The following is a 144,179-nucleotide window of genomic DNA, read 5'->3' on the forward strand; positions in this document are numbered from 1 at the left end:
ATAGGTGAGATATACACATTTCGAATAACACATCAGTCCCACAGCTTAGAAACTCCATGGCTCAATAAAAAAGGAGGCTTTATTCCATTTCTGTGTGTGTTTTCAGAAACAATAAATATGTAAGAATTTTTTGATATTTTTCTTCATATGAAGATTTCTATTATAATATTTTAGTAATTTAAGGAGATTGAGCTTTATAATTTTATCAATTTATGAGGATTTTGATATGCTTCTGCTATAGTAAAAATGATTCATTGAGGCAAAATTAACCTAAAAATAACCATTTTGAAGTGAAAAGTCAGTGACATTTAGTGCATTCACAATGTTTGCAACCACCACTTTTCTCTAGTTCCAAGATACCTCCCCACTCTAAAGAAAAACCTCTCACTGATATAGCATTTTCTACCAACTCTCTCCTTCCAGTTCCTAGCAATTCCCAATCTGCATTCTCTTTGTATGCAATTGTCTATTCTGGGATTTATATTAATAGAATCATGCAATATGTGAACTTTTGTGTTTATTTTCTTTCACATAGGATAATGTTTTAGAGATTCATCTATGTTGTAGCATGTAACAATACTTTGTTCCTTTTATAATTGGATAATATTTCATTGTGTGTATATATACATCAATTTGTTTCTACATTTATCATTTGATGGACATTTGAGCCATCCCTACCTTTTGGCTATTGTGAATTGTATTACTATGAACATGCATACACATATACTTGCTTGAGTACATGTTTTAAATTATTTTGAGTATAAACTGAGGAGAGGAATTGCTGGGTCATATGGTAATTCTATGTTTAACTTTTGGAGAACTCCCAAACTGTTTGTTTCAGCAGCTGCTGAAACATTTTGCATTTCCACCAGACATATACTAGGATGCTAATTTCTCCACATCCTCATTAGCACTCAGTATTTTCTATTTTTTTTTAATAAACATCCTACTGAGTGTGCAGTAGTACATAACTGGGTTTTTATTTGTATTTCTGTTTCTAGTTTTCTAAGTGTTTTTTTTTTAAATTTATTTATTTTCAGAAAAACAGTATTCATTATTTTTCACCACACCCAGTGCTCCATGCAATCCATGCCCTCTATAATACCCACCACCTGGTACCCCAACCTCCCACCCCCCCGCCACTTCAAGCCCCTCAGATTGTTTTTCAGAGTCCATAGTCTCTCATGGTTCACCTCCCCTTCCAATTTCCCCCAACTCCCTTCTCCTCTCTAACTTCCCATGTCCTCCATGCTATTTGTTATGCTCCACAAATAAGTGAAAACATATGATAATTGACTCTCTCTGCTTGACTTATTTCACTCAGCATAATCTCTTCCAGTCCCGTCCATGTTGCTACAAAAGTTGGGTATTCATCCTTTCTGATGGAGGCATAATACTCCATAGTGTATATGGACCGCATTTTCCTTATCCATTTGTCTGTTGAAGGACATCTTGGTTCTTTACATAGTTTGGCGACCATGGCCATTGCTGCTATAAACATTGGGGTACAGATGGCCTTCTGTTCACTACATCTGTATCTTTGGGCTAAATACCCAGGAGTGCAATTTCAGGGTCATAGGGAAGTTCTATTTTTAATTTCTTGAGGAATCTCCACACTGTTCTCCAAAGAGGCTGCACCAACTTGCATTCCCACCAACAGTGTAAGAGGGTTCCCCTTTCTCCACATCCCCTCCAACACATGCTGTTTCCTGTCTTGTTAATTTTGGCCATTCTAACTGGTGTAAGGTGATATCTCAATGTGGTTTTAATTTGAATCTCCTTGAGGGCTAGTAATGATGAACATTTTTTCAAGTGTCTGATAGCCATTTGTATGTCTTGATTGGAGAAGTGTCTGTTCATATCTTCTGCCCATTTTTTTGATATGATTATCTGTTTTGTGTGTGTTGAGTTTGAGGAGTTCTTTATAGACCCTGGATATCAACCTTTTGTCTGTACTGTCATTTGCAAATATCTTCTCCCATTCCGTGGGTTGCCTCTTTGTTTTCTTGACTGTTTCCTTTGCTGTGCAGAACCTTTTGATTTTAATGAAGTCCCAAAAGTTCATCTTCGCTTTTGTTTCCTTTGCCTTTGGAGACATATCTTGAAAGAAGTTGCTGTGGCTGATATCGAAGAGGTTACTGCCTATGTTCTCCTCTAGGATTCTGATAGATTTCTGTCTCACGTTGAGGTCTTTTATCCATTTTGAGTTTATCTTTGTGTACGGTGTAAGAGAATGGTCGAGTTTCATTCTTCTACATATAGCTGTCCAGTTTTCCCAGCACCATTTATTGAAGAGACTGTCTTTTTTCCACTGTATATTTTTTCCTGTTTTGTTGAAGATTAATGGACCATAGAGTTTTGTCATGAAAGTGTGTTGGGATATGTCAAATGGTTTCCTGCTTCAATTGAGAGAATGATTTTTTTTGTCCCCTTTTTTTATTATATAGCACATTACATTGATTTTATTATGTTGAAAATCCCTTGACATGGTTGAAAATCCCTTAGATGCATGGTTACTGGTATTTCTGTTGAAGATTTTAATGTCTGTGTTTGTAAGGGATAATGATCTCTAGGTTTCTTTTCTTTTCCCTATTTGGCTTTGGTATTAGTATAATGCTAGCCTACAATGAGTTAGGAAATGGTCCTGCCTTTTTTTTTTTTTTTTTTTTTTGCAAGAGTTTGAGATGAAATGGTGTTAATTATTCTTTAAAATGTTGGTAAAATTCATAAGTGAAGTCTTCGAGTCCTGAACTTTAAAAAAAATGAATTTAATATCTTCACTTGTTAGGAATCCTTTAGATTTTCTATTTATTTTGGATTAGTTTTGGTAATTGTATATTTCTAGGAATTTGTCTAATTCATGTAATTTATTTTATTTGTTGACTTGCAATTGGTCATAGTATTCTTAACTGACTGAGCCAACCAGGCATCTGATCATAGTATTCTTATAAGCCTTTATATTTCTGTAGAGTTGATAATAATGTCCCCATTTTTATCTTTATTTTAGTTATTTATGTCTTTTTTCTCTATTAGTCTAGTTAGAGATTTGTCAGTTTTGCTAAGTTTTTATAGAAGCAATGTTTTTTTTTTTTTTAATTTTTGTTTATTTGACAGACAGAGATCACAAGTAGACAGAGAGGCAGGCAGAGAGAGAGAGGGGGGAGCAGGCTCCCTGCTGAGCAGAAAGCCTGATGCGGGACTCGATCCCAGGAGCCTGAGATCATGACCTTAGCCGAAGGCAGCGGCTTAACCCACTGAGCCACCCAGGCACCCCAAGAAGCAATGTTTTTTTCATTGAATTTTTCTACCAACTTCTGGTTTTCAATTTCTGCTCTAATTCTTATTATTTAATTTCTTCTACTTTGGATTCAATTTTTCTTTTCATTCTAGTTTTCTGATACTTAGATTATTGATTTTATTCTTCTCTTTTAAGATAGGTATTCAATGCTATAAATTTTCCTCTAAATATTGCTTTTACTGAATCCCTCAAAATTCGATGGCATATTTTCATTTATTTGTCAATGTCTTAAATTCTTGTTCATTTTCCCAAACATAAAGTTGTTGATAATATTTATCTCTCAGTACTTTATTATTTTTTTTTAAGATTTTTTTGTTTATTTGAAAGAGAGAGCTGGAGTGTGAACAGAGGTGGGGGGGAGGGGCAGAGGGAGATAGAGAAGCAGACTCCAACACAGAGGCATTGAGCAGGGAGCTTGACACAGGCTCTATCACAGGACCCTGAGATCATGACCTGAGTCAAAGGCAGCTGCTTAACTGACTGAACCACCCAGGTGACCTCTCTCAGCACTTTAAACAAATATGTAAACTTATTGCCCTCTGTTCCCCATGGTTTCTGATGAAAAATCAGTTATGAATCTTTTTTTTAATTTTTTTTCCAATTTATTTATTTTCAGAAAAACAGTATTCATTATTTTTTTCACCACACCCAGTGTTCCATGCAAGCTGTGCCCTCTATAATACCCACCACCTGGTACCCCAACCTCCCACCCCCCCGCCACTTCAAACCCCTCAGACTGTTTTTCAGAATCCATAGTCTCTCATGGTTCACCTCCCCTTCCAATTTACCCAAATTCCCTACTCCTCTCTAACGCCCCTTGTCCTCCATGCTATTTGTTATGCTCCACAAATAAGTGAAAACATATGATAATTGACTCTCTCTGCTTGACTTATTTCACTCAGCATAATCTCTTCCAGTCCCGTCCATGTTGCTACAAAAGTTGGGTATTCATCCTTTCTGATGGAGGCATAATACTCCATAGTGTATAGGGACCACATCTTCCTTATCCATTCATCCGTTGAAGGGCATCTTGGTTCTTTCCATAGTTTGGCGACTGTGGCCATTGCTGCTATAAACATTGGGATACAGATGGCCCTTCTTTTCACGACATCTGTATCTTTGGGGTAGATACCCAGGAGTGCAACGGCAGGGTCATAGGGAAGCTCTATTTTTAATTTCTTGAGGAATCTCCACACTGTTCTCCAAAGAGGCTGCACCAACTTGCATTCCCACCAACAGTGTAAGAGGGTTCCCCTTTCTCCACATCCTCTCCAACACACGCTGTTTCCTGTTTTGTTAATTTTGGCCATTCTAACTGGTGTAAGGTGATATCTCAATGTGGTTTTAATTTGAATCTCCCTGAGGGCTAATGATGATGAGCATTTTTTCATGTGTCTGATAGCCATTTGTATGTCTTGTTTGGAGAAGTGTCTGTTCATATCTTCTGCCCATTTTTTGATGTGTTTGTCTGTTTCGTGTGGGTTGAGTTTGAGGAGTTCATTATAGATCCTGGATATCAACCTTTTGTCTGTACTGTCATTTGCAAATATCTTCTCCCATTCCGTGGGTTGCCTCTTTGTTTTTTTAACTGTTTCCTTTGCTGTGCAGAAGCTTTTGATTTTGATGAAGTCCCAGAAGTTTATTTTCGCTTTTGTTTCCTTTGCCTTTCGAGACGTATCTTGAAAGAAGTTGCTGTGGCTGATATCAAAGAGATTACTGCCTATGTTCTCCTCTAAGATTCTGATGGATTCCTGTCTCACGTTGAGGTCTTTTATCCATTTTGAGTTGATCTTTGTGTACGGTGTGAGAGAATGGTCGAGTTTCATTCTTCTACATATAGCTGTCCAGTTTTCCCAGCACCATTTATTGAAGAGACTGTCTTTTTTCCACTGTATATTTTTTCCTGTTTTGTCAAAGATTAATTGACCATAGAGTTGAGGGTCCATATCAGGGCTCTCTACTCTGTTCCACTGGTCTATGTGTCTGTTTTTATGCCAGTACCATGCTGTCTTGGTGATCACAGCTTTGTAATAAAGCTTGAAATCAGGTATGAATCTTTTTGAGGATCGCTTGTGCATGACAAGGAACTTATGTTTTGTTCTTTTCAAGATTCTATGTGTCTTTTAACAGTTTAATTATAATATATTTTGATACACATCTCTTTGTGATCATTCTGCTTGTTTGCTGAGTTAATACGTAAAATTCATGTTTTTTATTAAATTTGGATTGTTTCTCATCATAATTTTACTCTTTCTGACCTTTTCTCCAGCTTCTCTCCTTCTGAGATTCCCTTAGTGAGTATTTCATTCTACTTGATGAATTGTTTTTGTTCACATTTCTTCATCCTTTTATCTTCTTTTGTTTCAAACTGGAAAATTTTTATCATCCTATTTCAAATTTAGTTATTTTTTCTTCTGCCTATTTAACTCTGCTGTGGAATGCCTCCAGGATTTTTTTTTCCCAATTTATTTATTTTCAGAAAAACAGTATCCATTATTTGTTCACCACACCCAGTGCTCCATGCAAGCTGTGCCCTCTATAATACCCACCACCTGGTACCCCAACCTCCCACCCCCCCGCCACTTCAAACCCCTCAGATTGTTTTTCAGAGTCCATAGTCTCTCATGGTTCATCTCCCCTTCCAATTTACCCAAAAGCACATATTCTCCCCAATGTCCATAACCCTACCCCCCTTCTCCCAACCCCCCTCCCCCCAGCAACCCACAGTTTGTTTCGTGAGATTAAGAGTCACTTATGGTTTGTCTCCCTCCCTATCCCATCTTGTTTTAAACCCGAAGACACCTCCAGGATTTTTTAAGTTTTAGTTATTTTACTTTTCAGCTATAAGATTTTTATTTGGTTCCTTTTTTATAACTTCTATTTCTTTGACTATATTCTCATCTTACTCATCTGTCATTTTACTGTTTCCCTTAATTGTTCATTCACAGATTCTTTTAGGTTTGGGTTTGTTTCATTTAATAGTTGATTTAAAGCATTTATGCAGAAAATTCAATGTCTGGTCTTCCTGAGGGATGGTTTCTGTCATTTTTTTTTTACCTTTAAATACCTTTAAAATCAGGTTTTCCTGGGTTTTTTTTTTTTGTATACTTTGTGATTTTATTTTTAAAATAAAATATTTAGACATTATACTGTGAAAAATCTGGCTCTCGAATTCTCACTCCTCAGAGTTTGTTCTTGTTGATAAGCATAGGCTGCAGCTTTCTATTTAATAACTTTCCCAAATTATTTTTGCAAGGACTATATTCCTTGGTGTATGTGGTCAGTGAATTCTCTGTTCATTTAGCTTGTGTTCAGCTATTGTTTTGATAAAGATTTCTTTGGATGCCTGGAACAAAACAACAACAAAATATATTCTCTGTCTTTGACAATTGGCTTCCTTTAACACTTGGCCTCATGGTTTACCTTTTTGCTTTAGACTTCATTTCCCATTTGCCCCATACCTAGAATCAGCCAGTTGTACAATTCTGGAGTTCTTTCTGGTCTTCCTCGTAGTGTATCCTGTCCTGGACATGTGCATGGCTTCCCAGTTTCCCTAGTATATATAGGTGTTTCTAAATGCCCTACTTTTTCAAAGAAATTGTCTCCTCAGATTTTCTTTTCAGACCTTAAGTCTATTATGTATTTCAACTATAGTCTTTTACCTCAGATGGTTTCAACTTTTTCATTTGACTAATAATGTTTTCAAGCAATGCCTAGTGCTTGTCCACCCTGAGTGAGTTCTATTTTAGATGAAACAGAGATAAGCACCTTGCTTAAGTCCTTCAGATAGTCCCTAGATGGTTTTGAAGAAGACAGCATAATAATTTGAGAATAATATCTGGTATACTTCCTCTGAAGCCAGGGACCACCAGAAACATGATCTTCTCTCTTCAGCACTGCTGTTGATCTGGAAAGGGGGTATGACAAGGGCAAGTAAAAAAACACCACAAAGCTACCCTACGATCTCTAAATTGCCTGTTTCTTGATTCAGCATTCGTTTGGCTATAAATCTTTTACTGTTTTCTGATAAAGTTGATCCTTTCTATTTCTACTCGTGTTTCTGTGTGGATGTGGAGAAATGAGTATTTGGAACTGTCCATTTTACCATTTTGTTCTCCTCATAATTTTAAAGTATCCTTGTTTTCCCCCAGGCATCTAGAGTAATTTTTTAATCATTTGAATTACAATGGCTCTTTGAATCGCTCCAAGATCCTGACCACAATCTAGTGTGTTTCCATAGCTATATATGCACCCAGAGAGTACACTGAAAGTCCTTTAGGAAAATTAATTGTTTCTAACTTAATATTTCCATTCATATTACCTAACACATTGTTGGGCTACAAAGAATATTCGATGGTGAATTAATTTTCATGCCCTTACATATATTAGCGAGTAGTTAACATAACTTTCTAACACTAGTTAAACATGAGTTTCCCCAGATAAACTGAAAAAAAATTATAAACATGTATCAGTGTTAAACCGTAATTGCCACACTGTTTACTGAGTCTTTGACTCAGCAAAGTAGAATCAAAATAACTGATGAATTCTGTACTCTATTATACCAAAACTATACTTAATATTTATTTTCAAACTTATGATAAATTGCTATTGACTGTAAATAGTATGAATCTTTTAATTCTAAAATAATAGTTATATACACACATATTAAAATCACTCAACATATCCTTTATGGATTCTCTATTTTTTAATCATAAAATCTGTAGATTCCTTGCACACCCCCATAATTTGTTTCATTGCTTGCAACTAAAATAGGTATCATTAGCTCTGTTATATTGCCCTAATTGTTACTGTTTGCAAAGTGTATGACTTTGGACTGAACAGTTCTTGGCTCAAAGTGTTATCTCCTCCTCACCTTTATGCCTACATCTTCTTTAATCTTCAGCAATAATGTCAAAGTTATGGAGTCTTTGTACACTGAATTAGCTGCCCCTCACTTGAGCCTCCATAACATTATGAACTAAGCTTATACTTTTTATTTTATCTTATCCTATTTTCTTATTGTTTAATTATTAAAAGGATGAACTCTGGTACCAAAATTCCTAGTTTGGAATTCTGACTTTGCCACTCAGCTAGTGTTATAACATTAGAAAATTATTTTGTCTTGTTTTATTTCTCTCAGCCATAACATGGTTGGTATACTAGCACTTATCTTATATATAAGCTTAAGAAATTAAGTGAGTTAACATATATTAAAGGCTATGTGTATGTTAGCTATAAGACAATTATACTATGTATGTAATATAGTAACAATATCATCCTCATCACAATTATACTATGTATGTAATATAGTAACAATATCATCCTCATCTTCTTTATATTAGGAATCCTTGAAGACAATTACCATAATTTTTATTTGTGTAGATTTGGAACCAAGACAAAAGTCATATGTGAAATAGTTTTTCAAAAATATTTTGAAAATACTAAATAAATGGAATTTATAGCCTAAAATCAGGCCCTTTATTTGTAGTTTTGAATCAGTTGCTGACACAATCACCAAACCTTCCCATTCAAAATTGTCAGCATCATGGAAAATGGCACAAATCTCTCCTTGTGCCTAAGCAGTGTATTTAATTAGTCCCATGTCTTGAGATACCACACCTTCTTTTCTCTCAAACCTATTCTCTTCCTCTTGTCTTGACTTGGGAGCATATATCTTCTCAGACCAAAGATTTTATTCCTGTATGGACCCTTGCACAGTATGCTGTTTTAGTCTCCAGTCTCAGTCTAAGACATGTGTCTTCCATTCATCTACAGCCCACCTGTTCCAAAGTCTTCCCAAACCAATGAAGCCAGTGTACTTCCTTTGCATCTACTTGGCTCCCTTGTTCTAGTATATTTATTGTATGGAGTTTATTTGTGTATAAGCTTCAATAGTGCGTGAAGTTCTTGAGAACAGGAAATAGATAGTAGATAATTATTGAAATAAGTATCATTCACTTCTGTTTCCCAAGAATTTACCATTTGCTTGACCTAAAGTAGAGCAAAAATAGATTCATTAAATAAAGTGTTAAGAAATGCCCTAAAGTCCTTCTTGATAATTAGTAATTTCTCTTTATTCAACAACATATTATAGAACTTACAGTTTCATGCTGCAAAGATAGTATCCATCTATTCTCTTTATTTCCCAGTTTGCATAGAAAGTAATAAATAGCTACTTATTATGGTTGATTATATTATTTTGAACTATTATTGTTTTGGGTTTCTGCTTCGGTGTATGATTTTCATAAAGTTAACACTGAAATTTTAATAAATCTGATATAGTTAGCCTTTTTGAAAAAAAAATAGTATCACTTTAAATACCATTTTATTCTTCTACCAATGGAACATTGCCTTCAAGATAGTTTTTTAGAGATACCTACTCTTACAGGATATTTCTCTCATGAGAATTACAAGTACAATTCAAAAACATTATAGGGCATATTTATAAAATTTATGACTGCATTTTTAAATACTATATTGTAATTTCAACACCTTTATGTTATATTGAACTAATAAAAAGAGAACAGGCAGTACAATTTTGAGAGTTTCTATTATATTTTATATTCTTTGAACATAAAAAAAATTAACCACTAGGATCCTGGTATGCTATTCTTAAATGATCCAGTAGATATATTTATAATGTACAAATTTAAGCTTAAAATAACTTGGAAACATATTTAAAATGTTAATAATAACTAATTATAAGAAAGTTATTTCACCATAAAAATGGTTTCTTTGTTTTTTACCTTCTCGCTTTTTTTGTTTGTTTTTAGAAATTATTAATCCAGTTCTAGAAAGTAACGTCAATCTATTTTCCTCTGCTAATTTTCTCAATTATTTTTTTTAAATACAGCTATGGGTTCTACTTAACAGTTAATTGTTTTAAAACATGCAGCTTTTTTAAGGCTAAGGTTTGACTGTTAGAATTATAAGTTCTTATCAAAAGAAAATAACATATTCTTCACATTATAAAACTGCAAAGATCATTTTTTACTGATCAAGACCTAAATCACTATTATCTTTTAATAATATTTGTTCACAAGGCATTGAAAAATTTAAAAGAATCTATTCATTTGGTTCTCAAAATTGGTTAGGTTTTATTGATAATTTGTCTATTTTTTTTTAAACAATGAGTACTTGTCATTTTAGAAAAACAAATTTAAGGAAGAAAATATCAATAATTCCACTTATTTACAGTGGTTTGGTTGGAGAAAAAGAAAATAGTGAAGGAAAGTAACTTAAGATGCCTCCTTCATCATTTTAACTATTCAGAAAATTTTGTGGAACTCCTGGAAAAAAAATGTGGAGGAGGTAAAAAACTTTTTTTAAAATTTTTATTTATTTTTTTAAAATTTCTTTTCAGTGTTCCAGAATTCATGTTTATGCACCACACCCAGTGCTCCATGCAATACGTGCCCTCCATAATACTCACCACCAGGCTCAACCAACCTCCCACCCACCCCCCTCCAAAACCCTCAGTTTGTTTCTCAGAGTCCACAGTCTCTCATGGTTCACCTCCCCTTCCAATTTTCCCCAACTCTCTTCTCCTCTCCATCTCCCCATGTCCTCCATGTTATTTGTTATGCTCCACAAATAAGTAAACCATATAATAACTGACCCTTTCTGCTTGACTTATTTCACTCAGCATAACCTCTTCCAGTCCCGTCCATGTTGATACAAAAGTTGGGTATTTATCCTTTCTAATTGAGGCATAATGCTCCATACTATACATGGACCATATTTTCTTTATCCATTCGTCTGTTGAAGGCATCTTGGTTCTTTGTACAGTTTGGTGACTGTGGCCATTGCTGCTATGAACATTGGGGTACAGATGGCCCTTCTTTTCACTACATCTGTATCTTTGGGGTAAATACCCAGTAATGCAATTGCAGGGGCATAGGGAAGCTCTATTTTTAATTTCTTTTTTTTTTTTTTTTAAGTTTTGGGTTTTTTTGTTTTCGTTTTTGTTTTTATTTTAAAGATTTTATTTATTTATTTGACAGAGAGAGATCACAAGCAGGCAGAAAGGCAGACAGAGAGAGAGGAAGGGAAGCAGACCCCCTGCTGAGCAGAGAGCCCGATGCGGGACTCGATCCCAGGACCCTGAGATCATGACCTGAGCCATCCAGGCGCCCTATTTTTAATTTCTTAAGGAATCTCCACACTGTTCTCCAAAGTGGCTGTACCAACTTTCATTCCCACCAACAGTGCAAGAGGGTTCCGCTTTCTCCACATCCTCTCCAACACATGTTGTTTAATATCTTGTTAATTTTGGCCATTCTAACTGGTGTAAGGTGGTATCTCAATGTGATTTTGCTTTGAATCTCCCTCATGACTAGGGAAGATGCACATTTTTTCATGTGTCTGTTAGCCATTTGTATGTTTTCTTTGGAGAAGTGTTTGTCCATGTCATCTGCCCATTTTTTGACATGATTATCTGTTCAGTGTGTGTTGAGTTTGAGGAGTTCTTAATAGATCTTGGCTATCAGCCCACCCACCCCCCCCTTTTTTGGGATATCAGCCCTTTGTCTGTAGTGTCATTTGCTAATATCTTCTCCCATTCCGTGGGTTGCCTCTTTGTTTTCTTGACTGTTTCCTTTGTTGTACAGAAGCTATTGATCTTGATAAAGTCCCAAAAGTTCATTTTCACTTTTGTTTCTTTTGCCTTTGGAGACATATATTGAAAGAAGTTGCTGTGGCTGATATCAAAGAGGTTACTTTCTATGTTCTCCTCTAGGATTCTGATGGATTCCTGCCTCACGTTGAGGTCTTTTATCCATTTCGAGTGTTTCTTTGTGTATGGTGTAAGAGAATGGTTGAGTTTCATTATTCTACACATAGCTGTCCAATTTTCCCAGCATCATTTATTGAAGAGACTGTCTTTTTCCACTGTATATTTTTTCCTGCTTTGTCAAAGATTAGTTGGAAAGTAAAAATTTTACTTCTATTCCTGCCTCTAATATCTGGAAGGACACTCTCTAAAAAGAACAAAAAAAAAATCATAGATAATTTATCTTTAATATACAACCATAAACAAACAAAATAAAAGAACTATGAGGAATTTTCCAAAATAGTGAAATTTAAACCAAAATTATGAAGAATATTGAGAACATGTACATATCTCCTTAAGTATTGGGAATATTGGAAATTTCTCTGATAGTTTAAAACTCATGAAAGGTCCACTGGCTAATCCTTTAAAGAAACTTATCCTGCACCTGGGATGAACTAAAAGACAATAGAAAATGTTCTCATTTGCACTGGGACCCATATGACAAGATAGAGAAGTAGGATCTAAAGGAAAAATAATGCAGATATGCCACCTTCATCATCTGTGATATACCTTTAACCTGAAGGAAATTGCCAAAGGTGAGCTGTGATCTATAATGGACATAAAGAGAAATATTCAGATGACCACCAAAGAAAGCTCTGCAAAGGTGTAGAGCCTGAAATCAGTGAGAGATTACAGGAAGACAGAGAACATAGTAGTATTGTTAGCAAGATTGAGAGAACCAGAATTGAAAATACGGGCTGCTCCATATTAGGTCTCCAATTCCCTCCATCTTTTCAAAACAAAACAAAAACAAGATAGAATAGTCACTCAAAGTTGAATAAAAACTACCTATGAATTGTCAGGGTATCTTTGAAGTAGGAAGAAATGTCAGTGTCTACATTCTTTAATCTCTCAAATGAGAATTAAATATCTATACGTAAAATTCAAGAATTGGAAAAATATATATATTTTAAATTTTATTTCATTTTTTAAAAGATTTCACTTATTTATTTGAGAGAGAGAGCACAAGCAGGAGAGGGAGAAGCAGACTCCATACTGAACAGGGAGCCTGATGTGGGGCTCAATCCCATGACATGTCTCCATCATTATAATATCATACAGAGTATTTTTACTGTCCTTAAAAGCTTCTGTGTTCCACCTATTCATCTCTCCAGGTATCCCTGGCAAACATTAATCTGTTTAATTGTCTCCATAGTTTCGCTTTTTCCAGAATTTCATGTGGTTAGAATCCTAGAGTATGTAGCCTTCTTATATTAGCTTCTTTCACTTTGTAATATGCAATTACATTTCCCACATATCTTTTCATGGCTTGTTAGCTCATTTTGTTTTAGGGCTAAGTAATGTTTGGTTTACCACAGTTTATTTATCTATTCACATCTTAGTTGTTTCTATGTTTGGATAATTATGAATTAAACTGCTTTATGCATCAGAGACAGGTTTTTTGTGTGGACACAGTTTTCAGTTCCTTTGTAAATACTAAGAAGAATGACACTAAATCATATGGCAAAATTATATTTACTTTTAAAAGAAAACTCTAAATTGTCTTTCAAACTTGCTGCACTACTTTGCATTCCAACCAGCAATTTATAAGAGTGTTTGTTTCTCCACAAAAATAGTTTTTAAAGCTTAATTTCACATTTATTAATATTGTTGTGTGAATGTGTGTATGTTTGTGTGTGTGTGTGTGTGTGTGTGTGTGTGTGTGACGGTGTGTGTGTGTGATTTTGAAAGTGTATAAAGGTAATTTATAAAAATTATCTGGAGTCTAGCAGTTGTAATTTCATTTGTTCTCTTTCAGGTCTTTTTACCTCTCTCAAAGTCAAGTAAAAAAAAAAATTAAGTAAGAGTGGCCTCATTGTTTAAAAATACTTTTTATTTATTTATTTGTTTTTATGAAAAAATAAATTCTTGAGATTACATTTAGTAGATAATGATTATTAATAGAGGTAACATTTGGAGTGATTTTTTTTTAATGTTTCATACTTTATAACTAATTCTTTCTCACAGGGTCCTAATTTGTTAAAAAAAAACAATGAAGTTTGTCTCTGGATTTCACCTTGATGGAGCTACTGTATTCTTTCACCATACTGTCTTCATTTTGGACAATTTCCATATTCCCTTTCTTCCAACATTTCAACCTTCTCTCATGCTACCCATAGATGTGCCCCAGTTACTTAGAGTAGCTTCTGTTCATATTTCCTTACCTCCTTTCACCCCATCATATCACCAAAGTGTTCTCCTCTCTGACACAATAATGAAAAACAAAGGACATAGGATATAGACTGGGAATACTGAAGGACACACGCAGAAGGGATTAGGAAGACAGGGGAAAAAACTTATTCCTGGAGGAGGGACAGAAACCCCTGTTAAGGCCACCCTCCTGAGACAACAGTCCCTCTTTGCCTTCACTCTCTTCCCTTTTTTTTCTTTGCCCCACAATGTAAAAGCACCTTTGTTCTACCTCCAATAGGGTAATTAAAAGCCAGCAAAGCTGGTTGCTTTTGTTTCTGCTGACATTTATTCTTATAAGTCTAGTAGTCTATTTCTAATTATTTCTCAAGGTATTTCCTCCAGACACTTTCTAATCTAAGAGGATTTCAGGAGCAGATTGATTATATGTCTAATCAATTATTATATATAATCATTCTCATATCTCTGACTTCTAGAATTTCCTATAGTTTATATACACACTAGCTATGGTGAATAGTAATGCTCTCTATTTTTCCACCAAAAGCTCCAAAAGAAATTTCAATAAATAAAGTCCCCAAAAGACAAATTACATAGTTAAATTTCCATTTATCATTGTTGTTATAAATTTGAAATCCAAATTTTCATTTCAACCTCTTATACCTCATGATTATTTCCTATCCATATAGGAAAGAAAAAGTAAACTTTTTTTTTTCTAAAAGAAAAACAGAGTGAAGGAAATAAAAGGAGTAAGAATGTGTCACTAGAAATTTATAAAGACAGCACTGTTGGGAAGATGAATAGTTAACTCAGGAGTAAGGCAGTCTATTAATAAGACTCTACTGAATACTTACTCTTTGCCCAGAGCTAAAATAAAAGCAATGAACAATGTTTTACTTTTATTTTAAATTCAAGGGGGAATGAAACACAGGTATAAGTAAGAGAGATGAGGGCCTTTTTCAACAGCAGGTTAGAAAAGTCCAAAGGTAGAGCCAAGTAAAGTCCAAATGTGTAAGTTATCAAAAGACAAGTCAATCACGAATGGACAAACTCAGTGATGTATAGTCTGGTAGTTAGTATTTGGAGCCTGAAATCTATCTTGGATTATCATCAATCTCCATAATCCACAGATAGGGAAATGTTTGAAAGGTAAACTTACTGTAGGTGGAGATGGGCTCTGGAAATATAAACAATATAATCAGTAATGTTGTTATGATTCAAAAAGATTCAGCAATTGATAAATTGCCGTGGTAATGAAGAATTCATGAACACAAATGAAGTAAATTTACAAGCATGTAGTGATGGTCTATTAAGTTTAAAACTTTGTAGGAAGCATTAAGGGAGACAAGTTGAGGGGAAAAGTGATTCTCTAATATGCTTAGTGAAAACTAATAATTTGAGATTATAAAAGCAATTGTAAGACAGAATTACAGCAACAAATTAGCATCCAAAAACATAAGAACAATAAAAAGAATTAATAGCACAGGTAGCTTTAGTCCCTTTAGGCATTGCTACTTTTGTTTAGAAATTATGTTTCAAATATATTTAAAGTATTCTTTTAATGTTTTCACTATTTCCTTTATTATAAAAATCTCATTCGTCTGTGAGTTACGGTCAACCAGAGTGTGTGCTCTTTGGTCTGATTTCCACTGTACGAAGAGCAAGGAGCTTGAATGGACTAGACTAGTCTTTGCCATATTGAGTCAGTTTCTATCTTGAACTTTTTGGGGAACAAGGACAGTGTAGGTGGGAATAAATAATGTGCTCTTTCCAGCATCTGCCTTGCTCTCCTGCTTTACTCTTCTGACCTCACCGTGTGTGAATGTGCAGAGGCTGGCGGCAAGTATGGGAGAGCTCCTCCTCCTCATTCTTCATGTTCTCACCCACATCCAAGGTATGGGCCTTTCCAGGCCTCACAGATATGGGTTACTTGTGTTTTTGGCTCAAGCTTCCATTTCTGGCTTGTTACCTGTCTTGGTGCTAAAATTCTGCAAATATATTTGTATTTAGAATATAGACATTCTTGGGGCGCCTGGGTGGCTCAGTGGGTTAATCCTCTGCCTTCGGCTAGGTTCATGATCTCAGGGTCCTGGGATCAAGCCCCGCATCGGGCTCTCACTCAGCAGGGAGCCTGCTTCCCCCCCTCTCTCTGTCTGCTTCTCTGTCTACTTGTGATCCTCTCTCTCTGTCAAATAAATAAATAAAATATTTAAAAAAAAAAGAATATAGACATTCTTTTTTTTTTTTTTACGATTTTATTTATTTGAGAAAAAGAAAGAGAGCGAGAGAGCACAAGCAAGAGAGAGTCGCAAAGGAGAGGGAGAAGCAGTCTCCCCACTGAGCAGGGAGCTCACTTCAGGGCTCCATCCCAGGACCCTGGGATCATGATCTGAGCTGCCAAAGGCAGATGCTTAAAACCACATGGGCCTAGAATATGTGTATTCTGAAATAATTTATACACTTTATATATTTTAGGATTCATGGATGACATTCAGGCAAGTATACTGTATCACAGATCCAGAAAACACTTTTACAGATAGTTTGAAATGTCCTACATTAGAAAATGTTTTGAGAATTTATATTATTATTTTTCCTAAATGTCAGTGATTGAATTTACACAGAGCTCTCTTTTTAATAGCTACCGTTTACTGATAAGCTTGGTATATAAGATGTTTAATTGTTTTTTTTCCTCTCTTAAACTGCATAACATTGGTACTCTTTTTCTATTTGTAAAGTTTGAAGAAACTGAGGTTCATTATGGTTATTAAATAAGATTATAAAAGCATTTAAAGCGGCAGGACTCATATCCAAATCTCTTCAATCTAAAGCCTAAAATTGGGGTCCCTGGGTGGCTCAGTGGGTTAAAGCCTCTGCCTTTGGATCTGGTCATGATCTCAGGGTCCTAGGATCGAACCCCGCACCTGGCTCTCTCTGCTCAGTGGGGAGCCTGCTTCCTCCTCTCTCTCTGCCTGCCTCTCTGCCTACTTGTGATCTCTGTATGTCAAATAAATAAATAAAATCTTAAAAAATAATAAAATAAAGCCTAAAATTATTCTCCATACCACTGAAAGAAACAAAATGAAACAAAATAAAATTGTATTTAGATACGTAGTCTATAGTGTCAGAATTCACAATCATATAATTCTATATTAATGCATGAAAAAATTTAGAGCATATAGAAAATGAGAATGTGAATCTATTTACTCGTTTTAAGGATATCTGTGTTTAAGAAACTGAACCAACCAAAATATATTTAATATTTCCTCTTTAAGAGATGATGTTTTGGGGCGCCTGGTGGCTCAGTGGGTTAAGCCGCTGCCTTCGGCTCAGGTCATGATCTCAGGGTCCTGGAATCGAGTCCCGCATCCGGCTCTCTGCTCAGCAGGGGGCCTGCTTCCCTTCCTCTCTCTCTCTGCCTGCCTCTCTGCCTACTTGTGATCTCTCTCTGTCAAATAAATAAATAAAAACTTAAAAAAAAAGAGAGAGATGATTTTTGTGATTTTGAATAAGAGGATCATCTATGAATCAAACACAAATCCTTCAAGATATAAAAGCTAGTTTCCATGTGCATTTCACCCTTCCATACTACCCTATGGGGTGGTAGCTGCCACTTTAGAATAAATAGTTATACTCCTTGGAGAAGACATTTGTCTGAATCATTCAAATGGCTGTTGCTTATGTGACTTGGTTTGCTGAATGGAATTCATTCTTTTTTTTTTTCCCCAGAAAGGAAAGAGCTGAGTAGTAATTAGAGCCCATGTTTAACCTACATTTGACCTAAAATTCTATTTCCAAGGAAACTAGACTCTGGCTCCAAAACCATAAAAATTCAGCAGCAGAAAGCATAAAATATACCCAATTTTAATCAATGTAAATTACACTGATAGAAGAGATGTGGATATGAAACCAACAGTCATATAATTTTTCAGAAAGGTACTCTTTGAATAAATTCTTACAGTCAAAATTTAATGAATGAGATTCCAATGCACTTTTCAAATGAAAAAGTTGAATGATCTATTAATTTTATAAGTTTTATGTTTTATTTAATTGAATAACAGACCTGTTATTTTCATTTCATCTGTCCTTGGAAACTTCTGGGGATATTGCTATCTTTGCCTATTTTAAATCCTGTGAATAAATTATTATATCAAAAAAAAGAACAGTATTAAATCTTAATTTACAAGATAATTTTTTAGGTATATATGATCATGGTAAAAAGAGAAATCATAAACATAACAAAATTTAACCTTTGACAATGTTATTGCTTGCTAATGTTAAACCATAATAATTGTTTTCTTAATCATTATGTTTTCAGTCTATCATTCTTCATTTCTAATGACTACTAATTTAGGTTTTTACTCAGAGTTTTATCACTGTCCTTAATCTTCCCTGAATTAATAAGAAAAAAGTTTAAATGTTGTAATTCTGGTTTGGTATAAAATATTGAAAATAATGATGCCTCTATTAGGCTCAGTTATGATGCACTATCCTACTAATAGAATTTCCTAAAGAGGGGGAAAAGTCTCTTCTGCCTCATGAATGTCCCCAAATGAAAAGCTGCTTCTCATATTTTACTTTGGCACAATCACTAAAGTCTTTTTCTATTTTCATCAGAACTATATCAGGATCCTGTTAATCTATTGATTCTGCTTTCTCGTTCACCCTAACTATATCGGCTCTTCAGCATTCAGGGAGAGAATTGTTGCTAATGTCTAGTCCCTGTCATCTCAAAGAAAACAGTCTATAGCCTCTTTCTCACATGCCAATCTAATTAAAGTTACTGAATAAAATGAGAGTGACATATGTAGCAAAACACAGAGGTGTTCACAGAGCCGTTTTCAGGTGGATAACAATGGTGATTAAGGTGCTAGATTATTTATTTACTCGTTAGAGAGCAGTCAGTCTCAGCTCAATGTAAAGCAAAGACAGAATTTTTGTTTAAATTATTCTTACGAAAGTTAAGTGCCATTCAATAATGAGCTATAGAAGGAACAACTTAAACAATCCAGCTGCAAATTAAATGATTTAATTATCTTGTACAATGACTGCGACAAGACCAAATGCTAATATGATCTAAACAAGAAGGTGCTTGTCAAAAATCTCTCATTATGTGTGGATGCCCTTGTGCTTTCCCACTCTCTGGGAGTACAACATATGTCCTTTGCATATGATTTGTTTTTTAAACAACAACAACAAATTCTTGTGATTTTATTTGGTTTATAAAAAGGTGCCAATGCAGGAGGGGCTCTTTTTATATGTTATCTGCCCACTTAAAGGAGACAGACACATATTCTTCCTGAATATGTTTCTCTTTTCTTTGCCATTTAACCTACACCTCACTATGGTAGACCAAATAAGCTGCATAATTAAAAATGTACAAGTTGTCTAACACTGCAGTAATTCTAAATTTCACATTAACTAGGCTTTTCTAAAAAATATTAGGGAGAGGATAAGACACATTCATGCTATATGAATCCATATCTACATATCAGGTACTTTGTGGATGTCCGATAATATTTATTGGTAACAATGAATAAGGCAGTTTAGCCATCTACAGAGAGGAGGAAGCAAGAAAGAACACTGGATGTAGCCATACTATTACATTACTGGGTCGTCAATCTCCTTTTACAATATGTTAGTAAATTTTCATAGTTCTGCTTCCAACTTCCTTTGGAATATAACAAAATACTGGTATTCAAACATTATACTTTTATTGTCAAAGTGTTACCTCTATTCTTTGCAACTTTTTCTGACTTAATTCTTGCTGACAGTATTTGAATATGAATTTGAAGTAAAAATATTTTTTAAGGTTTTATTTATTTATTTGAGAGAGAGAGGGAGAAGCAGACCCCCCACTGAGCAGGGAGCCCAATCCCAGGACCCGAGAATCATGACCCGAACTTGGGAAGGCAGCTCTTTAACCTCCTGAGCCACCCAGGTGCTCCTTGGAGTAGAAACTTTTTTTTTTAATTTTTTAAAAATTGTATTTAAATTCAATAGCGAACATATAGTACACCATTAGTTTCTGGTGTAATGTTCAATGGTTCATTAGTTGCATATAACACCCAGTGCTCATCACATCATGTGCCCTCCTTAAGCAGAAACTTTTTATAACAAAAGAATACACTACATTCTGACAAACTGAATTTAGACAAAAATTTATGGAAAGACACTCCCATAAAAGCAGTATTTAAATTGCCCTACTTGTGTACATTAGTTCATTAAAATTGTTACTGTTCCATCTATTCTTGTGGTGATATATCATTGGTATGGTTGTCACTGAAAAGCTAAAAAAGCAAAGGAAATTACAGACTAAATGACTTATCCAAAAAGGGAGGAAGGTATATTCATCTTGAATAATCTAAGTGTTTTTTTTTTCTCTTGTGTTAGTATGTGTTGGTGATAAACTCATGTATTGTGTCAGTATTTCTCATCTTCTTCATCAATCAATAATCATGCAACAGCTGTTTCGCCTCTGAATACAGATACTCCATTGTGCTTTCTTAGGATACGAAGTAACAGGAGATCAAGAGTCTACTTTCTGAGCTAAGGAAATTAGCTATATAAGCTGGAAAAAGTAATATCGTTACCAGATGACACACAACAGACATGAGAGAAATAAAGAACAGGGGCTTTATCACCTGAATAAATGCTCAGGAAAATTGGAAGCAGAAGGTAACAAACCAGAAACTTAAGACAGATGTTTCTTAGAAGCTTTTAGGTCGGTTTAAAGAAATTCTGACCAAAAAAAAAAAGTGCTGAAAGTGTGAAGTGGGCAAAATTCAGTAGTTTTCTTCTTGTGTCACTTGTTTCATTTTTCTTTGGTGTTCGTCAAAATTCACAGGCAATCCAGGTATAGCCAAGATGCCTTGACAAGATTTCTGAAAGACTTTGGTAATCAAGTTCAAGAGTTTGTCAAGACTGGAAATCATGCTGCAGAAATGCTAGTAGAGCCACTGCTCCTTATTTAGCTGCCTGAGTGTCTCTAGCACCTAACTGGGGTCTCCTTGGGCGGCCTGTTCATCAGCAATTCTGAATAATGCCTGTGGTCTTTCTTTCCCAAGGGTAACAGTGTGGCTCTGGTGTTTTTAAGATAGAAACAGAAAAAAATATGGAGATTGTATTTACTGTCTGCCCCTGGGACTTCAAGGTTACAGGTGTATTTCAGTGGAGTCTCTGTCTGTTGCTCTGTGAGCTACTTATAATGATCAAGCATGAAAATATCTTGACTGGCACCTGCCTGGAGCTTCACTTAATGCATAGCATCAGTGTTCAGATGCCTGGACCACATGAAAATGTGTACTTTGGTTGAAAGCTTTCTGAGCATTTCTTTTTTTTTTCTCTCTTTTCCTTTTCTTCCAAATTAGTTGATTGAAAAAAAAATATTTTGGAATAAGAATGCAAAATGACAGAATTGTAAGAGGGAGGAGAAAGGAAAAAAAAAAAAAAAAAAAACTCAGGAAAAGCCACATTTACATACATTAGAGGATGTTCCAGGGTTGGCTAGTACTATAGGAAACCTTTTTGCTAAAACTGGAAGAATGCATATTACACACACACACACACACATGCGCACGCACACGCACACACACACACCCTTTACAAAGGCAAACAATTGTAATTATAATAGCTGTAATTGAATGGGAGTAAGAGTAAGTAGATTAACCTTTAAAGAAAATTGCTTTACATTCATTATAACTTCGCTAATGTAAATTCTTCAAGTTTAACTATAAGTCAATTAATCGTCTATCATAAAAAGCAAACCATGTTTGTTTATCTTTTTGAATAAATCTATTCAAATTTTATTGTAGAAAATTTGGGAAAAATATAACCGAAATGTCGATAACTCAATCATTTTATGGTAACTAACTTATGGTATTTGTCTTTTATACATAAACACAAATAAATGATGACTACGCTGTAGTGTGTGTGTAAAATTCCATGCATATAATAATTGGGCTCTGTTTTAGAGTTTCAAATTCCAGCTTATTGGCCATCAAGAGCTCATTACATTTGCATATTCAAAATATTTCTTCCTTTATATGCCATATATATATAAAGGCTTCTAGTTCTGTTTATAATTTTTTTGAGATCTATGCATTTAAATATTTTTGTGCTACTTAGTTTATCAATATATTCCTTAGTCTTTTCTTCTTTTGCATTTCAGTTATATTATTGATTATTTTTTTCTGCCATATCACTTTGTTTCTCCCTTAGGTATATGGAACCTTTAAAAATATATATTTTCATATTGTACCATACATAGTTAATCATTTCTCACATTGCTATTACTGTATCACTTTCAATTACATATTTGGAGATGGTCTTAATTACTCATTTGATTTTTTAGAATCAAGTCTTCTTCTTTCTACCTCCAATACATGCTGGATATTATCTCGTTAGTTATCAAATCCTTTCTTATATCATATACCTCTCTTTTAATCTCAGTTCCCTTTATTTTCATGATTTTTAGTTTGTTATTATTTTTCAAGTTTCTTGAGAATGCTAAACAACTCTACCATTATCTTCTTCAGCCTTGAGTAGACTGTTTTTAGAAGTATTACCCTCTTGAGAAACCCTCAGGTATTATTCTTATCCTCTTGTTTCACAGTAATTGTGTAGATACCAAGATAATTTTTTTTCTTATACTGCTATTAACGAAGATACTATTCAATGTATTCCAAGATAGAAGCCTACAAATTATTTGTAAGTCACTGTTCACCTGGAAGATAATTCAGATATTTCAGACATTCAAATCTCAGACAAGGTGAAGTACATATTTCTTAGCCAGAAGAAAAACCCTAAGAAAAATTTCCTTAATCCAACTTGATAAACCATATTACAAGTGGCCATTCCTCTAATATTTTGGTATAAGTGGAAGATGAGAAAAGCTGTGAGCTTCAACTTGATGGTTCTTACAGCCCATTTAAGATTTTCTCTTAGTACTTGGGATGTATACTAACTGGTAAGATCATGGCCACATCTTGTTCCTAGGCACCCAGGAAACGTGAGAGAACAGGAAGGGAATTTCGACAACAGAAATTACAACACAGGTGAATGCTGCAAAGCAACAGATTCCTATTACAAAAGATAAGGGTTTGTAATCAAATTTTCAATAAAAAAAAAACCAATTTCTTGTCTCAGAAGTCTTTTTTCTATCATTATCACTGGTGAAGAAAAAAGATAAAAGAAAGAATATTAAAGAGAATATCTGTAATCATCCTCTAGTCTCATAATAGATAAGAAAAGAAAAGAAAAGAAAATTCATATGAGTATATTAAGCATTGGTGTGGGAAATTCCAAACTTGATACGATTTTATCTGGGGATTTTACTCTAGTTTCCATCATCTCAATTTCCTTGTTAATGGAATAAGAACATAACTAAAAATACAACAATACTAATTTATATCCTTTAAAGTGCTTAGTAGATACTGCAATAGTACTATGTAAATTTGGAAAAATGATGTTCTTTAATGTGCATGTCAATTAAAAATACTTATTTTTCCTGGTAGAGTAATGTCTTAAAAGTTTTCAAAACTTAAACTTCTAGATTTCAAATATGCAACTCTCTGTATACAACAGGGTGTCTATGAATACAAAATAAAAGTTGCTATTGACTAGAAAGTACCCCTTGACTCAAAGACTGACTCCAACCAAACCTAGATTTTGAAGTTTAGTTCCTTAAAATTGATTGATTAGACCAAGTTATACAGTATTAATTCATATCTTAACTGAAATATCTCTCCAACACTTTTCCCCACTTTTACCACATTATTTTACCAAAAAGTTCATAGACATTAAATTTTATAATTATCCAAGGTATTTTAAAAAGATGAAAGCTATCATTTGATATATAACTTGTTGCAGGTTTATTCAATTGTTTGTTGTTGTTCACTGAAGCTATGATCAAGAACTTAAGGACCAAAGCATAACTCAGTTTTACATGAGCCCTGGCTTTATGGGGAGCTCTTCAATTTAATAAGCTGTGATTCTGATCTAATGCATAGTTTTGAGTATTAGTATATGCTGATTTGAATCATCTTGAAACTTACAATGTCAGGAAAGCCATATTATAAATTATACTTATATCTTATATTGCCTTATTAATTAACACATTTCAGCCCACATACATACATGGCTAAGGCAAAAGTGTGTCTATCACCAAGTCAAAAGCAAACTAAATTGGGGCACCTAAGTGACTCAGTCAGTTGGGTGCTGAACTCTTGATTTTGGGTCAGGTCATGATATCAGGTTGTAGGATCAAGCCCTGCATTGGGCTCTGTGCTCTATGGAGTCTGTTAGGAATTCTCACACTCCCTCTCCCTCTGCTTTCCCCCACCCCTCTCTTAAATAAATAAATAAATAAATAATTTTTAAAACAAACAAAACAGAAAACCATAAGCAAATTAAAACAATGAGATACCACTACACAACACCACCATAATGACAACACCAAATGCTGGTGAGGATATGGAACGACAGGAACTCTTACTACTGTTGTTAATGAAAAATGGTACAGCCACTTTGGGAGACAGCTTGGTAGTTTCTCACAAAACTAAGCCTACGCTAACCATAGAATCCAGAAATTTTGCTTTTTTATATCTTTCTAAAACAGTTGAAAACTCATGCCCATACAATGGCTTATATACCTCTGTTTGTAGCAGCATTTTTCCTAAGTGCAAAAACGTGGAAGCAACCAAATTGTCCTTTGGTAGGAGGATGGATAAATAAACTGTGGTATATCTAGGCCATAAAATATTATCTAACACTAAAAAGAAATGAGTTATCAAGCCTTAAAATACATGGAAGAAACTTAAGTGCATACTACTGAATGAAAGAAGCCAACCTGTGAAGGCTGCTTGCAGTATGATTCCAACTATAAGACACTCTGCAAAAGACAGAACTACGTAGAGAATTAAAACATTAGTGGTTGCCAAGAGTTGGGGGTGGAAGCAGAGTGATATAAGTGGAACACGAAGGATTTTTAAGGACAATAAAAATACTCTGTATGATTCTACATGGTTGATATAAGTTACAATACATTTGTCCAAACTCATAGAATGTACAACATCAAGAGTGAGTCCTAATGTAAACTATGGACTATAGGGAACTTTAACACCTCAATTATATCAATTATATAAGATAGAAAATCAATAAAGATTGATTGTTGGCTTTAAACAACAAAGTAGTACAAATAGATTTAAAAGATATATGCAGGACGTTTCATCCAAAAGCAACAAAACACACATTCTTCTGAGCTATATGTGGAAAATTCTCCTGGACAAATCACATGTTAGACAACAAAGTAAGTTTCAATAAATTCAAGAAAATTTAAATCATATCAACCATCTTTTCTGACCATAATAGTATGAAACTAGAAATCAATTACAAGAAGAAAACTAGAGAAAATTATAAATTATGAAAATTATAAATAAATTATAATCTCCATTATAAGTAACGGAGATTAAACAACATGTTGCTGAACAATTACTGTGTTATAAAAAAATCAAAGAAGAAAATACCTGGAGTTAAATTAAACAGAAATGTAACATACCCAACTCTATGGAATGCAGTGAAAGCAATTCTAAGGAAGAAGATTATAGCAATGTATATTCTGTGAGTTTGGACAGATGTTTCCTGAGGTCTACCTTAAGGAACAACAGAAATCTCAAACAATTTAACTATACACATTAAGCAACTAGAAAAAGAAGAACAAAGTCCATAGTTAGTAGAAAGAAGGACATAATAAAGCTCAGATCAGAAATAAATGATATGGAGACTAAAAAGACAATAGAAAAGATCAGTAAAACTAAGAGCCAGTTCTCTGAAAAGCAAGAAAATTAGGAAATATTTAGCTAAATTCACCAAGAAAAAAAGAAAAGAGGGCCCAGACAGATAAAATTAGAAATGAAAGAGCATAATTTACAATTGATAACCTAGAAATACAAAGAAACATCAGAGACTACTATGAACAAGAATATGTCAACAAATTGGGCAGCCTATTGGACAACAAATTTGATAACCAAAGCTGTAGTAATCAAAACAGTGTAAATGGTCATAAACAGACACACTGGTCAATGGAACAGAATGGAGACCTCAGAAATAAACCCTCACGTTTATGGTCAATTAGGAAACAAGAATATATGTTAATTAAAGAAGTTTTTTAATAAATGGTGTTGACAAAACCATTATTTTACATTATACACAAAAGTAAAATAAAAAAAGAATAAAGACTTAAATTTAAGACCTAAAACTATAAAACCCATTCAAAAAACAAAAATGAAAATGAAACAACAAACAAACAAAACAAAATGAAAAAACAGGTGCTAAGTAAATTGTCACTTGTGTGAGAAATTTTTTTTGGATCCTATTCCAAAGACAAAGAAAACAAAAGCTATGTTAACAAGTGAGACTACATCAAAATCAAAATGAAAAAGCAATCGCCTGAATAAGAGAAAATATTTGCCACGCATATATTGGATAAGAGGTTAATTTCCAAAATATATAAAGAACTTACAAACTCAGTAACAACAGTAACAAAAACAGATAAAAATGGGCAGATGCTATGTATAAAAGTTTTTCCAAGGAAGACGCACAGATGACCAATAGACACATGAAAAGATTTTCAATGTCACTCATTATCAGGGAAATGCAAATCCAACCACAGTGAAATATCACCTCCCACAAGTCAGAATGGCTAGTATTATAAAGACAAGAAATGACAAGTGTTGGTGAGGATGTGGAGAAAAGGAAAACCTCATGCACTGTTGGTGGGAATGTAAATTGATGTAACCACTACAGGAAACACTATGGAGATTCCTTAACAATTTTAAAGAATTATCCTATGATCCAGCAATTCCACTACCAGATATCTATCCAAAGAAAATGAAAACACTAATTTGAAAATACATATGCATCTCAGGTTCATTTCAGCATTAGTTACAATAGCCAGGATATCAAGAATGGAAACATTCTATCTGTTTATCAATGGATAAATAGATAAAGATAAAGAAAATGCACACACACACACACACACACACACACACGTGCATGTGCACACACATTAGAATGTAAATCTTTTCCTTAAAAAGAGAAAATCCTATAATTTGTGATAACATGGATGGGTCTTGAGGGTACCAGGCTAAGTGAAATAAATCAGAGGAAGACATATGCTGCATGACTCCATTTATATGTATAATTTAAAAACAAACAAACAACAAAAAATACAAAACCTATAATCACAGGTACAGAGTAGAGACCAGTGATTTCCACAGGGAACAGTTTGGGTTGGGATGAAACTGGTGAAGGGGATCAAGAAGTACAAACTTCCAATTAAGTCATGGGCATATTATCCACAACACAGAGAACAGAGTTAATATTGTGTTAATTTCATATGATGGCAGATGGTAACTAGACTTATTGTAGAGATCATTTCACAACACATAAACATTAAAATTAATATGTTGTACCTATAACTAATAAAATATTGTATATCAATTATACTTCAAAAAAAAAGAATAGAAACAATAAAAATGAATTATTCTAAGGACACACAATCCTAATTGGTGCTTGTTGTTCTATTTCTTAAAGCTTTCTCATAACAGAATTTTCACGGACAAGAGAGATTATGCATTGTTGAGCCCTCATTAGGGTTCATAAAATCTGAGATAAAACTTGTGGAAAGTTTTTAAACTTATTTTAAAAATTAAAAATATGTCATTTCTCCCTATGCTTATAAATGCTCAACCTTCTTAAAAAATTCACATGTCTTTCTGCTAGACTTGTGCAATTCTAGCTGAGGCCCTGCTGCGTGGAACATGTCAAAATCATTTCAGGTAATAAATGCATCTAGCTTGACAAACAGTGTTTTGTTTTTTCAGTGAATATTATGTATATTATGCATGCCCAAGCCTGTATTTTTAAAGAAATGCCTAAGACATATTATAGCCCCCAAGACCCCCCAAAACCAAAACAAAACAAATACAAATGCACTTTCCTTTATCAAAATGTTTTTAAAAGTGTGTCTGTATTCACATATTCTTTGTGTTGAAGGTTTAAAATCCTTTACACATATAGCTAAATACACAAAGATAATAGCATATAGAAAGAACATTGGTCTTTCAAGTATTGTGTTTCTCATCTGACTAGTTAGCAGTTTGTACAATTACACATAAATGGATGCAATGCTGATATCACTGTTTATTTTATTATAGCAGTAAAATAGGTACAGTGCTATCTGCCCTGCTTGTTTATAATATTACTCATAAACAATTTTGTGTATACTCTATTTCAATTTCCCAGCTTGATTAGCTAACAATCTGCACTAAAACATTCAAGGTAAAATGGAAAGCTAATTGCATAGAGAATTTTAAGCTCATTTGCACACAACAGGATTTATTAGTGCTAATGAAGGTAAAAAACAGTGTGACTTCTCTTGTATCCTCACTAATTCCCCCTGCTAATTCAAAACATCCACAGAGAACTTAAATGGGACAGAACATAGAAATAACATTTAAGAGAAGTATTTGGAGAGAGGAAAATGTTTCTTGGGTCTCTGTATAGGTTATGAATTGCCTTTATTCTGGATTATTGCCTGAATTTTAGAATGCTGCATCAAATGATGTAGAAAAAGATAATGCTTCTTTATGTTAAGGACTGATTTCCATTCATTGCAGTCTCTTCTGTTAGGTTTCTTTTCCTTACTCCTACTGACTGAATGATACCAATTACAGGATATCAAAAAAGGAATCCAGGTGATAAGAAGCTCAAACTATATAACACAGGGTAGTAGAATAAAAATCTGCTATCCTAGAGTGGAAAATAGAAAAGTTGAAACTGAAATTTTCTTAAATAGGGTAAACTGGGCCCAAACTGAAAATTTAAAATTCTGAATGCTTCTCAAAAAAAAATGAATGTAAAATATGTAATATTTTTACCAGAGTACTATTGATTTACAAAATGTTAATGCTATCTGTGACAGCTATTTATGGAGTTAGAAGTTAATAAATTCAAAGTACATTTAAAATGATAAAAATTTTCTGGCAGATATTCCATAAAAGGAGATCTGAAACTTTTGTCAATAATCTAATTAAAAGTTAAAGAAGAAAATAAACTAAAATGTCCATGTTCATTCTTAGACTGGAATGAAATTATTAATTTTATTGCTTTTAAAATGAAACATTTCGATCAGGGTATTCAGGCATATGACTTTTACCCTGCCTGTTTGGATAAGAAGAACCATATCATTTTACTCCTCACCACTGCCCTTCTAAACCTTCCCTCTGCATTCATTTTTCTCTGTCCCTGGATGAAATCCCAGTCATTCATCATTTTGAAGAAGTAAATAAATTGTCCCCTTTTTTTCTGGATATAGTAAAGAATACCCACCTAGTGTAGTGTCAACCTCCAGACTTTTCTCCAATTTAGTACTTCTCTGCTCTGTTGTAGTCCACTTTAGTTTTGCACACCTGTGGGTGGAATGAGTGCTAAAGGCCCTTCTTCTCTCTTTCTCCTTCAATCTCTTCCTCCATCAAAAACTGCCATATTGACTCCTGCAGTGATTTCTTCTGGGTGTGGAGGTCCTAGTGTTTGTTTCCAGAGTTGGAGGAGGAGGGGATATTTCCCTGGGAGCCATTTTTCCTCTTCCTCTTTTACAGTTTGTTTGAAGCAAATCATGCTTACTCTGACCTCTCATAATTTCTCCTTCTGCTGCCTGGTTCCTGAAATTCCTCTCTAGTGAACTCACCTGTCCCTTCTACTGTCCTCTTGGGCAGAATTCCATTCAGGGTGGCCTGGTGCACAGCCTGTTCTGGGAAAACACTGTGTCTATGTTGGGTATGAATGTAACCCGGCATCGTCTTTTACTCTGAAAATGGCCATCTTTGCCATGTCAGAATGGCTTGTTAACTACTGGCTCTGGATTTCCAACTTTCCAGGATGTGTCAGATACTAGTCCCTCACACTTTAGGGAATATATATCAGGTTTTCCAGGTGTTCTTAGAAACTGAACTAAAAATATCTTACTCCAAAGAAAGTACTACTCTTGGCTCTTCAGCTGCTGAATTAATACTTTACCTTATTTTATATAGGCTCAAGGCCATTCATAGGCCTATACTGACTAAATTAATTTCACAATCTTCTGTCAAGAACAGCCTATATATTCTAGCATATCACATTAGCATATAGGTACCGTGTTCCTACTCCATTTTTCTAAGAAACTCAACTCTAAGTACGTTAAGAATGTTTACATTGTTGTATTCATCTTCTCTCACACGTAGTCCCAAAGTAGACCAGATTTTTTGGCCCCTAGATTCTTTATGCATTTGTCAGCTGCATGCAAAGGCAATAGCAACAGAATCACCATCTCCAACCAGTGATTTATAATTCTAAATCTTTAAAACATTTTGCCGTTTATCTGAAAATTTCTTATAAGGTTGTGTTTTTCTATATTTTTTGAGGAGGGTCTTAAAGTGCAGAAAATCCAGCAACACTTCATTTATTTTAACTTAATCACACATAAAATACGCCTATTTAAAATACAGAATACCAACTGTTCAGACGATAGCATATGGCACGGTTGTCTTCTCTGGACAGTTGCTAAAAGTCTAGTGTTAGAATGGAGGTTAGATTTTGAAGGTATTGGATGGTATTATATGCATGTACATAGAATGCACAGTTCCTTTTTTGACAATCACCCCTTTACAATCTCCTGTGACTTTCTAAAGTAAATATCCAAGAAGTGAGGAGCTTAATGGGAAATGCAACATCACTTTAAAAAGTTCTGTACATGTTAAATTTCACAATACTACATCCGTAGCCATATTTGACTTAGGTTCAAGTCTGACTAGGCCCGGATCTAAAACTTTGCAGTACCGTTGAGGCATACTTGCAGGGCTGGACAAGAGGGAGAGACAAACTGATAGACACATATAGACAAGAAGGGAGGAGTTGTTTTAGCCGTATTAGATGGGTTATTCTATCATAAAAAATACCCACACCATCTCAGTGACTTAATATGTGCATCAGCATGTAGGTTCTACTCATTGTCAACACTCAGAAACCCAGGGCAGGAAAAACAGAATACAGCAAATTGTATACTGTCCCCTCAGTTTCCCCAGCAAGCAACACACACTATTCAGACTCAATTTTATTAGCTAAGGGAAATTATTTATCTACACTTAACTTCAAAGGAGATAAATAATACTAGTTAATACTAGTCTACCTGTGCCTAGATGGAAAAGAGAATCAGTACACTTGGAAACCTCCTTAATAACCTCCATAAATCCATTAACCCAACCAGCTGTAAGGATCAAGGAAGTAGACTAATGGGGGTATTTTTTAAAAAAACTAGCAATACCAACTGCATTCATTTTCAGAGCATGGTATAATGTAGGGCTTCTCAAAGCATGGTCCATGGGCCCCTGGTAGTCTTCAAAATATTTTTTATAAGAATACTAGTATGTTATTTGACTTTGTCAGTTCCATTCTTTCATGAATTTATAATAGAAATTTCCAGAAGTTACATGACATGTCACATGGCAATAAATTAACGCCAGCTTCTCTCTGTTGAACCAGAAATTGAAGACATTTACAAAAATATACAAAATATCACTCTTCTCAATAAATCTTTTGTCTTCAAAATATAGTTACTTTATAAAAACACATTGTTTATTTTAACATATAATGGTTTTATTATTACTATTTTAAATAAATTAATAAACAACTGACCTAGGAGTCAGAGCTCCGCATGGAGTTGGCTGGACCTTTTTTGTTGTTGTGTTGCAGTAAAGCTTCTTCCTCTGCTCAATTTTCTTTCCTTTCATCCTCTGTAGGTGTTTTCCAGAACACTTCTCAAAATTCCTGCATGCAGATCTCTGTTTCAGAGTCTGTTTCCTAGTCACTCCTTTTAAGATAGTTGGTGCTAGCAATGATCCAAAGAAACTGACTCTAAAATTGGGTTGTAGGACTCTATAGCCCACTGGCTAATGAACAGTGAGGGTCCTAACCCTGGTAGGAAGCAAAAACTGTTACCATCTGTTAAGAAGTAATAGTGCATTTGTTAATAGTTACACAACTGGTGAATCAGAAAAGGATACCAACAGTGTACTGAGGGGTGATGTGTGCCAGACATTTGGAGAGGGTAGAGTAAATAATATGAGAATTAGATAATTAAGTGGCTTTTTCTGGAAACAATTAATGATTTGGAGGAAGACATTAAAAGACTAGGAGTGATTAATCACCAACTAACTGTAAAGGATGTAAACAAGAGGACCTTGCGGGTATACAAAGAGAGCCCATACTTTCAAGACTTACAGGTAAAAGACAGAACAAGATGATGATCAACCAAGAGTGCAATCATAAGAATAGCAGAGTCTGGAAAGATGTTAAAATTTAAGGTCAGAGGCTTCTACCCCAATGTCTGGACACTGTGGGGAGGAAGTGGGATCCTGAGGTATTATAAACTTAAAAACCCTGAACCCTCCTATTCTCCTGAGCTTTCTTATAGTAACTCAATCACCGCTGTTGTGCTAAATGTAATATCTCTATTGGGGCAAATTAACATTATCTCAAGATCATGCCATGTGGCCACTGGTCTGACAGAATTATTCTTTTATATACCTATAGAAAAGGAGGATTAGAAGCACTTTATACAAATTTGGAATTAATTGCATGAATAGTTATGGTTTTGCTAAATTAACTCTTCTACCCTCTGTCATAATGTAGTCCCTAGGAACCTAGGCCATCTGAAAATTTCACAAAATATCATATTGGCCCTTATTATAGATAGTAATAGGAATGACTGAACAAGAAGTTGCACAAGACATAAAAGAACAAATTGACAAATTAGAGTTCATCAAAATTATAAATGTCTACTCTTTTAATGTTGATGGTAAGAAACGAAAAGGCAAGCCAATACCTGTGAGAGAATATTTGCGAATCATATATCTAATAAAGGACTTGTATCTAGGGTAAAGAATTCCCAAAATCAATAATAAGAAAAACTCTCATTTTTTAAAAAATGGACAAAAATTTGAACACTAAATCAAAGAAGATGTAGAGTATGGGACTAAAGAAATGAAAAAAATTCAATATCATTAATATCACAATGAGATATCAATACTCATTAATTACTACCCAAAGGCTTATGAATAAAGAGAGAGAGTCACAGAGCACTAGCTTGTTTATACTGTCTCAGCCAAGAGCAGAAGACTTATGATTCAAACCTAGACCTGTCTGACTTCAAAAAATTGACTCCTCCTCCTACACCATATAGCACTCTAGAGAGGACTTGTTCAATAATCCTTTCATGTTTTACAGGGAGTTGTTCTGAAATTAGAAACAGAGGCTTTGCATACATCCATACACACAAAATCAATAAATTACACTCTCATCAACTTTTTAACAAGTCATCGACTCTTTGACAATTTTTCCCTAATGGGTCTTTAAGTATTTTTCAGCATTTATTGGAGCCATGTGTTACATTTAAAATTATATGAAGCAGTATCTCATAGTGGTTAAGAGTTTAAGGAATCAGTTTTCCAACGAAGTTGGAATTAATTGATGTAAGAAAAATCCAAGGACCTGAGATTTCTCTTGTCTATTCTGGAAGACCCCACCCCAATCACATATTCACTTTGTTTAATAAATCATATCATCATACTGGAACATTCAGGAAACAGATTAAGTGATGTCCCATCAGTCTCATAAAACTAGTAAAGTTTTATATTTCAGTTTTAATCTAACCCTTTATATTATATATATATATTTTTTTAATTTATTTTCTATTTATTTTCAGCATAACAGTATTCATTATTTTTTCACCACACCTAGTGCTCCATGCAAGCCGTGCCCTCTATAATACCCACCACCTGGTACCCTGACCTCCCACCCTCCCACCACTTCAAACCCCTCAGATTGTTTTTTAGAGTCCATAGTCTCTCATGGTTCAACTCCCCTTCCAATTTCCTCCAACTCCCTTCTCCTCTCTAACACCCCTTGTCCTCCATGCTATTTGTGATGCTCCACAAATAAGTAAAACCATATGATAATTGATTCTCTCTGCTTGACTTATTTCACTCAGCATAATCTCTTCCAGTCCCGTCCATGTTGATACAAAAGGTGTGTATTCATCCTTTCTGATGTAGGCATAATACTCCATAGTGTATATGGACCACATCTTCCTTATCCATTCGTCCATTGAAGGGCATCTTGGTTCTTTCCACAGTTTGGTGACCGTGGCCATTGATGTTATAAACATTGGGGTACTGATGGCCCTTCTTTTCATTACATATGTATCTTTGGGGTAAATACCCAGTAGTGCAATTGCAGGATCATAGGGAAGTTCTGTTTTTAATTTCTTGAGGAATCTCCACACTGTTCTTCAAAGAGGCTGCACCAATTTGCATTCCCACCAACAGTGTAAGAGGGTTCCCCTTTCTCCACATCCCCTCCAACAATATTGTTTGCTGTCTTGTTATTTTTGGCCATTCTAACTGGTGTAAGGTGATATCTCAATATGGTTTTAATTTGAATCTTCCTGATGGCTACTGATGATGAACATTTTTTCATGTGTCTGATAGCCATTTGTATTTCTCCATTGGAGAAGTCTCTGTTCATATTTTCTGCCCATTTTTGATATGATTGTCTGTTTTGTGTGTGTTGAGTTTGAGGAGTTCATTATAGATCCTGGATATCAACCTTTTGTCTGTACTGTCATTTGCAAATATCTTCTCCCATTCTGTGGGTTGCCTCTTAGTTTTTTTGACTGTTTCCTTTGCTGTGCAGAAGTTTTTGATTTTGATGAAGTCCCAAAAGTTCATTTTCACTTTTGTTTCCTTTGCCTTTGGAAACATATCTTGAAAGAAGTTGCTGTGGCTGATATCAAAGTGGTTACTGTCTATGTTCTCCTCTAGGATTCAGATGGATTCCACAAGGATGGTACAACATTCGCAAATCAATCAATGTGATAGAACAAATTAATATGAGAAGAGAGAAGAACCACATGGTCCTCTCAATCGATGCAGAAAAAGCATTTGACAAAATCCAGCATCCGTTCCTGATTAAAACGCTTCAAAGTATAGGGATAGAGGGAACATTCCTGAACTTCATAAAATCTATCTATGAAAGACCCACAGCAAATATCATCCTCAGTGGGAAAAAGCTTGCAGCCTTCCCGTTGAGATCAGGAACACGACAAGGATGCCCACTCTCACCACTCTTGTTCAACATAGTATTAGAAGTCCTAGCAACAGTAATCAGACAACAAAGAAAAATAAAAGGTATCCAAATTGGCAATGAAGAAGTCACACTCTCTCTCTTCACAGATGACATGATTCTTTATATGGAAAACCAAAAAGATTCCACCTCCAAACTACTAGAACTCATACAGCAATTCAGCAACGTGGCAGGGTACAAAGTCAATGTGCAGAAATTAGTGGCTTTCTTATACACTGATAATGAAAAAACAGAAAGGGAAATTAGAGAATCGATTCCATTTACTATAGATAGCACCAAGAACCATAAGATACCTGGGAATAAACCTAACCAAAGAGGTAAAGGATCTGTACTCGAGGAACTACAGAACACTCATGAAAGAAATTGAAGAAGACACAAAAAGATGGAAGACCATTCCATGCTCTTGGATCGGAAGAATAAACATTGTTAAAATGTCTATACTGCCTAGAGCAATCTATACTTTTAATGCCATTCTAATCAAAATTCCACCGGCATTCTTCAAAGAGCTGGAGCAAATAATCCTAAAATTTGTATGGAATCAGAAAAGACCCCAAATCACTAAGGAAATGTTGAAAAACAAAAATAAAACGGGGGGCATCACGTTACCTGATTTCAAGCTTTATTACAAAGCTGTGATCACCAAGACAGCATGGTACTGGCATAAAAACAGACACATAGACCAGTGGAACAGAGTAGAGAGCCCAGATATGGACCCTCAACTCTATTGGCAAATAATCTTTGACAAAGCAGGAAAAAATATACAGTGGAAAAAAGACAGCTTCTTCAATAAATGGTGCTGGGAAGACTGGACAGCTATATGTAGAAGAATGAAACTCGACCATTCTCTTACACCGTACACAAAGATAAACTCAAAATGGATATATTTTATATTTTAACTCTACCTCATGCCCTTTTCAGTACCAATCCTGCAGATTTTCCTAGGAGTAGGACATACAATTACTTTTATGTAAACAAAAAAGTAGCTCAAAAAATCTCCTTCTGGATTAAATGGCCTTAGAGAAATCCAGTACATGGACTTAGAGCTATAGGAGTACAAATCTAGACACCAGCTACCTGGGAGACATTTGAGAACATTTCTCAATCTCTGTCAATCTTTTTTGCTTACTTCTTAAATGAGAATATCAATACCTATATTTTAGGATATTTTGAATTAACCTAATTCAAGATACTGGTTTGCAAAACTCATTTTTTAAATTTTTTTAATTTTTATTTTATTTATTTATTTGACAGAGATCACAAGTAGGCAGAGAGGCAGGTAGAGAAAGAGGAGCAAGTAGGTTCCCTGATGAGCAGAGAGCCGACGTGGGGCTCAATCCCAGGACCCTGAGATCATGACCTGAGCAGAAGGCAGAGGCTTTAACCCACTGCGCCACTTAGGCGCCCTGTGCAAAACTCATTTTTTAAACAGTGAAAATATTTACATTTTATACGCATCAAAGGAAAACACTTCTATTTTAAAAGACTACTTTTTAAGGTTTGCAAATCCTTTAAAAGAAGATAGAAAAGGAAGATCATTCTGAGTCAGTGAGGCATTTAGAAAGATTTAGGATATGCAAATGTAGACTTTTTGCTGAATTTAGGAACTGGAGCTAGACTGAGGTGAACTGTTCTGCAAAGTGATCCCAGCACCTTTAGTGGGAGAAAGGAGCAGTAAGAGAGAAGTAGAGAATAAAAATAGAGCTAAAGACCTGGGCTTATTCCAGAAAAGTTGAGAAAGTCATTATGAATGATTAGCCCAGTGGTGGTGTAGCCAAAGACTTCAAACAACAGAGATGTGTAATATGTGGGGGAGAAAAAAAATTTTAAATATTTATATAGCCATTTGTTATGAAGATTAGTAAGTATAAGCTTTTCCTGGTGTTCGCATTTATTTATTTGTTTGTTTATTTATTTATTTATTCACCTTGATAAATGTACTCTTTATTCCCTAACCATCAGCTTGTACTCTATAAGTAAGAGTCTGTTTCTTGGTTTCTCTCTCTCTTTTTCTTTGCTCTAAGTTTTATTTCTTAATTCCACATATGAATGAGATTATACACTGTATTTCTCTGACATATTTATTTCACTTAATGGTATAATTTCTAGCTCTATTCATGTTGTAACAAATGGAAACATTTCATTTGTTTACAGTTGAACAATATCCATTGTGTATATATCCATTCATCTATCCATGAATCTTGGGTTGCCCCCATAGCTTGGCGATTGTAAATAATGATGCAATAAACACAGGGTGCATGTATCCCTTTGAATCAGTGTTTTTGCATTCTAAGGCTAAATACCCAGTAGTAAAATTGCTAGGTTGTAGGATGGATCAAGTTTTTAATTTTTTTTTGCCAAACCAACAGTGCATGAGGGTTCCTTTTTCTTTGCCAACTCTTGCAGTTTCTCATTTGATTCTAACCATTCTGACAGGTGTGAGGTGATACCTTATTGTGGTTTTGAGTTCCACTAACCTGATGATGAATAATGGTGAACATCTCTTCATGCGCCTGTTGGTTATCTGGATGTCTTCTTTAGACAGATGTCTGTTCACGCCTTTTGTCCATTTTTTAATTGGATTTTTTGTTTTATGGGTGTTGATTTGTATCAGTTCTTAGTATGCTTTAAATACTCACCCTTTATTGGATATGTCATTTACAAAAATCTCCTCCCATTCTGTAGATTTGCTTTTTAGTTTTATTGATTGTTTTCTTTGCTATACAGAAGCTTTTTATTTTGATCTAGTCCCAGTAGTTTATTTGTACTTTTATTTCCATTGCATCAGGAGATATATCTAGAAAGATGTTATGGCTGATATCAGAGAAATTACTGCCTATGCTCTCTTCTAGGATTATTTTGGTTTCAGGTCTCAGATTTAAGTCCTTAATCCATTTTGAGTTTGTTTTGTGTATGGTATAAGAAAATGATTCAGTTTCATTCTTTTACATGTACCTGACCAGTTTCCCCAATACCATTTGCTGAAAAGACTATTGTTTTTCCCATTCTATATTAATTTCTCATTTGCTGAAGATTGATCATAGAGTTGCAGGTTTATTTCTGAGTTTTCTATTCTGTACCTTTGATCTATGTGTCCATTTCTGTGCCAGAACCATACTGTTTTGATTACTATAGCTTTGTAATATAATTTGAAGTCTGGAATTGTGACACCTCCAGTTTTGCTTTTCTTTTTCAAGACTGCTTTGGCTATTCAGGGTCTTTTGTGGTTCTATACAGGTTTTAGGATTATTTGTTCTAGTTCTGTGAAAAACACTATAGTATTTTGACGAGGATTGCATTTAATGTGTAGACTGCTTTGGGTAATATAGACATTTTAACAATAATTGCTATTCCAATCCATGCACATGGAATGTCTTTCCCTTTGTGTTATCTTCAATTTTTTTCATCCATATTTTATAGTTTTCAGAGTACAGTTCTCTCACCTCTTTGTCTAAGTTTATTCCTTGGTATTTTCCCGTTTTAGGTACAATTGTAAATGGGATTATTTCCTTAATTTCTCCTCCTGCTGTTTCACTATGATGTATAAAAATGCAACAGATTTCTGCATACACTAATTTTTTATCCTGCAACCTTATTGAATTCACTTAGCAGTTCTAATAGTTTTTCAGTGAAGTCTTTGGGTTTTCTATATATACTATCATGTCATCTGCAAATAGAGAAAGTATTACTACTTCCTTATCAATTTGAATACCTTTCATTTCGTTATGTTATCTAATTTCTGTGGCTAGGACTTCCTGTACTATGCTGAATAAAAATGGTGAGTAGATATCCTTGTCTTATTCCTAATATCCTTGTCTATTTCTTTAGGGAAAAAGTTCTCAGTTTTTCACCATTGAATATGATGTTAGCTGTGGGGTTTTTGTTTTGTTTTGTTTTGTTTTAATGTATGACCTTAATTATGTTGAGATATATTCCACTAGACCAGTGATCCTATATTTTCAAGTACAATTAACATTTAAAGGGTACAAGTATGGGTGATTTGGGGACTCAGTTATGGGACTGGTAGAGGAGATGTTGTCACCATTTGGGTCAAATGTGAGCTAAAGGTAAAGGAAAAGCAGTAAGTCATAACAAACAATAAAAAACAGGTAGAAAATTAGAGCTAATGAGAAAAATGAGAATGAAAGTTCTTTAGGTATTTTTTTTATGTCTTGGGGAAGGAATGTGAAAGCTACAAAGGTCATGTTTACCATGTCTAATATTTGTGATATTATATTAATGGAATGTATATTTTTAATATTCATAACTTTTTGTTTACACTTTCTTACCTTGATGGTTCCTTTTCTAGTAAAGAGTTTAAGACAGAAAAGAAAATCTAGACCATTACAAATAAGTCATCTTACTTAATTCTGAGGTGTGTGGGGGAAGCACAATACACCTGATAAAGATATTAAAATAAAGTATATCCTGGACCTCTTATCAAAATCTAGTGTTCTCTTTCTTCAGGCCACTTTTCCATCTCCCAGCTACATTTTGAATCCCAGTGAGAACATGATCTCCAAAGTCTTGTAAAATATATTGATTCCTATTCTCTTTCATGACAGATAAAACCTTCCGTAGCCATCACAGTGTGGTCCCTTCACATGTAACTCAGTTTTGCTGAAAGCAAGCAGTCTTTGTTTCTTTCTACTTCCAGTCCAACAGAGATTTTGTGTCTTAATCTTTAAAACAATGCTTTTTATTTCCTTTAGTTTCTGATGGGCTGCAGTCGTTTTATTTTTTTCTCAGATGATTTATATATTTTCAATACAAGTGCTTAAAGGCTAAGATAAATAGGGGTATTTTTATAGTAAAATTTGAAAAATAGTTCAAGGCTTGAAAAAACAAAGCTTATTAGCTGCTCAAAATTAAAATGAATGCTTTCTCTGCCATGCTATTTTTTGCAAGAGACAAAAGAAGACATGTGAAGAGAATGTTTCTGATATATTTTTTCTTCCTTTCCACAGCACATCAATGTCTAAGATACATATTAAGTCATTTGCTATAAGATATCTAGATATTTCAGAAGAGAATAATCCTGAAAATTATAATCCTCAAACTGAGGTACATGAATCCTGGGACACCCAGGCTTTAATTCAAGTGTTATAGATAAATGTGTCAATGTGCCAACATGATTAATACACATAGAATTTCTTATGGAATTTCTTCTCCATGAAGGAAGGTCAGACTTCCAAGAATCCACTAATATGTTAACCCATGTTTCTGTGGTCATTATCATTATGTTAAAAACAAATTTCCATATGTTGCATACTTCTGAACTTTGAACAATTTAATTTGATATCTTAAGCCTCTAGCATGGCATCTTCCTATCTGTGGTGGGTGGAGAAGGCATCATCCCATGGCACATACTATTAAAAAAATCAGATAAAACACATTTTTCCTAAAACTTGTTTTTTAATACATTTTAAGATAATAAAGTGTTATTGATATTTTCAATCTTTTCGGTCTTGTTGCTGTATGTTAATATCCCATAAAACTTAAGTAATCCTCCAAAAGTTCCTGATATTGGTGATGCTTATGAAGATTAATTACTGTTTATGGATGTTACATGCATGTTTACTTAAGTATATGTAAATTATATCTGACATAAAAATCACAGTTAAAAACTTTGGGGTAAAGATTTTTATTTGGAACAAGCTAAAGAAAAAGACTATCTCTCTTGGCTGAACTATGAATAGCTGAGGTCGTCTAACAAAATGAATACTGAATAGCATTGAGTGATGGAAAAGTGTTCTGGAAAGGACTGAGGTCAAATACGAGTTGCTGATGCACCTTATTGCTCTCAGTAATAGATACGACTTCTAATGTTGGTTCATAACCTGTATGAAAATGATTAAAATAAGCATTCAGGCTCAGCACCAGTTTTGATGAGGTAGCAGGGGCAATGAATAGAAGGGGGAAAGGACAGTATCATTATTGGGACCTGGTGAACATGGATATGAAAGAGACAAGTAGGAATTAAAAAAAAAAATCAGTAAAAGTAACTGAATGGAAGCCAGAGATGTAGGAGAAAAACAGAAGAAATTATTTTAAGGAAGTGAAAGAATGGGAGATTTTAGAAAAGACAGTAGAGATTACATAATCAAGAGGTTGATTTCCATGAAGTGATGAGGGCAGAAGGGAGAACATAGTGGACTAAGGCATAAATGGGGGTGATGAAGCGGATACAAAGATGATTAATAATTTTGAAGTCCCATCTTAATTTGCCAAAGAAGTCACCAATGGAAAGAATGTGATTTAAGAAAAAATTCTTTTAAATATAGAATATTGAATACTGAATTAAAAATATACACTGAATAGACTTTATTGGATGCATGTGTGTGGGACAAAAATCCAATAGGACAAATGCTGATAATAAAGGAAATAGCTAGATTGATGGAGAAAAGTATTTGAGACTTGGATAGGATGAAAATCAAAGCCCATGTTCAAAGATTACTGTGCATAGAAGAAGCATACTACTGCCACTTAAAAGTGAAGAAAATTGGGAAGTGAAAAAATGAGTGGGTGCTCATTTTGTATAAAAATTGGGAGGGCAATATAGAAATATATTGGTTTTATTGTGTTAATGAGGTAGAAAACAGATTTGGCCTGACAATGAGACAGCAGCTTTGTAGATAGAGAGTTTGAAATTCAAAGTTTGGAAGAATCTCTTAAGACAATGAGGGAGAAATCTGGCTAAGAGATTTTTCAGAGGATTCATGGATAGTATTAGGGTTGCATCTGTAACAAGAGAACAGGAATTTATATTGGCTTCAATATGTAATGCTTAGACATTTTCTCCAGGCACACTCAGAGCCTAATGTGAAGGAGTGGCTAAATCATGTAGTTACATCAATTCAAAGCAGTTACTATGGAATAATAATGAGACAAAAGTATTTAGGATGATAGGGAAAAAGGGATTGCACGTTTCATGGTAGAGTGACAGTATAATTTATCAACTAAGACATATTTAAGAGTAAAAGTCACAACTAGGACATACTTAAGAAGAAAAGAAAACAACAAAACAGGATGCCCGGAAAACAGGAGTAAACTGAATCTGTCTCCAGTCAAACCAGGATAAATGGTCATCATGCTTATAGTGGTGAAAACAATTTTTTTAAAAGACTATATAGGTTAAGAGTTAGTTTCTAGCAAATGGTATAAATATGGTTGAGGTTGGAGAATAGTTAGAGTATAAGTTAAGAGAATAAAATTTCTGGAAGTATAGAGTACTACAACTTAAAAACATGGGTTATAAAAATTTAGATCTCAGAAGTTTAATGGATTCTGTGACTCTGGTTAATGAAACAATTTAGTGATGCAGGACTACAGACGGTGAGAAGTTCACTGGGGTTCAGAAAGTCATAGTGGTCTAAAGTTAAGGTATGTATATTTATTTTCCCACATACCCTAAATTGTCCAGGAAGATAGTGGAATTAATGGTGGAAAGAAATTGTATAAGCCAGAGGGCAGAGTCATCAAAGAATGTGAAGGAGTGAGCTTGTGGGAGGTCAATCGGTAACAAGAATGAGGTCTGGGTGACATGAGATTCAATAAAGATAGTTTTATAAGAGGGCACAAAAGGGTTGGTAATAGCTATTAAGAAAATGAGTACATTTGTCATTACTTCATGTCATTAAATATTTGAATCACCCTTGATCCATGCTCATCTCCAAACTTTGATTGTAATTTTACTTCCAATGCCTACAGGGAGAAAATTCACTGTTTGTGCTAACAAGATTGTCGAGTTCTACATATCAATTATAATACTAATTTTAAATTAATAACTTGGATTTCTTAGTCATGTTTGATTTTGCTTAATAAGATTTCATCCATAAAGGACAATCCACTCTTCCTTCCATCCATTCCAATCTAGTAAAATCAAGATTCGTTGCCTATAAGAATCAGACCTTAGGCTAGGGACAATATACTTAATTGGAAAAAACTTGAGGCTTTTTTAAGATTCCTTGTTATGAGATACAGTTTTTTTTTCCTTTTTTTCTTTTTTTTTTCTTTTCTTTTTTCAGTATTCCAAGATTCATTGTCCATGCACCACACCCAGTGCTCCATGCAATAGATCCAATTTTCTATACATTAATTTTAAATGTCAATAGAAGTTAAAAATTGGAGGGAAAATGTATTCACATCTTCTTTGCTAACATCATAAATACTTGTTATCTTCCTTCTTTGTCTCTGATTTTCATACACAAAAATTTAATTGCACAAATATCTAAGTTTTATATTTTATTCCCTTTATCATTGCTGAAAGGAGTAGTTACTAGTATTTGCAAAATGTCTTAGTATATCCCCAGTAAGTCTTTAACAAGGTAAAAAGGTAAAATTTGACTTAAAGCATTATCTGCATTTTTCCATTATATATTATATATATGATTATATATATATAGTATATAGATATATAGATATATATTTTTTTAACCACAAGAAAATCATAGCTTATAGTGCATAGTAGCCCTTTTTGAAAACTTAGAGAATTTTGCTGGCACCAAAATTTCATCACTGAACAACCAGCAAGTAGAGTAAATTATTGTTTATTCAATAGCATAGTGTGTGTGTGTGTGTGTGTGTGTGTGTGTGTGTGTATGGCATATTGTATATATATAGTATATTCAATATATACAATAATGAATATATTGTGTATTCATTAGCATAACCAAGATTTTAAATTGAGCTGATTTTATAAGATTGTTAGAAGTGCAGTCTGTTACAGCAAACAAAAAGTAACAAAAATATTATTACATTTAGTGAATATGCTGTTTAAACAATTGTTACAGCAATTTTTGCTTTAATAATGTTTTAATTATATAAAATATGTTGATATTTAATATGGTAACTGAGTAAATTCACCCCTGTTCCTTCCCTTTTCTCCTGAGGTTGACTTATTCATGAGACTTTTGGCTTTATTCTTTCTCCTATTTTCACTCTGAGGTCTCTCAGTAGAGTTGAACATTAATTTTTTCAATTTGCTTTAGATAATACTGTCAAACTTCCAAATTTCATCACACTTACATGGTCAATCTAAACTCATTTCATAAACCTTGGCAATCTGTAAGCTTCTTCAAATGTAATCAACCCCATGGTTAACAATTTATAAGAATGGTATTGTGTAATCTTAAAGATAAAAGTAAGCTAACTTTAGATTGTACATTCACCAAATTTTGCTAAATATTTCTTCAATCACATGATACAAGTCTGTTAAATTTTTATGCATATGAGGAAAGAATGTTATAGGAAGCTTAATCTTCAAGTAATGGGAAGTGGAAAGGGTTTTTTTGTTTTGTTTTGTTTTTTGTTTTTTTTTAATATATAAGGTATTATTTGTTCCAGGGATACAGGTCTGTGAATCATCAGGCTTACACATTTCCCAGCACACACCATAGTACATACCCTCCCCAATGTCCATAACCCAACCACTCTATCACTAACCCCCGACTCCCTCAGTTTGTTTCGTGAGATTGAGTCTCTTACGGTTTTCTCCCTCCCGATCCCATCTTGTTTCATTTGTTCCTTCCCTACCCCTCAGAACTCCGCTGCCTCTCAAATTCCTCATATCAGAGAGATCATATGATAATTGTGTTTCTCTGATTGATTGATTTTGCTCTGCATAATACTTTCTAGTTCCATCCACATTGTTACAAATGGCAAGATTTTTGTTTCTTTTGATGGCTCCGTAGTAGTACACACACATATATATACTTGTGGGTGTGTATACACACACACACACACACACACACACACACACACACACCACTTCTTATTTAACCATTCATCTGTTGATGGACATCTAGGTTCTTTCTATAGTTTGGCTATTGTGGACATTGCTGCTATAAACATTCAGGTTCATGTGCCTTTTCAGATTACTACATTTGTGTCTTTAGGCTAAATACCCAGTAGTGTGTTTCCTAGCTCATAGGGTAGCTCTATTTTCAACTTATTGAGGACACTCCATACTGTTTTCCGGAGTGGCTGCACCAGATTGAATTCCCACCAACAGTGTAGGAAGGTTCTCCTTTCTCCACATCCTCACCAAAACCCGCCGTTTCCCGATTTGTTAATTTTAGCCATTCTGACTGGTGTGAGGTGATATCTCATTGTGGTTTTGATTTGTATTTCCCTGATGCCAAATATTGTTGAGCATTTTTTCATATGTCTGTTGGCCATCTGGATGTCTTCTTTGCAGAAATATTTGTTCGTGTCTTCTGCCCATTTCTTGATTGGATTATTTGTTCTTTCGGTGTTGAGTTTGATAAGTTCTTTATAGATTTTGGATACTAGCCCTTTATCTGATATGTCATTTGCAAACATCTTCTCCCATTCTGTCAGTTGTCTTTTGGTTTAATTGACTGTTTTCTTTGCTGTGCAAAAGTTTTTGATCTTGATGAAGTCCCAATAGTTCATTTTTGCCCTTGCTTCCCTTGCCTTTGGCGATGTTTCTAGGAAGAACTTGCTGCAACTGGCGTCAAAGAGGTTGTTGCCTTTGTTCTCCTCTATGATTTTGAGGGATCCTCTCTCACATTGAGGTCTTCCATCCATTTGCAGTCTATTTTAGTGTGTGGTGTAAGGAAATGGTCCAATTTTATTTTTCTGCATATGGATGTCCAATTTTCCCAGCACCATTTGTTGAAGGGACTTTTTTTTTTCCTTTGGACATTCTTTCTTGCTTTGGTGAATATAATTGAACATAGAGTTGAGGGTCTATTTCTGGGCTCTTTATTCTGTTCCATTGATCTATGTGTCTGTTTTTGTGCCAGTAGCATAATGTCTTGATGATGACAGTAGCGTTTGAAGTCTGGAAATGTGATACCACCAACTTTGGTTTTCTTTTTCAACATTCCTCTGGCTATTTGGGGTCTTTTCTGGTTCCATATAAATTTTAGGATAATTTGTTCCATTTCTTTGAAAATAATTGATGGTAATTTGATAGGGATTGCATTAAATGAGTAGATTGCTTTAGGTAGCACATACATCTTCACAATATTTGTCTTCTAATTCATGGGCATGGAACATTTTTCAATTTCTTTGTGTCTTCCTCAATTTCTTTCCTGAGTACTTTATAGTTTTCTGAGTACAGATTCTTTGCCTCTTTGGTTAGGTTTATTCATTCCTAGGTATCTTATGGTTTTGGGTGCAACTGTAAATGGGATTGACTCCTTAATTTCTCTTTCTTCTGTCTTGTTGTTGGTGTAGAGAAATGCAACTGATTTCTGTGCATTAATTTTATATCCTGATACTTTACTGAATTCCTGTACAAGTTCTAGCAGTTTTGGAGTGGAGTCTTTGGGTTTTCCACATAAAGAATTGTATCATTTGTGAGGAGTGAGAGTTTGACTTCTTCTTTGCTGATTTGGATGCCTTTACTTTCTTTCTGTTGTCTGATTGCTGAGGCTAGGACTTCTACTGCTATGTTGAATAGCAGTGGTGATTGTGGACAGTCCTGCCAAGTTCCTGACCTTAGTGGAAAAGCTCTCAGTTTTTCCCTATTGAGAATGATAATCACTGTGGGTTTTTCATAGATGGCTTTGATGATGTCGAGGTATGTACCCTCTATGCCTACACTGTATAGAGTTTTGATTAAGAAAGGATGTTGTATTTTGTCAAATGCTTTTTCATTATCAAAAGTATGATATGGTTGTTCTTTTATTAATGGAGCCCAGGAATAAATCCCACTTGGTTGTGGTGAATAATCCTTGCAATGTACTGGATTCTATTGGCTAGTACTTTGGTGAGAATTTTTGCATCCATGTTCATCAAGGATATTGGTCTATAATTCTCTTTTTTGATGGGGTCTTTGTCTGGTTTTGGGATCAAGGTAATGCTGGCCTCATAAAATGAGTTTGAAAGTTTTCCTTCCATTTCTATTTTTTTGGAACATTTTCAGGAGAATAGGAACTAATTCTTCTTTAAAGGTTTGGTAGAATTCCCTGGGAAGCCTTCTGACCCTGGGCTTTTGTTTGTTGGGAGATTTTTGATGACTGCTTCAATCTCCTTACTGGTTAGGGGTCTGTTCAGGTTTTCTATTTCTTCCTGGTTCAGTTGTGATAGTTTATGTCTCTAGGAATGCAACTATTTCTTCCAGATTGTCAAATTTGCTGGCGTAGAGTTGCTCATAATATGTTCTTATAATTGTTTGGTGTTGGTTGTGATCTCTTCTCTTTCATTCATGATTTTATTTATTTGGGTCCTTTCTCTTTTCTTTTTGATAAGTCTGGCCAGGGGTTTATCAATCTTATTAATTCTTTCAAAGAACCAGCTCCTAGTTTTGTTGATTTTTTCTACTGTTCTTTTGGTTTCTATTTCATTGATTTCTGCTCTTATCTTTATTATTTCTCTTCTCCTGCTGGGTTTAGGCATTCTTTGCTGTTCTTTCTCCAGATACTTTAGGTATAGGGTTAGGTTGTATACTTGAGACCTTTCATTTTTCTTGAGATAGGCTTGCATTGCAATATACTTTCCTCTCGGGACCAACTTTGCTGTGTCCCAAAGATATGGAACAATTGTGTTTCCTTTTTTATTTGTTTCCATGATTTTTTAAAAATTCTTCTTTAATTTCCTGGTTGATTCATTCATTCTTTAGTGATGCCCTTTGGCCTCCATGTATTTGAGTTCTTTCCAACATTCCTCTTGTGATTGAGTTCTAGTTTCAGAGCACTGTGGTCTGAAACTATGCAGGGAATAATCCCAATCTTTTGGTACTACCTGAGACCTGATTTATGACCCAGGATGTGATCTATTCTGGAGAATATTCCATGTGCACTAGAGAAGAATGTGTATTCTGTTGCTTTGGAATGGAATGTTCTGTATATATCTGTGATGTCCATGTGGTCCAGTGTGTTACTTAAAGCCTTTATTTCCTTGTTGATCTTTGGCTTAGATGATCTGTCCATTTCAGTGAGGAGGGTGTTAAAGTCCCTTACTGTTATTTCATTATTGTCAATGTGTTATTTGATTTTGTTATTAATAGGTTTATATAGTTGGCTGCTCCCATGTTGGGGTATAGATATTTAAAATTGTTAGATATTCTTGTTGGACAGACTCTTTAAGTATGATATAGTGTCCTTCCTTGTCTCTTATTATCATCTTTGGCTTAAAATCTAATTTCTCTGATATAAGGATTGCCACCCCAGAGTACTGTGGATGTCCACTTGCATGATAAATTGTTCTCCACTCCCTCACTTTAAATCTGGAGGTGTCTTTGCATCTAAGATGAGTTTCTTGTAGACAGCATATTGATGGGTCTTGTTTTTTTTTATCCATTCTGATACCCTGTGTCTTTTGATTGGTACATTTGGCCCACTTATAGTCAGGGTATTAAAAGATATGAATGTGTGCCATTGTATTGCCTATAAGGTGACTGTTACTGTATATTGTTTCTGTTCCTTTCTGGTCTGTTACTTTTAGGCCCTCGCTTTGCTTAGAGGACCCCTTTCTATATTTCCTATAGGGCTGGTTTGATGTTTGCAAATTCTTTAAATTTTTGTTTGTTCTGGGACCTTTCATCTCTCCTTGTATTTTCAATGACAGCCTACCTGGATATTACGCTGCATATTTTTCTCATTTAGGGCTCTGAATATATCATGCCAGTCCATTCTGGCTTGCCAGGTCTCTGTGGATAGGTTTGCTGCCAATCTAATATTTCTACCATTGTATGTTATACACCTCTTATCCTGAGCTGCTTTCAGGTTTTTCTGCCACTAAGACTTGTATGTTTTACTATTAGATGATGGGGTATGGACCTAATTTTAATGATTTTGAAAGGGGTTCTCAATGCCTCCTGAATTTGGAGTTTGTTCCCTTTGCCATATTAGGGAAATTCTGTACTATAATTTGCTCCAATATACCTTCTTCCCCTCTCTCTCTTTCTTCTTCTTCTTCTGGGATCCCAATTATTCTGATATTGTTTAGTCTTGTGGTGTCACTTATTTCTCGATTTCTCCCCTTGTGGTCCAGTAGTTGTTTGTCTCTCTTCTCCTTAGCTTCTTGATGCTCTATCATTTGGTCTTCTATATCACTAATTCTCTCTTCTTCCTCATTTATTTTAGCAGTAGGACCCTCCATTTTTACTTTTTATTTCACCTCATTAATAGCTTTTGATTTCAGCTTGGTTAGATTTTCATTCTTTTATTTCTCCAGAAAGGGATTTTATTTTTCCAGAAAGGGATTCTCTAATATCTTCCACACTTTTTTAAAGCCCAGCTAGCACCTTGATAATCATCATTCTGAACTTTAGTTGACATACTATCAATGTGTGTATCGATCAGGTCCCTAGCCATTGGGACTGCCTCTTGTTCTATTTTTTTTGGGGGGGGTAGTTTTTCTGCCTGGTAATTTTATCCAGACAAGAATAGATGAGTGAGAGAATAAAATATTAAAGGGATGGCAAAGACCCCAGATGCTAACCAAATCAGAAAAGACCCAAATCTGGGGGAAGAAGGAAAGGAAAAAAAATTAAAAAAGAAATATATATATATATATATATATGTGTGTGTGTGTGTGTGTGTGTGTGTGTGTGTGTGTGTGTATCAGTCAGACTAGTGGATAGAACAGAACCATCCACTTGATTTTGGGGGTATTCTGGTCTCTTAGAAGAAACTACCTCCCAGAATTTTAAAGAAAGAAAAAAAACTTATATAATAAGTGTAAACATGATGAAGGGATGGAATGTGACTGTAAGATGAAAATTTTTAAAGATTCTAAAAAGCGACTGATAAGATAAGAAGTTAGTTTGAAAAAAAAAAAAAAAGAGGAGAGAATGTGATTAGGCTGGAGACTAGAACAAACCCATGCACTAGATTTAGGGTACATTCTGATCTATTAGAAGAAATTTTAATCCCAAGTTCTTAAAGAAAAAAAAAAGAACCTATATGTATACAAAAAATAAGGTTAAATAAGGTTAAATACAATGAAGGGATAAAATACTACTATAACAATGAAAAATTTTCAAGATTTTTAAAAAAGATTTTGATAAGACAAAATAGCTAAAAAATGCTAAAATAAGAAAGAAAAAGTTAAAAAAATAGAATAAGAAAAAATATAACTCTGAAAGACTGAAGGATCATGGGGAAAAAGCCATGAATTTTATGTATTGCTTTCCTCTAGCTCTGGAGTTCCACAGTTCTCATTGATTGGTGAACTTGGTCTTGGCTGGATGTTCTTGTTGATATTCTGGGGGAGGAGCCTGTTGCAGTGATTCTCAAATGTCTTTGCCCAACGTGGAATTGCACCACCCTTGCCAGGGGCCAGGCTAATTAATCTGCTTGGGTTCACTCTCGGTAGCTTTTGTTCCCTGAATGCTTTCCCTACAGCTTTGGAGGATGGGAATGAGGATGGTGGCCTCCCAATCTCTAGCCTGTAGGAGCTGAGAGCTCAGGGTCCCATTCCTCAGTACACCCTCAGAGAAAAGCAGTCACTGCCTCCCATCTCCCTGGTCTCCAGCTGCACTCCATGTTCACCTGGCCTGTGACTGAGTGTTTCTATCCTGGTGCACAGCTCCATTTGGAGTCTCTAAACCCAGCAGATTCTGCAGTGCACTCCCATGCTGTTCCTCCCAGAGGAGGAAGGAAGGGGTCTCTCTGGATCCTCCACTTGTGGGGTCCCTTCTAGAAGAGCATGGCCCAACTGTGACTTGGATTACATTTTAAGGTAACCCTGAGTTGACAGCCCACTCCTTGGCTCTGTCTCTATAGCTGGATTCCCTGTTCTAATGCCTGGGAGCTCTGCCACACTTAAACAACTCCAGTCTCTCTGTGACCATGTCAGTCCTGAGACCACACTGTCCCCACGAGGGCTCCACCCCTCCTTAGCATCTGGAGGGATGTCCCTCAGTGGAGCAGACTTCAAAAAGTTCCAATTTTGTGCTCTGTTGCTCTCTCACTTCCTGGAGCCTGCCCCTCACCCCAGGGCTATCTTCCCATTGCTTCAGATTCACTTCTCCACACATCCTACCTTCTGTAAAGTGGCCAATTTTTTTGTTAGAATTGTTGCTCTGATTCTCTTCTATCTCTTATTGAGTTTTTAGGTGGTCAGAATGGTTTGATAACTATGTAGCTGAACTCCTGTGGTCTGATAATATTTCAATATCCTACTCCTCTGCCATCTTGCTTCCTCCAGATGTAGTCAGAAGTGGAAAGTTTTATATGAAAAAGTTCAGAGCTTCCTTAATCACAAAAAAATTCAGAACCCAAAACATACTTCTGGAATCATAGGATCGATCCAGTCTATTCTTTTATGTTAATGAGAAATTGCAGCTGTCTGTTTGCTGATCCTTTAAATTACTATGATTATTTAAAAGAGAACATAACCTTCCTTGTTAAAAAAAAAAAAAAGCATGGTTAATTTTTGACAGTACAGAAATGTGAAAGAGAGATGAGAAAGTAGATTTTTGTAAAAATGGTAATTCCTAAAAGGAAACAGTCCAAAGGAAAAAGAAAACTTTGACATACATTCTACAATGTAATTTAGATATGTCTTATATTTTATTCACTGTTTTTCTAGCTTCATACCCAAAAAGGCTTTTTGTCTTAATTTTCTCCTCTTTCCTTTAACCTTTCTGTTTCCTTCAAACTCTGGACACCTCTGTGTCGGATTTAAAAGACATGCTATGGGGCGCCTGGGTGGCTCAGTGGGTTAAGCCGCTGCCTTCGGCTCAGGTCATGATCTCAGGGTCCTGGGATCGAGGCCCGCATCGGGCTCTCTGCTCAGCAGGGAGCCTGCTTCCTCCTCTCTCTCTCTGCCTGCCTCTCTGCCTACTTGTAATCTCTCTCTGTCAAATAAATAAATAAAATCTTTAAAAAAAAAAAAAAAAGACATGCTATGAATGAGTAAGCAAATGGCAGGAAAATGTGCATTTTATTACCTGTTTTATAAATTGTGCTAAATTAGTGGTTCTCAAAGCATAACACTTGGACCATCACCTAGGAAATGCAAATTCTAGGTACCACCCCAGATGTAATGAATCTGAAAGTCTGGGTCCAGAGCCCAGAAGTTATACTTTAACCAACCTTCCATGTGATTCTGATGTTTGCCAAAATTGAAAAAGAACTGTGTGATAGACTGTAACTAGTTATTTGAATTTGAGCTTATAGATTTCTTTTCTATTAGAATTTATAAGAAATTGTTAACAGTTTGTTATCATTGGAAATAGAAATGTTGTATGAGGGACGCCTGAATGGCTCAGTTGGTTGGGCCACTCCGTTCGGCTCGGGTCATGATCCCAGGATCCTGGGATCGAGTCCCGTGTCAGGCTCCTTGCTCAGTAGGGAGCCTGCTTCTCTCTCTGCCCCTGCCTGCCGCTCTGCCTGCTTGTGTTCTCTCTCTCTCCGACGAATAAATAAATAAATAAAATCTTAAAAAAAAAAGAAAGAAAGAAAGAAAGAAAGAAATGTTGTATGAAAGAATCTTTCCCTTTCACTACCATGAGAATTTTCCAACAAAGTTCAATTTCTATTTTTCTTTCCTCAGGACTAATCTAGATATGAGAATAATGGCCAATTTTATTATTTACATGTTTATAATTCCTTAGGAATATAAAAATCAAGTAAAGATAATTTTTTTAATGACATGAATTGAATTCAGCTCTTCTCAGAGCATGTATTCCTTTCAGGAATCCCACTTGTTACATTTTGTAAGTGCTTGCTTTGTTGCAGAAACTGGGTTGAAACCTCGAGTAAGGAAAATTAAAGTTAAATAAGACATAATTATTTTGCCATGATACCCTAAAATCTACTTGAGAAGAGAAATGTAGAAACTTCTATAGCTGTTCAGAATTGGAGGGCTAGGTTCTAGTCTTATTAGGCTCTTTTATCCATAAAATCTACATTAAAAATTAATTTTATTTTATTCATCTTTTTTCCCAAAAGGATTTGAGTTGAGCTCTGTTATACATGAATATTTATGACATAAAATGTCAGAACAACAGAAAGGAAGATAAACAAAAATGTCAACCATGTAGACTCATTTATTTTTCATTCTTTCAAGAAACATTCCTTAAGCACCTACTTTGTGCCAGGCATTATGTCACACACTGAGGATTCAGAAGATGGAGTATTTACCCTTAAGGAACTGCCTTTTTATCTAGTAGGAGTGACAGACAGCTAAGTCAATTTAAACTAGTAAATTCTTAAAATTCCAAGATTGAAATATTGACAGATTACAAGGAAGATGAGGTTTAAGTGACAAAAAAGAGGAAACTGTCCATTTTTCTGGGAATATATTTTAAGTTTATCTGATTAATTTTATTCTCTTGCTTTCAAAATGATAAATCTCAGTAAAGAATAAGGTGGAAGAAGTTTTGCTTTCATAATTCATAAGCAACCTCTGTAGAATAGTTTTGTGTATTTCCTTTGTTCAATTTTCCTATCAATTTTCTCTTCATAGGTGAGTTTATTCTTCATTTAAATGTTGTGTGTTTTTTTTGCTAATGCATGAGAATTCTATTATGATTTTTTCACAATATCTTTTAAAATGGTTAAACAATATTCCATCAAAACCTTTAGTATCATGAACTACCTCAAAATTTGGGATTTTTAATTTCATCATAGCCTATACTACCTTTAGACATTTTATATAGTTGATTTGTTGGTATTCACATTTGTATTTATATTTATTCTTTAGACGTGAACTTGTGAAACTGAAAAACATAATTTTGGGGGGTTCTTGATACATATGGTTGCACTGCCTTCCAAACTGTACTTTCAAAGAATTTTTTTGTTCAAAATCATTTCAAATAAGGAAAAAGTGATAATATTTATCTTGCAAGTATAAAATGAAACCAGTGCATTAGTTTTGCAAGTATGAAAATATTTTCTTGACTTTAATAGTAGACTATATTCTGATACAGAGATTTATAAAAGAAAATATGTGTAAAAAAACATGAACTATGTCCTTGATAGCCATTTAACATTGACTTAAGATTCAATTCATGTACCCATTTCAGTATGATACTGTTCATAAAAACACAGGATCTGAAGTCAGGATGCTAGGAATAAGTCCCAACTCCACAACCAATAAGCTCTACTATTTGAGCAGAGTATCAGTTTTCTAATTTGTAGTGAGGTTGAAATATAATTTTTTTTCAAAATCTGTCTGAGAGAATTGAATGAAACAATGCAATAATTTTGAGCATACAAAGAAATCAATAAAAATCAATAAAGAGTAACTATTATTAGTATTGGTGGCTCTTGGAAAATACAGATGTTGGGTAAATTTATTTAGTATTCTGTATTTCAATTTGTGTAAAATTTTGTACTACCCCCATAGCAGGCAGCTTCTGAAATGGCTCATAATGGTCAGGTATTTGTGTAATTCTATGCCCTTGAGCATAGGCTAGACCTAATGATTTGTTCAAAGCTAGTAGCTAGTAGAAGACGGCAACATTAGAGGGTTATTTCATCCAAGATTAGGTCACACAAATCTGTGACCTATGGCTTTACCACACTCTCATTCTTCTGGTTTGCTCACTTAAGGAAGTCAGTTTTCATATTGTGAGCTATCCTAGAGAGAGATCCACAAGGAGTGAAACTGAGGGAAGCCTCTGAGGAATTGAGGTTCTCTGTCCAGTAACCAGTGAGGAACTGTATCCTGCCAACCACCTTATGAGTGACCTCGTAAGCTGATTCTCCCCAGAGTTGTGAGATACCTGCAGCCCCAACTGACACCTTACCTGCAGCTCGGTGAAGGTCTCTGGTCTAAGTAATGCTTCGATTCCTGACCCACAGAGATGGTGAGACACTAAATAGTGTTGTTTTAAACCAGCAAATTGTGGGGTATTTGTTACACAGCAATAGATAACTAATACAATCCCTTTCAGCTCTAGCATTTTATGAAATTAATGATTAAAAACCACCTTCTCAACTTATCTTTTCTTAATTTAGGTATTTATGTATTTTGTAAGAAATTCTTCATTGAAAGAAAGAAATTTTCCCAAGAGTTTATCATACAAGTATTACATACATTTATTAAAAACTTGGGAGTTAGTTACTTTTCATATTAGCCTTTGGGAGGCAAATCATTTATAAGTATAACAAGTACCTCCAGTTACTTCATTAAAAAAAATTATCTCCTTTATTCACTCAATGATCTTTATTAAATAGCATTCCAGTACCTATATTTAAGTTATTCTTGGATTAAATCTCTAGTTTACTCTTCTGAAAGAATGTTGTAAAATTCTGAAAGAAATTTAAAATAAATTTACACTCATGTTAATTATAAAAAGAGAGTAAAAGGAAGCAAAGTGAAAGAGGTGAAATTTAACATGTGACTGGAATTTATATATTATTTGAGTAAAAATTTTAAACTTTCTTCCCATTTTTTTCAAAATATATTCTTCCTACTTAATATAGAAAATCATTAAATACATTTTATTATTAATTTTAACAATTTGCTCTCTCTAGGCCATAAGTTATATAATAAACAACAATAGAAATATAATCAGTTAGTGGTTTAAAATATACACGTAAATGTTTATTTAATGGATTTCTTAAATTTTTAGTAAGTAAATAAACATAGCTTTCAAATAATAGAAAATGGCCGATTCTAGTTTTGTTCCAAGAAAAAATCCTTCCAAATTCACAATTTTGGATGTATTTCAATATTATACTAAGTGGAACATATTAATAAACCATTTGGCAAAGAGGAACAAAGAATTCTGTGCTTTAGAATGCCAAATACTGCTCCTTTTGGCTATCCTAACTTAAGGGAAGAAGTTTCTATGGGAATTGTTTAATAATTTAGTGAGTGATAGAAGCATTTTGGAAAGAACACTCAGAAACAGAGCATTTAATGGCCAGTAAGGAATATGGGAATGAGAACAGCTTGCAGAATGGATACCATAAATAAGAAATAAGAAAGATTTCTGGACTTTTTCTTAAAACTAAATAAATGGAAATTCATGTTGTGTCAGAATTAAGTTGATTTATTTTCAATGGGAAAATTTAAGAGTCAAAAATGAATGAGCTCAGCTTTCTGCCATAGCTAATACTTCATGATAGATAAGAACAAAAGTTACTTCTTCCATCCTATTAGGTGACTACTCCTATTGTGGTTGATTTAAAGACACATAAACTGCTAAACAACACTTTAGGCAGAACTGTTTATTCCAATTGCTAAATCTCTGAAGTATAAACATAGGAAGCTGTTAAGAACTTGGCTATGCAATAAGCCAAATTAGATCTTTTCAAGCCAATAAACTTACTTTGTGCCCAGAATTATGCAAATGTGTTTGCTACATTGATCTAATTAATCAGATGCTGATATTTGCCAATTTAGGAAGTCATCTTATATATATCCTATACATATGAATATCAGCTTGTAGTAGAAGAGAGAACAAGTCATCCCAAAATATTTAGAGCATGGGAAACATTTCAGGTCAGAGATATCCCTGTTCAGTTAGAATGAGATAATCTCACTGCCCAAATATTTAGCAAGTATCTAAGGAAAGGTGTAAATCCTGTAACCTGCTGTAGCAGATCAGCACTTACACTGAATTATATGATAATGGGACCAAATGGGTTTCCCTGAAAGCCAAACTACCTTTTGTTACATTGTTTATATGAAATAATGTATTTTTTTTCCAAATAACTGACTCTGAATAAATAAATAAATAAATAGGTTTTGGAGCAGAATCTGTTTGTTAGTTGGGACCTGCCTGCAATTGCCAAGTATGTCCTTTGCTTTTAGCTTTGTGAGCACAGCCATTGACAGACAATCACTGGGATTGTTTCCCGTGGGATCTGGAGAGTACATGCATTCTCCTATCTTAATGTGGTTGAAGAATCGAGATGCTGGACAGAGTCTGGCTCAATAAAGACTTAAAAATATAAGGTAATCTGTAGGTTGAAAGCTACGGGATCTTTAATATTCTAAAAAAAGATAATGAATTCTGAATCACTAATCTCTCTGCAAGTTAAATATGAGTATTTTTTCTTTTGAATAATATCAAGTAAAAAACCCTGCAGTTCAATTTGTCTTTCTCATTTTGAACAAATCAAAAAGGAGTTTTGGGTGAGTCAATGACAGCTATGTTCTCTGGAATAAAATGCATGCTTTCAGTGAGCCTGGGTGTTAGGCATCTCTGACCTGTTGGAGCTAGCAAATTGAATGAGTCCCCCAAATAAAATTATATACAGAAAAAATATATAAATATATGAAACAAATATGTCAAAGTATATATTTCTGGGGATAACAGGTTTGGTTTCTCTGGTTAAATTGGCTGGCAAGGAGCTAAACCTGTGGTTAAGCCTCTGGTTTTCTCTTTCTTCTACATGTTACTTATTTATTTATTTAATGTTACATTACTCACCACACACTACTTCATTAGTCTGCATATAACACCCAATGCTCCATGCAATCTGTGCTCTCCTTAGTATCCATCCCCAACCCATCCCCCAACTACCCTCCCCTCTGAAACCCTGTTTGTTTCCCAGAGTCCATAGCATCACATGGTTCATCTCCCAATCTGATTTCCCCCTCTTTCATTTTTCCCTCCTAATGTCCTCCATGCTATTCCTTATGTTCCACAAATAAGTGAAATTATATGATAATTGACTTTCACTTCTTGAGTTATTTTACTTAGCCTAATCTCTAGTCCCATTCATGTTGCTGCAAATTTTGGGTATTCATCCTTTCTGATGGCTGAATATTATTCCATTGTGTGTATGGACCACATCTTTTTTTTTTTATTCTCTATTTATTTTTATATTTATTTTTTCCCTATTTTGTGTTTTTTGTGTGTTATGTTAATTACCATAAAATATATCATTAGTTTTTGATGCAGTGTTCCAAGATTCATTGTTTATATTCAATACCCACTGCTCCATACAATATGTGCCCTCCTTAATAACCACCACCAGGCTCATCCATACCCCCACTCCCTCCCCTATAAAACTGTTAGTTTGTTTCTCAGAGTCCACAGTCTCTCATCTTTATCCATTCGCCTGTTGAAAGGCATCTTGGCTCTTTCCACAGTTTGCCTACTGTGGACATTGTTGCTATGAACATTGGGGTGCATATGGCCCTTCTCTTCACTACATCTGTATCTTTGGGGTAAATGCCAAGTAGTTCAATTGCTGGGTCATAGGGTAATTCTATTTTTAATTTTTAGAGAAACCTCCACACTATTTTCCAAAGTGGCTGCACAAACTTGCATTCCTACCAACAGTGTAAGAATATTCGCCTTTCTCCACAACTTCTCAAACAATTCTTGTTTCTTGCCTCGTCAATTTTTGCCATTCTAACTGGTGTAAGGTGGTCTCTCAGTGCAGTTCTGATTTGAATTTACTTGATGGCTAATTACAAGGAACATTCTTTCATATGTCTGTTAGCTTTTGCATGTCTTCTTTAGAGAGAACTCTGCTCAGGTCTTCTGTCCATTTTTTGACTTGATTATTTGTTTTTTGGGGTGTTGAGTTTGACAAATTCTTTATAGATCTTGGCTATCAGCCCTTTGTCTGTAGTGTCATTTGCAAATATCTTCTCCCATTCGGTGGGTTTCCTCTTTGTTTTGACTGATTCCTTTACTGTGCAGAAGTTTTTCACCTTGATGAAATCACAAAAGTACATTTTTGCTTTTATTTCCCTTGCCTTTGGAGACATGTCTTGAAAGAAATTGCTGTGGCCAATGTCAAAGAGGTTATTGCCTATGTTCTGTTCTAGGATTTTGATGGATTCCTATCTCGCATTGTGGTCTTTCATCCATTTAGAGTTTATCTTTGTTCCCAACACCATTTATTGAAAAGACTGTCTTTCTTCCATTGAATATATTTTTCCTGCTTTGTCTAACATTAGTTGACCACAGAGTTGTAAGTTAAAATCTGGGCTCCCTATTTTGTTCCACTGATCTTTGTGTCTGTTTTGTGCCAGTACCATGCTTCTTGGTGATCACGCCTTTGTTATACAGATTGAAATCAGCCAATGGGATGCCCCCAGTTTTGTTTTTCTTTTTCAACATTTCCTTGGTAATTCAGGGTTTTTTTCTGGCTCCATAAAAATTATAAGATTATTTGTTCCATCAACTTTGAAAAATGCCTTTGGATTTTAATTGGGATGGCATTGAAACTATAGATTGCTCTGGGCAGCATAGACTATTTATTTTATTTTATTTTATTTCACTTTTTAAAAGATTTATTTATTTATTTATTTTACAGAAAGCGAGAGAGATCACAAATAGGAAGAGAGGCAGAGAGAGAGGGGGAAGCAGGCTCCCCACTGATCAGAGAGCCCGATGTGGGGTTCAATCCCAGAACCCTGGGATCATGACCTGAGCAGAAGGCAGAGGCTTTAACTCACTGAGCCACCCAGGTTCCCCAGAAGCATAGACATTTTAGCAATGTTTATTCTTCCAATCCATGAGCATGGAATGTTTTTCCATCTTTTTGTGTCTTCTTCAATTTTTTTCATGAGTCTTCTGTAGTTCCTAGAGTATAGATTCTTAACCTCTTTGGTTAGGTTTATTCAAAGGTTTCTTATGGATTTTGGTACTATCGCAAATGGGATCAATTCTCTAAATTCTCTTTCTACAGTTACATTGCTGGTATATAAGGAAGCAACTGATTTCTGTGCACTGATATTGTAACCTGCCATGTTACTGAATTGTTCTATGAATACTACTAATTTGGGGATGGAGTCTTTTGAATTTTCCTCATAGAGTATCAAGTCATCTGTGAAGAGAGAGTTTAACTTCTTCTTTGCCAATTTGAATACCTTTTATTTATTTATTTTTTGTTGTTGTCTGATTGCTTTTGCTAGGACTTCTAATACTATGTTGAACAATAGTGGGAATAGTGGCATCCTTGTCATTTTCCTGATCTTAAGGGAAAAGCTCTCAGCCTTTCCCCGTTGAGAATGATATTCACTGTGGACTTTTTATAGATGGATTTTATGAAATTGAGGAATGTTCCCTCTATCCCTACACTGAAGAGCTTTAACCAGGAAAGGATGATGTATTTTGTCAAATGCTTTTTTGGATCAATTGAGAGGACCATGTGGTTCTTGTCTCTTCTCTTATCTATGTGTTCTATCACTATGATTGATTTGCTAAAGTTGACGCTCACAAACGAGGGATAAATCTTACCTGGTCGTGGTAATCCTTTCAATATAATCCTTTGATATACTGTTGTATCCTGTGAGTTAAGATCTTGTTAAGAATTTTGGCATCCAGGGTGCCTGGGTGGCTCAGTGGGTTAAGCCGCTGCCTTCGGCTCAGGTCATGATCTCAGGGTCCTGGGATCGAGTCCCGCATCGGGCTCTCTGCTCAGCTGGGAGCCTGCTTCCCTTCCTCTCTCTCTGCCTACTTGTGATCTCTCTCTGTCAAATAAATAAATAAAATCTAAAAAAAAAAAAAAAAAAAAAAGAATTTTGGCATCCATATTCATCAGGGATATTGGTCTGATAATTGTATTTATTTCCTTGGTATTAGTCATGATCTCTCCCCTTTCGTTCATAATTTTATTAATTTGTGTTCTTTTTCTTTTTTTTGGGGTAAGCCTGGCCAGTGTTTTTCTGACCTTATTAATTCTTGCAAAGAACCAGCTTCTAGTTTTATAAATGTGTTCTACTATATTTCTGGTTTCTAATTCATTGATATCTGCTCTAATTTTAATTATTTCCCTTCTTAATCTATTTCCATCTTAATCTATTTCCCTGTGCATGGGTTAGGTTTAATTTGTTGTTGATTCTCTAGATCTTTAAGGTATAAAGATAGTTTGTGTATTTGAGATTTTTCTGTTTTTTGTTTGTTTGTTTTGTTTTGTTTTCTTTTCTTTTTTAGTGAAGCTTGGATGGCTAGGTATTTCCCCCTTAGGACTGCCTATGCACATCCCATAGATTTTGGTTCCATGTGTCTTTGCTCTCATTAGTTCCATACATTGCTTAAGTTCTTGATTTCCTGGTCGACCCAAACATTTTTGAGAAGTATGGTCTTAGCTTCCAAGTGTTTGAATTTCTTCCAAACTTTTTCTTGTGATTGAGTTCTACTTTCAAAGCACTGTGGTCTGAGAATATGCAGGGAATAATCTCAATCTTTTGGTATTGGTTGAGACCTGATTTGTGGCCTAGTATGTGGTCTATTCAGGAGAAAGTTCCATGTGCACTTGGGAAGAATTAGTATTCTGTTGTTTCAGGGTAGAAGGTCTTGTATTTATCTACGAGGTCCATCTGGTCAGTGTGTCATTCAAAGCTCTTGTTTTTTTGTTGATTTTCTGCTTAGAAGATCTGTCTGTTGCTCGAAGTGGACTGTTGAGGACTTCTACTATTAGCATATTATTATCAGTATGTCTTTACTTTGGTTAACAGTTGACTTATGTAGTTGGCTGCTCCCATATTGGGGACACAGATATTTACAATTGTTAGATCTTGTTTGATCTACAATTGTTAGATCTAGATTCTAGACCTTGTGTCCTTCTGTATCTCTAACTATAGTCTTTAGCTTAAAATCTATTTGTCTCATATGAGAATTGCTACCTCAGCTTTTTTTTGAGTTCTGTTGGTATGAAATACATTTTTCCATCCCTTCACTTTCAGTCTGAATGTATCTTTAGGTTCAAAATGAGTCTCTTGTGGACAGCATATGGATGGGTCCTGTCTTTTTATCCAATCTGTAACCCTGTGCCATTTTATGGGAGCATTTAGACCATTCACATTGAGAATGACTACTGAAAGGTAAGATTTTATTGTGATTATGTTGCCTGTGAAGTCCTTATTTCTATAAATTGTCTCTGCGTATTTCTGTTTTATATCACTCTTGGGGTCTTTCTCCTTCTATAAAACACCCCTTAGTATTTCTTGCAGGGTCAGCTTGTGGTCACATGTTATTTCAGTCTCTGCTGGTCCTGGAAGTTCCTTATCTCTCCATCCATTCTGAATGACAGTCTTGCCAGACAAAGAATTCTTGGCTGCATATTATTCTCATTTAGTATCCTGAATATGTCTTCCCAGTCCTTTTTGGCTTGCCAGATCTCTGTGGACAAGTCTGACATCATTCTGATGTTCCTCCTTCTGTATGTAAGGAATCTCTTTCCCCAACTGCCCTTAAAATGGTTTCCTTGGTTCTAAGACTCGTGCACTTTATTATTACATGCTGGGGCATTGATTTGATCCCCTTGATCTTGGAAGGAGTCCTCTCTGCCTCTAGGACATGAATGTTTGTTTACTTCCCCAGATTAGGGAAGTTCTCAGCTATGATTTTCTCAAATATGTCTTCTAGTCCTCTCTCTCTCCACCCCCTCAAAGATCCCAATAATTCTGACACTGGAATATTTCATGGTATCATTTATTTCTCTAAACTGGTTTCATGGACTTTAAGCTATTTGTTCCATGCCTCTTCCTGATCCTTCTTTTCTATCAGTTTGTCTTCAAGATCACTAATTTGTTCTTCTGCCTCATTTATCCTAGCTATTAGAGTATCTAGATTAGATTGTGTCTCACTGATAGCATTTTTAACTTCTGTCAGATCCACTCTCATTTCTGCCCTTAGAGGATCTATGTTACTATTAATAGCTTTCTCCAGTCTGACTGTTGTCTTCACAACTGCTTCCCTGAAGTCTATTTCTGACATGTTGCTTAGATCCCTATTCATTATTTCTTCGGGAGAGGCGATTGTCTCTAGGTCTTTTCTTTGTTGGGAATTCTTCCTCCTAGTCATTCTGTTGGGTTATGGTTGAGGATATGTACAGCCAAAAATAGCCATAATCCAGGCAAGGTTCACCCTCCTGACTGATGATCCACTGCCCCCATAGAGATCCAGATGTGTATAATCTTACAGGCTGATTTCATGGATATTCAGAGTGGCTTGGCAGATTTCTAGTTAAATTCAGAGATCACTTGAAAAGAAGTCTCCCACTTTTCAGCCACCTTGGGCCCCCTCCTGCTCTGTTACATGTTTTTAAATACTTACACTGAGGCTTTTCACCAAAAAAATAAAAATAAATATATAAAATAAATAAAACAGAATAATTTATTTTATTGTAGGCTACTAATAAAGAGCTATTTATGCAATTTATCTTCTTGAGTACTATAAGTGGGAAAATTACGTGAAGCATTGATGGACTACGGGGTAAAATCCTCTCCTAAGTAGGTCACTTCAAACAGAGTCATTTTTTCCTATTAGAAATCAACACACATTTCTGGACTGCTGTCTATTTTCTTACTTAGTAATATATCAACACCTTAGTTTTCATTGTTTATTCATCATTTTCTTGTCCTAAAATCAGTATTTATCAGGACTGCAACATACAAAGGTGTATCAAAGTGTTCTTCATCTCTCTAAACAGATCTATTCCCAAAATGAAAGCTCAGACAGAGCTCCCCTAAAACAAATAAGAATACTGGCTACAAAAAGTCAAAGAAAATGTTATTACTGTAAATCTTCTGCTGTAATGAGATGAAAGAGACTGTACCTTGAGAAAAGCTAGTCTTGTTTTCTGTGTCAGAACATTTCTTAAAGACGACTTTGGGATCTACTTTATAAACTTGTACTTTTTTCCTCCAAAAAGAGTCACAGTAAAGAGAAAGTAAAAAATGGATTCTTGGGGCACCTGGGAGGCTCAGTTGGTTAAGTGTCTGCCTTTAGCTCAGGTCATGATCTCAGGATCCTGGGATGGCGTCCCACATTGGGATCCCTGCGCAGTGGGGAGCCTGCTTCTCTTTCTGCTCCTTACCCTGCTTGTCCTCTCTCTATATTTCTCTTTCTCTCAAATAAATAAATAAAATCTTTAAAAAAGAAGTAGATTCTCCTTTGCTTACAAATTCCAGTAATGACTAACCAAATACAGGTAACTCACTCATCTTCATAATAGGGCCCAATATTCGATTTAAGGATAAAGTTTAGAAAGATCACTCTATGATGTTACTTTTCAAATATTTCCCAGATATTGTTACTCGCTAAAAAGTGGCATCAGTTTTTCATTTACATTTTTTGATTTAATAAAATAGCTAATGAATTTTAAGAATATACATACAAATACATGTGCATGTTTTAACATCACAAAAATAGAAGTTTTATATGAAGTAATTTTCTATGATACTTCCAATTTGTTGAAATGAATATACTTCCATGAAAAAATGGATCATCTCTTCCCTAAGATAATATATAGTGAAAAATCTACTCTTATCCAGACATTACTCTTTGTATCGCCCTTAAATACTACTCTTGACCTCCAATTCAGGTCTAGAGAGCCAGACATTGATATATATGTCAGTGATAAGAACATCACCTTTCTGGGGAAAAACAGGATGAGGGTGGTTGTAATGCTAGGTGCATGCTCACTGAAAAGAAACAATGCCTAAGAAAAGAGTCACTCTCCTGGTAAGAAAAGCAAGGAAATTGTTTCCAGCAGTTAGTATAATAGGAAAAAAGTTCATGAAGTCTAAAGGATGTGACACAGTGACGGGAACCACATCTGCAATGTTACAAGGAGGGATGAACACACTGGGGATGTTTTGCTGGGGATGAGCAAAAGAAGAGAGGCCATGTGGCACATTTTAAGAGATTCCACACTGCACACTGATGCTGAGGCACCCTGCTCCAGACTGCAACAGAGGCTAAAGCAGCTTCCCATGCTCCTGACCAATGACTGGATCCCACTCACGGCTGAAGGAGTGCTATAGTGGAGCAGCCCTGAGTCTTGTGCAAAAACAGTAGTGAAGATTATTCCTGGATCATGGAGATTATACCAAGATACTTGCTAACTGCAGTTAACAAGGGATTTCCACTACCACAACTCAGGAGTAAGGAAGCTATTAACGAAGATAGGAGATAGAAGTATAGAAACACTGTGAATCCTGCATCATATTTTTGTTCCAAAATGTGATGGACAAAGCCAAAGAATAGTCACTGGACTCCTAATTTTCACCCAGCCTACATGAAGAAAACCTGATGATAACACTTCTAATTTATACTTACTCCTCTTCAGTAATTCAACCAAATCCTTTATTCCTGTAACGCAGATAGACTTTTTCATGTCCTATCTTCGGAAACATTTTAGCCCACTGTGGGAAAAGTTACTACCTAAGGTCTTCCCACAGAGTCGAACTCATCAGCTAGGAAGAGTCAGTGCATAACCCACACCTCCAGCCCCTGTTCCTTCAGTCCTTCTTGGACCTTCCTTGTGTAAGAACCTTTTCCGGATCTCTTCTCTGACTGATGATTCTCATTCTCCATCCTCCTTGGCCCTTACCAGGTAGAGGTAACTGGCATTCATGACAATAAATTGTCCTTGGCAAGATACCAATGGGTGTACTGGCCACCCCAGAATCTGTATTAGGAAAGGATGATTTACCCCTGCCTCTGATGTCCTGGCTTCTCAGACGCTTGAACTCGACTCTTTCATCCATATGATCTTCATGCTACTGCAAACATACAGTCACGTAGTCATATTTCAAACCAGGGGTCAACAAAGTATAACCCATGTGCCAAATCCAACTTGCACTTTGTTTTTGTGGAGCCCATGTGATGATAGATTTTATATTTTTAAATATAGTTATATTTAATATGGTTATGTAAGTTCCAACATTATATCTTCACTTTTGCTCATTGGCCCACAAAGTTTAAAATATTTACCTACCCCTTTAAGCAAAGTTGTCCCCATTCTAGACCTTACTGTTTCCAAAAACTACAGTCCCTCCATAGTCTCAGTTTCAAAGAAGTCATGCTTTGGTCCCCATTTGTAATACTTCCTGTTTACTCACTCTAAAATCTTGCCTCCCCAAATTATTACATTTCACCAGGACCACCAACCCAATGATATCACTACTACCATTTCAAAGTGTCTCATTTCTCTACTACAATGTACTCACTTAATGAGTATTTGTTGGCTTAACAATTTGAATAAATATATTCACCCCAATTCAAAGTTTCAAATACCTTCATGAGTCTCATTGTCTGCAGTCAACTTCACTGAGCCATTCTCTAGTATGAACTTTCTCATTCCTCCTTCTCTCAACCTAAAGTAACATGCCTACCCTTATTTGCCCTTTCTGGGTACAGGCAATCTGTGCCTAAATATAATAGCTGAAAAATAAGGCTATGCTACAAAAAGCAGTTATCAAATTTAAATAAATGTTATATAAACCAGGAACTTAAAATAGGGTCTTATTTGATCCTCTCAACAACTCTGCAAGGTAAGTATTATTCATATTTTAGAGATGAAGACAGTTAGCCTGCAAGAGTTTAATGGCTCAAATTCACATGGTTTGTAAGTACTGGAGTTCCAGCCAAGGCCTTTGAGATCCAAATCCTATGTTGCTTCCATGGTGCCCTGTGGTGTACATATCAAACATTGACTGAAGGAGTAGAGTTAGAGAGGCCATATAAGCCATATTAGGCTTAGAAGGTGGTTTATATACCATTAGATAAAAGGATTAAAGGGGTCTTGCTCTGTTCCTTGAATCACAGTACCTAAAAAACCTATGGAATAGTAAATAATCCAGACTCACTCACCTGGCTTTTCTGTGCCACAGACTCAAAGTTCTTATAAAGGCAGACAACTTCTTTTTTTTTTTTCCTCCCATGGATTACTATATATCAAGAAGTTCAATTGTATTCCATAACTTCATCATATTCTAGCTGGAAAAGCATGATGTCTTGACGAGAAGATCTTCCTACTAAACCATGAAGAAGATGCTTCTTACTTTTTTACAAAAATAAAGAGAAGGTTGAACCTATAGGTAAAGAAGTCACTTACTATAATAATTCAACTAAGGTTAAAATTATTTTTCATTAATAGCTTACTGAATTTTCTTACCTTTTCCTCATCAAGAACCATTAATATAGTTCTTCCTTCTTCTTCTAACCCTAAGGTTTTCTAATAGGACTAAAGAGTTCCAATGAAGAAATTCATATCTGAAATAAAGTTGGCACTTCTGGTTGTAGTTAAAATACTGAGCATGGCCTATAAAATGTATTATTCATATTATTGCTTTTTTCAAGGCTCTTTCTCTTTTAAAAAACAAACAAACAAAGTTAGCCTATACTTTTCAGTGTCTCCACTGCATTGTCTGCTATACTTCAACCCTCTTTAAGAGTTTGTAAGTTTTCTACAAATGTCTGCTACATCCTGTGCCACTGACATTCTCTTGCTTTCTTGATCTTTGCCAAGTCCAGTTGGGCATTTAGGTTCAGTGACCCACTTTCTCCACTGAGCTTCATCTGACATGTGTTTTCTTTATAGCTCTAAGTTGGATAGTCCAGTAATACATTCTAATTTTAAAATAAGAACCATTTCTCTCTGTGTACTTCCCCAACTCTATTCACTCTAAATTTTCCTTGTAAAATTAGAGCAACAAAGTCTCTACAAACATAAAAGATGCCCTCTGCAGGCAGAGGACTGAAGAATTTTCTCAAAGGATCCTTTTTACAATAACATGCACTGTATGCTTACTGTGCCTTAAAAGACTCTCAAACAGTTCCATGAAATAAATAATATTGTTTCCATTTGTAAAAATGAAGTAAGCAATTAAAGAACAAAAAGATTTGAATATGTTGCTCAAGCTCACATAGCTTATATGTATCAGATCAGAGATTCAAATTCAGCCAATCTAACTTCAGTGATTGTTCAACCACTAAATGATATACTGTTTTAGGAATGCTAATCAGTATTTAGGCTTCTTTGTGAAGGTTTGTGTCAATTTTCCTTGGCATAAGCAGAGGGTCTTCCTAAAAACTGGCCTCATTAAAATATGATGTATTTTTCTCCCCACTAAGTGAATATGTATGTTCATCTAGAGACAAACTTTCAAATTCCCTGAAGAAAACTTTTGTTGCTATCCAAAGAATTCTTCCCAACCTTCACATTAATTTTTCCATCTAAACTTATTGCCTTATCTTCTGACTTTGAAATATGCAAAAAATACAAATGTGTACTTCTAAACTAATATCTCTCCTTGTTACATTTCACTACCACAATGTCTGGCATATAATAAGCATTTACTAAATATTGCTTTCATATAAAAGCAGTTTTGTGGAGAGGTTTTCATGAGGGAAGGGACAAAGATCACTAATTTTCTGAAGCTACTGTGGAGACTAGTTCCAAATTGAACCTAATGGGTGCAATGAAAGTATTTATAAATTTGCATATTTATGACATTTGTAAATTTATATATTTAAATATTTTAGTATTAATAAAATAAGTTTGTAAGTAACTGGACTCTAAGTCTTTTGTGTTGCATACTATATGTCTTTGTGTCAAAAATTGAAGTCTGTTCCTCTTTGCACAGAAAGTATTTTGTTGGTGATATTGAGCTGTGTGATGTTTTCAACCCCTTGTATGTCAAGAGGATACTGGGGACAGAGGCAAAATTTGAGAGCAAGTTTACTTTCCACAGCAAAAAAAAAAAAAAAAAGAAAAAGAAATATTTGTTCAATAAATATAGTTCAACAACTCGGGTTTTATACATATTGCCACAAATAAGATATATAGCTTTTGCAAGTTAAAAATTATATAATTTTGTAATCATATTTTGACTAAAATTTGAATCCTATGACTTGGAGGGAAAGAGATCTCTACCCAAATGCAACAATCTCCTAAAAACAACAAAAATCTATCACAACTTCCTTTCTTTTGTTCAGGTCTTCCAAAACACCTCATCTCTCTTGTCTGGGCAGCATCTGCATCCATCAGTCCTAAATTATTGATGAAAAAAAGTGCTACAAAGTGGATATTCCTGTGCATTAGAATGGCTTTAGGGTACACACACATACACTCACACACACACAAAGGAAACTTGGGTTGGGGGAATCGTTTTTATTTTGTGGAAAACATACCTAATTGTAATGTTGTTTACTTTGCCAAGTGCCATGTCTAATCATTCTCAAAGAAATCTTTCAGCTGCTGTTGGAAAGCAGGTTTGCTTATATAGTTGCTCTTTTATTGCTGCTAGCAACAAGCCCAATTTACCTTCTTAACACAGAACTGCAGTGCCTATACTTGAAATTTCTTATGAAAGAGACAGCCTGTTCCCTTGTGTATTTGTGAGTGGTGTGTGTGTGTGTGTGTGTGTGTGTGTGTTTCCTTGACCTACTTTAACTCCTAGGGAAATCAACAACCACTTAAAACATCCAACCAATTTTTTCTCTCCAACTTCCCTAAGAAAAAAAATTCAGCTGCACCTGCTTTACTTTAGCAAAGTTCTATTATACTTAAAGTTCATGTTGAGTGAGCAAATGCATTTCTAGAAAGAGTTAATTAGTTTTCTGGAATTTTTGTACAATATAGCACACTAAAATATTGTTCTTTGCTGTATGCATGCATATCTATAAGGGGAAATATTTCTTCAGCTTAGATGTTTATGTTCTCACACTAACTTTTTTTTTTTTTTTTTAAACCACACACAGACTGGAGCTACAATGACAATGTGCTATGTCTAAGTAATGGTGGGTGTCTAGATTATGTAGTGTCTTCTAACAATTTTTAAAACCATCAAAATTACCAAAAAACATTTCCCCCCAGATTCCAGATTTCTCTAACTTAGCAAATCAAGACTTAGATAGATAGATATATTTTAGAAGGTGATTCTGATCTTCAGGCAGTTGTGAGGAAATAACAAATCTAAGGTACTGGATTTAAATAGAAAGTGAATTGAAATCCAAACAAGGGACAACCCACTTTCCAGGCTTCTTTAAAATGCCTGAGCTTCAGTGAGTAGACATCTTTTAAAGCACAGATCATGTATTGTCATGTTTTTTACTATTGTATATCTTGGGCCCGAGTGTCAAGTAAAAAAAAAAAAAAAAAATTTTTTTTTTTTTGAAGAAATAAAGGAGAAAGAAAAGGAGAAAGGAAGAAAGGAAAGGAGAATGGGAAGCAGAGGGAGGGAAAAATGTGTTAACTATTTTTTGTCGTCGTTCTTTCTAGATGATTTATTGGTAGATAATATAGGGAGGCAACTACAGATCAAGAGTTAGAATCTCCACTTCAGACAACACACTGTGTTCCAGGAAGCAGGCTTTGAGTCAGTTAACTGTGTAACTCTTTTATTGGGAAGTAACAGCAGTGAAAGAAAAAGGAAGAAGAAGGAATGACTAGCTCTGACAAAGTCTCTCTCTGCCCAACAGGAAGCTCCAGAATAAAGGTTGTCTGTTAGAGGAGTGCCATTTTGGTGCAAATAGCTAGGCTCTTGGATCACCACCTTGCTCAATGGTTGACAACCATTCCAAGGAGAGTGTTACCTCAGCTTGAAATCTGAGACTAACCATGAAGAAGCTAAAGACTAGAGGCTGTTGGATAACCACCCTCCTAAAAGCTAGCATGTCCTTTCTTGAAGGAAAATCTGGAAATACATGTCTATATCATCTGCATAAGGTAAGAATTAATTTCTTTCACTCCAGAAAGCAACCTAAGAAAAAAGTCAACTTCTTCCTATCAAATTGCCAGCACCAAACAAGGGAAAAATATTATTTCTGTGGAAAGGAAGACTGCAGCTGAAGTATCTAGCCATTCATCAGCCTCTGCACTATATTTTTTTTTCTTTCTCTACTGTTCTTATTAGGGGATTTCACAACAAATGCATTTGTGAAAATTTAGCACTAGAGATACAATATTGATCAAAATGTTAACAAAAAAAAAGATAAAAATCTATTTCTCATAAAGAAAAAGAAAGAAAGGAATTCGAATGGGTATCATGTGGCAAGCCAAAAAATGATTTAATATCTTTGTTTTTTCTTTTGCCTCCTTTTCTGTGGGTTTCCATGGGAATCTTTGTAGAGCAACAGACTACAGCTGAATCTATATGTGCTCTAACTGAATCAGTTTCAATTAAAGCATTGCTGCATCTGCTCTTTGAGGCTCATGAAAAATAATCAACTTGAATTTATCAAACGATTAATATGTACCCAAGATTATACAAAACATCTTTGAAAATTAAAAAGCCAAGGAAACTCTTGTCTGTGTTCCCTCATGCAGTAGGAAATGAAGCCAAACTCATGTTCATTAAGGTGAAAAACATGAATACCTTAGTTTATTTTTTCCATGCCTCTATTTACATATTCTCTACCACCACCCCAACTGGAATGGCTTTCTCCAGTTTCAGGAAACTGCTAGGTTTGGAGTAGGTGAAAATGGAAGTTAAAAGAATAATATTGTAGATAGACAGGCAGGAAATAATTTTGTATTTCAATCAACCAATGAATATAAATTGAATATCTATAATTTATGAGTCACTGTGATAGAATCCCAGGACATAGGAAATAACAGTAGAGACAATGACCCTTTCTTCAATTAACTTATCTGTGATAATAATAATTATTAGTATTTCAAAGAATTATAAGGACAAAGAATTAAGTGAATAAGAAGTATTATAAAGATTAAATAAGGTAGAGTCAAGAAGCTGGTAGATTTTATTTATGATGTCCAAGAAAAGCATTTTGAGGAGCCATAATTAGAACTGAGTTCTGATAGGTGATGAAATAATCAAGTGAAAATATGGTGGGAGAATAGTCAAGAGAGAAGAAAAAATAAAAATTTCTCAAATGGAAGTAAGTTTAATCTGTTGTAGAAATTATGCCATCTACTAGAAATATAATTGCAGACATAAAAAATTTAAAAGTTTCTAGGAGTCACATTTAAAAAGCAAAAAATAAAGTGATTAAATTATATGAATATTTAATTTTGCTTTATTTTACCTAATATATCCAAATAATAGCTTTTGTATGTGTTACTGATGAAAAAATTAATGAGATATTTTACATTAATTTGTATACTGTCTTTGGAATGTGGGATCTATTTTATATTTACAGAACAAATTAGATTAGAAATGGCAAAAATTGGAATATTTTAAGTGATCAGTGGTTACTTATGACTAATAGCTACCATATTGGACCATGCAGTTCTACAGGCTGAAAAAGACCAGTGTCTCTGAAAGATGTCTAAAGAAAGGAATAGATCAAGGATATTTTGAAGGGAGAGATAATAAATAGATTAAATAGGGCCTTTTAGGCAGTGGCATTAAATTTAGACCATATTCCAATTACTGTGGAAGGTCACTGGAAGATTTTAAGCAGGAGACGGACATGATATGGCCCCTGCTTATTTTAGTCCGTTCATGCTGCCATACCAAAATATCAGAAATAGGTAGCTTATACACAACAGAAATTTATTTCTTACACTTCTGGAAGCTGGAAGTCCAAAATCATAGCTGTATGGATGGGTTAAGACTCTCTTCCAGGCTGCACACTTCTAGTTGTACCCTCATATGGCACAGGAGGAACTAAGGAGCTCTGTGGAATATCTTTTATAAAAGTATTAATCCCTTGGGGTTTAACAAGGGATTAACCAACTGCGTGGCTCAGTTGGTTAAGCAGCTGCCTTCAGCTCAGGTCATTTATCTCAGGCTCCTGGAATTGAGTCCCACATCAGGATCCCTGCTCAGTGAGGAGTCTGCTTCTTTCTCTGCCTGCCCCACTTCCCCTGCTTGTGCGCTCTCTCTCTCTCTCTCAAATCAATCAATAAATAAACAAACAAAATCTAAAAAAAAATAAAATAAAATATCGAATATAAAAGTGCTAATCCCATTTATGACAGCTACAGGTTCCTGACCTAATCACCTCCCAAAGTCCCCCCTTATTAATATCACCACCTTTGAGGATTAGGATTTTAACATAAAAATGTTGGAAGGGCACAAACATTCAGGCCATGCCATTGCTTTAAAGAAAATCATTCCATTCTGTAGAGAATGGGCTGAGCTGTAGAGGGACAAGAGTAGATGGCAAGAAAACCAAGTAAGGGGCTGTTTATAGAATTCTTTAGGAAACAGGTGGTGGTATGGACAGGGTCATGGTAGTGGAACTAAGTGGAGATACTACAGGTATATATTTTGGAAGCAAAAGTCCACTAGACTGAATTCCATCAGAGAGATCAGATATGAGGAAAATATGAAGAGAGGAATTAAGAATTACTTATTTTTGTTTGTTTTATTTTATTTTATGCTGTGCTGGGGCTAGTAAGTGAGTGGTAGTAATATATATTGAAATGAGAAGGCCTCCAATTTTCCAAGGATTAAAAGTAAAGATTCCTTTGGATATGCAAAGTTTGAAATGACAAATGTGATTAAAAATGATGAGCAGACAATATGCTTAGAGTGGAATTCTGGTTCTGCAGGCATCAATGTACAGATATTACTTCAAGAGACAGATGAGAAGACCTGGAGAAGGGAAAGTGGGGTAGAGAGATATCAGCTAAGACAGAATGTTGGGAATTGGTTAGGAGGATAAAAGCAGTGTTCACATACAGGTGGGGCAGGAAGCCCAGTTGGAATGTTACACAAAGAGATAGGAGGCAAAGGAATGGAGACAAGTACAAATAACTTTTTCAAGATGTCTATAAGGAGGAGCAGAGAAATGGGGAAGGGATTGGAGGAAAGTTGTGAGATCAAAGGAGAAGCTCCTTTCTTCCTTCTCTCCTTCTTTCCTTCCATCTTTTCTTTTCTTTTTTTGGCTAATTTTTGAAGGTTGAAAGCATTAAGTTACACTTTTTTTTTTTTTTTTTTTTGCCCTTAACCAAGTCAGATCTTTTTATTTACTCACATTGCCACCTATTTTTGGTTTCTTTTTTTTTTTTTCAATTTATTTATTTTCAGAAAAACAGTATTCATTATTTTTTCACCACACCCAGTGCTCCATGCAAGCTGTGCCCTCTATAATAAAAGTGGATAACCTATTATCCCAGAACTGATGTTTAAAGACAAAAGATGTTAATTATAAGAAGTAAATCTGGGAAGAATCTGAGACTAAGTCAGCTTAATCAATTTACCCAAGATCCCATGCCAATTTGCAAAACCAATATGCAAACCCAGATATTTCTGATACCAAGGTCCCAGCCCTCAAATGCATGTTATACTGCCTCTCAGGAGGAAAGCAGAATTTAAAAAGAAGGAGGAGGAGGAAAAAGAGGAGGAGGAGAAAAGAAAAAGAAAAAGTAAAAAGGAGAATCTCCTTTAGTTGCAAGTACTTTAGTGCCAAGTAAGAGGTTCTTGATTAGTGTAGCTATCCTGTCATCTCAAACTAAGTGCAAGGCTGGGCATCATTAATATGGGACTGGGTCAAAGATAAATTGGGATTCATAAGGTCCTGCAAATGCAAGAATATGGTGATCTGCGTCTATCAGGAAATTGTCTTTCGCACAACACTCAATACATCACATCCCTTATCTCTTTTTTTTTTTTTTTTGAATCTAAATTCTATTTTTCATTCCTCAGTTAACTAATGATGATTTTAATCTATTACTTGGCAGCACTGGCCCCCACTTGCCTCAGAATTTTTTTTTTCCTAAAAATATGCTTGACCTCCTGATGGATTGTTTTTCAGAAACCCCTTATATATACGAAAGGAAGTTGATAGCTTTAAGGAGAATGTTGACAAGGGGCGCCTGGGTGGCTCAGTTGGTTGGACAACTGCCTTCGGCTCAGGTCATGATCATGGAGTCCCCGGATCGAGTCCCACATCGGGCTCCCAGCTCCATGGGGAGTCTGCTTCTCCCTCTGACCTTCTCCTCACTCATGTTCTCTCTCACTGCCTCTCTATCAAATAAATAAATAAAATCTTTAAAAAAAAAAAAAAAAAAAGGAAAGTGTTGACAAAAACAACAGAGAAAAAAACAAATTCAGAAGAATTAGTTTAGACAATTCAACTGTGATATAATGGAAGGAGATATAATTTGAAATTTATAGATATCATTGGGGTATAGTTCCTCTATAACACTAATAATGATTACCCACCTTCTCTTTGGAACCTGAGTAATGACTGTAGCCTGTTGACCAAGGTGAGAAGTTAGTCTCTCCAGGATTTTCCAAAGGACCTTCAGGTTCTGTGTCAGGCCAGTTATTAACACATCTCTCAGGATGGCCAGAATAGCACAAGGCAGAATCTTGAATACTAACCAATTAACCTTTCCCAAATCTGTTAAACTTTTATTTTTAAGAGTCTAAGCAATAGATAGTTTTGTCTCATCTCATAGACACGTAGACCAAGGAAGGTCTCTACAGCTTAAGTGATTTGGCCACCTCAGGCTTCTAAGTGACAGAACAGGGATTTAACCCAGGTGTGTTTTATAACGATGCATACAGTCTTAGCAGCAACACAGAACTGCCTGCTGAGAATCTACTTAAGAAGTAGATCTGGTGATCAGTTGTGTAGCTTCACCATGGTAACCATTACCATTTCTCTGTGTTATGTTAGTTCTGTTGTAGGACATTTACTACTATTTTTCAGTAGTCTGAGGAATGGAAGATTGCAGTCCTTATGACAAGGCAGAAATGATTTTAATTAGGAGCAATAAAAGAGAGGAAACAGGAGTATTAAGCCTCAACAAATCAGTGACATATGATAGAGGTTTATAAATATGGATAATGCAAAAAAAATTGCACCCAATAAGAAGGGCTGCTATTTATTATTATTTTCCCCTGAGTTTAATCATTGCTAATTGCTTTCTTTGTTGTTTACATTAATTTTAGTACTGCAATTTTGTAGTTTCCTGCCAGTCTTTCTTTGTGCTTTTTTTTTAAATTTATTTTTGAATCCTCTTCAATCTTGCTACATCCAAATTTATGATATAATCAAGGAGGTCCATGCAGCATTTAAGGAATCAGAAGATGTTCTAAAACCTTTGGATGAGTTCGTTGATCAGTCATGTTAAAAATAAATTTGAGCAAAGTTAATGCAAACTTTTTGTGCCCCAAGAAATTTTTTTGAGTATCTAATTTTTTAAATCATTTTAAAGGTTCATTAGCACATAGTAGGTCTTCGTTCTTATTAATTGGAAGACTATACATTTTAATTTATTTGCTTATTTTTCTTTTCTAAAAAACTTGATTTATTTATTTCAGAGAAAGAGAGAGAGAGCACAAGCAGGGCGTAGCAGCAGGCAGAGGGAAAGGGAGAAGCAGACTCCCTGCTCAGCAAGGAACCTGATGGAGGGCTTGGTTCAGGACCTGAGATCATGACCTGAGCCAAAGGCAGATGCTTAACTGACTGAACCACACGGAAGATTATACATTTTTAAATATACCACCTTTATGGTCACAGATTGTTGTCCAAGTTGTTACGTTCTAGTTAAACATCAAGCACCTGTTGGAATCAACCAGTTTAAAACAGTATCCACATTGGCAGCTCTGAATAGATCTGTACAGAGAGACCACAAATCACATCCTGAAAATTTTGAGTCTTCAGAAACTAAAACCATTTGTTTGTTCGATTATTCATTCATTCACTCATTCACCCAGCAAGTGTTTACCTTAAACCTGCTATGAACTTGTCAGAGAGTTAAGTGCTGCAGATGCAATAATTAGCAGATCTTTCAAGGAATGTAGTGAGGGAGATAGACAGATTCTCTAATATCTGGAACTAGGAAAATCCATGTGCTAGAAATATGCATATAATACAGTAACAGTAATAATAATATAAAATCATGTGCTTAGTTTTGCTCAACAAACTTTTCTTCCGTGAAATGAAAATGTTCCTGTGGAGAATAAAAAAACAAAATTCTGTTTTATTTAATATGGAAAATTACCCTAGTATCCATATAGATTATCACAAGTAATTTAGAATATACTACTTTCTTAGAGTGGGGAAAAATGAAAAATACCTTTTTAACAGTGATACACATGGATTAATATAGGTCCATCTCAGAGAAAACAAGCCCATTAGTTAATAAACTGTTCACATTTGGAAAAATTCATAGGAACTGATAAAAATATAATTACCTATTATTATATTTACATCTTATTATGTCAGTTAATGAGCTGCACTGTGCTGCTAGAACCTATGCTATGTATAATGCCACGGATCCCTTAAGACTACAATGTCTGAATGTGTGCAGACTATTGTAGATTAGGTTAAAGTTAGCACTTTTATTTTCTGGAGATAGTCATATGGTCAAAGGTTAATTACAGAGAACTTGGAAGAACGTATTTATTTAAATTAAAAAAAGAATAAAATCATTTCCATATTTTCCAGTCTGTATGAACAGGAGATACAGTTAAAAAAAAATTATTGAGCCCATGTGGATGCTGACAAAGAAGAATGGATATCAGCTGTAAACAATCAATACTGGTAAGCCACTGGGCATTGGTCAAATGTCAGATACACTGGATCAAACTATTTTCTATCTATATATTTCAAAAATTATTACATAAATGCTGACCAATGTAATAAAAACAGTGTACCTTATCTGTTGGGAAAACATCCAAGATGAATTATTGAATACTTTCTTTTTTCACAAACTGAAGAATAAAGAATACTTGTGTTCAAAATAATGCGTATGCAATTTGCCTAAGTATTTAAGGCATGGTCATGTTAACTAGGCCTTAGGGCTAAAAGTTAAGTAAAACACAGGGCGCTGGATGAAATTTAGGGTGTCTAGACAAACAAAAAAAAGTAAGGAAAACAAATGGTCAGGCATAGGCAGATAATTCAGATGCAGCGATGGTCGGTCACTTTATAACATAACACTTATAGTTCTTTTCATGTTGTATTTACTATCTGAGACAACGTTTTATATTTTTAAATTGGCGCAAAGAATCTGAAACAGATTTTATTTCATATATTTTTAGTGGTTCTATAATACTTCCTGAATTTATGTTCCCACCACCTGTTCTACCCACCACACATTTTGAGAACTAATACCATCATTGTGTTGGATCTTTTGTTGGGACAGCAGTAGAAGGGGTACTTCCCAAAACTGCTCATGTAGGGAAAAGATAACAGTTTCCAAGTTTAAAGATCCTCATATTGTTAACATTTGGGAAGGTAAAAATCTGTGTCTCATTATCACACATTTGAGATCTAATAGAGAAGGAGTAGGTGAGCACAGGCAAGAGGGACATTGCTAAGGAGATTTATGTTTTGTTGGCTGTATCGTCAAGCAGAGACTTAAAAATCCATTTTTATTATTTCTCCTCTCCTTTAGAGGATTATATTGGACGACTCTGCCTCACTTACCATCAGGTTCCAGAGAACCCCAGCCAACTGTGTGGTTAAGCAGGAAAAAACCATGGCTGTTGTATTTCTGTAAGCATTTTCATATTTGAGCATTTGTACTTTGTACCATTCTCCTAACCCAGCTGTCTTTCTGAGTCACTGTCCTTTCCCCATTTTCTTAGATGCTCATAGCACATTTAAAACAAAGAAGAACAAATACTTGCAATTATTCTGTAAAAAACTAGTGAGTTCCCAATAGATAAGCAAATTACATTAAATAGTAAATATCACATTAAATAAATGCTAGTCGTAAGTTGTTAAAAAATCCATATGAAGCCAATAATAAGATAGGTGTAATATTCATTTAATCATGTAATTATTTAATCAAAGAGAAGTAATAGAGTTCTCTTTGGTTGTTGTGCACATACCATACAGTGGACAGAATTTACAATGCACATTTACAGCATTTAATAGGCATGGAAAGACCCAATAAAAGCAAAATTATCTTGACCTGCTGGGTCATCTGAAACATCTCCCATCAGATTTATTTCTCTAGAGTAAGACACAGTTTATTGAAATTGAGTGTTAAAATTTCTTATCTATGAAAGTTATACATCCAAACAGCTGCTGATTTATATTAGTTTTACCCCAGTAGACCCTATCTCTTAGATGTGAAAAGAGTCTCAAGGGAACAGGGTCAGTGACAGATGAAGTTTGATATTAGGCAAATGTTGAGATAGGGGACATTGCCCAGAGTAAAACAATGCACATGCTGCAGGGAAGGGCCTTGATATGAAAGGGTGAGCATAAAACACTTCACAAAAACACTTCAGTGAAAAGGAAGGAGAGAGAGCACCCACTGGGGTCCCCACACGTCATCCATTATTCTCAACCACTGCAATTATCAGAGATTATAATCCCCATATTATAGATTAGGACCTCAAAGTACAGGGAAATCAATAATGCAAATAAGTAACAAAGGCAAAAATAGAGGTAGTGACAACAAGTTTTCTCTGGCAAAATCTGCATGTTTAGGATAATATAAGAATTCTTCTGATTATGAATGAAAGAAAGAAAGAGAAAGACAGAGGAGGGAGAGAGAGTAGCAAAAGAAAGAGAGAAAAGAAGAAGAAAGACCTCTTAAGAAAAAATGATGAAATAAGTAACTAATTATTGCATATACACATGTAGAAAATGCTTCTAAAATCATTCATAATAATGATGATGATGATCACAATCACAGTGAAAGGTTATCAAAACCAAACTGTGAGGGAGTAATTTGGGTCATGTAAACTGGCCTTAGGATATTACCAAACAGTTCTTGAAGTTAGGGAATGTGTTATCTGCCATCCACTGAGCCTTCTCATGAAAAACAACTAATCTGCCTCAGTGAGCTTAAACTCCCGTAAATATTTATTTTTATCCCTGATTAAGTTCATTGACTTTACAAACTGTCAGTATGTTTATGAAGCCAAACTCTTTAATGTGACTTTTAATTTTCTGTCATATCAAGGCTCTGGAGCTTGCTTCTTCATTGGTAGTGGTTATAAGTGATCGACAGGTGTAGAAACACTAGACTAACTCCCACAGAATAATTTCTTTGTATAAAAAACAAAATAAACACCTGTTTATACAGCATGGTTAAGAATTGGGAGGGCTTGGTTAACTGCATATTCTAGTTAGCAGAGGAGTTGTATGACCAGGGAGAATTAACAGATAGTTGTAAAAATGTAGTTTCTGGGGGCACCTGGGTGGCTCAGTGGATTATGCCGCTGCTTTTGGCTCAGGTCATGATCTCAGGGTCCTGGGATCAAGCCCTGCATCAGGTTCTCTGCTCAGCAGGGAGCCTGCTTCCCCCTCTCTCTCTCTGCCTACTTGTGATCTCTCTCTCTGTCAAATAAATAAATAAAATCTTTTTAAAAATGTAGTTTCTGTATGAAACCTATTAGTCCTGGGCTTACCACTTCTTTTCATTCATTTTTAATATATTCATGGAGATATTTTTGATGCTGTAAAATTAAGCATCTAGTCTACAGAAATTGTTTATAGAGTAGATAAGATGGAGGGTATAACTTATATCTGATTGCATTTCTGAGAGTATGAACTTTTTAAGATTTTCATATCAATTAAGCTGCCATGATTGTTGATTTCTTACCCCTGAAACCAATCAGTTGCTATTATATACATCGGCCAAAGCTGTATTTTTTTTCAGAAGAGTTGAGGTGGTGTCATTCAGGTTATGTCTACAGGGTTCAGTCTCACTTTTAATAATATCATATTTTCTTCCCAAATACCAAATGTAACCATATTTATAATGAAGCTGTGGACAAATTCCTTGTGTCACTTTTTTTATTTCAGCAACAATTACAAGGAACTGCATGTCAAATACAATCAACGTTCTGTGAAGCTTTCATTTCATTATTTGACTGTATAATACACACATCTGTAGAGTGAATCATGTTCATTTACCTAGGGTCATTTTCATTCCTGGGTACGTCACAGACCAGCCATCTCTAAACGCCTGGGGTCCTTGGAAACTCAACTATAAACTGTCCATTAAACATCTCAATCATTTCACACCTAGTAACATATACCATATGCCAGATATCCGGTGAAGAAATTGCCTAGCACTCTAAAATGCCAATGTCGTCAGCTCTGGCTAGCTAGCTTAAGTTGCCCACCTTCCTTTGGGGAAGAGAGAGAATGTGGCTGTGAAAATAATCAGTTCCTATTCTTCTGAATGAAGGGAGAAACCGCAGTGTAGTTATTGTGATAGATGAGAGCTGGAATCCCTTCAACAGCTACAACCTTCCACAGCACTGTGCAAATATCATTAGGAAACTGGAAACTTGTCACAATTCTATATTTCTTTATTGATAGTTGGGCTCATTTTCTCGTAGTGGAATTACAGATAAGGAGATATCCATTTCCTGATCACAACACTCTGAAAATGCATAGAGAAATATTAAAGCAGATGAGGTGTGTTATCTTATGAGGGCATGGGCTCCTCACATTTTCATTTGCTGCATCAAAGAGTGGGGACTCAAGCATCTTCCCTAATGTGTTACATAAATATCTTACTCAGAACAGATTTCCTCTAAATCAGTGGTTCTTATCCCTTTTTGGATTCATTCCACAATTTTCTATAAAATTGCATAAGCTCTTTCATGAGGCAAATGTACATACAAAGACATATTAATGATATTACTTCCATTTCAAAGGGTTTCAGAAACAATCAAGTAATTTCTTTTTTTTTTAATATTTTATTTATTTATTTGAGAAGGAGAGAGAGTGAGAGAGAGAGGATGAGAGGGGAGAGGTCAGAGGGAGAAGCAAACTCCCTGCTGAGCAGGAAGCCCTATGTGGGACTCGATCCCAGGACTCCAGGATCATGACCTGAGCCGAAGGGAGTTGCTTAACCAACTGAGCCACCCAGGTACCCCAAACATGTAATTTCTAGGTGTCTATGAACTCAAGATTTACCAAGGAGCACAGGTGTTGACATGAGTGAGAAATTAAACCCACAATCACTCAATGCGGGAGTTATATGTTAAAAAGACCCTAAGATAATTAAATCTCAAATAAGTTCCTTTTCTCCAATGCAAGGGCCTTTCTGAGGTGTGTTTCTGGAGCCCGGAGAAGAAACAGCCCTCATTGGAGTTGTCTGGGGGAGTCAGATGCCTCATGTGCCCTTGAGACAGCTTGTTCCCCCACATGCAGAAGAAGAGGCCAGCTTATGTAATCACTTAAACATTTGCTTCATTTCCGTACTAAATGTACTCATACATGTTGAAAGACTTTAAAGTACTCGACTGAAATCTGCTGAAGAATATTCATTTAAAACAGTTTTATTCAGTACTTGCCCAGAATTTTCTCTAGCTCATGATTCAAATTTATTGATTTATTTTATTTGTAGGCAAAGTATTTTATACAGCAAGAAGATTGTTTAAAATTTTAAGGTGATACTAAGAATGTGTCCTAGGTCACTGTATTTGATCAATGAAGATTGTAAAGGACAATTTGGTCTATAAAAACATATTCTGTGCAGTGCATTTCTTTATGCTGTATCTCCTAATTTCTACACAGGAAGGGAAAGAAGCTTCTTTCATGCTCCCATCTCCTCCGCCCTCCTCAATGCAAATCGCACACATTTCGCACACTGTTGGGATTGCTTAGATTCAGGGAGATAATTGCCATTCTCAAAAAGGAAGCCCTGGCATTTCTCTGAACTGAGCCAACCAAGGAGAGGAAAAGGAAGTTTTGAAAGATAGTGTCTTTGTTTTCCCCAGGAAGACCAGCGCCACCCCTGGGAGCAGTCTAGCATAAACTGTGAATGTTGTACCTATTCCCTCATTTCCCTATTACCTGACCCTCAGTCCCTCTCTCTCAAAGTTTTAAGACGACCTTACTGCCTCTTCCTCATCCAGGTGTGTGTGTCTTATTAAAATGGATCTTTCTTTTTGTCTTCTCCACATCTTTGAGGAACCAGTTTTACATCACAGTAATGCTGCTCAGTCCTTGTGTTTATAACAGGACTCACCCTTTGCAAACTCTCTGACCATAAGTAGATGATCTGGCCAATCAGAGTACACCATCGGATTACACTGTCTTCTTAGACATAGTTTTCATTTCAGAGGGCATGTGATCTAGACCATGCCAACCAGAGTTTCTCCCATAATTTTGTCACTCTTAGGAGAAATATTTCCATTCAATGGGATCTGGATATATTTGGATCACATAAAAGGGCGTTAAAAAAACCTTGGCAGTGAAGACAAATATTTGAATAAATCAAAAGTAATATAAAATATCAAAATTATATATTGAACAAAATATCAAAACTGTAAAGACAGGGCCAGACCCAAATACCCATTAAGTACTTCCAGGGTGAAGAAGAAAATAGGAACCTTACTGTTAAGAATTATATACTCTTCATGCAGCCAGGACAGATTAGCAGTCTCATTGTTCATGGCAGAAACACTGAAATGGGTTGCTAAGAGACAGAAACTAACATACAGAGAAATTGAAAACTATGTTGTACACCTGAAACTAATGTAACATTGTGTGTCAAGTGTACTCCAATTAAAAATAAATAAATAAACAAATAACCTCTGGAAAATATCAGAATAAAATTTCGATTTAAGAAGGCGACTCATCAGGTATGGGTACTGGTTACCAGTCCGGAAAAGAAGCAGGGAACAGTCCAACAAAGGCAGCGAAGGTTTTAAGGGTAGTATTTTGCTGAGAAATTTTAACCCTGGCAACTTTTCAATGTCTACAACAATTCAAGTATCTCTGAGTTTAGGACGTTGTCTGCCAAAGCAGTGCTGTATCCAAAATGGACCACTCCAATAATCTTCTCAGCTGCAGCGATGGAAGAAAATGGACAGGGGACATCTTGTAAGAGGAAAGAGAGATCTAGGTTCCTTTAACTGTCGAAGAACAGTGTCCTCTGGTTCCTGTCCAGCAGGAGTGATATGTGACCCAGCTCCTCTGTATGTTATTTACTCTTCTGTCCTTTTTCAAATGAAAGTATTTATTCACTGTGTTTACCCTATTCCATCCAGTTCATTTTGGACTTAATACTTGGGGCTTTTTAGATTTATCACGAAGAATCATAGTACAAATTTATGTAGGGTAATAGCCAGATTGAACAAGAACACCTTGATTACCCAAAGATCCTTACCTTGGAACTGGGGGCAGAAACTGAATAAAACTTTAGACTGTCAACCTTTGAGGAAAAGGTAAACACATTTTCAGTATCATGTGGAAGTACTTGCCTTATGTCAGAACTGTCATTTTTAAAAGGTGCATATATAAAACGAGAAGTATGAGAAGTATGTGGCTGCTCTAAGGTAATACTAATGGGCACTTACTTTTCTATCTCTGTACCTTTCCAACAAGAATGAATTTCCTACATTATATAGTAATTCCATTCCATCCAGGTGTTTTTGTGAGGCCAATCTTACCTCTCCTCATGCTTTCTTTAGTCTACTCTTTCCCCAGAACCAAGCCTGAATAATCAAATATTCCATCCCCTTGCTACATTTCTCCCAATCCCCTAATCCTCCAGTTTAAGTTGTATTTTGTTCCCAACTAGCACACCTATATCATATTATCTGCCATCTTTGTTGGCTTCCTCATGAAGCAAATGATTAATGTAATATATTCAACTCTTAAAAAAAAAAAACTAATGAGATATATTCCTTGTACTTATCACTGTCTTACAAAATAAATCACTTTCACAATGATCATAACTGACAATTCTCTACCTTAAAAAAAGAAAAAAATAAGAAGTAAAATTATAAGAAAAAAAAAGAATAATCATACAAAGAAATAGAGGAAAACAGCTTCAATGGCTTCTTATACTTGGCAGAAGCAGCTCTTAACTATATAGTTCCAGGAACTATGATATAGGAACTACTATAATCTTCATTATCTTAGCAATAGCATTAAAGAAGCATGGAGTGTTTATGTTTTGTTCAAACTATATAGCAATTAAATGGCAGAGTTGGAATTCGTATCTAGATAGCGTAGATATGAATCCAGGCACCTAATTGTTTTATAAATCCACTTTCTCGTGATAGACATAGAGTAAGGCATTGTGGAGTGCATGAGTGAATTGACTCAAACCCGTTTTGGGTCAGACTAACGATGAGCCTGGTTACAGAGGAAGGACAGTTTTAGTGGAAAGGGCTCACGCTGTTTTGTAAGTCATGCTACAAAGAAGGGCACGCAGTTTGCACCTAGAAGATGAATGAGTATGCACTGGCATGTTTATACAAGTTCTACCTCTGCATCAGGAAGAGTGGAATTACCTTTATTTTCTGTTTCACTTGTTCTTCTGTCTTCACATCCTGTTTCCCAAATATGCACATAAACACCGCCCTCAGCACATTTAAGCAAATGGTGTTTCTGACCCTCCTCTTGCATTTGTTGTTTAAGTGTGTTCAACTATGTGCTACATAGACCCCCCCTTTTTTTGTTACTTGCAAAATAAAAGCTATTCACCATAAGTGCTTCTAGCTAAATCCTGCACAGCAAAACAAATTAAGCAGATGGCAGACTTAAATGTTAAAGATAGAGAAAAAGTATGAAGAAATTTTGAAATACATTAGAATATAGGCTAGAATATATTGAAATGTGATGAATCAGAGGTTAAAGTCACAGAGAATTTTAAACAAGTCAGCTTCCTTGAAGATATGTGAATGATTCAGGACAGTAAGTCAAAGTGCCCTTCCACAAGTGTGTCTCTATAATGCTTAATTCCCAAATCAGTCAAACACCTTATTATGTGGCTTTGTTGTTTCATGAGGCCATGAATATAACCACTGTCATCTTTCTTCTCAGAGTAAAATGCTCACAGTCTCAGTCAGCATGGGAAAGGTACAAAGGGCAGAGGTTTATTTCGTTTAATATGAATGACAGCCATAGAGAACCCAGATTAAAAAGCAAATAGATTCTCATCTGCTGCCTATCACTAGTTTCCTCAACTTTTACTACCAGGGAACATGCACTCACAGTAAAATTTTGAGCTCTGTTAAAGTGCAAATTTTCCTGGGAGCATTTAATCATATGAGTCATTTTCAACTATGAGTACATGAAATTAGCAGATCATTTCTTAACAACTGGTTTAGATAGGAGAAAAAGGGGAGTAAGCAGGAGGCTTCTGGGGACCTGCATTAAGGAAGAGGCTTGAAATCAAAAAGTTCCTAAGATGTGAGGGCTCTAGAGCCATAACGTTTTCATAAGATGTTTTTCTAGGGATAGTCTTAATTTTTACCTATTTAAATATGTTTTGTTTAAAGAGAAGTCACAGTGTTTTGATTCCATTTACAAAGGAATGATGAAAAAAGGAGAAAGGAAAGAAACTAACATGGACCAAGTGCTTGTCATGCACTAGGTGTTTTATTATCTCCAACCAGCACACTACTCTGAGGTATTTTTATGAATCCTACCTCACAGATGAGGAAAGTGAGTCTCAGAATGTTATTGTATTTGATAAAGGTCACATAACTTATAAACAGTATAGGAAAAATTCTGGCTCCAATCTGCCTGCAAAGAGCAGGGGTCCTCTCCGTGCTGCATGGCAATGGCCATCAGTCAAATCACCTATTTGTGTGATAACATTTTAAAATCATTAAGCAGGAAATAATATATAATGTCATTCCTTAAGTAAAGACATGAAATGTATCGATGCCAGTAAGATGTAACTAATATCTTCATGATCAGGAAGGGAAAATGAGAGAAAGAGGAAAGATTGCTAGAAGGGAAAGAGGACATCACCAAGGGGACACAGAAGGCAACTTGAACTAACATAATTTTACCCGGTCCCCTTAGGATCCACTTGAGTGCTCATGTAATTTCCACAGACCCAGGACTCGCTTACTTCTGACACAGCATATTAATCTAAAGATATAAAGTGAAGGGCTTGAATAAAAACTCTCAAAACTCTCTCAAGTTAATGGTAAACAAAGCAGAACATTCCAGTGAAGCACTTTTAGGACAATATCTGCTAAGAGTATTTTATTTTTACAATGTTGAAATTCAGGCATGTCATACTCAGTCTTTCCTCTTGGAAGTTAAAATTTCTTGACCCTAAAGGAGCCAGGCAAGTAACGACATACAATTATCCTGGTCTCCTTTTATGGCTCCGACTCTGGGTAGAGCAGAAAACACTGTCTCCGAAGTATAAATTACAAAGAAAATCTGCGTGGGACTGCTCAAATAAATGAAAAGCTACCTTTTAAGTATTTATAGCACAGGAAAAAAAGGTTTTAATAATTTGGATTAACTGCAAAAATGCCCCCTAGAAGACTGGATTAAAAGAAAAGCACAATAAGAACCCAGAGGGAAGAGCCATATGAATAGCTATCCAGAAGGGACCATTTCCTTGGGGAGTTTGTAAGGAACACATTTTAAATAAATTTATGACAAAAATATAATTCCTTATTGTATGTGAGAATGTTTGAATAGCCAAAGACATTAATACAGAGAAACTATATTTTGTCTCTAATGATACACATTATCATATGTATCATTGAGGCATTTGAACTCACAGCCTTATTAAACTCAATACTTTGTTATAGAGTATGTCTTCTCAGTAGTTATGATCCATTTCTTTTTGAAATATAACTATATTTCCAAGGTTAGTATTTTCTAAAATATCAAACTTTTATTAAAAATTAAATTACCTTTTCAAAAGAAACAGTAATTTTCCCTCAGGTGTTTTTCATGAACATTAATGATCTCAGAACAAACTGAGAGGAGAATCCTTCTGTGGACAGGGCTTCCCCACCTTTGTAAGTCTCTTCAAACTCTGCTTACTTCTTCTTCCACCTGCTGTCTTGACACACAGGCACAAATGTAGTCAGAACTACTCTTAGAAGTGTGCAGTCAAGACCACCTATTCCAAAGACAACGGACTCTGCCAGTTTACTGTATTTAGAATAAACAGAAGCAGCATTTCTAAGCAGAAAGGAAGGAGCTTTCTAAGCATACTGGAGAATGAGTGATTGTTATGTTCCGCCCTATAACCACAAACACTAGAGTAGCTGGATCATTTGTGTAGGGAGGAGTATGTGGACTGGCTTTTTGAACTCTGGAGAAGACAACTAGATGCATCATGCTATTAAAAATATTAAGAAAGCTTCATCCTACCAGTAACAAGCACAGTACCATGCTTTATATATTCTAGTTGCACAACAATTTTTGTCTTCCTCTGTTGATCTTTTTACCAGTAGAACTTAAAGGAAAAAATGAAGGTAATTCTTTAATAACAATTCTGAGGAACAAGGAAAAAAGAGTTGGTAAGTAGACATGACATGAGAGTTTAAAGAAAATTATTCAGTATAGTATGTATTTTTAAAGTAAATAATTTTAGCCATTTAGAATCTTGATCATCTTTTTGAACATGATAAAAACTTTAACATATTAAAACTCACTGAATCCCCCCTCCCTATTACCTTTTTTTCCTTTTTTTTTTAAATTTAGTTCCAGATTTTCATATGTAAGAAATGTTTATCTGGATGGTCTATGTTTAATTACATGCATATATATTACAAATATACTCATTATTCGCCCACTGCAAGATTTTGTTTTATTTTGTTATTCCTTTAACTTACTGTATTTCTCTGGTTCACATTTCTTTTTGCCATAATATAATCCCTTATAAATTATTTTACTGATGATATGAAAATTATAAAATCTTAAATTGTTTTTGTTTCTCCTCTTTGAGGAAGCTTTAGTTGATGAAGCTATATAGGTGACCAGGTACTCTGCCTCAGTGCTATGTTAAGGAATGTATTGTTAAGAAGTTTTCTGTGGGGGCTACTGGGTGGCTCAGGGGGTTAAAGCTTCTACCTTCGGCTTGGTCATGATTCTGGGGTCCTGGGATCGAGTGCTGCATCGGGTTCTCTGCTCAGCGAGGAGTCTGCTTCCTCTTCTCTTTCTCTCTCTGCCTGCTTCTCTGCCTACTTGTGATCTCTAGCTGTCAAATAAGTAAATAAAACATATTTTTTAAAAAAGAAGTTTTCTGTGGATTTAATTTTCAAATTTTGAAGGTAATCATTCACTTTTACCTACATTTTTTTAAGATTTTATTTTTTTTAAATTCTAGTTTCCCTTATATATGTTTTCTTGCCTACAGTGTCACAATACACTTGCACGCAGAATGACTTATTTAAAATACAATGTAGTTATCTCATAATATTGCTTAAAATCTGCCAACACCTCTCTGCTTCCCTCACTATCTACAGGATAAAATCCAAGGTTCTTAAGAAAACATGCTAGGTCATGCCAAGCTCTGTAGCCCTATTTCTCACCATTCTAGGCCTCATACTTTATTCCCCAGACACATAAAACTACTTTTAATTCACTGAACACTGTATGTTATGTTTGGTTTCTAAGACTTCATTATGGTTCTCTCTGCTTAAATGTCCCCACTCTCATTCCCATTTTTATTTTTAACTATAGTTATTTCCCTCTTAACAGTTATGACTTAGTTGAAGTCTTAAATCTTCAAAGAACCCTCCCCTTACACCTCAGGGTGAGGCAGGTGTGCTTTTTCTGTGCTCCAGTAATAGTGCAGTTACATACCTGAATCTCCCAGGGAACCTTATATGTTTCCAGTTCCCATCACATCATGTGTTGTCCTACACTTAGAAGATGCTCAGTATATATTTGCTGATTACTGATATAATTAAGGGGAGGAAAGAAGATAATATAGGATGAATGATACTCTAAATTCATGAACATACAAATATACTACTCTTAACATTAAAATTTCAATGGCCATGCTCACTTGATAATTTAGTTTACTTAACTCTAGAATACTTGCAAGAATCTGAGTATTTCAGATGGTCAGTAATCCAGGATTAGATAAGGGAAAGTAGTATTGTCCCAGCCTTAGGACTCAGAGAAAGATGTGTGAATGTACACAGAGAAATTTCTTTATTTCTAGGTAGGAAGAGAACCTGCAGTTAATTTCAGCAAAGAATTTGAAATATCTGCTACCACTGAAATCCTTAAACCATACAGTGTTCTTTTGCTCGAAATGAAATATTAAAAAATATCACTAAAATATTTTCAATCATTTCTCATTTATGAACTTTAGGCAAATTGGTTCAACTAGATTAAACTGGAAACTATAATTTTCATGAAAGTGTGTATGTAAGAGTGACAAGAAAAGGTAAATAATACTAAATTGATAAATACAATTAGTATTGCAAATTTCAAATTAAATTGCCAAGTTGAAAGTTTATGAATTTTTTTTTGGTATGGTATATATGGGCACCAATATTCAGTGTTTTAAAGATCCGATAGAGGGGGCACCTGGATGGTTCAGTTGGTTAAGCATCTGCTTTCCACTCAGGGCATGATCTTGGAGACAGGATCAGACAATAAAACAAATCAGGAGACAGGATCAGACAATCAGACAATGAGACAAAATCATTGAGGATAACCTAGAGATGTAGGTAAATATGTCGTAACAACAGTGTAAAATGGTTTGATAAAGAAAGTACAAGGGTTAAGAGAACAATCCTTTGTCAAGCATTTATTGTTAATCTAATGAGCCAAGTAACATAATGGACACAAAGAACAAATACCTAATATAATCTAACGGCCATAAGGAAAGAAATGCTTGAGAAATTATGTTAAAAACTGTGGCTAGAATCAAGTAGGAAATCATCAGACTGAGGTCAAAAGAGTGTTTAGGGAGAAGGAAAAGCATGAGCAGGCTTAGGTGAGAAGGCATCCTACAGTCAAGAAACACTTCTCCACAAATAAGTGAAACCATATGATAATTGACTCTCTCTGCTTGACTGAATTCACTCAGCATAATCTCTTCCAGTCCCGTCCATGTTGCTACAAAAGTTGGGTATTCATCCTTTCTGATGGAGGCATAATACTCCATAGTGTATAGGGACCACATCTTCCTTATCCATTCATCCGTTGAAGGGCATCTTGGTTCTTTCCATAGTTTGGCGACTGTGGCCATTGCTGCTATAAACATTGGGGTACAGATGGCCCTTCTTTTCACGACATCTGTATCTTTGGGGTAAATACCCAGGAGTGCAATTGCAGGGTCATAGGGAAGCTCTATTTTTAATTTCTTGAGGAATCTCCACACCGTTCTCCAAAGAGGCTGCACCAACTTGCATTCCCACCAACAGTGTAAGAGGGTTCCCCTTTCTCCACATCCTCTCCAACACATGTTGTTTCCTGTTTTGTTAATTTTGGCCATTCTAATCTCAATGTGGTTTTAATTTGAATCTCCCTGAGGGCTAATGATGATGAGCATTTTTTCATGTGTCTGATAGCCATTTGTATGTCTTGATTGGAGAAGTGTCTGTTCATATCTTCTGCCCATTTTTTGATGTGTTTGTCGGTTTCGTGTGGGTTGAGTTTGAGGAGTTCATTATTTGTGGAGCATAACAAATAGCATGGAGGACAAGGGGCGTTAGAGAGGAGTAGGGAATTTGGGTAAATTGGAAGGGGAGGTGAACCATGAGAGACTATGGACTCTGAAAAACAGTCTGAGGGGTTTGAAGTGGCGGGGGGGTGGGAGGTTGGGGTACCAGGTGGTGGGTATTATAGAGGGCACGACTTGCATGGAGCACTGGGTGTGGTGAAAAAATAATGAATACTGTTTTTCTGAAAATAAATAAATTGGAAAAAAAAAAAAAAAGAAACACTTCTCAATGGCTAGAGCTCAAATCCTGGGTGAGAAAGGGAACGACAGACGGGGAAGGAAAGGAAGAATGTAGCTACGGAGGAAACAAATAATAGGAAATAATCTACTTTCTGAGCACAATTAAAGAACGTAGAGGTTGAGAAACATCTTATTTGTAGCTTGTCTTATTTTGCATTGGACATGTGAGGAACTCACCTCCACCTCTGCTTCTGTCATCTCTTCCCTCAATTCATTGCAAATATAGATGGTAATCCCTCATTTTGCTTGCCAAAACAAAGATAAGCAAGGTTGCTGATTTTTAAAAACGTTGCTAAAATAGTACAAGGACATTAAATATTGGATATAAGTTACCCCATTTTTTATGGGCTAGTGCTGTGTCTCCGAGACCTATTGGTAAAACTGTTTCCCTTCTGAGCTCAAAGCTAGCAAAAGGTGGTTAGGGAATTCTCTCTGTATAGAGAGGAATTCTCTCTCTCTTGTTTTCTTTCTCCTGTTTTCAGGGATTCACTCATCCTTCCCTGATTTTTTAAGGATGTCCAAGGTTATTTAACGTCATAATCTCTGATACAGATGTACCCTGTCCTCAATGAAAATCATTTATGCATAATATTAAAGTCATGTTTATATCATCAATAGGTATTTTTTATTGCAAATGAAACAAAACACTCAAACCAGGTTTGGTAAAAAATATATATACATATATCATTCACACTAAAGCTCATGTAACTAACTATGGGAAGAAATAGGATTTCTGGAGCAACTGGACCTAGAGAGTGGAACACTGCCAAAATTATCATTCCACCTCAATCTCCTTTGCCAACACGTGCAAACCACTCTCATTACTCCTTTTTTCTACCATGTGGGGTCCAGTTTTTCTTACTGAGAGCTGGTCTCCTCTATCTAATAGGCAGGTAAGCAGCAGATCCCACAATTCCCATTTCAAATTTTAACCACCAGAAAGGAATAGAAGCAGATTTCCACATCCCCGTTTGAAAACACCTCTCCAGGTTTTTTGTTGTTGTTTGTTTGTTTGTTTAAATTTATTTGCAGCATAACAGTATTCATTGTTTTTTGCACCACACCCAGTGCTCCATGCAATCCCTGTCCGCTCCAATACTAACCACCTGGTTCCCCCAACCTCCCACCCTCTTCCCCTTCAAAACCCTCAGATTGTTTTTCAGAGTCCACAGTCTCTCATGGTTCACCTCCCCTTCCAATTTCCCTCAACTCCCTTCTCCTCTCCATCTCCCCCTATTCACCATGCTATTTGTTATGCTCCACAAATAAGCAAAACCATATGATAATTGACTTTCTCTGCTTGACTTATTTCACTCAGCATAATCTCTTCCAGTCCCGTCCATGTTGCTACAAAAGTTGGGTATTCATCCTTTCTGATGGAGGCATAATACTCCATAGTGTATATGGACCACATCTTCCTTATCCATTCGTCTGTTGAAGGGCATCTTGGTCCTTTCCACAGTTTGGCAACCGTGGCCATTGCTGCTATAAACATTGGGGTACACTACACTTCTTTTCACTACATCTGTATCTTTGGGGTAAATATCCAGTAGTGCAAATGCAGGGTCATAGGGAAGCTCTATTTTTAATTTCTTGAGGAATCTCCACACTGTTCTCCAAAGTGGCTGAACCAACTTGCATTCCCACCAATAGTATAAGAGGGTTCCCCTTTCTCCACATCCCCTCCAACACATGTTGCTTCCTGTCTTGCTAATTTGGCCATTCTAACTGGTGTAAGGTGGTATCTCAATGTGGTTTTAATTTGAATCTCCCTGAGGGAGAGCTGGTCCCTTCTATCTAATAGGCATGTAAGCAGCAGATCCCACAATTCCCATTTCAAATTTTAACCACCAGAAAGGAATAGAAGCAGATTCCACATCTCCGTTTGAAAACACCTCTCCAGGATTTTTTTTTTTTTCAAATTGAGGAATTATAATTGTAGGTATAATTAGCTCTTAATAAATGTTAACTGTCATGGTTGTTAACTGTTTTTTATTTCAAACATGATTTCAAAAATTGACTCTATATTAGTTATTTTAGAAATACTAACAAAATTATAATGACATTATATATTCCTTCTCTAATTCCATTCTAATAGTCTACAACTGTATCAAACGAAATGTCTAACATTTTAGACAGCCAAGTTACAAAAGGAACTAAAGAAAGAAACTTAGATTTAAAGTTTATTTCTAAAATAACTAATATAAAATATAATTAGGATAAAGTATCATAAAAACTTTATTGTTTTTTGTTGTTGTTGTTTGGTTTTTGGTTTTGTTTTTTGTTTTTTGTTTTTTAATTTATTTGCAATCTCCCTGATGGCTAGTGATGATGAACATTTTTTCATGCATCTGATAGCCATTTGTATGTCTTCATTGGAGAAGTGTCTGTTCATATCTTCTGCCCATTTTTTGATATGATTATCTGTTTTGTGTGTGTTGAGTTTGAGAAGTTCTTTATAGATCCTGGATATCAACCTTTTGTCTGTACTGTCATTTGCAAATATCTTCTCCCATTCCGTGGGTTGCCGCCTTGTTTTGTTGACTATTTCCTTTGCTGTGCAGAAGCTTTTGATTTTGATGAAGTCCCAAAAGTTCATTTTCACTTTTGTTTCCTTTGCCTTTGGAGACATATCTTGAAAGAAGTTTCTGTGGCTGATATCGAAGAGGTTACTGCCTATGTTCTCCTCTAGGATTCTGATGGATACCTCGCCAGTTTTTAAGTGACCATTATGTCCTCATTTAACAATCATGGGATTAGAAATAGGCAAGTCTTTATTTCCTTCAGAACTTTGTTCCCACTCAACTTAAAACTGTTAAGTTTTTTGAGCCTTGATTTTTCTCTGCATAGAATATATAATGGGTGTCATGGTATCATGGTACAAGAGGAGGGGGCACCTACTAGTAGCTAAGAGCATGGTCTCTGGAGGCAGAGTGCCTGTGCCCAAATCCTGGCTCTGCCATGTATGAGCTGTATCACTTGGGCAATTACTGAATCTCTCTGGTCTCAGCTTCCTCATATTCAAAACAGAGATAATAGGGTGCCTGGGTGGCTCAGTAAGTTAAGCATCTGACTTTGGCTCAGGTCATGATCCCAGGATCCTGGGATCAAACCCTATATCATCGGGCTCCCCGTTTAGCAGGAAGTCGGCTTCCCCTCACCTTCTGCCTGCCACTCCCTCTGCTTGTGCTCTTTCTCTCTCTCTTTTTTTTCTCTCTCTCTTTCTCTCTCTCTAATAAAAAAATAAAATCTTTAAAAAAACAAAACAGATAATAATAGTACATGTCATGTAGGGTTATTTTGAATCTTAAATAAGCTAAAATATGCAATGCACTTAGAACACTGCCAATATATATAAAGAATTTAAAAGAAATAAACATTATTTTCAGTTACCAAATCTTTATAAGTATCAAAACAAAATCAATAATTTTTTTTTCTGTGCAAGTCACAGGTTCCAAATGTAACACTTCAAAGATGATTATAATTCTTCCTTAGTCTTATTCCATTTGATTATTCTTTTGAAGCATAAATTTAACATGTTTAGTAGAAAATTTTTATTCCAAAATATAATTGGAATAGTTTCAGAGCCTGATACAAAAAGAGCTTCCCTCATATTCTTCCTTCACCTCCCATTCCCCAACCAAGCATAAAAATTGTCAGAGGCAGGAAAATTACTTCCTCACAGGAAACCACTTAGTAATGATTCAAATCAATGGTTTACAAATCAACTTCCTTGAATTCTGGTTATCTTAAGTATCCTTATACTATGGTGACTCTGATTCCTAAAGTGACCAAAAAAAAAAAATAATAATAAAATAAAGAGTAATCATCTGTATCACTAAATATTAAGAATCTATGCATTGTACATGACCCTGACCTAAACACTTTGCCACCAGAAACAACACATAAGAAGGAACTGTGGGAGCCCCCAGATGGTCTCTTTTCTCTGGGACTTTATCTGACTTAAAGGACTCATTGATCTGATGATTTTTGGTGTGACCAAGGTCAATTCTATGGCTTCCCAAGTCTCACACAGAGTGATTTGTAAGAGTTACATTCCTGCCCCAGATGAGGAAATAAAACCTTTCCAATGTCTTTCCTTCTTCTCAATGGAGTTAACTGCTTTTTTTGAATTTATAAACTATTTATCAATATTTAAATTTATCTTCCCCAGATGATTGAAATTTCTTAGATTTTAGGAATACTTTAAGGATATTTAACAGGAAATATTTTGCCATCTATCTTTAAGAAATAGATACATAATGAAGTTTCCATGATTTTGTTTATCCCAAAGCCTAAGGTTTAGCTTTGCCATTTTTTTTTTGACTTCTCATCCTGAATTATTTATGAATATGCTAGGTTCATGGCATATTGTAATAGTTTTTTGCAATCAGAGCCCATCCAGGAAAGACAAGCAATTTTAGATTTTTCATAAATATATTTAACAAACACAGATAATTGGTTACATTCATGATGGAATAGCTGTGAAATCAAACAGAGGGTGGAGAAGCAATTTAAAGATTCACAACAGGAGAAAGCCGCTATCCTCCCCAGGTCTAGAGAAGCAAGAAAAGAAATGATGATGCAATCAGAGTACCTTTGGTTGACCAATCTCTCCCAGAAATGAGAAGGCAGGGGAGCCTGGGAAATATGGTCGCCATGATCCAGAGCAGAGTTGGGGTAGCATGGAGGATAGAGCCAGAAACCAATTGGCAATCATCTGTTAGATCAGGAACATACAAAGGGAAGAAAGCTCTCTAGCTCTAGTCTGTGTGGTTCTTAGATTGTTAACATTGATAAAACCTGAGAGCTTTTAAAAAGGAAAATTCTGATGCCAACCCAAACATACAGACTCAGAATATCCGAGTTTAGGTCCAGGCATCTGCATTTTAACATTTATATCAATAAGTTATTAAACAAGTTTATGGTCAAATAAACTTCATCTTCTTCCTCTCCCTTTTCCCTGACACTGTAGTCTGGGATGATAATGCCCAGATAGGTCAGCGGTTTTGAGTATCACGCCAGTCTATTAAAATCTTCTGGCAGGTTTACTAACTAGAAGGAAACACACTATTTTTACTTCTATATCTCATCCAGAAAACAGTGGTGATACCTCCGGAGTATAAGTGGCCACTACCTGAGTTGTTTATATTTTCTGAGATGGCAGATGAGGGTCAGGCTGAGCCATGGGAGGCAGCTCTGATTGGATGTGGTGCTAATGATTCTGGGTCGTGACATATACAAGGAAATATGTCTCAGGAATCTGGGCCTCTCTCTGTTCTGATGGTAGCAAAAAATAAACTGCTTAGCAAATTTTCTTTCCCTTATCCACAAGATACAATTCTCCCCTGTCACTTTAGAGAGCCAATTTTCTCTTGTCTTCTGTCTGCTATGAATAGATTTGAGGAATACAATGTTGTTAGCTGAAATATTCTATTCAGTTTGACACAGTAAATTTGCTCCATTATTTTCGATCTTAACTTGCATTTGCTTACTCTTCCCAATCAGTTGCTTAACTTCTAACAGTCTGAGGAAGCTTTCTGCCTAGTACTTACGTGGCTCATTGAATTGTTTCATTAACTCCAAAGCTTTGCACATCTTTCTTTGTTAGTTTCACCCATAATTATTTTGAATAATGGTTTCAGCATTCCAGTGTACTTTTTAAATTTCCCTTGCTTGTGTTGTCTTTAATGCAAACACAAACAATATAGCTTAGTACTTAATAACTTCCTCTTTTGGTTGCTCAAAATTTGTGTAATTATAAAAATTGAAAATATGTCCAGTAGAAAATATTTAATAACTTTGCTATCAATAATCTCAAGTTTGGATTAAACTCTTATACCTTGTTTAGAAAACTGCATTAGGAGAGACAGAGGAACCTATATCTTAGCATTCCTATTTTACAAATACAAAAGTATTACAGTAAAATAAACAATAGTATATGTGTTTTACATAAATTAACAATTTTTATAACTTTACTGATGGTCGGGGCACCTGGGTGGCTCAGTGGTTTAACCTCCTGCCTTGGGCTCAGGTCATGATGTTAGGGTCCTGAGATAGAGCCCCCCTTCAGGCTCTCTGTTTGGCAGGGAGCCTGCTTCCCTGTCTCTCTCTGCCTGCCTCTCTGCCTACTTGGGATCTCTTTCTCCCTCTCTCTCTCTCTCTCACTCTCTGTCAAATAAATAAATAAAATCTTAAAAAAAAAAAAACTTTACTGATAGTCAAATATACTGTGCACAAACAAATCCCCAAGTAACAACTGACATGTAAACAATATTTTTTACAAGAAAAAGGAAAGAAGTATTTTTACATACATTCTCAAAATCAAATATATGAACTGGATTAGAAGATGTGTAGTCTCATTATAGAAATTCTCAGTGAATGCCCCCATCCCCGTGTTCAGTTCTGGTTGTCAAAAAAAAAAGTGCCTCATACAAGGGAACACATTGAGGTAGGAGGCACCATCCAGGAGATCATCCTGGGAAGGAAATTTGTGATTGTCAGGCTGAAGTGCTGAGAGGAGAAACAGAATCATTATGCAGAGAATAGAAGTTCTATGTAGCAAAGTGTCATAAGGGCTGCTAAATCTCCAACTACATGAGCAAGGGGAAGAAAGTACTAGAAAGTGTAATTAGACCTGAGGCCATTGGATTCACAGTCACAATCAATCATGCTCAATGACCAGTAAGAAGAAAAATTCAAAGTTAGAGCATTAAATATTATGTGCTGTGACTCTCTTTTTATGCAGATCTTGATGATGGTACAAAGATGAAAGAAAAGAAGGAAAAAAAAACACTCAAGTTTCCTATGGAGACTAAGAAGGGAAACATGGCAAAGGTTGTGGGGATATTAGGGACAAACAAGACGAAGGAATTATCTGTGGAATTGAAAGGATTTAAATTTCTCCTTTAAAACGTGCTGTATTTTTGGTACAGAAAACCTTGATCTGATTAGAATAATAACAGTTTTAGAAATTGGTTCTGGAAATCTCTTATGTTAAAGCTATCTGCTTCAAAGATAGTTTCTAAATATTCAGCTCACCAGGGACAATCTCCCCAGCTAGGAAGTAGAGTGATATTTGGAAATCTGCTAACCCCAAGTCATTTGTTACAAAGGTTTCTGTCAGAGAAATAAATTTTAGTCTGTACCTTTCATAGACTACTATCCTCATAGCACAGCATAGAAAGAGCTCAGTGTATTTTGACAGGTGAATTAAAGGGTGTGGAAAATTGTTTAATTTCTGGGATTCTCTATACACCTAAGGGTCACCATTGACCTTTGATTTTGAGGGCAGGATTCCCTGTCAGTTATCTCTGATTCTCCCCTACCTAGCACAGGGTCTGGGACCTAGTTGTAGCTAGCTTTCAAAACATGTCAATTCCATGAGGAATTCTAATTGGAAAAATACAGCCATGTGATTTTCACATTTCTCACTCATTCTGCCTCTTTCTTTCTTGTATATTTGATATATACAAATGGGGTCAAGGAAATATAGCCAATAAAAAAAGTAAAAGGAAACCAAAGGAGATATACATTTCTTTTTTATTAAGTAGGGTTTTTTTCTCAAATAGTTAATCAGTGGGGAGAAAGAGATTGCAAATGTAGAATTTTTCCCCTCAAACAGTGTGCGCCGATGAGAACAAAACCCAAATGGCACAATAATCATATAATAAAAAAATGTTTTCATCCTACCCCTCTCAGTCTTCTAGTTCTTTTTTCAAGAAGCAATGATTGATACAAATCTCTTGCATATAATGATCACAACCATAAAGTCCTATTTCATTATTTGGAGAACTACATAATATTCAAGTGTAGAATTATTATAATTTATTAAATCCTCTATTAATGGTTCAGTGAATATTCCTACAAATAGACTTTTTACATGTAAGTTTATTTGTAAATACATTCTTAAAAATGGAATTTTATAGGTATTGCCAAATCATCTTCCAAGGTAGTTGTGCTAGTTAATAATTCTGATAAAGAATGTATGGTTATACTGTGATATATCAAGTCATGAATCTTTGACTATTAACATAGCAGAAAATGTTACCTAAGTGTTGGTTATAGTTTATGTCTACGTAATTGTCATAAGAGGTGGATGAGTAATTTTTTTTCACGTTTTAAAATGATTTCTTTCCTATTAATAGTCTGTCATACCCTTTGTTTTATTTTATCTTATTTTTTTGTATTGACCTTTTCTTTCTACAGATTTAATATAAAATTTTTATATTTATATCTATAAATATATATTTTATATATTTTTATATATTTTTATGTCTTTGAGATATGACTTATAAATACCTGTATCTGATTTGTCTTTGGACTTATTTACAGCATTTTTCCACACCTAATGTTTCATGTTTATTCATTAAAACATATTATGTTAGGGGCGCCTGGGTGGCTCAGTGGGTTAAGCTGCTGCCTTCGGCTCAGTCATGATCTCAGGGTCCTGAGATTGAGTCCCGCATCGGGCTCTCTGCTCAGCAGGGAGCCTGCTTCCCTCTCTCTCTCCCTCTCTCTCTCTGCCTGCCTCTCTGCCTCCTTGTGATCTCTCTGTCAAATAAATAAATAAAATCTTAAAAAAATATATTATGTTAATATTGTGAATTGTAGGACTTCTGCATGTTGTGTCTTGCCAAAACAAAAGGTATATAAAATATAAATAAATCCATCAATCCAGAAGTTCTATACAATTTCACAAATTACATGAGTAAATAGGAAAAGTGTTACATATGTATCATTTTAAAAATAAATTAGTATTCACAACAGTTAAGGATTATAGATAAATATGGGGCACCTGGCTGGCTCAGTCAGTAGATCATGCAACTCTTGATCTTGAGGTGCCGAGCCACATATTGGGTGGAGAATACATTAAAAAAGATAAATGCATTTAATTTTTTTCTAGGTTAGAATTTCTCAAAATTTAATACATGGAACTCTATTTGATCAGGGTATTAGTAGTAGTAAAAAAAAAAAGGTGTTCTGTGCTTAAATAGATTTTAAGTACATTGAATTACACAGAGATAACAGATTTTTTATTTTAACATTTTTCAAAGCTTTTAATAAGATGATGTGAAGAATTCATATGCATTTATCTTAGATTTAGATCCCATCCTTGCCTTCTCCCGGAAGCAGAGTCTGAGTCAAGGATTTTATTATGAGTGGTTTATTTGGAAGTTAATCCCAGTAGACTCCAGTTGGAGAGTAGATAAATGACACACAAAACACAGGCAACCTCTACAGATTGTATAATGAGTGGGTTCTCACTGTGAGTGATTGGGGCTCAATCTCACTGGAGAACTTTGAGATTGGGCTGAATATAACATTGAGATGTCCTACTTGGAGAAGAGGAACCTGAGGCGTTTATCCTAACAACTATCCACCACTACTTGAGAACTGTTCTCAGTTATGTTAACTGCCTGGCACTTCCTTACTAGGCAACTTCTGGGTGTCCAGGAATGGTTAGTGCCAAAGGGATTAGGACAGCTTCTGCCATTTTTTAAGTAGATTTACCCAAGGGTTTGTGGAGGGAAAAGAAAAGCTCCAAGCCTGTCTAACTCTGTCCACTCCATCCTCCTTTCTAGAAGGCAGGATGGGTTGCTCTCTGCTTGGTCAATTTGCAAAGTTCAATATGTGTCACAACTGTGAAATCACATGCTTGCAAAAATTGTGTTTGTGTTTAGAGTTGTTGTTGAAATTCTTCATTCCCGCTTTAGATTCAGATCCAGGAACAGCTCAATATTTATCTCTTCTTTTTTAGACACTCCTAGTTAAGCAAATGCTTTAGGTCCTTATGCTGAGTTTCTAACCTACTGATGATAAGTTACCAAGATTTATATTTAGTGTCAGAGGGATATATGACGGTTAGTTTTATGTGTCGGCTTGGCTAGGCTAGGTAACTAGTACCCAGTTAGTTATTTAATCTAACACTGTTCTCTGTGGTACTGTAAAGGTATCTTGTGGATGTGGATAACTAAGTTTTCCCAGAAAAAAAAAAAAAAAAAAGAAATTCTGCCTCAAGACTGAAACATCAACTCCTGTTTGCCTACAGACTGTCCTGCAAGTTTGCTGAAATCCCATGTTATCAGAACCTTGCATTTCAGTGTCAGGCCCTGGTCCATTTAACAATAAGATGGAGAAGATATTTGCAAATGACAGTACAGACAAAAGGTTGATATCCAGGATCTATAATGAACTCCTCAAACTCAACACACACGAAACAGGCAAACACATCAAAAAATGGGCAGAAGATATGAACAGACACTTCTCCAATCAAGACATACAAATGGCTATCAGACACATGAAAAAATGTTCATCATCATTAGCCCTCAGGGAGATTCAAATTAAAACCACATTGAGATATCACCTTACACCAGTTAGAATGGCCAAAATTAACAAAACAGGAAACAACATGTGTTGGAGAGGATGTGGAAAAAGGGGAACCCTCTTACACTGTTGGTGGGAATGCAAGTTGGTGCAGCCTCTTTGGAGAACAGTGTGGAGATTCCTCAAGAAATTAAAAATAGAGCTTCCCTATGACCCTGCAATTGCACTCCTGGGTATTTACCCCAAAGACACAGATGTCGTGAAAAGAAGGGCCATCTGTACCCCAATGTTTATAGCAGCAATGGCCACGGTCGCCAAACTATGGAAAGAACCAAGATGCCCTTCAATGGATGAACGGATAAGGAAGATGTGGTCCCTATACACTATGGAGTATTATGCCCCATCAGAAAGGATGAATACCCAACTTTTGTAGCAACATGGACGGGACTGGAAGAGATTATGCTGAGTGAAATAAGTCAAGCAGAGAGAGTCAATTATCATATGGTTTCACTTATTTGTGGAGCATAACAAATAGCATGGAGGACAAGGGGCGTTAGAGAGGAGAAAGAAGTTTGGGTAAATTGGAAGGGGAGGTGAACCATGAGAGACTATGGACTCTGAAAAAAAATCTGAGGGGTTTGAAGTGGCGGGGGGTGGGAGGTTAGGGTACCAGGTGGTGGGTATTATAGAGGGCAGGGCTTGCATGGAGCACTGGGTGTGGTGAAAAAATAATGAATACTATTTTTCTGAAAATAAATTAATTGAAAAAAAAAAAGATCCACAAAAAAAAAAAAAAAAAAAAAAGATGGTATTTTCCCTCATTCTATTAGATCCTTATTAGTACACCTCCCTCAGAAATCTCGTAGAAAAGAAACAGTTGGCAGATGTGATTCAGGTAGTCTTTGAATCTCAGGCTATGTACCATCTAATATTACTCAAGTAATGTCTCAGTACATGCACGTGTTTTGAGGTAATTTAAGAAATGTAGTCCTGACCACATGATGTTTTCTGTAACCCTACTTCAGCAATGAAGACCAATTTGACGATTATTACTACCTTAGTTTTCTAGAACACATACATTCTATTTTCTCATTTGAATGTATGACCATAGTTAGTATGCTGAGGGACTGAAGCCTGTCCTTGGAAAACTGACAGCAGCCACCTGAAGGGGAGGAAGTTTGAGGTGTGGTGGGGAACATTGCGTTTCCATGGAGGCTGCTCTGAGGCGAGCAGGTGGCTCCCGGCCCCTCAGTACTGTAGCATGAAACAAAGGCTCAGGGGCCAACCGGGCCCCTGGCTGGATGTGTATGTAGCATGTACTTTACCATTTTTATTGTTACTGACAGTTAAGACAACAGTGGTGTGACAGAGCCAGGAGAGCAGCTGGGCTGCACTGGCCTCTGCAGGGTTGGGGGGAGGGGAGTGTGCTCCTGGTAAAGGCCCTGGTGGGAGGTGGGGGGAGGTCAAGGTGGTTTGTGTACTCATGGTCTGAAGGGGCCAAATGTGTTTTTGGTTTTTGTAGCTTTTGGTTGTTTTGTTGTTGTTGTTTGTTTGTTTTTTGTTTGTTTGTTTGGTTGGGGTTTTTTTTGTTTTTTTGATCGGAGCTTCACTACTGACCTGTCCTAGGCAGCTATCTTACAGACGCATGAATGTAAGGAGGAAGGGGTGGTGTGGGGATCACTTGGGGATCTTGGACACCTGAAGAAAAACTACAACTGGGAGCTGCGTTTGCCCATCCCCTGCTATGTACTGAGGAGTGGAGCTGTGAGGGGATAGGGTGGGATTGGGATTGGGGTTGGGGGCTGGAACCCCTCCTCCTAAGGAGTGCCATCTGGGTCTTCCAGGTATACTACTAATAAGGAACCATCAGATGAATTAATGTAATGATTGTTTGGCTGTATTATATGCCTAACTTGTGCCTGATACACTATTGCAATAAATACAAGGTTTATCACACAATGAAGTTACATGTTACTTTATTTTGTTATAATTAGGATATTTTCTTAAATTTGTATTGTATATTTTATTTTTACATAATTTCAATATTTTTATATAAATAATTTCTCAAATAATAAGAAAGTCTTCAGACCACAAGGTTCCATTTATAGTTCTAAAAATCCATCATAAGGTCTATAGTGACCATATCAGAGGATTTTTCAATTTATTTAAAAAAAATATATGGCATTAATTTCTGTCTCATTGACTATATTCATGTGTTTGTGGGGAGAGGGAAGAGGAGGTGGGGAAAAAAGCACCTATTCTTACCTGGAAGCAGCTTATTCTAATCTCAGGTTAACTAAATGTGTTATTGCTTGTTTCTTTTTGTAAACAAAAGTGCAAATGGAATTTTCAGCCTCTAAAATGAGAATAAATGCAATAATGTAAAAAGTTGAGAAATAGAATGAAGCCCTCAGAATGATTAGCAAGAAAATGTACTTAGATCTGAGAAAATATATTTTTAATATTTTTTATTTTTTAAATTTTTATTAATATATAATGTATTATTTGTACATTATAAAAATGTACACTGACTGAGAAAATATTAAAAACAGAGTGTAGGAAACAGGGTAAAAGAGGTCATGAGATCTACTTAACTATACATAGAATTTAATAATGACTTCCATTTAGTTATTTCCCTAGAGAATTTGTAAAATGATAAAATTATCAACATTGTGGAATCCTGACAGCATTGTCAAATATTATTTGACACTATTAACAAAGTTAAGAAATAGTAGTAGATAAACCAAGAATATCACTAATTGTAGTAAAGTGTATCTATCTATAACATGCAAAGAGAAAATCTAAAAGGATTCTCCCAAAAATTGGTTCATTCATGGTGCACATTTGACTTTTAACACATGAAATAACTGCACTGTTTGATAAGTAGAACTTAGTCTGTAGGGCCAACTACAATGATCTTGTTTTTTTTCAAAACCAAACAGCCCTGTTCTTAGGAAAGGTGTCTTTGGGTTATTTATTGAATCATGAATATTTAAAAAACAATATGGTTATAATCTTGTGAAATTTAAATAAGCCTCTCACTAATATATCTTAGCTATATGCAAAAGTCAGAATAGAATAGATTATGATGTAGTGACACCCAATCACAATTTCCCACTAATTTAACACAAGGAAGAATGATTTCTCACTTGTCAAAGTCTTTTGTGGGTCTGAAAGTGTACCCTGGTGATTTACCCTCCAAGTAGCTTCTCACAATTCTAGGTTGGCAAAGGCTTTGCCATTCTGCAGCTGCACTCTCTGCAGCACGTGGTATCTTTGGTCAATGCAGCAGGAAAGGTAGCACTGTATGGTCTCAAGCCATCAATTAAATGCATTGTTCTGCAGGTGATATATGTTATTTTTGCTCAAAACACAGTATGAGAAATAGTCACATGTCTCGATCTAATTACAAAAGAGCATGGGAATGTAATCCCTTCGTTCATCTAGAAGAAAAGGACAATGAGATGTGCACAAATATTAGATATCTCTACTTCATCCTACAAAACTTTAAAGATCCATGCAGAACCTACAATACATAGCATGTCCTGTAATTCTTCCATGTTGTATAACATACAAAACTTGCATTACTAAATATGTTGTATTTTTTATTATTTAAAATATAACTTAGTAGTAATTTACTGGATCTGAAAGGCATGATAGAGAGCAATTTTGGGAATGATATTGCACAGAGTTAAGAATAGTAAAAATACAATAAGAGCACACACATTATTAATATAAAACTCTCCCTATGTTTTTTAATGTTTAATCAGAAAAATTAACATTACTTAAGTTATCTATAAATGTCAAGAATGTCAAGAAACAAAATAAAACTCTAACTTTTGCCACACGTACTCTCACTTACTGAACAGGTTAACATTTCTGCTCAGTGTTAGCCCATGGTAATTCTACAAGGACTGGTTTTTTTTTTCCCCAGGGTGGTTTCCTCCAGAAAGAAGACCTGGCAGTTGCTGCAGCTGTTCTTGCTGAATGAGGCTGTTATTATACTCATGGTAACAGATGTTACACCTGGAGGTTCATCTTTTACTCTCAGAAAATTTCATTCCAGAACAGGAAGTTTTATGAGACATCAGTAATTTCACAAAACAAATGTTCAATCTCAAATTTAAACTGTTTCGTTAAAAAATAATAAACATGCTTTCATTTCACAAAGTTAACATGATTAACTGAAGTTGGTCATCCTTCCAAAAATGTTCAAAGATCGCTATTAGAAAATGAATGAGCATTTCGATACACTAGCTTTAAATCTGGAATTACTTGCATGTAGGCTCTCTCTCTCTTTAAATTAAGTATAACTTGATCTTAAGTTCTAATGGTAACTCGAATGAGAATTAACCTCATTTTTATGTTTGATTGTTTTATTCCTGAGTGTGACAGAGGTGCTCAGGTTTTCTCACTTCATCATTATCAACGGATAAATCCTTCTCTACCAAAAGCTTCCAGAGAAAAGAATAGAAATATATTGACTAAAATTAACCCTATTACACCATATTCTATTATCTATCTAAATCTTTTAAACTTTTTGAGAACAAAATGAAAATAATTCAAAGCCTGAAGACTACTCCACATACAGTTTAACTTCATCAGACTTCATTCAGCAGATATTCATTGAACACCCACCATATATTTGCTCCACGCTTGGTTCTCGGTAGAGAGTGGTGGTGCAGATCAGCTTCACTTGAAAGCCTCTGAAGAGGAGGTTAAGCTCTCTGTCACGTGAAGAAGCTTGGCTTTCTGATGCATCAGTCAGTTGGCGGTTGCAGCAGCGTCTGGGAAGGAAGCACGGTCTGGGGCAAGGCAAGGGCAGCTGTCTAGAAGCCCAGTGAGTAAGTTCATCAGTCCTGGAGAGGGGATCTGATCAGGGCAGAGACCATACAAACCCTCCCCCAGGGGGTGTAAGCATGATTTTAGAACCTATATTATACACAAGATTATAGGTAGTTCCAATTTTAATTTCTAGTGCCTTTTAATGAAGAGACTGGTAAAATTTCTAAAAGATTAGTCAGATCTCTTTTGATTCAAATCACCTTTCTTGTATGCGTTCCATTGTCAGCTAAGTATGAGTAATATCCTCACATATTAACTCTGAAAAAATATAAATTCAGCTATAGCCTTAGCACATTTTCTTCAATTGCTCAATAGAAAATGAATGTGCTGCTATATTTATTGCATCTTATTGGGGTACAGGAAAATTTATGTACATAATAGAGTATTCATAAAAATTTTGAGATGACGAGTAAGTAATATTATGATGTTCCATTTAGAAGCATGTTAATAAAAATGATTTAAATATGGTGTCATAAAAAATGGTATTACACATAGTTATCTGAAGCAGACACTTGATATTCATTTGAGGAGAATCGTGTAGATTTGCCTACATCAGTTACTATGTGTAATTTTAAATGACCGTTTAACCTTCCTGTGGATTCAGCTACTTTGGTCCAAGATGTGGGATTAAGGGTTGTTCAAATATGATCTAAATGGAGATTTTAAAACTGCTTGTAACTGCATTTAATTCTGCAGTTGTCTTTAAAAAAAAGTCACCCTTCAGGGGGCTTGACCTCCAGGATATGTTTGCCATGCTCAGAGGAACAGGAGATAATCGAGGTTTTAATACAGCTATTCAGAAACTAACAGAGCATTTTAGACCTCAGAAAAAATGTTCCCTCTGAGAGACATATGTTCAGGGAGATAGCCAAAGAGCCTAGTTAGCCTGTTGATTTCTTGGTTAGCAATCTAAGCACTTAGTCTCATAACATGACTTAAGGGCATAAAAATCACACTTCTATAGAGTCAAATGAATAATGGATTCATTTTCTAAGAACATTTCATATGAAGGCTTGGATTTAGAATTTTATTCCTTTGGGAGTATATGGTCTCTTTGGTCATGAAGTTAGTATACCAGCAAGATATACATGTTCTTTAGGATGTCAAGCAAATCAAAATAGCAAAAAAGCCAGGGGTGTCTGAGTGGCTCAGTCAGGTAAGCCTCTGCCTCTTGATTTCAGCTCAGGTTATGATCTCAGGGTCTTGAGATCAAGCCCCACATTGGGTTCACACAGGTCATGGAGCCTGCTTAAGATTCTCTCTCCCTCTCCCTAGGGCTGCCCATCCTCACCCCACCCGATTCTCTTGAGTGCTCTTTCTCCCTCTTAAAATTAAAAAAAAAAAAAAAAAGGCAGAAGGCCCAGAATTCTATCAGCAATTTTTCAGATGTTTCAGCACATTTTATCAAACAGACCTCTGGTATGAGGATTCTGCAGTTAAGGGTACCTGGTGCCTGGAAAAGCAAAGCTATTCTTGTATCTGCAGTGACATAGAAAGACATTCACGTTATGTACTAAATATTTAATGTAAATAAAACACTTACATGCTTTTGAATGGGAGTTACTATGACCAAGTCAGACTTGAAATCTGAAATTAGAACATCCTTTCAGAGTATAAAATATTCATAGTTCTAAGTAGTGGCAGAGAAGGAGGTATTTTGTATATTTTCTTTTCTCTCCAGAAAAGGCTTCAAATAAACTAGCTCATAGTCTGTAGAGCCCACCAAACTGACCCACATGATCTGTGTCTCTAGATAAGGGGAAACCTGTATGAACAAAGCAAACATAAATCTCATAACAAAATCTAAAACAAACAGATTACTCCTGTCAGAGGAAGTTATTGAGGGGCTTAACTGTTTTGCTATCTATTCTGTTGGAAAATATTTTCAATTAAGTTCTACAAAACTTTAAGACTAAATCATTTTTATTTACCTGCATGCCTTTGCCTGGCTTCTTTTTTTCAGTTTATTGGCTAATTGTATCTAAAGGGAGGAAGTGCTGTCACCCAGCATCGGTGTGGAAGAGAGAGAAAGTATCCCCAAAGATTTAGGGAAGGGAAGAAAGCATGTTACATTAGCAGTATGAGCGGAGCCCCCACCAGTGTTTCCGTACATCCAGTGTGCTAATGTTTCTGGTCTTAATCTGATTCATTTCGGAGAATGCTCCCAGAGAGCTGGACATTGGCTATACTCATCTCCTTCTAATGAGCATCATCAGGAGATGGAGTACATAATGACACCTCCTTCCCTAGAAAGATGGTTGTATCTAGAAGAAGGATTTTAGGGTTCAGAGGAAGCAGAATTTTTTAGTTAATTGGAATAAGTTGAGCATTGTTGGCCCTCAGGTTGTTATTGATCAGGCAGATGAGTTTCATTGACTATTGGTGGTGGTGGTATTGAGATGCTGTGTTGTTGGGGTTTTTTATTCCCCTGCATTTTAAACTTAATTAGGTGCTGACAGTTGAAAGTTGGACAGTTTCTTGTAATATCTACAAAAAATTAGCTTTCTGACTTAGATGCAACAACACTGAATCAACATTACCATGTTATATAATCAGCTGTGCTACTCCCTTCAAAAAGGATATTTCTTCAGTATTTCTTATTCCTCCAACTTTTATTCATATTCACAACATAGATTCACCAACCAAGAATCAGTTATTATTTTTATGGAAATTACTCAGTTTTGTTTGTTACAATCAGCTGCTTCCCTCATTTGTTATCTGCCTGCATCCTATATGTATTTCAGTCAACTCCAGGTCCATACTAAGGAAACCTGGCTCAAATACTCCTGATGTCAACATTGAAATAAACAGAAATAAAAATATCTTTACAGACAAAGACTAATGTAGATTTTATAGCTCAACCTTGAATTAAAATCAGGATGTTTTTGAGCTCAAGAGAGGATGGGATTTATTAGCAGTTTAAGCAAGTCTGTGAAACTAATGGTAGAAAATGACTTATTTACTATGGATATTCCCCCCTAGGACTCCTCTTTTGGAGATTTAAGAAAACATAAGCATAATGAGGATTACATCTTATAATTCTATTCAGATTTCCATATGTTCCCATATGTTTGGCAGGTGGGCAAGCGAGGTTGATTCTATTTTGTTTTATTTTTCCCATTATATGGAAATAGGAATCATTATTCAAATTTTTCTTAGATAACAATTTTAGAAAATGCACTAAAATTCTGAATCTTACTGAATAATTTTTCCCAGAACAGTGTTTTCTTGTAAAGATTTTATTTGTTTTATTTCTGAGGGGGGTGGAGAGAATCTGAAGCAGACTCCACACAGTGCAGAGGCTGATGTGGGGCTCAATCCCACAACTGTGAGATCATAATCTGAGCTGAAACTAAGATTGAGCCACCTGGGCTCCCCAAAACAGCTTTGATATAATGTAGAGGATATAGGATATGTCTTTCCTAAAATACCAATTTCATATACAGATAAATTTATTTTTTCATCTACAAATTATTGATTGGTGACTTTACTGTATTTTCAAAGGTATATGAAAGTGAGTAAAAGGGTAATTAATTGGACAAAATAGGATAAAGTGCTTTGTTTTATTTTGTATTTACTAATTCTGCCTCCAATAGTTATTTGATCTATTATATGATCTAGCAACAGAGAACTAGAAAGTATATAGATAATAATACAAAATGGAATCTTGATAAAATGGAGTACAGAGAATATTTTTATTTACTTAAAATGAAATATTACCCAAATGAAAATACATTGTTTTCTTCTCTGTTAAAAGCATTATATGTATATCTATATGTATTTATACTTGTGTTTTTAAAGATAGTTTATTAAATGAGATTTTTTGAAATTTTAAATGAGAAATATTCTAATTTATTTGCAGTTTTTGGTGAATGTTTCAATTCAGCATTGGATCAGTTTTTATATTATTTGCAGCAAATAACAATATAGATTACTTCAGCAGTGTAAAATATCAGTTTACTTTTTTGCTTTAAGAAAGCGTGAACTTTGATGCCACTGTTTTATATAATGTACTTAGGATGAAATTAAGAACATCCTTTTAGGGATGCTTGAGTGGCTCAGGGGCTTAGTCATTAGACGTCTGCCTTTGGCTGAGGTCATAGACCCAGGATCCTGGAATCGAGTCCCGCATCAGGCTCCCTGCTTAGCAGAAAGCCTGCTTTTCCCTCTCCCACTCCCGTTATGTTCCCTGTCTTGCTGTGTCTCCCTCTGTCAAATAAATAAATAAAATATTTTTTTCTTAAAAGAAGATCCTATTATAGGAACAACAGGTGGCTCATTTGGTTAAACATCTGCCTTCAGGTCTGGTCATAGCTTCAGGGTCCTGGGGTTGAGCCCTGTGTCAGACTCCCTGCTTAATGAGGAGTCTGCTTCTCCTTTTCCCTCTGCCCCTCTCCCTACTTGCTCTCTTTCTCTCTCTTAAATAAATAAATAAATAAAATCTCTCTTAAAAAGAACATCGTAAGGGCACCTGGGTGGCTCAATGGGTTAAGCCTCTGCCTTCACTTCAGGTCATGGTCTCAGGGTCCTGGGATCAAGCTCCACATCAGGCTCCCTGCTCAGTGGGGAGCCTGCTTTCCCCCTCTCTCTGCCTGCCTCTCTGCCTACTTGTGATCCCTCTCTCTGTCAAATAAATAAATAATTTTTTTAAAAAAGAACGTTGTATTATAAAGTTGATAAACTGCAAATTAACAAATAACAAAGCACTATTTATTTAGTGGCCATGCATCATTCTAAGATTCAATATAATTAGGTAGGTATTAAGGTCTAGTTTATATTTTAACACTGACAAAAAAAATGGCCTTTGAAAAAGAAGCTAAACAATCATATTACAAAAGTGAAAAAATGTTTCCACACAAAACAAATCTATTCACTAAATATAACAATAAAATACAAACACCAAGATTAGTGCTATTTGGAAGACATTAATAAATGTTGGAATATGGCAATAAAATCAAACATTTTTGACACAACATTTTTGTAATTTTCAGTTGCTACTCTTATTCAAAGTGAAGCAAAACAAAAACTCCTCAAGTTTTAGAAAGAGTTATACTACAAATCAAGCAATAAATCTCCTGCCTCTTGGAAGGACCGAGCAACTACTATTATAGAAGATGACACGGAAGTCATGTCTACTTTGGTCCTTTGCACACTGATTTTATTCCCTGCATGGAGCACAAAGCAAACAATAGTTGGAAGGGGGATCCTCACAGAGAAGGCTAATAACCAGACTTTAAAATGTGATGTTCTATCCCTTATTTGAATTGTCTAAGAGATTCCTAAAAGAAGACTCATTTTCAAGCTCAAGCTTGAATGTGCATTGGAAATAAATTATTTATTACTTCATATCAAGCAATTTAAAACTAGCCTTAAATTCTTTAAAGATAGGGCCACTTGCGTGGTTCAGTCCGTTAAGCAGCCAACTCTTGTTTTTGGGTCAGGTGGTGATTTCAGTCAGGTCCTGGCATGGAGCCCTGCATCTGGCTCCACATCCAGCAGGGAGCTGGCTTCATGTTCTCTCTCTCCCCCTCCCTCTATCCCTCCCCACCTCAAATGAATAAATAAATCTTTTAAAAAATTCTTTAAAGTTTATAGCAGCAATGGCCACGGTCGCCAAACTGTGGAAAGGACCAAGATGCCCTTCAACGGACGAATGGATAAGGAAGATGTGGTCCATATACACTATGGAGTATTATGCCTCCATCAGAAAGGATGAATACCCAGCTTTTGTAGCAACATGGAGGGGACTGGAAGAGATTATGCTGAGTGAAATAAGTCAAGCAGAGAGAGTCAATTATCATATGGTTTCACTTATTTGTGGAGCATAACAAATAACATGGAGGACATGGGGAGATGGAGAGGAGAAGGGAGTTGAGGGAAATTGGAAGGGGAGGTGAACCATGAGAGACTATGGACTCTGAAAAACAACCTGAGGGTCTTGAAGGGGCAGGGTGTGGGAGGTTGGGCGAGCCAGGTGTTGGGTATTATAGAGGGCATGGCTTGCATGGAGCACTGGGTGTGGTGCAAAAACAATGAATACTGTTACACTGAAAATAAATAAATACACACACACACACACACTTTCTGGTTTAAAAAATAAATAAATAAATGATAAAAAAAATCTTTAAAGATATGGCAACATTCTGAAGGGAGAAAAAATACTAGTTTTATTAAAAAAAAAAAGCAAAGAAGTAATTATTTTATTTGAGTTTTAATTTAAATCTAGCGAAGAAAACAGGGTTATATTAGTTTTACACATACAATATAGTGATTCAGCACTTCCATACAACAGCTGGTGCTTATCACAAGTGCTCTCCTTAATCCCTATCACCTATTTGACCCATCCCCTTATCCACTTCTCTGGCAACCAGTTTGTTCTCTTCAATTAAGAGTTTGTTTCTTGGTTTTTCTCTCTCTCTCTTTTTCTCTTGCTTATTTACTTTGTTTCTTAAAATCCACGTATGAGTGAAATCATGCAGATTTGTCTTTCTCAGATTCATTTCACTTAGCATTATACTCTCGAGATAATCATCTGTGTTGTTATAGATAGCAAGATTTCATTCTTTTTTTTGCTGAATAATATTATTAAATATTTAATAATATAAATATTTAATACTATTTAATAATTTTTTTTAAGTTTTGAGGAACCTCTATACTCTATACTCCCTATACAGTATATTGTTTACACAGTGGCTGCACTAATTTCCATTCCCACCAACAGTGCAGGAAGACCCCTTTTGTCTACAGCCCTACCAATATCTGTTGTATTTTTTTTTTTAAACCCTTCTGACAGGTGTGAGATGGTATCTCATTGTGGTTTTGATTTACATTTTCCTGGTGGTGAGTGGCATTGAACATCTTTTCATGTGTCTATTAGCCATCTGGACTTTTTCTTTGGAGAAATGGGTGTTCATACTTTCTGCCCATTTTTAATTGCATTATTTTTTGGGGGGTAGGTTGAGTTTTACAAGTTCTTTATATATTTTGGATACTAATCTTTTATTAGATATCTCATTTGCAAATATGTTTTCCCATTCTGTAGATTGCCTTTACTTTTGTTGATTACTTCATCCACAATAAAAAGGAGAAGATTTTTATTTTGATGTAGTCTTGATAGTTTATTTTTGCTTTTGTTTCCCTCGTTTCAGGGGACCTATCTAGAAAAATGTTCATTAAGGCCAATGTCAAAGGAGTTACTGACTTTGTTCTCTTCTAGGATTTTTTTTTTTTTTTTGGTTTCAGGTCTGACATTTAGGTATTAATCCATTTGCATTTATTTTTGTGTACATGGTATAAGAAAGTGGTCCAGTTTCATCATTTTGCAAGTAGCTGTCTAGTTTTCCTAGCACCATTTGTTGAAGAGACTTTTTCCCACTGCATATTTTCTCACTGCTTTGTCAAATATTAGTTGACCATATAATTGTGGGTTTATTTTTGGTTTGTTCCATTGACTTACGTGTCTATCTGGTTCCAGTACCATACTATCTTGATGACTGCAGCTTTGTAATAGAGCTTGAAGTCTGGAATTGCAATGCCTCCCACTGTGCTTTTCTTTTTCAATATTGCTTTTGTGGTTCCATACAGATTGGGGATTGTTTGTTCAAGCTCTGTGAAAAGTATATTGGAACAGATTGTACTGAATATATAGATTGCTTTGGATACTATAGACATTTTAACAGAATTTGTTCTTTCAACCCACAAGCATGTAATGTCTTTATTTCTTTGTGTTGTCTTCAATTTCTTTCATCACTGTTTTGTAGTTTTCAGAATATAGGTCTTTCATCTCTTTGGTGATGTTTATTCTTAGGTATCTTATTATTTTGGGTGCAACTGTAAGTGGGATTTGATTCCATAATTTATATTCCTGCTGCTTCATTATTGGTATAAAGAATTGCAAGAGATTTCCATACATTGATTTTGTATCATGTGACTTTACTGAACATATTTAGAACTGTCTAGCAGTTTTTTGGTCTAGTCTTTTGGGTTTTCTTTATATAGTATCATGTCATCTACAAATAATGAAAGTTTGACTTCTTCCTTGCCAATTTGGATGCCTTTGCTTTCTTTTTATTGTTGGATTGCTATGGTTAAGAATTTCAGTACTATGTTGTGTAAAAGTGGTAAGAGTAGACATCCTTGTTCCTTACTTTAAGGAAAAAACTCTGTTTTTCCCCACTAAGGATGATGTTAGCTGTTGGTTTTCATATATGGTACTTAATATGTTGAAGTTTGTTCTGTCTAAAGATCCTACTTTGTTGTGGGTTTTTATCCTGAATGGATGTACTTTGTCAGTTTGTTTGTTTTTTAACCTATTGAATGGTATGATCATATGATTTTCATCCTTTCCCTTATTGATTTGATGTATTCCATTGTTTAATTTGAATATATTGAATCATCTTTGTAATTCAGGAATAAAGGCACTTGATCATGGTGAATAATTTTTTTTAATGTATTGCTGAATTTGGTTTACTAGTATTTTGTTCAGGATTTTTAAATTTATGTTCATCAGAGGTATTAGCCTCGAGCTTTCTTTTCCTATGGTGTCTTTATCCGGTTTGGGTATCAGGATAATTCTGGCCTCATAGAATGAATTTGGAAGTTTTCTTTCTTTTTCTAGTTTTTGGAATAGTTTGCGAAGAATAGGTATTAACTCTTCTTTAAATATTTGGTACAAATTGTCTGTGAATCATGTAGTCCTGGACCTATGTTTTTTGGGGAGGTTTTGTTGTTGTTGTTGCTATTACTAAGTCAATTCATTTGCTGGTAATCAGTCTGTTCAAATTTTCTATTTCTTCCTGTTTCAGTTATCATAGGTTATATGTTTCTAAGAACTTTTCTAGATCTAGGACCCATTTCTTCTAGGTTGTTCAACTTGTTGGCATATAGATTTTTATAATACAATTATAAAATTGTTTACATTTCTGTGGTGTTGGTTGTTATTTCTCCTTTCTCGTTTGTAATATTATTGATTGGAGTCCTGGTCCTTTTTTTTTTTTTTTTTTTTTTTTTGATAAGTCCTGCTATAGTTTTACCAATTTTATTTTATTAGTTTTACCAATTTTATTTTATTATTTTTCAAAGAAATAGCTCCTAGTTTTATTGATATATTCTGTTGGATTTTTTTTTTTAGTGTTTATAAAATTTATGTCTGCTCTAATCTTTATTATTTCCTCTCTTCTTTTGGCTTTAGGCTTTGCTTGTAGTTCTTTTTCTAGTTCCTTTAGGTATAAGATTAGGCTGTTTATTTGAGGTGGGTTTTTTGTTTTTGTTTTTGTTTTGCTTTTTGGGTAGGCCTGTATTACTGTGTATTTCCTTCTTAGGACTGCTTTTCCTGCATCTCAAAGATTCTGAACCACCATGTTTTCATTTGCATTTGTTTCCATGTGTTTCTTTATTTCTTCTTTTATTCCCTGGTTGACCTATTCACTCTTTAGTAGCATATTATTTTACTTCCATGTATTTTTGGTCTTTTTAGATATTTGTTTCTAGTTTAATAGTATTGTAGTCAGAAAAGTTACATGATATGATTTCAGTCTTTTTATATTTGTGGTGCCCCATTTCATGACCTAGTATGTGATCTAATCTAGATCACATGTTCCTTGCACTTGAAAAGAATGTGTATTCTGCCATCTTAAGGGGGAGTGTTCTGAATATATCTGATAAATCCATCTGGTCTAGGGTGTCATTCAAAGCCATTGTTCCCTTGTTGATTTTCTTTTAAGATGATCTGTCCATTGATGTAAGTGAGATGTTAAAGCCCCTACTATTATTTTATTATTATCAATTAGTTATTTATGTTGTTAATAAATATTTTTTATATTCAAACACTCCCTTGTTGGAAGCATAGGTATTTATAATTGTTATGTGTTCCTGCTGGGCTGTCCCCTTTACTATTTTTTTCTCTTTACTATTATATAGTGACTTTCTCTGTCTCTTGTTACAGTCTTTATTTTAAAGTCCACTTTGTCTGATATAAGTATTGCTACTCTGATTTCTTTTGACATTCATTTGCATAATACATGTTTCTCTATCCCCTCACTTCAGTCTGCAAGTATCTTTAGGTTTCAAATGAGTCTCTTTTAGGGAACAAATAGACGGGTCTTTTTTTATACACATTCTGTCACTCTATGTATTTTGATTGGAGCAGTTAATCCATTTACATTCAAAGTAATTATTGATAGTTATGTATTTATTGCCATTTTATTACTTATTTTGTGGTTGTTTCTGAAGATTTTCTCTGATCCCTTCTTGTCTTTCTTTCTTTCATGGTTTCCTGGTTTTCTTTAGTGATATATTTGAACTTCTTTCTCTTTATTTTCTGCATATTAATTACTGGTTTTTGATTTGTGGTTACCATTATGTTTTTATATAGCTTCTACATATTGCAGTCTGTAGTAAGCTGATGGTCATTTAAGTTTGAAACCATTCTTTACACCTCTCCTCCATGTATTTTACATATATATTGTCATAATTTACATCTTTTTATTTTGTTAGGTCCTTGACTAATTTTTTACAACAATATTCATTTTTACTTTTGTGTTTCCTACATTTATACTGTCACTGTTGGTCTTTCCTTTGTACTCACAGAATCCCTTTTAGAATTTTTTTGCATGGCTGGTGTAGCGGACCTGAACTCCTTCAGTTTTTCTTTGTCTGGGAAACTCTGTCTCTCCTTCTATTCTGAATGATTGCCTTGCTGGATAGAATAAACTTGGCTGCAGATTTTTCCCATTCAGCATTTTGAATATATGATACCACTCCTCTCTGGCTTAGCAAATTCCTGCCAAGAAGTTCCCTATTAGCTTTTTGGGATTTCCCTTACATTTAAGTCTCTCTTTCATTTTGCTGCTTTTAATATTTTTTCTCTTTATCACTATATTTTGCCATTTTAATTACAATATGTCTTGGTGCAGGTTTGCTTTTGTTGATTTTGTTGGAAATTCTCTGTGCATCCCAGATCTGAATATCTCTTTACTTCCCTAGATTTGGGAAGTTTTCAGCTATTATTTCCTCAAATATATTATTTGCCCCCATCTCTCTCTTCTCCTTCATTAACTCCTAAAATATGAATGTTATTACCTTTGATGGAGTCACTGAGTTCTAAGTCTATTCTTTTTTTTTATTTTATTTTTAAGAATTTATTTATTTAATAGAGAGAGAGAGATCACAAGTAGGCAGAGGCAGGAAGAGGAGATGCGGGGGTGGGGAAGCAGGCTCCCTGCTGAGCAGAGAGCCCAATGTGGGTTTGATTCCAGGACCCTGAGATTTCTGACCTGAGCTGAAGGCAGAGGCTTAACCCACTGAGCCACCCAGGTGCCCCACTGAGTCTATTCTTGTTTTGCCTAATTCCTTTTTCTCTTTTTTGTTTAACTTGATTACTTTACTTCACTTTCTAGGTCATTAATTCATTCCTCTGCTTCTTCCAATCTGCTCTTCATTCCATCAAGCCTGTCTCTGATTTGATTCACTGACCCTTTTATCTCTGCTATGTTATTCCTTACTTGTGCGTTAATGATCTCACTGTAGCATTCTATTCTTTTCTCAAGTCCAGCAAGTATCTTTTTAATCATTACTTTAAATTCTCTATCATGCATACTATTTATATGCATTTTATTTAGATCTCTGGCATGGCCTCATCTCATTCTTTCATTTAGGACAAATTCCTCTGTCTTTTCATTTTCTTTACGTCTCTGTGCCTACTTGTGTTAGAAAAGTCAGCTGTGTTAGAAAAGTCAGCTATATCTCCTACTTTAAAGGATAATTCCCTTATGAAGAAGAGGTTCTTTTGTGCCCTTTAGTGTAGTGCCCCTTATTCCCCAGTGCCTGCTACATCAGGGAGTGTCTGTAATGAGTGCCACATGTGCTCCGCTATTGTACCTTGGATGCTTTATCCTTCAAACCAGTCATCTGCAGAGACTATCTTTGCCTGTAGGAAGCATTTTATCCCTGGCCTAAATATGGCAAATTTCAACTAGGTGTGTTCTGGTCTGCTTGTGACATGAGGACCTGTGCCTCTGCTGCCAGAACGGATGCACTGTAAAACCTTTGGGTTATGTAGAGAGTATTAGCACTGTGCTGCTTCCTAGAGGTGGTTCTGTGCTTATGGTGAAGAGTGGGTAAGGGAAAAGACACCCTCTAATTCATTTGTTCCTGGAGGGGTCTTTCCATGGATGCTGCCTTTCTGGGATGCACTCTGAGATGACAGAATGACCTCACCACTGTGTGCCCTAGGCACTCTGATTTCTATTTTCACACTGTATGTCTATGGGCTGTTTACCCTGCCTTCTCTCCAAGAGCAGCCCTAATGCTTACAGGCTAACCCTGAACCAAGCCCACTGACCTTTAAAACTCTGGGCTTTAAGCCTCACTGGTTGCAAAAACTTATGAAATCTAGCCCCTCTTATTTTCCAAGCCAGTTGCTATGGGAATTTGTTTTCCCCATGTGGTCTCCTGTGTGCTATTTTGTCTTTTGTCTTTCTCTATGACTGTAGCTCCCTCCCCACATCTGTAGCCATGATCCATTTCTTTCCCAAACTGTATCTCCACACTTCCTACTTTCTTCAATATAGTCTCTTCTCTACCTTTAGTTTTGGGTTTTTTTCTACCAGTCATCAGATTGATTTCTGAGATTATTAGGATATTTTGATAGTTGTCTAGTTGTGTTCATGGGATAGGGTGAACCTAGGATCCTCCTACTCTGCTGCCATCTTTCTCCAAATCCCCCACCAAAAAACAAAACAAAACAAAACAAAACAAAAACAAAAAAAAAGATAAATTTTAATTAACATTGCTAAAGGAACTGGGTTTGTATAAAGAAACACATTTTAAGACTGATACATATGCTGATATGTTTGGGATAAAGTATACTGATGTCTGCAACTTATCTTTGATGCATTAAGAAAAAAACAAGATGTACTAATGGATCAATAAAAGGATTAGTTTTTTGTACATTAGCTATAAACCAAATATAATAAAAAATTATAGAATCTAGTTGATCTGTTCATGTATATTCATTGTGAAATTCTTTCAACTTTCATGTATTTGAAAAATTTTATGATAAAATGAAGAGAAAAAATTTACTATTTACTAATTACATGACAAAATTATTGAAAATTTACTAACGCAAGAAAGGTAAATGAAAATAATACCCTTTTCATGCCAAAGCCACAAATAAATTCTGTATATAAACACAAATTTTCCTGAAAGTAGTAAACTCACATTCATTGGAATACTTTCTATTGTGCCATACTTGAATAACTCACAAACTACAGATCATTTTAAATACAGGATTTGCAGAAATAGGACAAGGAAACTAATGCTAGCTGCATAAAAAGAGAAATATTACTGGAATTTGTTGCAGTATTTTCTAAACAGCATGAAAAATAAGATAACTAAACCATTGGTCTCAAGCTGACGTTTTTGCGATTCTACATAAAAATGTTGTATCTGGGGAAATAAAAAATACTTTAAATCATGTCACAATAAAGATAAACAGAAGAATTGCTTCATTGACCAACTTTATACAGGAAGAAATATTACTAATAATGTATGGCATACACAAAAATTTTGCCCTTTCTCTCACATAATTGAGGCCTGGTATATATGAATATTGTCACAGAATGGCATTTGTGTTATTGACGTTCTTGGTTTAAAGAACATAACAGGTAAACAGTCATCTTTTGCTATAGTTCTTAGATCAGACCTAGATCCAGTCTTACTGCTAAATCTTCCTAGTTATTATCTCTGTACCCAAGATACAATATATGTTTTTCATGGGAATCATGAGAATCATTACCCATAAGAACCAAGTCTCATAGAATTACCTTGAAAATTGGTTTTGTGTTTTCAAAATTAGTCCTTTGCTAATTATCTGTTCCTGCACACTCATTTTTTATCAGCATAAGATTCCAATTCCTTAAAAATACCCACAAAATCTTGGCCAGGTGTTGCTCCATTTTTATTCCATACATTAAAATTCAGAATTTCTACTTTTAAGCAACAGTAAGTGAAAAATAACACCTATGGTTAAATTGAGAATCCTTGACTGCTTTTAACATCCAATTTCTTGTTCATTATTTAAGTTTAGTGGAGGAATTCTTTAAGTCATCCTGCAGGGACCAGATACTTTTGGCCCTATCAGAAGCTTTTACTGTTTTTAACCACGAGATACCATTGAATGTTCTTGTGAATGGTTCTTGAAGATACACTTTAAGGAACAGAATATTACTCATTTTTCACAGAGAGCACACATTTCCAAAGATTCCACTGTAAGACCTGAATAAAGTATGGTACAAGTGCGTTGTTTAAAGACAGTCATGTTAAATTTAGTGCTGCTTTAAGTAGTAGATAGTTCTAAATAGTTTTAATAATTTTTAAAGTGTTTGTACCAATGTAATAAAGCTACTAAAAACATTTTTGAACTAAGGTTTAAGGTATTACAGGCCAAAGGGGGGAAAAAGAAAATAGACATCACAAAGTAGATTGCTTTCATGTTCAGTCTCACCACCTATGACAGTTTTTATAGCCTTATATTTTTCCCAATCACTAATAAGCTCAAAAGCCAAATGACTTAAGGTTTGCTCATTATAAGTCAAATAAGCCTGTATATGATTGGAAATTCAAGACATTTAACTGGAAATGTTTAAGATCTTTATAGAAATATTAAATGAATCTCATTATCTGGTGTTTTTACCTGCCAGGATTCCAGGTTGGATAATACAATATTTCAGACATACTTTAAAATTGTTGTTCACTGAGTCCCAGTCTTATATTTAATTAATCAATAGAATATGCTTTGAACACAAAAATGTTCTGGTGAAACAAATTTGACATTATGACCTTCAGTTTAATATTCAAATATACAAGTTCTCAGGTAGAAATAGTAGTGGGTTCACTTTTGTTTTTAACTAAACTAGGAGAAGCCTACAGTTAAGATAAGCCACCTCTCCTACCAGATGCATGTGATATAATTGGCAATAGTCTTGTCTTTATCAACTTCCCACAGATTTACTTTTCATTTACAAAAATGTACTCAATGCCTCTGGGCTTATCTATAAAACAGCAAACAAAGACAAATAAATGTTTATTTTTAAAGAAATTTGCATCAAATTTTAGTTTTTTGTACATCAGACTAAAAAAAAAAATCATCTTAATTTAAGCTGTTAAAAGAAGGAGAAGAAAGAGTTTCCCTTTATACCAAAGGATAGAGTACAAAACTTCAACTCTGTGCCTGGAAATTATTTGTTTTTTAATATAATAATTAATATTACCCTATGTATTAAAGCCAAATAATTATTACCATATATATTTAAGTCCAGTTAATTTCTAACATATATATGCATATATACATATACATTTATGCATGTGTATGTATTTATAGAATGAATATATAAAGAATATAGTTGAACAAAAATAAATACCTGGTATAAGAAGTTGTTTGTAATAAATATAGTAAAAGCCTTAGATCCTAATCACAAATTATCTGACAATATTTTTATTTGACCCAATGAACCCAATGAACAGCTGTGGGAGTGGGAAGGGAATTGACGACATCTGGACTTAGTTATCATTGATAAGAAGGAACCATTGAAGAAGATGAGGTGTAATGGACTCTAGAGAAAGTACCAATGGCCTCTTGGAATAAATAATAAGGAAAGAGTACTAAAATGTGAGTGAAAAGTGATTTTGGAGAGAAAGAAAAAGAAGGAGAAATAAAAAGTACATTGACAGAATTTATGTACAAATTCTGTTCAAAACGACTGGAAACCTCAGGGAATATCATCCTGGGAAACAATACTGAAGAGGTGGAGAGACATGTCCAGAAAACTGTGTGGATGGTCAGGAACCTCTCTGGCAAGTGGACAGCACAGGCAAAATTACTGATTTCCATGCTTCTTGAATGCTCAGAGCCTAGTACAGCATGAACACCACGGGTGCCCAATAAATATATTTGAGGAAAAACTAAGAAAAGGACAATAATTCTCACCATGAATCATGATTGACCTGTTCCTCATATGTCCTGGCTTTCATATTTCCTAATTTTCTACTTGGACATTGCCTTCATTAGATCATTTTGCAATTCAAAGTCACTCCACTAGAGGGAAAAATGGAAAGAGGTAATCCAGCGAAAATTAAATCAGTCATTAGGGCCAATTGTAAGCGCTTATTCAAACATGTAATTATAGTGAGGGGTTTTGGGCCAAGTAAATATCGGAATGTACAATATCATACTAATTCTAATTTATCTGATTCATGCAATTCCTGTTTCTCATTGCTGTACAATGAGAAGATTTGTGCTCATTTTAATCACAAAAATAAGAGGTATAACACTAGAGTGAAAAAAACTAAAGCACTTGCAGTAAGGGGAAAAAAGGCACTTCATTTTATTCCTACTATTCAATTATCAAATCATTTTTTAAGTTAAAATTTCAATTTTTTTTCTATGTATAGTGTAATCCTGTTGACTTGCTTCTAACAAGGACCAATGGGAATACATGTTTTAATATATAAGTTAATGGGAATTGTTTCATTAAAAGAGAATGTATTTACATTCTGGGCCTTTGTCATCACATGTTGGGAGATACTAAGAAGTATGTGTTCTCTGCTTTTGCAGATATTACTATCTTATGAAGCTAGAGCTTACATATATGATAAAAAAGAACTGTGAGACTATAATGAAAAATTAAGCAGATTAGGTGTATGTACTGAAAGTAATAAAAGGGTTAAAAAGAGAAACATTTGTTTGGGTGGATGTAAGAAATATTTAATGCATAGTAAAAGTGTTTTATATATTAATGGCCAATATCCTGGTAATTAATGGGACACCAAAATGTCTAAAAATTGACTGACATTTTGTACAGGATTTTGTGTGTCAAGAAAAAAAACTTTTACACATCTGCTTTGATGATAAAATCCCTACTCCTGAAAGGAGTAGGGATCTTTTAATAATGAAGAACATTTATAAGAATGAAAGCAAGTGACTTTCACTAACCTCACACAGATTAATGTATAGGTGAATGTTAACTTGCCAAGTTTTCAATAGGGAACTTTGAGTTCAATAGGGTCTTTTAAAGGCCAGAATTACTTGTATCGTCTATCCAAAATGTGTTTTATTTTAGATAAATTATATGGAACATTAAATTTGCTGCTAATTTTTAATTTGCCTTTAAAAGTTTCCATGGTAAATAGAGATAAAGGAGGAAGAAAAGGAAGAATGAAAGGTAGATAAGGAAGGAAGGAAGGAAGGAAAGAGAAGCAAAAGAAAGGAAGAAAAAGAAGGAAAAAATAGTCTCAAGTTATTATTGGAAACCATTTGGTCTATCTCCACCTTGAACAAGAGAGCATGCCTCAGTGCCTGGATTATACATGCTCCCAGATTTCTTCTTTAGAATGTGACAACTTTTCTGACAACTTTTATTTCCCTGGTTCCCATTTTAGTGTTCTACCAACTGTTTTAGTTTTTGTTTGTTTGTTTGTTTGTTTCTGCTATAACAACTTATTACAAATTCTGTGGTGTAAATATATGCACTATTTTACAGTTCTATAAATTGGCAATCTGAAATATTTTTTACTGGGCTAAAATCAAGGTACTTGTAAGTCTACATTAATTTTGGACATTCTAGGGGAAAATATATTTCTTTGATTTTCCAGTTTCTAGAGACTGCTACATTGTTTGGCTCATGGCCCCATTCTTCCATCTTAAAGATCAGCAAAAGCAGGTTAAATTTATCTCATACTGCATCACTCTCCCTCTCCCATTGTTTTAAAGATTTTATTTATTTATTTATGAGAGACAAAAATAGCGAGAGAGACCATGAGCATGTAGAAGAGGAGGAAGAGAAACAGGCTCACCAAGTTTCAGCCTAGAACTCTTCCTATTGGCATTAGAGATATTTTGTTTCTCAAATTGTGTGGCTTAATCAGTTAAATCTTTATATATCTCTGTTTTTCTCTACTATCAGAATCCACAGAAAGAATTCCTCAAATATCTAATACATAATGCTAATCATAATAATCAATCTCTCATGAGAAATAATCACATTTATCACATGTTATTAAAATATACAAAACCATGTTGCATAATACTAATTTCTACCATCAAAAAATTTAAATGGTTTTCAAGGCTAGCTGCCTAGAAAAATTACTGAGGTATATTTAGAAATGAAGATGCTTTGGTCCCGTTCAAGACTTAGTGAATCAAGGGGCACCTGGGTGGCTCAGTGGGTTAAAGCCTCTGCCTTCGGCTCAGGTCATGATCCCAGGGTCCTGGGATTGAGCTCTGCATCGGGCTCTCTGCTCAGTGGGAAGCCTGCTTTCTCCTCTCTTTCTGTCTGCCTCTCTGCCTACTTGTGATCTGTCTGTCAAATAAATAAATAAAAATATTTTTTAAAAAAAGACAGTGAATCAAAATATCTGGAGATGGAAACTGGATAATTTTTTAAATGTTCAAAATGTAATTCTATTATGCAGCAAGGTCTAGATTGCTATATTAATTATGGAGATATATCTTCAAATTAGATTTTTCTCTCTTCCTCACACTTGATTGATATTTTACCAAAGATTTGTGTGTGTAGAAACTTCCCACGATTATAATATGTGGATTCTACCTATTTCCAAATATGCTATCTCACATTTAGACTTAATAAATGAATCTTATTTTTTATAAATAGCACCAACACTCCTAGCTCAAATATCCAAAAATATAAAAAACATAATTAATAAAAAGCAAATAGACAAAACAGTCTTAAAAGTCCATGAATAATCATACAATTTGGTGTAGGATAAGGTTGATATATATCGACAGTAAAATGTAGGATCACGAGTGTTTTCATTATGTGTTTTCTGAATAGCTTTTCATTACCATGTGGCAGGTTTTGAATGTAGCTGTTGGGAAAATCTCATAAGTGGTCATTGTAGAAAGAATTTAATGTTCTCATGACCCAAATTAAACCCTTTGTTGGACTGAATTGAGGAATACTTTTTCTTTAGGCTGCATTTCTAAAACATGCATGGTATTACATCTAACCTATATTTTACAGGAGTGTTGAGTTTCAAAGCTGAATTATTTCAAATATACTTACTTTTATTTGCAATTACACAATAAATGGTTTTAGAGTACATTTTATTTTTAAAAGGTCAGTCAGACAATAATATTTCAGTTCAGATAAGATTTTGAGTTACTAAGGATTATCTTTCTTAACTAATTTTAATAACCATAATTAATATTATATGATACAATAGGGAAAACACACCAACAGTGATTATATTTCCTATGCATTCACATGTTAAGTAACCTATAATAAAGTGCCTACATTTTCTTCTTTGTCAAGCTAAAGTATTGTAGATTTTTACTGTGCTAACAGACCAAAATACTATTGATGAGTTACAAGATCTTTCTGAGGGCATAATTATATCTGACAATGTCTAAGTAGAATGAGGAAGAAACCACAATTTATATTGATTTTTTATGAAAGGGCAAGCATTATGAAAGGGTATTTTTTCATATGAAATGTTATGATTTTCTAGTGGCTATTACAAAGAAAATTAAGAGAATGGAGAAAGCGCACAGGATAGAATAGCAAACAAGGCGGAGATGTACAAATAGTGTAAGTGTTGATCATAAAATGTCACAAAATCCAGAAGGATTTTTCAGAAATGTGAGGCAATTTGAGGGTTTCCTTTTTTTTTTTTTTAAAGATTTTATTTATTTATTTGCCATAGAGAGAGAGATCACAAGTAGGCAGAGAGACAGGGAGAAGCAGGCTCCCCGCTGAGCAGAGAACCCCATGTGGGGCTTGATCCCAGGACCCTGGGACCATGACCTGAGCCGAAGACAGAGGCTTAACCCACTGAGCCACCCAGGTGCCCCTGAGGGTTTCCTTTTAAAAACAAGTAATAACAATCTGGATTGACCCATTAACATGTGTTGGACAAATAGAGCACTTTTGTGTTTTAAAGGTTATTCTTACCAATAGGTCCATACTGCTTTCAGAAATGTGAAAGACAAAAACTTACATTTATAGACAAACAGATTAAGTAGGAATACTTTATATTACTATGGAAGTACTGCAAGTTTCTATAAACAGATACTTCACAGGTCTAGTTAAGTGTTTATATATAAATCAATATCTACTTGAATGAGTCTGAGCCTGAGGGGAAGAAGAGTCTAAACCTGAAATATGTGAAATCTCCACTTACTTAAAATGATTTGAAAATGGAGAAACTATTTAAAGTATTATAATACAATTCAATGGGAAATATTTAATTCATGTCCACTGGCAAAATTCTGATACCTCTGGATGTAGACTCTGATTATTATATGAATCTTACTGATAATGTTAATGTTGTGCTTTAAGAAAAATAAACAAGTGGAAGAGAGAACTTAAAAAATACTGTCATAAGACTTGGTAATTTCCTCATCTCAAGCAATATGCTCAGTTCAACTTGCAGACCTGTATAGATACCATGTAGGTCATTGTAATTTGGAGAGTAACAATAATTGAGAATTATACTTGACTTTAAAATATACAAAGCAGTTTTGTAATTCTATATATTAGTAAAAGATTATTTTAATTTGATCACTATATATAATCTAGAATCACTTCCTTAGTATTAAAAGTTAGTATTTAAAATTAATATTAAAATAATATTTTATTTTAGAAATAAAAATAATTTTGTTTATTTTAGAAATAATTGTGTTATAACAATTGATTTTGAGAAATTAAATAATACAGGAAAAATATTCATCTTTATCTAAGAGATAGAGATAGATAGATAGATAGATCTTATAATAGGTATGAATAAATTCAGCTCAAACTGATACCCAAGTGGAAACTTAACCACAACCTGATCAATATTCTAAACCTTCTAAAAAAGATTCTGTTCATTAGCTATGGGCTTGCTAGAAACAGAAAATTAGAAATGGAGAATCATATAGCTAAGCAACTGTAATGTGCTCCAGGGCAGAAACTTCTTTGCATTACTGACATACCTAGGAGAATGGTATCAGAATACTTGGATTCAAATCCTGACTCTTGCACAGAACTGCAGTGCAGTAGGCTGGCTTGTAAGATGGTCTCTACTGGTCTCCATCTCTGGTAGTCATGGCCTATGTAAGCCCTTACTCTGGAACATGGGCTGGACCTAGTGACTTGCATCTAACCAATACAATACAGCAAAGGGGATGAGATGTCCTCTCCATGATTAGGTTACAAAAGATTATCATTTCAGTTTGGACTTCAGACCTTATTTATTGCCTTCTCAACTTGCATGCTTTCACGAAACAAGTTGCCATGTGGAAGAGGCCCATGTGGATAAGAACTGAAGCTGAATTCTAGCCAACTGCAGCCTGCAAGGGACTATGTTACCATCAGCAACTGAATGAATGTAAAAGCAGGTATTTCTCCATTTGATCCTTCAAATGACATTGTAGCCCTCAGGCCAAACCTCCAGTGCAGCTTTTTGAGAGACCCTGAAACAGAGGACCTAACCAAGGTGTGGCTGGACTCCTGACCCACAGAAATTGTTCATTAATAAATTGGTGTTATGTTAAACCACTAAGTTTTGGAGTAATTTGTTACATAGCAATAGATAACAGATGTACGGAATGTGGTCATTAACAAATTTCTTAATTTCTCAAGACTTCAGTGTTTACATTTATAAAATGATGATAAGAGTAAACATCCTATCCATGAAAAGCACTTCAGTATTTAGTGGATATCTTATGAATGGTATCAAGTCTTAAGGAATAGCAGGGCCCAATAAATAATACATATCTTCTCTGACTGAATTCTGAAACAATTTAGAAATAGGTCAGGAAACGGCAGATGTAGGGGGAAAGAAAGTCTTAATATAGATAAAGCTGATTATGAAACATTATAATTTAAATCTATATAAGTAGACTTAAAAAATATTGACTCAGATTTAGACAGAATTTTGCAACCAGTAATAATAGCACCAGACCTAATAAACCCTCTTCACATGAGAGGTTTACTTCTGTAAAAGTGATATCCTCGAGAAACATAACAGTATTTGTGTTGCTTACATATAGAATTCCCAGGAAAAAAAGAGAAGAGAGGACAGAGTTGATTTGAGTGTGTTCAATCTTTCCTTCTAAACCCATCAATCAGCTTAATTCACTCCAATAAGCAATAAGTCACAACAATAGAAAAAATGAGAGGACAGAAGACAAGGAAAGGCCTCAAGGGTATGCCAATAAACATCCTTTCACGGAAACATCAAGAACAGCTAGTAGAAGTATTAGGGTAGATATGTAGTAGTAGTAGTAGTAGTAGTAGTAGTAGTAGTGGTAGTGATGGTGGTAGTAGCAGTAGTGGTGTTATTAATATCTACTTGATGGTGTTGGTAAAACCTGTCAATGGAAATTGGCATTTCAGTGTATTTGTAGAGAAAAATGTACTAACAATGAACAGCATTTTATGTTTTCCCTTGGTAAACTTCACACATACTAAGAAATCTTACAATCTTAATTTGGATTACTGGGTAGATGTGTCTATGAACAAAGTACAGTCAGTACCCATCAATGTAATAAACACATATTATAAACTATTTATTAAGATGGTAAATTAATGTTATGGTTTTTATGCATGTCTTCTAGCTACCATTGTGTTTGTCATTTCAGACTGCACTAAGGGAGTCCAATTTCTAAGATTAACAGATGCTTATAATAGAGGCAGATCACACTACGTAGTGATAATACCAATATGCTGCCATCCTGTGCATACTTGTCTAGGTAGCCAACTGAATATCCCTCCACCATGCTTTCTTCAAATTGCAATAAATGTTAGTAATCCATATAAGTCACCTGGATTAGTTTGAGAGTATTTATTAGTAGTACTATTGCCTTTAATTTATATATTTGCTTTGTTCCACTTAAGCCATTCAACTTTACTGAACTTAGACTTAAACATAAGTTTTGGTGACAGATCAACAGAAATTTCCAGGACATTAATATGAAATCAAGTAGCCCAGATCATAGAATATCAAGACAATCTAAATACTAGAAAATTACTGGAAGATTTTACCTAGATAATAGTGATTACCTGGTATAAGTCAGAGAGTAATATTGTTATGTTTCATAGAAGTCAGTCTCACATTGACAGATTTTTAAGTATGGTCATTGACCTTAAAGATTAATTATAAAGATTATAATTATATAATTATAATTATAATATAATTATAAAGATCTATGAATTCTTATACTTTTATAGATTCTGAAATGGAGTTTCATTATTAATTGTGATGATGCTGATACAAGGAAAATTCTCACACTGTAGGTTTAAAAGAGACAAAAATTTCCAAATTCACAAATAAAAATATGGCACTGAAATAAAATGCAATTATGTACAAGAAAAGCTAGCATTTGATTACGCCATTTATTATATTTTTCCTGTAAAAAATTAAAAACAAAATCTCCAGTAAATGGAAGCATTTTCAATGTAAGCACTGTGTTGTTCCTTCCTCACACTATAGGCATGTGTCTCTCATGCCTATAGAATTATGTGGGTTAAAATCTTCAGTGATAAGAGATATGCTTTCTTTTTTTTTTTTAAGATTTTATTTATTTATTTGACAGAGAGAAATCACAGGTAGATGGAGAGGCAGGCAGAGAGAGAGAGAGAAGCAGGCTCCCTGCTGAGCAGAGAGCCCTGGGACTCAATCCCAGGACCCTGAGATCATGACCTGAGCCGAATGCAGCAGCTTAACCCACTGAGCCACCTAGGCGCCCCAAGAGATATGCTTTCTTAATATGAGCTTAGCATAATAATTTTTTTTTCATTTTTCTTTCCAGACATCTTTTGCCAAGTTAGTTTTTCACATATAACTCTAAAATACATAAAAAATATTTAATAAGGAAATTATTTACTTTTAAAATCTTCCATTTTAAAAGTGATATTAACTTCCAAAAAAGAAAATGATAAGGTTACTATAGCTCAAGTATAAATAGAGAATTCAGACACAGGATAAAAAGTATGAAAAACGAAAGCATTGAGCAGGAAGCTGCAAAAATGAATAACTTTTGGAAAACAAGGCCAATGGGAAAAAATTCAAAAAACTGACAGTTTTAACAAACCTGAGACAAAGAAAGCACAATTTTCCTCTACAACTTATTTCTCCAACTACTTTGCTAATTCTCATTCTTAAAGAATTCACTGAAGAAAAAATTCACACTGAGAGAACAAGAAGAAAATGTTCACAATGAAGAATAAAGGAGTTCAATTTGCCTGAACAAGAAAAATCAATCGATTTGGTGGGAGAGATAAAGTAAGGGAAAATGAATCTGAACTATTAGGGAAGACCAGCTCTCTTTAGAAAGTTGGCATATGATACTCAGGTATGAGGTTAAACATTACCATTTCTAAAGGAGTCTTAAGGACAGAAAGGTCACTGACAAAACAGCCCAACACGTTTCAATAACTGTTAAAGCTTTGAGTGTCAACTCTGCTCATACAGACTGATAGATACTAAGAGGAGCTAAGGGAAGGGATTTTCAGTTGCTTTCCAGTCTAAATGGATAACTGAAGTTGAAGGACAAAGGCAGTCTTAGGAACAGTCACATGCATTAAGACCTGAACCTATAACTTAGAACCTAAGATAAGATGGGAGAGATGAGTGCTGTTCAAAGGGGATGAAGGCCCACACTTACAGAATACCACATGCCCTACCTATCAGTAAAGGACTCCTAAATTTGTCTACACTGGGTTTCTAGTGACTGGTGGACTTGGCAAGGCTGCACACAGAGGTAGTTCTTTAGAATCCTAAGGGAAGGCAGAGTCTGACACAGATTTTCATTAGACAATTCATCTCAAACACCTTCATCAGTTCTCTGAAATAACTGTATCTTAGTACTGTAGTGAAACATTAGACTAAGTCTTCATATGCTCTTTCTATAGTCTAATAATGGGCACTAGTGCTCAGAATTATAATAACAACACTGAGGAAACAATAACATCTTATTTGCCTTTTGTTATGTATACTATTTTTCTATTTTATATTTCTTTTCACTGTAACAGAATTCATTGTTTTTGCACCATACCCAGTTCTCCATGCAATATGTGCCCTCCTTAATAGCCACCACCTGGTTCCTCTAACCTCCCACCCCCCGCCCCTTCAAAACCCTCAGATTATTTTTCAGAGTCCATAGTCTCTCATGGTTCACCTCCCCTTCCAATCTCCATCTCCCTATGTCCTCCATGTTATTTGTTATGCTCCACAAATAAGTGAAACCATATGATAATTGACTCTCTCTGATTGACTTATTTCATTCAGCATAATCTCTTCCAGTCCTGTCCATGTTGATACAAAAGTTGGGTATTCGTCCTTTCTGATGGAGGCATAATACTCCACAGAGTATATGGACCACATCTTCCTTATCTATTCGTCCATTGAAGGGCATTTTGGTTCTTTCCACAGTTTGGTGACCGTGACCATTGCTGCTATAAACATTGGGGTACAGATGGCCCTTCTTTTCACTACATCTGTATCTTTGGGGTAAATACCCAGTAGTGCAATTGCAGTGTCATAGGGAAGCTCTATTTTTAATTTCTTAAGGAATCTCCACACTTTTTTCCAAAGTGGCTGCACCAACTTGCATTCCCACCAACAGTGTAAGAGGGTTCCCCTTTCTCCACATCCTCTCCAACACAATTTTTCAAGCAAGATATGGGAATCCTAAAGATACATCTAAAAGTAGTTACAAATTAATTATAGTTGACCAGAAACTATTTAACCACATTACTTTAAATTTTTGGAGAGTTTACAGTAAAAGTTAATCGTGTTACCCTTTCTCTGCATTCTCTCCAACATCTGTCATTTCTTGACTTGTTAATTTTAGCCAATCTGATTGGTGTGAGGTGGTAACTCTTGGTTTTTATTTGTATACTGTTGGTAGGAATGCAAGCTGGTGCAACCACTCTGGAAAACAGCATGGAGGTTCCTCAAAAAGTTGAAAACGGAGCTACCCTATGACCCAGCAATTGCACTACTAGGTATTTACCCTAAAGATAGAAATGCAGTGATCCGAAGGGGCACATGCACCCAAATGTTTATAGCAGCAATGTCCATAGTAGCCAAACTATGGAAAGAATCTAGACGCCCATCAACAGTGGAATGGATAAAGAAGATGTGAGATACACACACACACACACACACACACACACACACACACTGGAATACTATGCAGCTATCAAAAGAAATGAAATCTTGCCATTTGCAACAACATGGATGGAACTAGAGGGTGTTATGCTGAGCGAAATAAGTCAGTCAGAGAAAGACAATTGTCATATGACCTCCCTGATATGAGGAATTTGAGAGGCAGGGAAGGGAAGGTGGGGCAGGGAAGGAAAAAATGAAACAAGATAGGATCAGGAGGGATACAAACCATAAGAGACTCCTAATCTTACAAAACAAACTGAGGGTTGCTGTGGGTGGTGTGGTGTGGAGAGGGTGGCTGGGTTATGGACATCGGGGAGGGTATGTGATATGGTGAGTGCTGAGAAGTGTGCAAGTCTGATGATTCACAACTTGTACCCCTGGGGCAAATAATCAGTAAAAAAAAAAAAAAGTTAAACATGTTACTTAGTAGTTAGGAGAGACCTGCAGAATCTTGCAGATAGACTTTTAGACTTTAAAGTGGAATTTTTGTTTAAAGTGAAAAAGAAAACAGATTATATCAAATTTTTCAGCCTTGTCTTTGCAGTGTGATATGGATTATAATTCATTATAGTTTAAATAATGTAATTTATAGTAAATAGAACAAAAAGGATTGTTTTCCTCTTTATCAACTTCAAAAGGCATTTCCTTGTCATATCTTCTATTTATAGATAGAGGTGATAGATTCTCTAGCTATTGGGGTTTTTTTTCATATAAAATAAATTTAAGGGGCGTTAGAGAGTAGTAGGGAATTTGGGTAAATTGGAAGGGGAGGTGAACCATGAGAGACTATGGACTCTGAAAAACAGTCTGAGGGGTTTGAAGTGGCGGGGGGGTGGGAGGTTGGGGTACCAGGTGGTGGGTATTATAGAGGGCACAGCTTGCATGGAGCACTGGGTGTGGTGAAAAAATAATGAATACTGTTTTTCTGAAAATAAATAAATTGGGAAAAAAAAAAAATAAATAAATTTAAATTATTTTTTCAAATGTAAATTCTCAAATGTACAATGTATTCATTTAAATGGATGCACATACCTGAGATGAAAAATATCTGGAATGAAACATTCATTAAAATTCAATGGACTAACTTGATTTAAGAACTAAAGAACAGACTGCACTTCATCCTGTTATAATGTTTACAAAGTGTTTCTTTAAAGCTCAATAGCATCTGTTGAGTGATTATGAGCCTTTTCATATCTTTCCTAAGAATTATAGCAAAAAAAAGGAATATATTTTATTTTTGTGGAAGTGTTTTGGCAGTATATATCGATAGATAAGTACATAGAAGGTACATTATAAGCTTCAGCAAAGATGAATTTGTCCGTGTTCTTGGTTTCACACAACTAAAACTGATGTAGGTTACTGGGACCAGGAAAGAAAATAATTGGAAAGCTACCAGAAGGCAGACAGAATCATCCAGAATACTGGAGAACTCTGCTTGTACTGAGACTTCTACAGTACAATTGTGGCTACAACCGTAATAAATTCTAACCTACTCCCTGATTCTTTGTGTGATTGAACCAGTTAAAGATCCAGGTGGTAGAACTGAATTGTCTCAGTTTGACAACTGTCCAGCACTCTAAGTACCAAGGGTTAGACAAAACCAGTAGATATATTTCAAGCCTGCAGTGGAAGCTAGAATCTTGCCTGTCATGAGACTTACAGAATAGCTTACTGTTCCAACTTAGGAAAGGGTCTCAGATGCCATATTGTCCCCTAGAAGAAATATGGTTGCTGAAGTATATAAGGTTGAAACTATTAATGAATGTGAATTACAAATATATGTATATACACAAACATACACCCATACACACACACACACACACACACACACACACACACATATATATATATATATATATATATATATATACTAAACATTTATAAAGAAATGATTGTTAGGGTACCTGGGTGGCTCAGTGGTTAAGCCTCTGCTTTGGCTCAGGTCATGATCCTGGAGTCCTAGGATCGAGCCCCACATCAGGCTCTCTGCTCAGCGGGGAGCCTCCCCCCACCCTGCCTGCCTCTCTGCCTACTTTTGATTTCTTTCTGTGTCAAACAAACAAATACAATCTTAAAAAAAAAAAAAAAGAAAGAAAGAAAAAAATGAATGTTATTCTTCAACTGTATCTCCTAATAAGGCTGTCTTTACAAAAATTTTCTTTGCAACTTATACATAGCTTTATAACAAAGTGTACCAAAACATGTGTGTATCTATGTCTTTATGTATTTTATATTTCACTGGCTGTAGGTTGAGTAGATACTTCAGTCCCTGGATTATTTATTAAACAGATTTTAATGATCCCTTTGGACTAATTATTGTTTCTGTGTTTTATTTTAATAGTTATATGACAGCAAAGGTGGAAGAGTATACAGCAAATTGTTTTTGAATAGATTCTGTTCCATGATGTTGGTTATTGACAGTATTAAATAATTAAAATACTTAAACTTTGAAAACTATCAGAAATTATCTAAAATGAGGTAAAATTTTCTTTGGAGGCTAATTTATTGTGAAGAGTACCTTCAGGATGATGTTCTTCTTACAGAAGACCTTTTTTTCTCAGTGAGAAATGATATATAGTGCTATAATAAAGAAACAATATTAGTCTTAAAACAACATACACAATAAAAGAATTGTCTGAATTTGACATTGGCACTGTATTGCTAGTATAGACAATGTTATATTGTATTAACAAACTGACCCCTATAATTTCTCTGGCTTATCAGAACAAACATTTGTCTGTACTTGGGCCAGAGGCTAACCTGGTGATTGTGTAGTTTTGCAGGAAAAGTCTGCACTTTCTATAGTTTCTTGAGATCTCAGACTGATAGAAGCATCATCATCTACGGCTGTATTTCTTGCACTATATAACCTCTTCAGTTGTCACAAAATAAGTACAATAAGACTGAAGAATTGTACATAAGTTTGGTACTGCTTCAGCCTAGAAATGACATGAGTCATTCTTAAGTTTCATTGGTCAACACAATCAGGTGGCTTTGTAAGTAGGGATGGGAAATACAGAGGAGTAGATGGAGCATTTGGTGAATATTTTTGTCTCTGCCACAGGCAATTTTATGTTGCCTTTATCATGTGATGTTATTTATTTTTTTTTTACTTTTAAAGCCAACAAATTTGATTTCCCCTGAACTGGATGCCTTTTTGAAATATATAATTTTAGATATATAGATATAGACATAGATATAGATGATATCTATATAGATGATATCTATATCTATGTCTATGTCTATATCTATATCTATATCTATCTATATATCACAGACCAAGAATAAAATAGACAAGAAGAAAGGAGCTTAATAAATTCAGAATACATATACACAAAAAATCAAAAGCAATATTTTTAAACTGAAGACCTTTGCTTGATGGTTCTTTTTCCCTCCCCCTCATTTTCACACAGTCTGTTCTTTTTTCTAATTATATAGAGTATAAACCAAAACTTGAACATACAGAAAAAGCACATTTTTTATGCAAAACATAAATGCCTGCTGAAAGTGACCAAGGTACTTTAAAACATGGGAAAAGATACTCAAATAAATAAATAAATAAATTAGATGCAAATAAATTGACTTCAGTTTAAAAAATACTCCCAAACTTACATGCATATACACCTATATATGGTGCATATGGAGCGTTGTGTATGGGAGGGTGGGGGAGAAAGAGAGAGACTGATTTTCTACGTTCCTGAAAATGTTTCAAGCTTCTAAATTTTTTAAAAAATACAAAATTTCCAAAAGAAACACATTTTAAAATGGAAGAAGCTAGTATTTTTAAAACAAATACCACACATTGTGGTGTAATGTACACACACACACACATAAATATAAATATGCATATACACCATAGTTGTTTCAAATTATTTATGATCTAATATAATAATATAAAACTTATAAGATATGTGTGGAAAAGAATTGACTTTGTCTCCTAAGAGAAAAAGCAAATGTGTAAAAGTGAGAAATTCTGGTTTCTTTAATTCTATTTGACTTATATGCAGATTACTTCTGGGTGATTTGTTTCTGTTAAAGAAATTGGGGCTCTATCAAGGAAGGAATTGTTGGCTAGACTTAAGCAGAAACTTCATGGAGGTTCATATGAAGGCAGACACATATTAGGAAGATTTATTTGACATCCTCTATAAGACTAACAATGATCTTGCAATGAGTTATTGATGCAACCTAGGCAAAAGCAGTGAGGGCTTGATCAACTTTATAGCATTGCCAATGGAAAGAAGGTAATGGTTAGGAGAAATAGTCGTCAATAGAATAAACAACAGGACAACTGAGGTGTGGGAGAATCAGGATGCTTCATTTTTCAGGACTATGTAGCTGGAAATGTTGAGCACAAAGGACGATAATAAGATAAGATAATGAAGTTCTTGGGGGTGGGGAAATATGGATAGGAGGAGGAAAAACTGTAAGGGAGATAATGCAATAGAGTTCAGATTTACGTCAATACGTCAGTCTGTCTGGTAGTGGCAATTCGTATTATAAAAGATGTTTTCAGAGAATAGAACTTAATGAGGAGACAGAAGACACTATAATGAAATCATAGGAAATGCCACAGTATGTGGAATATAAGAAAAAGCAAAGTCTTTAAAGAAGCAATTAACTTGGGGAACTGCCATAGGTTCTATGAGCCTCACTTTCCTGATCTGTGGTAATATTTCTAATCTGAAAGATTGTCATTAGGACTAAATGTAATAAAGATGTAGAGATCCTAGCAGAATCATTAGCACACAATGTCTTATGGCTATTGTTTTCATAAGAAGAAAAAAATTATTTGTAGCAGAAGCCAGAATAAAAGAACGCTTCAAGAAATTGCACGGGATTGTATGAATAAATGTGTGACTTAAATAAAAAGTATATTTAAATGTATAAATATGGAAGAATTAATTACCTTGTGAAGAACATTTTATAAAACAGGTAGAAAAAGATGCCAGACAGCCAGGGAATAAAAAGAAAGTGATTTCTGAGACAGCGAAGGCCATAAACATAAATTACCCTCTAAAATACATAGACTGTGAAGGAAGGAAGGGTTTAGATTGTGGTGAAAGCATATAGTAGTTTTGAAGGAAGGTAGGTTTATTTTTTTGTTTGTTTATTTGTTTGTTTATGCTATTCACTATGCATGAAAAGAACATGTTTACCTTTAAAGTAGTTTATTATTGTGCCACTACCATATTGTTTTGATCACTCAAGCTCTCAAATATAACTTGAAATCTGGAATTATGTTATCTCCAGTTCTGTTTTTCTTTCTCAGGATTGCTTTGGTATTTGAGGTCTAATTTTAGGATTATTTGTTCTAGTTCTGTGAAAAATGCTGTTGGTATGTGATAAGGATTGCATTAAATATGTAAATCATTTGGGGTAGTATAGACATTTTAACAATGTTTGTTCTTCAGATTCATGAGTATGGAATGTCTTCTTTTTCTGTCATCTCTAATTTCTTTCATCATTGTTTTTGGTTTCAGAGTTCAGGTCCTTCCCCTCTTTGATTAAGTTTATTCCTAGGTATTTTATTATTTTTTGTGCAATTGTACATGGAATTTTTTCTTAATTTCTCTTTCTTATGTTTCATTATTAGTGTACAGAAATGTAATGGGTTTCTGTATATTGAAATGTATCCCATAAACTTACTGAATTCATTTATGAGTTCTAGTAGTTTTTTGGTGGTCTTTAGGATCTTCTATACATCATATCATGCCATCTGCACATAGTGAAAGTTTAATTCTTCAATACCAATTTGGATGCATTTTATTCCTTTTTCTTGTCTGGTTCCTATGATTAGGCTTTCAGTGCCATGTTGAATAAAATTGGTGATAGTGGACATACTTCTTCCTGATCTTAGTGAAGGACTCAGTTTTCCCCCATTGAGTATACTATTCACTTTGGGTTTTTCATATAAGGCCTTTAATATGTTAATATGCTAAGGTATGTTTCTTCTAAATGTGTTTTGCTTAGGGCTTTTATCATGAATGGCTCTTGTACTTTGTCAAATACTTTTCCTGCATCCATTGAAGTTATATGTATGGTTTTTTTGTATCTTTTCTTGATGTGATGAATCACATTGACCCACTAGTGAATATTGAACCATACTTGCGTCCTAGGAATAAGTCTCACTCGATAACGGTGAATGACTTTTTTAATGTATTGTTGGATTTGATTTGCTAGTATTTTGTTGGGGATTTTTGCATCCATATTCATCAGGGATATTGGCATGTGGTTCTCTGTCTCTCTTTCTCTCTCTCTCTTTTTAACTTATTTTTAAGTATTTTATTTATTTATTTGAGACAGAGAATAATTGGGGGGAGGGGCAGACAGACAGGCACACTCTCCACTGAGCGTGGAGCCCAACTCAGGGCTCTTTTTGTTTTGTTATTTGTTATTTATGTGTTTGTTTGTCTGTTTGTTTTTTCCAACTCAGGGCTCTATGCAGGACTTTGCACATGGTTCCATCTCAGGACCTTAAAATCATGACTGAGCTGAAGTCAGACACTCAACTGACTGAGCCATTCAAGTGCCCTGGTGGTGTGCCCTTTTTGTGGTGTCTTTGTTTGGCTTGATATCAGAGTAATTCTGACCTCATAGAATGTATTTGGAAGTTCTTCTTTCTTTTCTATTTTTTTTAATTGTTTGAGAAGTTTAAAAGTTAACTCTTTAAATATTTGGTAGAATTCTCTTGTGAAGCCATCTGGTCCTGGACTTTTCTTTGTTGGGAGCTTTTTGACTACTAATTCAATTTCATTGTTGATAATCAGTCTACTCAACTTTTCTACTTCTTTCTGCTTCAGTTTCGATAGGTTTTATGTTTCTAGGAAGTCATTCATTTATTCTAGGTTGCCCAATTTGTTGGCATAAGATTTTTTATAATATCTTACAATCATTTATATTTCTGTAATGTCCATCGTTATTTCTTCCCTTTCATTTGTGAAAAGTCCTCTCTCTTTCTTTTTCTCTTTCGCTCTCCTTTTTTTTTTTTTTTTAAATGACTCTGGCTAGAGATTTATCAATTTGGTGGATCTTGCCAAAGAACCAGTGCCTGGTTTCTTTTATCTGTATTGTTGTTTCTTCAATTCTGTGTCATTTATTTTTGCTCTAATCTTTATTTTTTCCTTCCTTCTACTGGTTTGGAGTTTTGTTTGTTGGAGCTTTGTTTTTGTTTGAGTTTCTTGTTGTGGTTTATTTTCTAGCTCCTTAAGGTGTAAGGTTAGTTTGTATGTTTAAGATTTTTCTTGCATCTTGATGTAGGCCTGTATTGCTATAAACTTCATCTTAAAAACAACTTTTAGTGCATCCCAACGATTTTGAACCATTTCATTTTCATTTTCATTTCTCTCCATGTAATTTTTTATTTCTTCTTTGATTTCTTGGTTGACTCATTCATTGTTTAGTGCCATGTTATTCACCTCTATATACTTTTTGCTCTTTCCAGATTTTTTTCTTGTGGTTCATTTCTAGTTTCATAGTGTTGTCATCAGAAAAGATGTATGGTATGACTTCAATCTTTTTTAGTTTGTTAAGAGCTGTTTTTTGGCCCAATATATGATCTATTCTGGAGAAAGTACCATGTGCACTTGAAAAAAAAGTGTGTATTCTGTTTTAGGATTTTTTTTTTTTTACTATATCTGCTAAATACATACATTGCAGTATGTCATTCAAAGGCACTATTTCCTTGTGGATTTTCTGTGTGTATGATCTGGCTATTGATATAAATGGAGTGTGAAAGTCTCCTATTATTATTTTATTACTGTCAATTAGTTCCTTTATGATTGTTATTAATTGTTTTATATATCTGGATGTTCCCATGTTGGCTGCATAGATATTTACAATAGATCAATTGAACTGGATAGACATCCCTGAAATAAATCCACAATTACAGGGTTAGTTAATCTTTGACAAAGGGGAAAATAATATGCCGTGGGAAAAAAATCTTTTCAACAAATGATGTTGGGAAAACTGGACAGCACACATAAAAGAATGAAAATGGACCATTTTGTTACACCATGCACAAAAATAAACTCAAAATGAATTAGAGACCTGAAACCATAAAAATCCTAGAAGAGAGCACAGGCAGTAAATGTCGCTGACATTGGTTGTAACAACATTTTTCTAGATATGTCTCCTGAGGTAAAGGAAATAAAAACAAAAATAAGCTATTGGGACTACATCAAAATGCAAAGCTTCTGCACATCAAAGAAAACAATCTACTGAATGGGAGAAGAGATTTCCAAATGATATTTATGACAAAGGCTTAGTGCCCAGAATATATTAAGAACTTATAAAACACAACACTCAGAAAACAAATAATCCAATAAAAATGGTCAGAAGACATGAACAGACATTTCTCCAAACAAGACTTACAGATGGACAATAGACATGTGGAAAGAAGCTCAACATCACTCAACATCAGGGAAATACAAATCAAAACAACAATGAGATATCACCTCACTCACACTTGTCAGAATGGCTAAAATAAAAGCTCAACAAGAAATATCAGCAAAGATGTGGAGAAAAAGGAACACTTGTGCACAATTGGTAGGAAAACAAACTGGTGCAGACACTGTGGAAGATAATATGAAGTTTCCTCAAAAATAAAAATAAAGAAAAAAAATAGAGCTACCCTATGATCCAGTAACTGCACTAACTGGATATTTGCCCAAAGAATACAAATTCAAAAAGATATATGTACCCTTATGTTTTTTCAGAATTATTTACAATAGCCAAACTAAGGAAGCAGCCCAAGTATCCATCAACAGAAGAGTGGATAAAGAAGTGAGATATATATAGAGAGAGTGGAATGGAATAGAATATTATTCAACCACAAAAAGAATGAATCTTTCCATTTGCAACAAGAGGGTTGGAGCTAGAGCTAAGTTAAACAAGCCAGTCAGAGAAAGACGAATACCATATGACTTCAATCATATGTGGAGTTTAAGAAAGAAAACAAATGAACAAAGGGAAAAAAAGAGAGAGAGGTCAAAAAGCAGACTCAACTATAGAGAACAAACAGGTGGTTATCAGAGGGGAAATGGGTGGGGGAGATAGATGAAATAGGTGAAGGGTATTAAGTCTACTTATCTTAATGACCACTGAGTATGGAATTGTTGAATCACATACTATACATCTGAAACTAATATAACACTGTACATTAACTACACTAGAATTAAAATTTTTAAAAATGAAAAACAAATAAATAGTTGAGAAAGGATCTTCAATGTAGTTAGGAAAAGTTAAAACTTGAGGAAGTAGGTCCTAGACACAGAGCACGCGACAAAAAGACGCTTAACCTTGGCCAAACTGAGGTGTACTTCTTGGAAGCAGCATGGACATTGGCATCAGACAGACCTGAGTTAGAATCCATACTCAGTCATTAGCTCAATATGTGAGATCTTCAGCAAGCTACTTGAAATCTCTTGGCCAAATATTCTCATCCATAAGACGGGAGCATGGCATTAACATCTACTGCTCTTTTCAGCACTCTGATAACAGTAGACTTTCAGCAAATCCTTCCCTTCCTTTTCTAATCCTCCAGAGAAGCTGAGAAATGACATATATCTATTGATAAAGATTAGTTTGGGTACATAAGGTAAGTGAAGAGGGCTCTGAACAGCTTTCATGGAGATTGTGGTGGCAAGGCAAAAAAAAAAAAAAGAGAGCGATGAATAAAAGTAATAAGTGGCCAGATTTTATGAGAGTTCAGTTGAGATTAGAAAATTTGTAAATTCACTGAGAATTCACATTTTCATTGCTTATGAAAACCAAGCCTGGATATGGTCTTTTTAATGTCTTCTTTACTACATTAAAAAGATACTCAGTTTCCTGAAGAGTTAATAATGTATGAAACCCAGGAGTAGCCTAGACCCAGGAATATGCCTGCTCAAAGAGTGCATAACCAACAGTATATTGCTTTCTGTGAGCTGTTGCAGATAGGCCTTCCAGTAACCCTTAGGGATCCAAGTTCTATTTCAGATCATGAGTTTTAAATCATTCATCATTTCTCAAAAGAGTATGTGGCATCTCCCTGACCAGTGAGTCACATACACACTTACAGCTGGTTGACAGCACTTCGTGTCTGAGTGTGAGAAATAAAAGCTATTTGGAAAGAAAATATGACTTTTCTCTCTCTAATGCTAAAAAATCCTAGATTTCCAGGGGAAAAAATACTATTTAAGCATCTATAATTGAATGTGAGAGGAATGTTCCCCATGTTTAATGAGGAGATGCAGCACAGCCCATGAAGACAGAGTTTGTTCTCTGGGCTGCTTAGGCCCCGATTGTTTCATTAATATTAACCAAGGTTTGCAAACCTCCTCAGGCAAGCATGTGTTGTAACTTGGAAAAGAGAAGCACATAATAACTCAGAGTCTACAAACTTATCTTCAGAAGTTAGAGGAATAATGGGGTCAGAGAAGTAGTGTTTGGCAGGTAAGGGAGAGGTTTTCTGCCACTGGGAAAATGTTTTTACTCTTCAGAGGAAAAATGTGGCTATGTTTACAATTGTATAGCACTGACACAGAGTTAAATTTGTGGCATGCATTTTCGTTCTAGGGATTTGTTTTTTTAAAGGTAAGCAATGCAAGATGTGGCATTTGAAATTAAGTGAAATAAAAATTTTAATTTTATATAATGTGTTCTATTTAAATGTTCACAATTTTAAAACAAAAAACAAAAGTAATGTTTAGATATATGCAGTTAACAGGATGACACTGGACTAATAATATAAATATCTAGCACTTATTCTCCTAATCATTTAATATGTATGTTATTTAATCCTTATGACAACCTATGGGATGGATTAGTTTCTGTATTTTAAAGATGAAGGGATTGAGGGTTAGTAAGGCAAATTAACTTCCTCACAATAAAAGTCACTGGAGCCTAGAGCCAAAGTCAAAGTCATGCTCTCAACATATATTATGTAGGAGATATATATGTAATAATTATATCAAACACTTTTGATATTTGTGTCAAATACATGAAACAAATGTATGCCAACATTTACAGTGTCACATGACATACTGTCCATTTGCTAATCCCCAAATTTCATTTTCTCTACAATGATCATGTTTTAAAGTTGGTGGAGATAAAATGAACACACTATCAAAAGGAACATCTTGTATTTTTGGCAAGATAGGTATGGCAACTATTTTAAAGAACAGAATTAAAAGTATTTGGAAAGTACAATTTTAATGTTCTGGAA

The sequence above is a fragment of the Neovison vison genome, chromosome 1 (genome assembly GCF_020171115.1).
Source record: "Neovison vison isolate M4711 chromosome 1, ASM_NN_V1, whole genome shotgun sequence".
Classification (NCBI taxonomy): domain Eukaryota; kingdom Metazoa; phylum Chordata; class Mammalia; order Carnivora; family Mustelidae; genus Neogale; species Neogale vison.